The following is a 137,722-nucleotide window of genomic DNA, read 5'->3' as shown; positions in this document are numbered from 1 at the left end:
AAAGATATCATTTTTGGGGTATATCATCACGCCATGCGACTTCCAGATGGATCCTGAAAAGGTGAAGGCCATCACGGAGTGGGCCCAGCCAGGGTCGTTGAAAGCCCTTCAACGCTTCCTCGGCTTCGCCAACTACTATCGCAAATTCATTAAAGACTTCTCCGTGGTGGCTAAACCTCTAACGGACCTCACCAGAAAGGGGGCAGATGTGAGGACCTGGTCTTCTGAGGCTCTGAGGGCCTTCAATACCCTAAAGGCGGCGTTCTCGTCTGCACCTGTCCTAGTACAACCGGATCTGTCCAGTCCTTTTGTGGTGGAGGTAGATGCCTCTGAGTTTGGTGTGGGAGCGGTACTGTCCCAAGGTCCCTCCACTCTCACCAACCTTAGACCGTGTGCCTATTTTTCTAGGAAGTTTTCGTCCACCGAACGGAACTATGATATAGGCAACCGGGAATTGCTGGCGATTAAGTGGGCTTTCGAAGAGTGGAGGCATTTTTTGGAAGGAGCCCATCACCAGATTACTGTACTCACTGACCATAAAAACCTCACTTATCTAGATTCCGCTAAGAGGTTAAATGCTCGGCAAGCCCGCTGGGCCTTGTTTTTCTCTCGGTTCAATTTTGTTGTTACCTATAGACCCGGTTCTAAGAATGTCAAGGCTGATGCCCTGTCTAGGAGTTTTGGTTCTCCGGAACCTTCCGAGCCGGAGCCTGAGAGCATTCTCTCCCCTGGGGTGGTCCTCGCTGCTGTCTCCTCCGACCTTTCACCTCTCATTCACGCCGCTCAACAATCTGCTCCTGAAGCCCTTCCGGAAGGCAAATTATTTGTCCCGTTGTCACTGAGATTGAAAGTGTTAGAGGAGACACATGCTTCAGTCCTAGCTGGACACCCCGGTATCAGGGGTACTCTGGAGTTAGCGGCCAGACTCTATTGGTGGCCGCACATGGCCAAGGATGTACGGGTATTTGTGTCCGCGTGCCCGGTTTGCGCAAGGGGGAAGAACCTCAGGAGACGTCCTGAGGGGCCTCTTCTGCCCTTGCCCATTCCGTCCAGGCCATGGTCCCATTTGTCCATGGATTTTATTACTGATCTGCCATCCTCGCTGGGGAATACGGTCATTTGGGTAATAGTTGACCGTTTCTCCAAAATGTCTCATTTTGTTCCACTTGGCAAGTTGCCTAACGCCAAACTTTTGTCTGAGATGTTCATCAAGGAGATTGTTCGGTTACATGGGATCCCCGAGGATATTGTGTCTGATAGAGGGGTTCAGTTCGTCGCTCGCTTCTGGCGAGCCTTCTGTAAAAATCTAAACGTTAATTTGTCCTTTTCCTCCGCTTTCCATCCCGAGAGTAACGGACAAACGGAACGGATGAACCAAGAACTTATCCAGTATCTGCGACTGTTTGTCTCTGATAACCAGCATCAGTGGGCCAACTACTTACCTCTCGCCGAATTTGCTATTAACAACCATGGTAACTCGTCGACCCAACTGTCACCTTTTTTTTGTAACTATGGGTTCCATCCCCGGTTCTCGCTTTCTACTCCTTTGGTCTCGAACAATCCGGCCGCCGACATATCCGCCGAAGAACTGTGCACAGTTTGGGCCCAGGTTCGTAAGAACCTTCAGGGTTCCCAAGAGAAACTGCGTAAATACGCAAATAAAAGACGTACTATCTCTGCACCTTTTGTGGTCGGGGAGCAGGTTTTATTATCATCTAAGAACCTGAGACTTAAGGTTCCCTCCCTGAAACTTGCTCCTCGGTTCATTGGCCCATTTACGGTTTCTCAGGTTATCAACCCGGTGTCATATAAGTTGGCACTTCCTGACCCCTGGAAGGTCCACAAGGTTTTTCACAAGAACTTGCTTAAGAAGTATGTGACTCCAGTTCTCCCCACCCAGAACCCGCCTCCTCCCTCTCTGGTACAGGGGGAACTGGAGTATGAAGTAGAAAGGCTTGTGGATGCCCGACGGGTTAGAGGTGGGCTGCAGTACCTGGTCCACTGGAGAGGATTTGGCCCTGAGGATAGGACGTGGGTCCCTGCCAGGGACGTTCATGCGCCACGCCTAGTCCAGGCATTCCACAGGGCTTTCCCGCTTAAGCCCGCACCTGGCCATGGGGGTCCGGTGTACCCCCGTAGAAGGGGGGGTACTGTCAGAACCGGCAACTCTCGGGGCCTCCGTGCCCGCACCACCGGTCCGGCCACCCGGGGTACAGGAGCGCGGCGCAGAGGTACCCCGGTTCTTGTGATCTCCCCGGGCCGCTGTAATACTGGTCGCCGCCGGGTTGCTAGGGAGGCAGCTGGTGCTTCTAGTCGCTTGACTACCAGGCTGGCTTCCCTAGTAACTGTCTGTGCAGTGAGACTGGGGGCGTGCCCCCAGCACCGCCCTGATTAGCCCTGCTGCTGTCAGGCTCCCCGCCCCAATCAGCTTCTGGGGCGGGAGCGCTGACAGCATTTAAATAGGTGTGTTTTCCTCTCAGGCCTTGCCAGTGTTAGTTTGGTTCTCCAGCTGCACCCGCGTTTATCCTGACTGCTCTTGTGACCTCGGCTTTTCTGACACCTGCTTTTGGACTTGACTACGTTTTTGCCTGACCCCTCCGTACTGCGTACCCTCTTGTTGCCTACCCGGATTGTCTGACCATTCTACCGTTGCTTGTCTCAGTGTCTGTTTGTCTCCCGTGTCCCGCTTCCCTAGTGAGGGTAGGGACCGTCGCCCAGTTGTCGCCCTGGGGGTTAGCCCAGGGGGGCAAGTAGGCAGGGACAGGGGTTGCGGGATATCTCAGGGAACCCCATATCCCGGACACTGTCCTGACAATTTCCATGTTTAGAATGTGGGAAAGTTTTTGCAGCGGAATCATTTCTTGTTCAACATCAGAAAGTTCACACAGAAAGGAAGACGTTTCCATGTTCAGAATGTGGGAAATGCTATAGATATAGATCAAAACTTATCCAACATGAGAGAAGTCACAAGAAGTGAAGCCATTTTCATGTTCAGAATGTGGGAAATGCTTTTCTGTGAAATCACGCCTTGTCATACATCAGAGAATTCACACAGGGGAGAAACCATTTCCATGTTCAGAATGTGGGAAATGCTTTCCTTGGAAATCATATCTTGTATTACACCAGAGAATTCATACAGGAGAGAAGCCATTTTCATGTTCAGAATGTGGGAATTGCTTTTATTCAAAATCAAATCTTGTCAAACATTGGAGTACTCACACAGGAGAGAAGCCATTTTCATGTTCAGAATGTGGGAAATGCTTTTCTGAGAAATCATATCTTGTATTACATCAGAGAACTCACACAGGAGATCATCCATTTTCATGTTTAGAATGTGGGAAATGCTTGAATTCGAAATCAAGTCTTATATTTCATCAGAGACTTCACACAGGAGAGAAGCCATTTTCATGTTCATAATGTGGGAAATGTTTTAGACATAAACAAAAACTTGCCATACATCAGAGAAGTCACACAGGATAGAAGCCATTATCATGTTCAGAATGTGGGAAATGTTTTAGCATAAAATCGAACATCAAAGAACTCACACACAGAAGTAGCCATTTTGTTTTAAACTCATTTTAATGTAAAAGGCCTATCACCGAGGGAATCACTAAAATATAACTTTTATTGAGTAAAAATAAAATAAAAATTGTATCAAAGGTGTGGACTCTTATTCCAGTTAGAATACCTATTTGTCCAGTAGGAGTCTATCAGTGGTAAGTCCATACATATATATGCCATATATCAATGTCCAAGTTTAAATGCACCGAATTCTACTTCCACAACCACAGTGACCTGGTATATATAGTTGGTACGTGGGCAAAAATATATATTATGGTTGTATACAGCTCCACGTATATCAGTCGCCGCAAAGGCTGTCTGAGCCCAATATACGTTATGTTTTTTATTTTTTATATACGTTGGAGCCGACAAATAAGTATAGGCCAGAATAATAAATGTGATCCCTGTCTGGCAGGGTGTTAAAGCATATACTATACTGTATATCAGTGCCAGAGGAATGTAGCATCGATATGGTATATATTATATGGTATATCCACTAGTATAGTGAACTATATCCTGATATGGTAACCAGCTACAGTAAACACGGTCACTAATTCTAACTATATAGTGACTAGCATGACTGATGTTGATTAACGTGTTTATCTGTTTTGTATTGGAGCTGGCCTATGGACTACAACGCTGAGTGGTCTGGGATTAGGCGTTAAGTGGTGCACAGATATACTACAGCACCAAAAGCTCCATTGATTTTTCCACATGACCATTAAGGGTAGATACAGCGGAGAATCTTAGACCAGGGTCAGTAACACATATGACCCTATCACATGGACTTAACACTGCTATATGCAGCTAATAAGACAGCTGATAACGGCTTCATTGCAGATGAATGCCGCTGTTTGTGAGATTTTATAGTCACCAGCAGCTACAAGCAGCTGAACTGAAGAGAGTTCAATATGATGTAACATGAACCCTCTATGTCAGTAACTGCTGCATTCACTATCACCATTAGCGCATAGATAGCCAGATACACATTGATGAGGACATCTGTGGCATGTCTAACACATCACTGAGGCTATCTTGAGCTGGCTAACACCATCTACGCGTTTCAGCGGTCATTAGTGCAGTGACCGCATCATCAGGATGGTGAGTGTGGATTTTAGAACCAAACAGCCTGAATGGCTGTGTCAAAATGAGAAGCAATGGTATGTTGCCCGGAGAGGAGGCTTATAACGTCCAAGCCACGCCTCCCAATAAGGGGGCTCGTCCCCAGTGCTCCAATGAGCATCACCTAACACTATCCTATGCCTCAGCGAGATCTCGCGATAGAACGGGATTCCCGCGCATGCGCAGTAGCCCCAACGGGTCCGGGACGCCAACCACTGCCAACCAGTGTGTGGTTTAGCAGAGTCGGCGCTCGGCACCTCGGAACCGCTGTGCGCGGCAGAGACAAGTGCTACTGAGGACCAGAAAGCCTCTATTGGTACATTTATATAAAACGGTGCCCAGATGGAATTAAAGGCTCAGCATGTTCATCCTTGAGTGTAGTGGCTAGAAAAGATGCATGGATACAATAAGGACCAAATGCATCTGCATATTTATATAAGGTGGACCGAACACCGATTATTAGGGAGAGTATATATATATAGAGACATGGTATATCGTTAGAATGACAGTGTTAGCGGGTGAGTTGTATTGTTATGCAACGTACTGTGTTGTATTAGAGATACTGAGTAAAAGATGTATATTTCATCAATATTATAGCATATAATGTCTGTATATCCTAACATCATATGCAAACGTGCCATATGTATGACTGATGGAGTATTATATATAAAGAACACTGGACACTTAATATTGTAAATACGTAGTGTGTCCGCACCATCAGCAGTGTGCATTCTATCATAATGCTCTGGCATATCAATCATAAGTACCCTGTGTACAACTGGTAGCATATTTTGCCAAGTTTATACAGTATATACACAATGTGTCCGCGCCGGCAGTAATATGATATAATAACCACATATAATACATGTGGTATATACTGTACATGGCATAGGTATTACATCAATCATCACCTCTGATATTAATCCTGTCCTATATAAACGATGCAAAAGAGAGACAATCATTTAGTCCCTTGGGGCTACAACATTGCAGGCGATGGATCCACCGTGTCTCCTTCTGGGTTAAAAACCTGTCTCGATTTCCTCTCCTCCCATTCTCCCTGATTATCTCAATCCCCTGAAATTTAATGCATGTAGGATCATTATCGTGCATGTCACGTATATGTGTCGCTAGGTTGGTATGTTCTCCACGATTCACATTGCCAACATGTTCCAGGATACGTCTCCTAAGTTGGCGAATGGTTTTCCCAACATAGTCTAAAGGGCACGGGCATGTGGCTTTGTAGACAACACCGCTGGAGCGGCAGTTTATAAAATCCCTTATATGGAATACCTCTCCTGTAGTGGAACATGTAAAGGTATTGCCTCGAGCAATAAAGCCACATGCCTTACAGCCCGCACATCTGAAAGTACCCTTCGGTAAATCCGATCCCAGCCATGTCTTGGTTGACAGCTTAGGTGGAAGTAGGCTGTGGACCAATCGGTCTCTCAAATTGCATCCACGTTTATACGTGATTTGGGGTTTGTCCGGGAGATGTGAAACCAGGTCCATGTCCTTCAAAAGAATATGCCAGTATTTACTGATGATACGTCTCACTTCTTTTGATTGATCATCAAACGTACCGATTATACGCATCTTATTGTTCTTGTCGTCTCTCTTACGGGTTTGTAGAAATTGATCTCTGTTACAATTTTTCGCGTAGGTATTTGCTCTCTCCACCACTGCTGTTGGGTAGCCTCTGTTGATAAATCTGCGACTCATTTCCTGTGATTTTAGTGAAAAATCCCCCTCAACCGAGCAATTTCGGCGGGCCGGAATGAACTGTCCCTTAGGGATACCACATTTGAGAGATAGAGGATGGTGGCTATCCCAGTGGAGGAGAGTATTTGTAGCCGTTTCCTTGCGATATATTGATGTTTCCATGGATCCACTGTCTGTTTTTGTTATCAGAAGATCCAAGAATGTAGTCTTGTGGGCATCAATGTCTGATGTCAAGAATAATCCCAGATCATTTCTATTTAGATGGTCCACGAACTTACGAAGGTCCTCTGCTTCCCCTGTCCACAAAATGAGGATGTCATCAATGAAATGCACCCTTTTGCGCTAGAATTGAATAATCGAGTTGGGACCCAATTACTTTTCCTATTTTGGAGATAATCTATGCTTGTGCCAAATTTCATGTTTCTATGACATCTGGAAGTTGGAGAACTTTTGGCGAGTCAGTCAGTCAGTGAGTGAGTCAGTCAGTCAGTGAGTCAGTGAGGGCTTTCGTCTTTATATATATACTAGCTGATATACCCGGCTTCGCCCGAGTTAATTTGGTACTGGTGTTTATCTGGTGGTCACACGGAAATCTTATGAAGTCATGGTTACTTTAGAGATACCGGAAAAACATATGTTCACCATTTTGCATAGTTCTCTGTGTTACCGTCGAGGTGGGACCTATTAGCTTTTCCTATTTATGACATAATCAATGCTCGTGCCAAATTTCACGTTTCTATGACACCGGAAAGTGAAAAAATTACATTCCGCACGTAAAATTTGGACGCTAATTCTTTTGCGCATAGAATTGAATAATGGAGTTGGGACCCATTAACTTTTCCTATTTATGACATATTCAATGCCCGTGCCAAATTTTAAGTTTCTATGTGAGAAAATTACATTCCATACGTAAAATTTGGACGCTAATTCTTTTGCGCATAGAATTGAATAATCGAGTTGGGACCCATTAGCTTTTCCTATTTATGACATAATCAATGCTCGTGCCAAATTTCACATTTCTATGACACCGGAAAGAGAAAAATACATTCCGTACGTAAAATTTTGACGCTAATTTTTTTTGCGCACATAATTGAATAATCGAGTTGGGACCCATTAGCTTTTCCTATTTATGACATAATCAATGCTCCTGCCAAATTTCGAGTTTCTATGACACTGGGACGTGAAAGAATTAGATTCCGTACGTAAAATTTGGACGCTAATTCTTTTGCGCATAGAATTGAATAATCGAGTTGGGACCCATTAACTTTTCCTATTTATGAGATATTCAATGCCCGTGCCAAATTTTAGGTTTCTATGTGAGAAAATTACATTCCGTACGTAAAATTTGGACACTAATTCTTTTGCGCATAGAATTGAATAAAGGAGTTGGGACCATTACGTTTTCCTATTTATGACATAATCAATGCTCGTGCCAAATTTCACGTTTCTATGACACTAGAAAGTGAGAAAAATACATTCCGTACGTAAAATTTGGACGCTAATTCTTTTGCGCATAGAATTGAATAATCAAGTTGGGACCCAATAACTTTTCCTATTTATGACATATTCAATGGTCGTGCCAAGTTTTAAGTTTCTATGACATTGGGAAGTGAGAGATTTAGATTATGTACGTTAAATTTCGACGACAATTCTTTTGCGCTAGAATTGAATAATTGAGTTGGGACCCAATTACTTTTCCTATTTTAGAGATAATCTATGCTTGTGCCAAATTTCATGTTTCTACGACATCGGGAAGTTGGAGAACTTTTGGCGAGTGAGTGAGTGAGTGAGTGAGCCAGTCAATGAGTCAGTGACGGCTTTCGTCTTTATATATATAGATATAGATAAAATATATATAATATATACACTACCGTTCAAAAGTTTGGGGTCACATTGAAATGTCCTTATTTTTGAAGGAAAAGCACTGTACTTTTCAATGAAGATAACTTTAAACTAGTCCTAACTTTAAACAAATGCACTCTATACATTGCTAATGTGGTAAATGACTATTCTAGCTGCAAATGCCCGTTTTTTTGTGCAAAATCTACAAAGGTGAATAGAGGCCCATTTCCAGCAACTATCACTCCAGTGTTCTAATGGTACAATGTGTTTGCTCATTGGCTCAGAAGGCTAATTGATGATTAGAAAACCCTTGTGCAATCATGTTCACACATCTGAAAACAGTCTAGCTCGTTACAGAAGCTACAAAACTGACCTTCCTGTGAGCAGATTGAGTTTCTGGAGCATCACATTTGTGGGGTCAATTAAACGCTCAAAATGGCCAGAAAAAGAGAACTTTCATCTGAAACTCGACAGTCTATTCTTGTTCTTAGAAATGAAGGCTATTCCATGCGAGAAATTGCTAAGAAATTGAAGATTTCCTACAACGGTGTGTACTACTCCCTTCAGAGGACAGCACAAACAGGCTCTAACCAGAGTAGAAAAAGAAGTGGGAGGCCGCGTTGCACAACTAAGCAAGAAGATAAGCACATTAGAGTCTCTAGTTTGAGAAACAGACGCCTCACAGGTACCCAACTGGCATCTTCATTAAATAGTACCCGCAAAACACCAGTGTCAACATCTACAGTGAAGAGGCGGCTGCGGGATTTTGGGCTTCAGGGCAGAGTGGCAAAGAAAAAGCCATATCTGAGACTGGCCAATAAAAGAAAAAGATTAAGATGGGCAAAAGAACACAGACATTGGACAGAGGAAGACTGGAAAAAAGTGTTGTGGACGGATGAATCCAAGTTTGAGGTGTTTGGATCACAAAGAAGAACGTTTGTGAGACGCAGAACAAATGAAAAGATGCTGGAAGAATGCCTGACGCCATCTGTTAAGCATGGTGGAGGTAATGTGATGGTCTGGGGTTGCTTTGGTGCTGGTAAGGTGGGAGATTTGTACAGGGTAAAAGGGATTCTGAATAAGGAAGGCTATCACTCCATTTTGCAACGCCATGCCATACCCAGTGGACAGCGCTTGATTGGAACCAATTTCATCCTACAACAGGACAATGACCCTAAACACACCTCCAAATTGTGCAAGAACTATTTACAGCAGAAGCAGGCAGCTGGTATTCTATCGGTAATGGAGTGGCCAGCGCAGTCACCAGATCTGAACCCCATTGAGCTGTTGTGGGAGCAGCTTGACCGTATGGTACGCCAGAAGTGCCCATCCAACCAATCCAACTTGTGGGAGATGCTTCTAGAAGTGTGGGGTGCAATTTCTCAAGCTTACCTCAACAAATTAACAGCTAGAATGTCAAAGGTGTGCAATGCTGTAATTGCTGCAAAAGGAGGATTCTTTGACGAAAGCAAAGTTTGATGTAAAAACAATGTTATTTCAAATACAAATCATTATTTCTAACCTTGTCAATGTCTTGACTCTATTTTCTATTCATTTCACAACGCATGGTGGTGAATAAGTGTGACTTTTCATGGAAAACACAAAATTGTTTGGGTGACCCCAAACTTTTGAACGGTAGTGTAGATTATTGCTTATTGAATACACCAAGAAGAAACTCCTGTATTCCCGTCACCGGATCTTTGATCAGGGAGACAAGAATGGCCTCTTACTGGCCTACCTGGCTAGAGAGGATCAGACACTGCCACCGATTACGGCGGTGTGTGATGGCACGGGTACCCTAGTAAACGATCCCAAACTAATTAACCAAACGTTTGCCCAATTCTATGGTGATTTATATACCTCCAGACTGAGCTGCACTGAAACGCAGCTCCTGGCGTACCTAGAGGACATTCCCTTCCCCACACTGAGTGGAGACAGCGCGGCCCACCTGGATAGTGACCTAAGTATAGAAGAAATAACGGAGGCCATTAAGGCACTTCCCAATAGGAAATCACCAGGTGTGGATGGGCTCCCCGGGGAATGGTACAAAAAAATGTGGAAACCCTGTCCCCACGACTCCTCACATTATATAACTCTATTCTGCGAGAGGGGACACTACTGGACACAATGCGTAAAGCCCTTATAATAATGTTCCCCAAAACCGGGAAGGACCTCACGGACTGCGGCTCTTACCGCCCCATTTCTCTTCTTAACAACGACGTAAAAATGTCAGGACAGTGTCCGGGATATGGGGGTCCCTGAGATATCCCACAACCCCTGTCCCTGCCTACTTGCCCCCCTGGGCTAACCCCCAGGGCGACAACTGGGCGGCGGTCCCTACCCTCACTAGGGAAGCGGGACACGGGAAGACAAACAGACACTGAAGACAAACAAACGGTAGAATAGTCAGACAATCCGGGTCGGCAACAGGAGGGTACGCAGTACTGAGGGGAAGGCAAAAACGTAGTCAAGGTCCAAAAGCAGAGGTCAGGAAGGCCGGGGTCACAAAAGAGCAGTCAGAAATAACGCAGGTGTAGCAGGAGAACCAAACTAACACTGGCAAGGGCTGAAAGGAAAACACACATATTTAAATGCTGTCAGCGCTCCCGCCCCAGAAGCTGATTGGGGCGGGGAGCCTGACAGCAGCAGGGCTAATCAGGGAGGTGCTGGGGACACGCCCCCAGTCTTGCTGCACAGACAGTTACTAGGGAAGCCAGCCTGGTAGTCAAGTGACTAGAAGCACCAGCTGCCTCCCTAGCAACCCGGCGGCGACCAGTCTTACAGCGGCCCGGGGAGATCACAAGAACCGGGGCTCCCCTATGCCGCACTCCTGTAACCCGGGTGGCAGGACCGGTGGTGTGGGCACGGCGGCCCCGAGAGTTGCAGATTCTGACAAAAAATAATTGCAAAAATTCTGGCGACGCGTATAAACTCAGTACTGAAAGAGATCATACACGCGGACCAGTCCGGCTTTATGCCTGGCAAGAGCACGGACATGAACCTAAGAAGACTTTTTGATCACTTATCATACAAGCACACTAACTGCGGGAAGCGTACTCTGGTATTTATAGATCAGGCAAAGGCCTTCGACTCAGTAGAGTGGAAGTACCTATGGGCGGTGATGCGGCGGTTCGGATTCGGGCCAACCTTTATTAAATGGATCGAGATCCTATACGACTCCCCGGTGGCCAACATTAAAACCAATATACATGTTTCTGCCCAGTTTTCCTTGAGCAGAGGCACGAGACAGGGCTGCCCTCTGTCCCCCGCCTTGTTTGCCCTCGCCATAGAGCCCCTGACAATCCAAATCCGAACGTCACCAACAGTGAAGGGATTTAAATTGAACAACTACGAGGAGCGCATAGAGCTCTATGCAGATGACACCCTCCTCTTCCTTCAAGACCCGGAGGCGTCTCTAGACGCAGCTCTGGCTATATTTAGCACATTCGGCGCACACTCTGGCATTAAGGTCAACTGGGACAAAACCCATTTACTGGCGGTGAACCCTGGGGCCGCCGTGCTCCCTCTGCCCGCCCCGCTGAGCTGGACAACCCAGACCACCTACCTGGGAGTAAAGGTCTCAGCGGAACTATCCGCCTTTTACAACTCCAACCTGGTCCCCCTCCTGGCCTGGGCCGAAGATGTGGCGACACGCTGGGCTTCTCTCCCGCTTACCCTGGTGGGCAGAATAAACCTGCTAAAAATGAAACTGCTACCAAAATTCCTGTACATATTGCATAATTCCCCTATGCTAGTCCCAAAAAAATTCTTTACCAAGCTCCGTGGGATTGTGCTGCGCATACTGTGGAGGGACACTACACCAAGGATTAAATTGGAGACCCTGTGTCTCCCGTCGAACGGTGGGGGACTGGCCCTACCGCACTTTTATTACTACTACCTGGCTAGCCAACTGGTATACGCGGGATGGTGGATATGCTCGTCAAACTACAACCCAGCAGTGGGCCTGGAACGTAGAATGGTGGACCCTACGCAGAACCTTCGGGGGCTGCTATTGAGTGGCCCCTCATCCTCGGTCGGCCCTCTGCCCACTCCCATGCTGGTGACGCTGGAGGTCTGGCAGCGGGTCACGAGACTGTCCGCTGCAGAGGAGACAGCGCGATCCCCACACACTCCCCTCTGGAATAACCCCAAATTGCCACACTTCCAGCGCTTACCGGAGTCCGCCTTCTGGAGACGCCGGGGCGTCAATGTCCTCTCTGACAGTCAGCGAGGGCAAGCTCTGCACCTTTATGCAGCTACGGGTTGCCCACGGTCTGCCCGAAAATTCTTACTTTAGGTATTACCAATTGCGAGATGCGGCCAGGGCTCAGTTTGGAGGTTCGTCTGTCCCACTATCCATGACGTGACTGGAGAGCCTGGCGCAGATGTGCAGGCTTGTCAGGCCGCTGTCGAGTTTTTATGCCCATACTTCGCGACACCTGGCCCCACTGGGCGAGAGGGCCGTGCAGAGATGGGAGGTGGACATTCCTGATCTGACTTCAGGGGAGGATGAGGATATATTGGATGGATCTGGTCCCCCCCTGGTTAGCGCTAGAGACAAACTCATCCAAGTTAAGTTTCTACACCGCATATATTATACCCCCTCCAGGTTGTGCACAATGGGCCTGCTCCCTACTGCAACGTGCCCGCGATGTATGGTGGCGGATGGGACGGTCATGCATATGTTTTGGGAGTGCGCGGTCCTACAGGAATACTGGAGAGAAGTGCTTGTCTTTATGGAAACTCATCTAGGGGCACCAAGGATCATGCATCCTGGAACGTGCCTTTTTGGGCTCGTGGGAGACCTGCCGGTGTCCGCGGCAACACGTACACTGTACAAGCTGCTTCTCTTTTATGCAAAAAAAGGGATTCTACTTAATTGGAAACACCCCGGGAGGCCGACTAGGAGCGCATGGATCTGGGTTGTTAACGCCGAAATCCCAATGTACAAGCTGACGTATATGGCCAGGGGGTGCCCTGAAAAATTCGACAAGATCTGGGGTGGCTGGGTGAGTTGCCCGGCGTCGGCGTCGGGGGAGCCAAGCCAGGTGGTAGGGGGGGAGTGAGAGAGAGAGAAGGACAAAAAGAGAGACACTTGCTCAATCTATGTTAAAACTCAATGCTCAGAAAACTATTTTTTTCTTCTCCGCTATTCCCACAATTTTTTTTTCAAGAGAGTCGCGCCAGGGGTTTGGGGGGTCTAAGGTTAAGTTTTTGCTTTTTCTTCTGATTGATTACAATTGATTTACCCAAAGGTTAAACTGTTGTTCAGTAATAATCAATAAAGTTAGAGTTTAAAGGGGGGGGGGGAGGGATGAAAGAAATAAAAAAGTACTAGCCAGATATAGCATGCTAAGAAGAAATACACCTATGTGCGCAGGCGAAGATTGCCTCTACCCTGTTTTCATGCAATGGACTGTCTGCTGAATCTGACACCTGTGGTGCCAATTATCTGTATGTATATGCTTGTTAACTCCTGGCTAAATAAAATTCCTTTAAAAAAAAAAAAAAAAGAATCCCCTTTTATATTGGCAATGAAACCTGTTTTCTTCTAGATGTAGCGGATGCTCACTTGTTACCGTCGCAGTCCTGGGTATAAACAGATCGTGGGAGAGATCCTTGTATCGTCCCCTCATGTATTTATACATAGTTATTTGATTGCCCCTTAGCCGTCCTTTTTCGGGAGTAAATAATCCCAATTTTGATAGCCTCTCTGGGTATTTCAGTCCCTTCATTCCATGTATTAATTTAGTTGCCCGTCTTTGAACCCCCTCCAGCACTGTAACATTTTTCCTGAGCACCAGTGACCAGGACTGTGTGCAGTATTCCATGTGGGGCCTGACAAGTGCCTTATATAGTGGAAGGATAATGTCCTCGTTCTTCGCCCCTATACCTCTTTTAATGCACCCCAAGACTTTATTAGCTTTTGCATCAGATGACTAGCATTGGTTACTCCAGTTTAGTCTATAATCCTTCTTTGGTATCATTCACATTGCAGGGTAGGTTGTAGTGGATATAAGCAAAATCTATATTTCTGTGACAGTGGACTGGACATACATTTCATATGTAGTGGACAGTGGACCTGTAATAGACAGTTTTATGCATACTATACATTTCTTACCTTCTATATAGTGTAGGGGTGCGCTACAGAAGATGGCTTGTAGGGGGCAACAATCAGTCTGATGCCTGAAGTAAGAAGGAAAACACCCACAGGTGTGGTCAGTGCTATAAAAAAGAGTTGTTCCCACTGCAGAGGAAGAGTGCAGGGCTGCCAGGCCCAGTGTGTCAGCTCAGTGGAGCTGGGGCTGCTAAGCCCAGTGTGTGACTAAGAAGGCCAGAGGTGGAGAGGGAGACGCCCCTCACCTCCACACCTAGGAGAGGTGTGGTTGGGAGATCCAGGCTGCGGTGATTTCCTTTGTGAGCGGAGAGGAGCTGTAGACAATGCTCTGCGAGAGGTAGCAGGACCTCTGAAGCCCGCCTGCCCTGGGACTAAGGGTGTGAAGGCACGACAGACTGAGGACCAGCTGCGCTCTGGACATTCACAGGTCTGTGAGACTCTATGGACTTATATAGTCTCCTCAGCTGAGGATTTATCTGCTTGCCCTACGGACTGTAAAGGGTTAAAACTTGAACAGAGACTTTTGTTGTTGCAATTATTGATTATTGCTCTGGAGACCCAGTCATTTATGTTGGTGATAAAGATTGTGTGAATAAAGTGCAAGTAAAAAAGAAAAGTGGCCGTTTGGCTTGATATGTCACCCCCATGTTGTCACAATAGCTGTAACAATATTTTTTCCATTTTGTATTTGCTTACACACATATATTTTTATATATCTCATATATCCACTTCCTCATATGTACAATGAAACTCTCCGCTTCCCTATACTCTAATATACTTTAACATTAAGTGGAACACTCTACTTCCCGATTCCTAGCAGACTTTAGCTAAGACAAGTCAGACACACAAAATCGCAGTCTTTAACATTACCGCTTCTTAGCAGATGTGCTAGTCAACATAAGCAGTTTACGCTAAATTTATGCAAATAATAGTTCAAGTCATAACCTCCAATCATCATACCGGACCATCCACACGTGGTACCCAAGACAACTCACTCATCTCATCTTGCCCCCCCATCCCCAGACTGATACCACGTGACGGGCAACGCCAAGAATAACAGATGACCGGATGAAGGAAGAATCTTAAGACGATTATCCAATTATTAATCAATACGTTGTATCTATGTAATCTTTGGCATGCCCAAAAGGGCAGATATGTTAAACTCTTTAAAAGAGGCTACGCGCCCACAAATAAAGCAGAAATGAGGACGTTTTCTTATAGTGAACTTGTGCCAGTGTGATTGCTTCAGGCTGTGCGCACAGCCTCATAACATTAATTTGGAAGGATGCAAACATTCCTATTGATTACGCCATGGACCCCCAAAGGTCATCCACAACAAGATTTGTTTGCCATCGCTCCTCCCCAATCTGGGCTGGGTTGAGTTGGTGATTGCACATTAGTCAGCAGTGAACAATTTGTTCCTCAATATCGTAGTCTAGTTGACTACATTCTATTAGAGTTTACAGCGATTGTGCCTGCCCCATGGCGAGTGTGCCTGTGGTGAGTGTGCCTACCCTGTGGCGACTGTGCCTGCCCTGTGGTGATTGTGCCTGCCCTGCGGCGACTGTGCCTGCTCTGCAGCACATCAGGTATTGCATTTTTTTGGCTTTTTCAGAAAACGTTAGTATTAAGCTACAACCTGGACAGAATCGCAGGAGTGCAGGCTGAGGAACACTTGGGAAATAGTGGTCACAATATAAAAAAGTTCCAGCTGTCATTCAATAGAAAGCCCTATTAGGGAACAAGAGAAAGAAAACTAAACTTTAGTAAAGAAAAATTTGATCAGCTCAAAATTACTCTTAGGGTGGATTCAAACGACCGTATATCGGCTGGGTTTTCACGCCCAGCCGATATACGGCATCTCTCTCTGCAGGGGGAGGAGGCTGGAAAAGCCGGGAGCAGTGCTCTGAGCTCTGGCCCCTTCTCTGCCTCCTCTCCACCCCCTGCACTATTTTCAATGAGAAGAGGCAGGGCGGGGGTGGAGCTAATTCCCAGGACTTAGCCCCGCCCCATCATGCCTCCTCTCATTGCAAATAGTGCAGAGGGGCAGAGATTGGTTGCTATTTCCTATATTGTTGGAGCAGAATAAAAGCTGTGCTGTGATTGGTTGCTATTTCTTATACTGTTGAGGTAACATGAAAGCTGCGTTCTAATTGGTTGTTATTAGAGATGAGCGAACACGTTCGGCTCCGCCCCTTTTTCGCCCGAACACCGAACTTTGCGAACACTTCAGTGTTCGGGCGAAAAAGTTCGGGGGCCGCCGTGGCAGCGCGGGGGGGGTGCGGCGGGGAGTGGGGGGGAGAGGGAGAGAGAGAGGGCTCCCCCCTGTTCCCCGCTACTGCCGCCCGCGCCGCCGCGCATCTCCCCGCCCCCCGGCAGCACCCGGACACTTACGCGCGAACACTGCAGTGTTCGGCAAAGCCGGTGTCCGGGTGCGGATGTGTCCGTAACGGACACGTTCGCTCATCCCTAGTTGTTATATATTATACTGCTGAGGTAAAATTAAAGCTGCGCTGTGATTGGTTGTTATTTATTATACTGCTAAGGTAACATGAACGCTGCGCTGTTATTGGTTGCTATATATTATACCGCTGAGGTAAAATAAATGAGGCGCTGTGATTGGTTGCTATTTCTTATATTGCTGGAGCAGAATAAAAGCTGTGCTGTGATTGGTTGCTTTTTCTTATACTACTGAAGTAACATGAAAGCTGCACTGTAATTGGTTGTTATATATTATACTGCTGAGGTAACATGAAAGCTGCACTGCGATTGGTTGTTATATATTATACTGCTGAGGTAACATGAACGCTGCGCTGTTATTGGTTGCTATATATTATACCGCTGAGGTAAAATAAATGAGGCACTGTGATTGGTTGCTATGTCTTATATTGCTGGGGCAGAATAAAAGCTGCGCTGTGATTGGTTGCTTTTTCTTATACTACTGAGGTAACATGAAAGCTGCGCTGTGATTGGCTGTTATATATTATACTACTGAGTTAACATTAAAGCGGAACTGTAATTGGTTGTTATATATTATACTGCTGAGGTAACATGAAAGCTGCACTGTGATTGGTTGATATATATATATATATATAAACGAATATATGTCTGTCTGTCTTCGCAGCAACGTCTGACAGGTAAGCTAGTTGTTTTATATATAAAAATAATAAGACACACCCTGCTAAGTTAAGCTATTCCCAGTTAAATAATTTTTTTTCAATAAAAAAAATCCCCAGCCATGAGAGGGCGGTTGAAAACAAAACTTCAATGCACTTTAAAATCTGAAATATTTTTTGTATTTTTAACCCTTTCCAATCCACTGTCTGACGTCTAAAGACATTCTGATTGAAGGCTGTACAGCTCCGATGTCGGATGACGTCCGGCAGGGTATTTTTATTGTGGATTACTGGCTGCTCTGTTGTCGGGGGTCTCTCAAGCATGTCACATACTGCAGTACCAGCCCTAGCCAGCAGATGGCAGAAAGAGAAAGCCCCCTAGGAAACCCTGAATCCAAGATTGGATTGCAAAGGGTTAAGACTGAGTATTGAGATTCTTGTGTATTTTTTAGTTATGTTTATCTATAGGGTTAAACACAATACTGGATTCTAATGGAATAAAGAAATAGTTTTGGACAAACATAAGTAAAACACACAAGAATCTCAGAAATTATTATTACTCAGAAAAAATTCCATGACAAAAACAAAAATCCATGACAAGTTAGAAAATTCCATGACAATTCCAGGTATTCCATGACGCGTATGAAGCCCGAGTACAGGCGAGAAATGGGAGAAGTTTAAAAACATCCAAATTACTTCATTTGATACTTTTTCATACCCTTTCAAAATAAAAGAACTATGAGTAGAAAGAAGCCAATGTGGCTCTACAAGAAAGCATTTAAATTACTTAAACAAGAAGTTAGTGAAGAAGCGCTAAAAACATACAAGGAAAAAACTAAATATGTGAGGAAAAGATAAAAACTGTCAAGGAGGAGGTAGAAAGACTGATTGCCAAAGAGAGCAAAAATAACCCTAAACTATTCTTCAATTATGTAAGCAGTAAAAGGATTTGCGCTGAAGGCACTGGCCCCTTTACAATTAATACAGGAAAAACCATAGAAGACGATGGGGAGAAGGTAAATCTATTAAATAGCTTTTTTCAAATGTATTCACGAATAAAAAAAAATGTCACACAAGATGACCCCCCCCCCCCCCACACACACACACTAAATATTGCATGCCTAACACAGGAGGAAATAGTTAAGAAGGATTTAAATCGATAAATCACCGGGCTCAGATGGAATACACCGAAGGGTTCTAAGGGAACTCAGTAATGTGATAGATAGACCACTATTTCTTATATTTAGGGTGCATTCCCACAAACGTATATCGGCTCGGTTTTCACGCCGAGCTGATATACGTCCTCCTCATGTGCAGGGGGGGGGATGGAAGAGCCAGGAGCAGGAACTGAGCTCCCGCCCCCTCTCCCCCCCCTCTGCACTATTTGTATGGAAAAGAGGCGGGGCGGGGCTAAGTTCCAAAAACAATTAGCCCCGCCCCCGTCCCGCCTCTCCCCATTGCAAATAGTGCAGAGGGGCGGAGAGGAGGCAGAGAGGGGGCGGGAGCTCAGTTCCTGCTCCTGGCTCTTCCATCCTCCCCTCCTGCACATGAGGAGGACGTATATCGGCTCGGCGTGAAAACCGAGCCAATAAACGTTCGTGGGAATGCAGCCTTAGGGAGACTGTTGAGACCGGGGCTGTACCACTGGATTGGCGCATTGCAAGTGTGGTTCCAATATACAAAAAGGCGTCTAAAAAAGAAACTGGTAACTACAGGCCAGTAAGCCTCACTTCAGTAATTGGAAAAATATTCAATGGGTTTTGGAGAGATGCCATCCTAGAGTACCTCAAGGAAAACAACAGTTAAACTCCTCACTAGCATGGGTTCATGACGGGTCGATCATGTCAGACCAATTTGATCATCTTCTAAAATGAAGTAAGTTCTAGGCTGGACCTGGGAGAGTCTATTGATCTTGTATATCTGGATTTTTGTAAAGCATTTGACACTGTGCCGCATAATAGATTGATATGTAAAATGAGACAGCTCAGTCTGGGCGAGAACGTGTGTATCTGGGTAAAGAACTGTCTCAGAGATAGAAAGCGGGCGGTGGTAATAAATGGTTTGTACTCTGATTGGGCCACCGTTGCTAGTGGAGTGCCACAGGGCTCAGTACTAGGCCCCATTCAATATATTTATCAATGACTTGTTAGAGGAACTGCACAGTAAAATATCAATGTTTGCAGATAATACGAAACTATAGAAGATAATTAATACAAAGGCGGATAATATGTGGCTACAAACGGACTTCGATAAGCGGGGGGCTTGGGTAGAAAAATGGCAAATAAAGTTCAATATTGATACATGTAAGGTTATGCAGGAGAAACGGGTGTCACCAATGTACTATTTCCTAGGTACTGCTAGGGAAAAGTGAGATGGAGAAAGACCTGGAGGTTCTATATGACTGTAGACTTAACTGGAGGAATGAATGAGAGTCAGCTGCTGCAAAAGCAAATAAAGTCTTAAGGTGCATTGAAAGAGTTATAGGGGCGAGGAACAAGAACATTATTCTTCCACTATATAAGGCACTTGTCAGGCTCCACATGGAAAACTGGGTACTGTGATCTGGCATGACTTGATATGCAATCTGAAATGGCAGCCCTTGGGGCTTTAAAGAGGCCCCAAACTGCTATGGCAACTGAACGCACCCTGCAATGTCTTCATGGACATTCAATATGCTGCTCTCAGAATTGGCAAGGGCATTTAAAGGGTTAACAGCTGCTATCAGCGCTGCTGCTGATTGGAGCTGCTGCTGGTGGGTTTTAGCTGTAAGAAACAGCCGGCATCCGCACTGTATGGAATGGGATCGACTCCCGATCCACCTCCATACAAACTCTGAACCTCCATGATGTAAATGTACATCCTGGAGCATCAAGGGTGTTAAAAGATCAATGTTATGGAAAGAGGCTATAAAACGTGCAGTGACTGGAGCTGTCAAGGATACGGTGGCATTCTCCCATGAAAAAGTGATGATTGATGCTACTTACACTGTACTCTCAGTGTATGTGCCTAATTATAGACAGCATATATCTATAAAAAGCCTTTCAATTACAAATACACATAAGGTTGGCTTTTTTAATACTAGTAGGTGATTTTATTACAACTCTGTTGCCTTCTATAGACTCATCGAATACTAAATCCATCAACCAACCTCCATCTATCGTTTCTCTTTTTGATGATAACCTATTGGCAATTCCAACGGCCAACTGACCGCCATTTATACTTTCTTCTCACATCCTCAGGTGTATAGTAGATGGTGGTCGGATCATGCCCCTATAATGATGTCGGCTCAGGAATAGTTCAACCAATTTCCCATTAAAGTTTGTCATCTTAAGGCCTTATTCACACGGGCCAAAACCAGGAGCAGGTCCAAAATACGGAAGCCATGCAAATCTTTCCATTATACTTTCTCTCCACTCCTCGATTTGGGTAATTAAATACTGATGAAAAGTACGCCCGTGTGAAAGAGCCCTAACAATTATATTTTACAATATCCAACATATGTCCCTCAGGTACTCAATCACTATTATAGTACTTGAAGTTAATGAGAATGGTGAGGATTCTATTTCCACCTTATGGTGCGCCTGCAAGGCATTCATAAGAGGCCACTATCTAAAATTAGCGTCTTAGGCTTCATTCACACGAGCGTGTTTATGTGCGTATATAGGTGCGCAAAAAACTGTGTGCCGACGTACGTGCAAAAAGACTGGTGAATGCAGGTCCATGCACCATCGCTTTCAATGGGGCCACCACTGCTGCCGGCAACCCCTGCAGTGCTTTTAGGGGAAGGGTTTAAAATATAAGCCCTTCCCCAAAAATCATCCCTGGTTTGTGAAAAAGATTTAAAAAAAACACATACTCACTAGAGATGAGCGAGCACCAAAATGCTCGGGTGCTCATTGCTCGAGTTGAACCTTCCGCGATGCTCGAGGGTTCGTTTCGAGTAACGAACCCTATTGAAGTCAAAGGGTGACTCGAGCATTTTTGTATATCACCCATGCTCCGCTAAGGTTTTCATTGGTGAAAATCTGGAAAACCCAAGAAAGTGATGGAAACGACACAGAAACGGATAGGGCAGGCGAGGGGCAACATGCTGGGCTGCATTTCAGGGTCCCAGGTCCCACTATTAAGCCACAATAGCGGCAAGAGTGGGCCCTTCCCTAACAATTTTTACTTCGGACAAACCCTCATTAGCAAGGCACACCTTAGCTAAGCACCACACTACCTTCAACTAAGCACAAGCACTGCCTGTGGGACACACTGCTGCCTCTTCTCCTGGGTTACATGCTGCCCAACCCCCCCCCCCCCCCCGCGCACGACCCTGCGTCCGCAGCGCACACAAAAGTGTCCCTGCGCAGCCTTCAGCTGCCCTCATGCCACACGCTGGCTGCATAGCCACACCACCCTCATGTCTATTTCTCAGTACATCTGCGATGAGGAGGAACCGGAGGCGCACACTGCAGAGGGTTGGCAGGGCCAGGCAGCAACGCTGTTTAAAAGGGTTGGAGCGATAGCCCACAATGCTGTACAGAAGCAATGAGAAATCCAATCCTGTGCCACTTCCGTCAGGAGCTGCAAACGTGGGCATAGCAATGGGGAATCCATGTGCCCACACAGTATTCATTCTGTCAAGGTGTCGCATAGCTCAATCGACACCGCAAGGAGAAAGCCATCTGCACTCTGCCCCCTACCCAAGTCAGTCCGTGTCTTTGTGCCAGACAGGTCAAACACCACGATGGGAACTAAGTGGGCACCAACAGCATAGGAGGGTCCTAGGCAAACGAAGACATGAACAAAAAATAAATCTGAGCGGCCAAACATGGCAGACTTGCACCACGCCCGCGAGATAGGCCTCAGCCCACAGCTTCAGCATCCGTAGGCAGGAAGCGGACTTTCACTGCATCCAGGACATAGGCCTCTGCACAAAGCCTCAGCAATCGCGTGCCTACAGCGGACTCCAATGCTAGCGTAGCTGTGCACGTCTCATTAGCGCTGTATTGCTCCTGTAGTTTGTCCCAATGCAGTGCACCGGATAGTAGAGCTAACGTCAGATGGGGGTTTTTATAAGTAGACACAGGCAGGTACAACTCCTCTATGTGAAGTCCCTGTGGACCCACAGCAGGGGTGGCTCCCTGTAACCCACCGGCGGTACAAAAATATATCCCATTGCAGTGCCCTGGACAGCAGAGCTAACGTCTGATTAAATACAGATGGGCTTCGGCCGACACTGCATGCCCCAAACTGACCGGGGTTTTTAATACATAGACACAGGCAGGTACAAATCCCCTATGTGAAGTCCCTGTGGACCCACAGCATGGGTGGCTCCCTGGAACCCACCGGCGGTACATAAATATATCCCATTGCAGTGCCCTGGACAGCAGAGCTAACGTCTGATCAAATACAGGTGGGCTTCGGCCAAGAATGTTTTCATTGTTGGAGGAGGAGGAGGGGGATGTTTTTGAGGCAGTACGTGTCCTGTCCCCGTGTCCGTGGTTATATTCACCTTACCAGTAACCGCGTTGGTGGGATAGTGGTCGCGACTGTGGACCTATTAGCGTGGTTTTATTTCGTTGGCTTTCGGAATGTGGCCAGGATTGAGTGGGCCGTGGTGGGGGGCTTTGTTATTGTGTCGTTTAAGGTGAAATTCTTGAGCTGCTGCTAGACGGACCACTGCGAATGCATTTGCCAAGAATGTTTTCATTGTTGGAGGAGGAGGGGGATGTTTTTGAGGCAGTACATGTCCTGTTCCCGTGTCCGTGGTTATATGCACCTTACCAGTAACCGCGTTGGTGGGATAGTGGTCGCGACTGTGGACCTATTAGCACGGTTTTATTTAGTTGGTTTTCGGAATGTGGCCAGGATTAAGTGGGCTATGGTGGGGGGATTTCTTATTGTGTCGCTTAAGGTGAAATTCTTGGACTGCCGCCAGACGGACCACTGCGAAAGCATTTGACAAGAATGTTTTCATTGTTGGAGGAGGAGGGGGATGCTTTTGAGGCAGTACGTCTCCTGTCCCCGTGTCCGTGGTTATATGCACCTTCCCAGTGACCGCGTCGCTGAAAAGTTGTCGCGCCTGGGGACCTAGTAGCGCGGCCTCGCCACCATCATGTCTTTGGGAAGCCTCCATTTCCACAACCCTGTAACATAGCAGTAGCAGCAGTATAGGCAGAGCCGAGAATTAGTAACATTTCAGTGGTAAGAGTATGGACAGACCCCTGTAACATTTCATTGGCAGCAGTGAGGACAGACCCCACTAAAATTTCATTTGCAGCAGTATACACAGACCTCAGTAACATTTCAGTAGTATAAGTGTAGACAGAGCCCAGTAACAGTTCAGTAGTATAAGTCTAGACAGACCCCAGTAACATTTCAGTTCCAGCAGTGTAGACAGACCACAGTAACATTTCAGTTCCAGCAGTGTAGACAGACCACAGTAACATTTCAGTTCCAGCAGTGTAGACAGACCACAGTAACATTTCAGTTCCAGCAGTGTAGACAGACCCCAGTAACATTTTAGTAGTATCAGTTGCGACATGCCCCAGTCACATTTCAGTTCCAGCAGTGCAGACAGATGTCAGAAACATTTCAGTAGTATCAGTTGCGACATGCCCCAGTCACATTTCAGTTCCAGCAGTGCAGACAGATGTCAGTAACATTTCAGTAGTATCATTAGGTACAGGCCCCAGTAACATTTCAGTAGCAACAGTATAGACAGACCCCAGTAATATTTCATTTACAGCAGTATTGACAGACCCCAGTAACATTTCAGTAGTATCAGTTGTGACATGCCCCATTCACATTTCAGTTCCAGCAGTGCAGACAGACCCCAGTAACATTAACGTAGAAGCAGTATGGGCAAAGCAGCAGATTCACATTTCCCTGGCAGCAGTGTAGGGAGAGCACAGCATTTGTAACATTTCAGTAGTAGCAGTATAGACAGGCCCCAGTAACATTTACGTCAAAGCAGTATGGGCAAAGCAGCAGATAAACATTTCCCTGGCAGCAGTGTAGGGAGAGCATAGTATTTGTTACATTTCAGTAGTAGCAGTATAGACATGCCCCAGTAACATTCCCGTTGAAGCATTATGGGCAGAGCCCAGTATTAGTAGAATTACAGTAGTAACAGTATAGACCAACCAAGGTAACATTTCAGGAGCAGAAGTATCGGCAGACCGAAGTAACATTTCTGTTGCAGAAGTCTAGTCAGACCCCTCTAGCGTTACAGTGGCAGAAGTATAGGTAGGCAGAACAGAGTTACATTTCTGTAGCACAAGTGTAGGCCAACCCCAGACACAGTGGTGTACCATGAGTGCAGGCGAAGCCCATAAAAATTACTTGGATTACATTGTAGGCGAGGGCCCGAAAAATTGGTGTACCGACAGTACAAATGTACCCCAGAAAAATTGCCCATGCCCAACCCGGAGGGCAGGTGAAACCCATTAATCGCTTAGCTTACTGTGGCTTAATTTGTAACTAGGCCTGGAGGCATTAAACTGGATGCATAAAAATTGGTTTAGGTGGAAGTTTCAATGCTTTAATGAGAATTGAAACAGATAAATATTATTTTGAAAAGTTATGAGCCTTTTGGCCCACAGAAAAAGTGCCCGTTTGGGGTGATTACGTGAGGTTTCAGGAGGAGGAGCCAGAGGAGGAGGACAAATATCATACACAGATTGACAAAGCTCTTTAGGTAGCGCTGCTGTCCGCTGGTGGAGAAGAGAAGTCTGGGGAAATCCAGGCTTTGTTCATCTTTATGAGTGTAAGCCTGTCTGCGCTGTCAGTTGACAGGCGGGTACGCTTGTCCGTGATCATTCCCCCAGCTGCACTAAGCACCCTCTCTGACAAGACGCTAGCCGCAGGGCAAGCCAGCACCTCCAGGGCATACAGCGCGAGTTCGGGCCACGTGTCCAGCTTAGACACCCAGTAGTTGCACGGAGCAGAGGCATAACGGAGGATGGTGGTACAATCGGCTACGTACTCCCTCACCATCTTCTTACAGTGCTCCCGCTGACTCAGCCTGGACTGGGGAGGTGTGACACAGTCTTGCTGGGGAGCCATAAAGCTGGCAAAGGCCTTGGAGAGTGTTCCCCTGCCTGCACTAAACATGCTGCCTGATCTCCACGCCTCCCCTTCTACTTGGCCCTCGGAACTGCGCCTTCTGCCACTAGGGCTGTAGGATGGGAAGTTTACCATCAGTTTGTCCACCAGGGCCCTGTGGTATTGCATCACTCTCAAACCCCTTTCCTCTTCGGGTATGAGAGTGGAAAGGTTCTCCTTATACCGTGGGTCGAGCAGTGTGAACACCCAGTAATCCGTAGTGGCCAGAATGCATCTAACGTGAGGGTCACGAGAAAGGTATGCTAACATAAAGTCAGCCACGTGTGCCAGGGTACCTGTACGCAACATATGGCTGTCCTCACTAGGAAGATCACTTTGAGGATCCTCCTCCTCCTCAGGCCATACACGCTGAATGGAGGAGAGGCAAGCAGCATGGGTACCCTCTGCAGTGGGCCCAGCTGTCTCTTCCTCCTCAGGCTCCTCCCCCTCCTCCTCTTCCTCCACGCACTGAGATATAGACATGAGGGTGCTCTGACTATCCAGCGACATACTGTCTTCCCCCGCCTCCGTTTCCACCCGCAAAGCATCAGCCTTTATGCTTTGCAGGGAACTTCTCAAGAGGCACAGCAGGGAATGGTGACGCTAATGATTGCAGCATCGCCGCTCACCATCAGGGTGGACTCCTCATAGCTCTACGCTGCTCATACAGCCGGGACAACATGTGAAGCGTAGAGTTCCACCGTGTGGGCACGTCGCAAAGCGGTCGGTGCACTGGCAGATTAAACCGATGCTGCAGGGTGCGCAGGGTGGCAGCATCCGTGTTGGACTTGCGGAAATGTGCGCTGACCTGGCGCACCTTGCTGAGGAGGTCTGACAAGTGTGGGTAGCCTTTCAGAAACCGCTGAACCACCAAATTAAAGACGTGGGCCAGGCATGGCACATGCGTGAGGCTGCCGAGTTGCAGAGCCACCACCAGGTTACAGCCGTTGTCACACACGACCATGCCCGGTTGGAGGCTCAGTGGCGAAAGCCAGCGGTCAGTCTGCTCTGTCAGACCGTGCAACAGTTCTTGGGCCGTGTGCCTCTTCTCTCCTAAGCTGAGTAGTTTCAGCATGGCCTACTGACGCTTGCCCACCGCTGTGCTGCCGCGCGACACCTTCTGCTGGCGACGTGCTGCTGCTGACAAGTCTTGATTGCCAGGTAGAGGTTGCATTGGAGGAGGAGGAGGAGGAGGAGGAGGAGGAGGAGGAGGAAGGTTTAGTGGAGGTGGCATACACCGCGGCAGATACCAGCACCGATCTGGGGCCCGCAATTCTGGGGGTGGGTAGTACATGAGCGGTCCCAGGCTCTGACTCGGTCCCAGCCTCCACTAAATTCACCCAATGTGCTGTCAGGGAGATATAGTGGCCCTGCCCGCCTGTGCTTGTCCACGTGTTCGTTAAGTGGACCTTGCCAGTAACCGAGTTGGTGAGGGCGCATACAATGTTGCGTGAAACGTGGTCGTGCAGGGCTGGGACGGCACACTGTGAAAAATAGTGGCGACTGGGGACAGAGTAGCGTGGGGCTGCCGCCGCCATCATGTTTTTGAAAGCCTCAGTTTCCACAAGCCTGTAGGGGAGCATCTCCAGGCTGATCAATTTGGCTATGTGGACATTTAAAGCTTGAGCGTGCGAGTGCATGGTGGCGTATTTGCGCTTTCGCTCCAACTATTCTCTTAGCGACAGCTGGACACTGCGCTGAGAGACATTGCTGGATGGGGCCGAGCACAGCGGAGGTGAGGGTGTGGGTCCAGGCCAGGAGACGGTCGTGCCTGTGTCGTGAGAGGTGGGTTGGATCTCAGTGGCAGGTTGGGGCCCAGGGGGAGAGGCAGTGGTGCAAGCCGGAGGCGGTGAACGGCCTTCGTCCCACCTTGTGGGGTGCTTGGCCATCATATGCCTGCGCATGCTGGTGGTGGTGAGGCTGGTGGTGGTGGCTCCCCGGCTGATCTTGGTGCGACAAACATTGCACACCACTGTTCGCCGGTCGTCCGCCATCTCAGTGAAAAACTGCCACAGCTTAGAGCACCTTGGCCTCTGCACGGTGGCTTGGCGTGAGGGGGTGATTTGGGAAACAGCTGGTGGATTATTCGCTCTTGCCCTACCTCTACCCCTGGCCACCCCACTGCCTCTTCCAACCTGTCCTGCGGCTGCAATTGCCTCCCCCTCTGAAGACCTGTCCTCAGTTGGCTTATCACACCAGGTGGGGTCAGTCACCTCATCGTCCAGCGGCTCTTCCTCTGAATCCTCTGTGCGCTCCTCCCTCGGACTTACTGCCCTTACTACTACCTCACTGATAGACAATTGTGTCTCATCATCATCGTCCTCCTCACCCACTGAAAGCTCTTGAGACAGTTGCCGGAAGTCCCGGACCCCGGGAACTTTCCAAAGGTTGGGCATCGGTCATGACAAACTCCTCCGGTGGTAGAGGAACCATTGTTGCCCAATCTGGGCAGGGGCCCAAGAACAGTTCCTGGGAGTCTGCCTGCTCCTCAGAATGTGTCATTTTCATGGAGTGAAGAGGCTGGGAGGAAGGAGGAGCAGCAGCCAGAGGATTCAGAGTTGCAGCAGTGGACGGCGTAGAAGACTGGGTGGTCGATAGATTGCTGGATGCACTTTCTGCCATCTACGACAGGACCTGCCCACACTGCTCGGTTTTTAATGAAGGTCTACGACGTGGACCCAGAAATTGTGATATGAAGCTGGGGACCCCAGAAACTGTCCTCTCTCCTACTCCCGCAGCAGCCGGCTGCAATTCACTTGGACCAGGAACTCGGCCTATGCCCACACCCTCACGTGAAACTCCGTGTCCTCGCCCGCGTCCATGTCCTCTACCCCTACTCCTACCCCTCAGCATGGTGGATTAAGAATCGAGCAGAGACAGAGCGGTGTAAAAATGTTTGTGAATTATTGCCGCGCAGTTGGTGGCTGCCAGCGGTAATATAATGCAAAATGAAGCCAGAGATAAATTATAAGGAAGGCTGCACGCAGGCGTTGCTGTGCACTATGCAGTTTGGATGGACGTGAAGTCCCACAGGCCACGCAGGGAAATGCACTGGGTCACCGGTAGCCGTAAAAAGGATTTATTTTTTAAATTTCCTTTTTTTTCTATGCAATGCAGGCTGAGGCTATGCAGTGTGTATTGCACTTTCAATCTATGGGTGTCTGACACACCGTACACTTCTGAGGCAGCTGGCGTGCAAGACAGAGCGGTGTAAAAAATTTGTGGTTTCTTGGCGTACACTTGGAGGCAGACAGCGCTGACGTTACACTAACTGCGGACAAAAAATATTTAAATGAAGGCTGCACGCAGGCTCTGCTGTGCAATACTGAGTTACTACAACTCCCAGCAACCACGGAGTTAAATGCACACGGTCACAGGTTGCCCTAAGAAGGACCGTTGGGGTTCTTGTAGACAGGATTCTACACTACCACTGTCCCTGCCTGACCAATACTGCCCCTATATTCAAGTACAGACTGCAGCCTGAGAACGCTATAGCCTGCACGCCCAATATACATTAAAAAAAAGTGCAAAACTGCTCACAGCAGCCACAACAGTAATGCACTAGGTGAGCTGTGGTTTTTGAAGATGCTAAAACTCTCCCTATAGCAGCAGCAGCAGCTTTTTCCCTGATCTCTCTTAGCGTGTGTCTGTGGGGAGCCGCGGGCGGGGCTGATTTAAATACTCGGGGGTCACTTGATCTCGCCAGCCACTCACTGCAGGGGGGTGGGATAGGACTGGAACGTCACAGAAGAAAGTTGTAATGCCTTCCCTGTGTTTCTATTGGCCAGAAAATTTCTCAGGGAAGGAAATGGAATTGATTTGAACACCGCGTGGTGCTCGGCTCGAGTAACGAGCATCTCGAACACCCTAATACTTGAATGAGCATCAAGCTCGGACGAGTACGCACGCTCATCTCTAATACTCACCTCTCTGCCACTGTCGGGGTCAGGTGCGTGTCGCCGCTTGGGTCCCCGGCAGTGTAGTGAAGTTCTTTTAGCAGGTGGGATTTAAAATCTCCGCCTGCTGAAAGGGCTGTATCTGATTGGCTGCACTCACAAAAACGCTGTAAAATGCTGTGTTGAGAAATGCAATGTTTTTACAAACACTTGTGGAAGAGAGGCCAGAGGCTTCAAAATGCTGAAGGAAAATAAATGTTCAGTGTACATGCAGAAGATTGGAAGCATGTGACCCAAAAAAAGTAGGAGGATCAGGAGTCAGCCAGCACCCCTACTGCTCAGGAACCGATACCAGGCTCTCCCGCAGGAGAACAACCAAGAGGTATATCAAGGAATGACACACGCAGCTCTGCCACATGTACATGCACACACACACACAGCTCTGCCACATACACACACATCTGCAGTTGGATGTAAACGGTACATTTTATTGACCCCCTATTAAGGAATTACTTTTATTATGTTTTTTTTTTAATGCAGTATGATGTCTCTAATGTTTCTATATTACTTTAACCCTTCAGATGTCATAGTTGAAATAGACCGCAGATACACATATACTCAATATCCAACATTGACCCGCTTTAAGGGCTCATTCACATGGGTGTAAACATGCCACGTATTACACAGTGAATAGGACCCATTGTTCGTAGTGGGTTCATTTGCAGCTGCATATTTTTCAAGTGACTTTTGGTCGGCTGAGAAAATACACAGCATGTCCTATTTCGGTATGTATTACCACGCAGGCCCATTGTAGTTAATGGGCGTGTGTAAATACGCAGAGATTATAAAGGAACCTTACTATGATGGAATGGAACGGCCTTCTTGTGGTTTATTTATCACTTAAAAATATATATGTGCAGGAAAACACCATTTTTGGGTTCATGAATACACTCACGCCTATGTGAATGAGTCCTTATACAATCACCACTAGATGGTGCTATAGCACTAGAAATAGAACAGTAGAACTCCCAGTGAATGAAGTTGTACTTGTGAAACATAAGCAGACATAGCAGTGAAGCCGCAGGACCTTCCGGCTACAGAGCAGCAGTCAGTGTGCGGATCCACAGAGCCCAGGTGAGCGGGTAATCAGATGACTTTTGGCGCTAATTCGCTATAAGTGTGGATACCATATATACTAAGGTGAGTCTGGGGTAACATTACTAGGCCTGATGAAGTGGGAGCGCGGGTTCTCCCCCGACATGTGTAGCAGCAGCTGGGACTTCTCTTCCTGTATTTGAGGCCAGAACTCGGTGAAGTAAGTTACTTTCTACGGGTTTTACTGATTACGTCCCCCATACAATGTACATTATGTCCTGACAGGAGAGCTCTAGCTTGTGGTGACCCCCCTACTCCAATGCAGGGTAAAAGGTAGCAGAGCCGCGTGCGTAATGTACGCAGCACGGCAGAGCCACGTGCGCAAAGTATGGGGGCAGCAGAGCAGCGTGCATGTTTATGTGTAATACAGAGAGAATACAACCCATTGATTTTGTTGTCATTGTGCACAAAAAAACGTCGGACCTGTTCTATCTTTCTCTGTCTTTGGGCACCAAGGATCCCCATATAACGCTTTTTTGCCACACGCGTATATACAGCGTGTTTTGATGCCGGGGCGCATATACGGTACCCATATGAGGCATTAGTTTCCAATGTAGTCGTTTACACGGGTGAATATACTGCGCATAAATACGCCGGCAGCGCGAAAAATAGAACATATACGCTCAGAAGTATATACGCTCAGCCACAACATAGTTCTGGAACTATGCTTTGGCCAATATACGCCGGCGGCTCCTATAGACTCCTATGGGAGCAGGGAAAGAGAAGGAAGGGGGAGGCATTTATGCAGCATCCCATGCTTACAGGTGCCTGTATATAGGCACCCCGAGGATTTTGGCAGAGCGCGGGTTTTCCGGGGTGCGGCGTAATTTTATGCTAAAAATGACACTTGCAGTCATGGTAATGGACGAGAAAACACTGGCCAAGATTGGCGCAGGCGTGAAAATTTAAAAACACCGTCACTGTATATGCGCTCGTGGGAAGGAGCCCTAAGAATGAGATGTGCGGACAATGCACAATGGGATGCGCAATTCTGTGATCAAAAGAAGACATTTGTACCTTAATAGGTTAAATATCCAATTAAATCGGGGCGTGTTCATCTGCGCACAAGTGAACAGGCCCTGTGTGCACAAAGTACTGTAAAATACGCTGATGCACACGCAAAAAAGCCTTGTACACCGTACAAATATATTGTGCTGAGGCATGTGCAAAAACGCGTATGCCCGTGTGAAGCCGGCCTTACAATTATGGAAAGAAGCCGTATTTGTGCTCGTTTTTTGCACATGTAAAATATACACACAGAATAGAAGCCATTGATTTTTGCGTGCAGAAAAACGTAGGTCCTGCTTTTTCTTTCTGCATTTGGCAGAAGTCTATGGGGGGGGGGGGCGCAAATATGCAAGAGGATGCGCGAAACACTGCGCCAAACTGTGAAAAAACCACATCTGGACCTCATTGGGCTAAATAGCCTTCATATCCATGGACGGGGTGTGCTGCACGCCTGTGTGTGAATCTGCCCTACATGTGCGAAACCTACAGTAATATACACATGTGCACAGATGTACCTCAACCTACCTTGTTCATGTGCGAATGCACTGCGCCGGGGCGGGCATTCTTGAGCATACGGTCGTGTTGGCACGCAGAGTATGAAGCACTAAGCGAGTAGCCAGCATTCTCCTTTCTAGCGGGCGGGCTCCATTGATCTCTATGGAAGCGTATGATCCACAATGCAAATACATTAGTGGATACTTCTTAGGTAGCTTGGAGACCGGGCAGGGAGCTGCGGGAAGTCACCATTGGGCTTACAGGTTGTTTTTTTTGTTTGTTTGTGTTCCTCCCCTTCTTTTTCTGTGCAGATGATCCGCTGTGCATCCGCGCAAAAAACCATTGATCTCCTGCAAGCATTTAAAAATCATTTCCGCATTGACTGGTAGGTCCTCCGCTGCGGGAATCTGCATGCGGAATCCCCGCGCCGTGGCCATGAGGCCTTAGTAATATAAAGTACTGTAAGTATGGCGTTGCTATGTTTTATAAGAATTGCACGCGCTGCTGTGATTAGGTGGGAGAAAATAACATTGATCTTATGAACAAAAAATCAGGACCAAGAAGAATCGACTTCTTATACGGGAACTTCTTTAAACGGGAATCGCTGTACGTATTTTTTCAATCCAGTTTTGTAACTCTTTCTTTAGGGCTTATGTAGACGGACATATACAGATAGTCCCCTACTTGCGAACATTCGACTTACGAATTTCGCCAGATACGAACAATCTGTTCTGCTTAGTATGATGTCATGCTATGGCATTACATCATAATGTGCAGGGACCGGGCAGGCTCTATCATGCCTGATAGAAGCCTGTCCGGTCAGATCGCGGGACACTGTGCGGTTGCTAGGCAGTCGGGGGCCTTCAGAAAGGCCTTATGGCTATCTATGCAGAGTGCCTATCAAGCCGTGCACTTGATGGGCACCCTGCATAGGCTGCCCTGGGGCCTTTCAGGAGGTCCCCGGCTGCGTAGCAACCACATAACGTCCCGCGATCTCATAGTGGAACGCTGTATGGGCTCCCTGAACGTCGGGTGCAGGCTGTTTCTTACAGCGGGCACGCAGCGGCAGCAGTTCCGACGAGCCGCGCCGCTCGTCAGAACTGTTAACACTTTAAATACCGCTGTCAGAGCGGTATTTAAAGGGTTAACAGTTCCGACAAGAGGCGCGGCTCGTCGGAACTGCTGCCGCCGGGTGCCCGCTGTAAGAACAGCTGGCACCCAATGTTGTAGGGAGCGGCATCAACCCGCAATCCCGCTCCATACAACCATTTGTTCCGACTTGCGAACAGGCTCCTGGAACGGAACCTGTTCGCAAGTAGGGGACTAACTGTATTGGTCAGATTTTCATGCCCAGCTGATATACGTTGCCCCTCTCTGCACAGGGAGGAGGCGGGACGGGCTGGGAGCTAGTGTATTGAGCTCCCACCCCTTCTCCACTATTTACAATTGGAGGGGCGAAGCGGAACTCCACCCGTCCCACCCTTGCACTGCAAACAGTAGTAGGGGGCGGAAGCTTAATGCACTAGCTCCCAGCCCGTCCCATCTGCCCCCCTTGCAGAGAGGGGCAGCGTACATCGGCCAGGCGTTAAAACCCGACTGATATACACCCGTCTGAATAAGCCCTTAGACCTACTATTTTGCTGACATAATTTGGCTTGCTACATGCTAGATGTAGTTCCTGTTTTTTGCCTTCTTGATGGATACAGATGTGCATCCTGTCTGTTATAATTTATTTTGTGGCTACAAAATGTAACCTTAATCTGCAAAAACGCAGCAGAGATCTCTGGCCTATTTACAGCCAGTTATAGACAAAAGATCGAATCCATTCACACAACCTCCCCTATGCAGAGCATCGGTCACCTTGAAAAATGCTCGAGTCTCCCATTGAATTCAATGGGGTTCGATACTCGAAACGAGCTCTCGAGCACTACGAAAAGTTTGACAGGAGCACCTGAGCAGTTTGGTGCTCGCTAGTAATGAGCAAGCACACTCGTCCGAGTTTGATGCTCGATCGAGTATTAGGCTACAGGAGATGCTCGCTACTCGAGTCGAGCACCACGTGGTGCTCGAGTAAATTTCATTTCCCCTCCCCGCAAGTTTAGCACCATTTTTTAGCCACTAAACATGCAGTAAAGGCATTACCATTTCCTGCTGTGACTAGCCAACCCTGTGCACGTCTACAGCAGTGAGTGGCTGGCGAGATCAGGTGACTGCCGAGTACTTAAACTAATGCCACCCGCGGCTCGCCTCAGACGCATGCTGGCAGAGGTTAGGGAAAGAGCTGCTGCTGAGATAGAGAAAGTGTTAGGGTGGGGATTAGGTTGCGGTTAGCTAGGCATCCTGACTTCAAGAACCCAACAGTTCTTCTTAAGGCTACTCCTCATTGTATGCATTAGCATTTTGGCTGGTTGGGACCAGTAGTGCACTAATTTTTTTTCAAGCATCCTGGCTGTATTCTGCCCACTGGTAGAGGTTTTATGCAATGTACTGCCAGGGGTGTACATAGGAATTCAATTTACCATTCTTAATTTACATTTTTTCTGGCCGTGCTCAGAGTCTATAAAAGCTACCATTCTCTGTGTTCGGTGAATTAGCCGTAGTTCTCATCGCTAAACAGTGGGTTAAATTTTTTTCTGGGCCTGTGCAGAGCATCTCACATCTACCATTCTCTGTGTGCGGTGAATTAGCCGAAGTTCTCAGCACTATACAGTGGGTTATTTTTTTCTTGCATTGCATACAGCCTCTCTTATCTACACGTTTCTGTGAGCGGTAAATTATCCATAGGTATCAGCGCAATACAGTGGTTTAATTTTTTCTTTCACAGCATAGAGCCTCTGGTGTCTACAAGTCTCTGTGTGCGGTGAATTAGCCCCAGTTCTCAGTGCTATACAGTGGGGTAATTTATTTGGGCCCTGCTCCATCCTTTATCCTACATGATGAAGAGTAGGGGTGAGGGTCAAAGTCAAAGATGTAGACGCGGGTGTCCAAATGAGGGTGTGGGCAGAGGCCGAGGTCCTGAGCGGGCTGAATCTAAGCCCGCTGCTGAGGGATTAGTAGAGCGTCACGTATCTCCCCTCCCCAGCTTCATCTCACATTTTGCAGGTCTGGGAGGTAGACCTTTATTACAAGCACAACAGTGCAATTAGGTGCTGACATGAATTGCGGATAACGCGTCCAGCAATTTATCCAACACCTAGTCTTTCACACAGTCCACTCATGCCGGCCAAGGGACTACACCTCTGAATCCTCAGGCTGCTCCTCCTTCCTCCCAGCCTGGTCACTCCAGGAAAAGGAGAGATTCTGAACAGACATACTCCCATGAACAGTTCTTGGGTCACTGCCCTGAGTCTGAAAAAAATGTTTATCAGCCACCTGAGGAGTTTGTTGTGACCGATGCCCAACATTTGGAACTTTCCTAGAGTCATTGTGATGAGGCTGTGGACTTCTGGGAACTGTCCCAACAGCTTTTTGAGGATGAGGATGATGAGGCACAGTTGTCTGTCATTGAGGTTGTTGTACGGGCACGAAGTCCGAGAGAGGACCAGACAGAGAATTCAGAGGAAGAGCTGCTGGACGATGAGGTGACTGACCCCACCTGGCTTGCTAAGCCTACTGAAGACAGGGCTTCAGAGGGGGAGACAACATCAGCAGCAGAACAGGTTGGAAGAGGCAGTGGAGTGGCCAGGAGGAGAGGCAGGGCCAGAGCAAATAATTCCCCAACTGTTCCCCATAGCACCCCTTCGCGGCAAGCCTCCTTGCAAAGGGCTAGGTGTTCGAAGGTCTAGAGGTTTTTTAGTGAAAGCGCAGACAACTGACCTACAGTGGTGTCCAACCTGTGCCACACCAAGATCAGCAGGGGAGCCACCACTACCAGCCTGACCACCTACAACATGCACAGGCATATGATGGCCAAGCACCCCACGAGGTGGAACGAGGGCCATTCATCGTCTATGGGTCACACCACTGCCTCTTCCCCTGTGCCACAACCTGGTACACAGATCCAATCCCCCTCCCAGGATGCAGGCACAAGTGCCTCCCGGCCTGCACCCACACACTCGCCTCCACTGCCTCCAGCAATGTCTCCCAGCCCAGCATTCAGCTGTTGCTAACACAAGCGTTTGAGCAAAAGCGGAAATACGCCGCCACCCACCCACACGCACCCAAACGTGCATATTGCAAAATTACTCAGCCTGGAGATGCTGCCATACAGGCTGGTTGAAACGGAGGCTCGCAGCGGGACCTGACCTGAGCGCCTGCAGAGAGCAGCGCATACTCACCCGCTCCCGCGGCTACAGCTGTTTGATGTGCCGGCTGCCAGGCAGCCGGTGCGTGCGCAGACCGGAGCCAGCGGACAAACCGCGGCCGTCTGCCTAGGATTGCTTTTGCTAACGTAATCCTATGGCAGCTTCCACGGGTGGAGATTCCGCGGGAAATCCGGCAGCGGAATTTCCACGCGTCTGCAGGCGGCCTTACTCAAAGACTGAGAGAAGAGCAGAAGTGCCTAATATGGATAATGGACATGTGATTGTTTGTAACTGCTTTTTTGAGTAACGTCGCCTTGAGCAAAATTATGGACCTATATGGTTATGCTATGGACTTGGACCAATGAAATGGTTATATGCCTTGTGATGTAACAGAAGGGTATAGAGCCCCGTGTAAGCCAGTAAAGTCAGAGCCATTACTCCCGTATAGGGAACTATACCAGACCTGTGTGTGGTGTCTTTCCTTTACCGCCGGCTACGGGACATTGGGGTGGGTTTGATTGGTGCTGTATTTTGCTAATTACCCTGACATGCTGGCGGGCAGGGACACTACATCTCCCTGATGGCACATTGAGTGAACTTGGTGGAGGCTGGGACCGAGTCAGACCCTGGGACCGCTCACTTGCTACCCACAGCGAGGATAGCGGGTCCTACCTTGGTGAAGGTTTCTCCAGAGTATTTTGCCACCCCCTCCTCCGCCACCTCCCCCTCTCAATTAAGAAGTATGAGCACATCGACAACAGTCGGTAGCGTGAGGCGCAGCAGCACTGCGGTGAGAGAAGCGTCAGCAAGCCGTGCTGAAACTACTCAGCTTACGTGACAAGAGGCACACCACCCAAGAGCTGTTACAGGGTTTGACAGAGCAGACCGATCTCTGGCTTTCACCACTGAGCCTCCAACCAGGCATGGTCGTGTGTGACAATGGGCATAACCTGGTAGCGGCTCTGCAGCTTAGCAGCCTTACACACGTGCCATGCCTGGCCCACGTGTTCAATCTGGTAGTTCAGCGCTTTCTGAAAAACTACCTCCACTTGTTTGACCTGCTCAGCAAGAGGAGTGGGCATGGATGGCAGACATTTGTCAGGTCCTAGGAAACTTTGAGGCGTCTACACAAATGGTTAGCGGTAATGCGGCCATTATCAGCATAACCATCCCGCTGCTTTACCTGCTGAGAAGTTCGCTGCTAAGCATAAAGGACGGCGCTTTGTGGTTAGAACAGGAGATGGGGGATGACAGTATGTCACTTGATAGCCAGAACACCCTCACGCCTATACTCTTGCTACAGCAATATTTAATTGGGTTCGCCAATACTCTTGCTAAAGAAAGGTTTCAGGGGTTCGCCTAGTCTTGCTACAGAAAGGTTTCAGGGGTTCGCCTATACTCTTGCTACAGAAAGGTTTCAGGGGTTCGCCTATACTCTTGCTACAGAAAGGTTTCAGGGGTTCGCCTATACTCTTGCTACAGAAATGTTGGAGGGGCTCACCTATACTCTTGGTACAGAAAGGTTTCAGGGTTTTGCCTATACTCTTGGTACAGAAAGGTTTCAGGGTTTCGCCTATTCTTGCTACAGAAAGGTTTGAGGGGTTCGCCTATACTCTTGCTACAGAAATGTTTCAGGGCTTCGTCTATTCAATTGCTACAGAAAGGTTTCAGGGTTTCGCTTATACTCTTACTACAGAAATGTTTGAGGTGTTCGCCTATACGCTTGCTACAGAAAGGTTTCAGGGGTTCACCTATACTGTGGGTGCACAAAGGTTTCCCAGCACGGTGTTAACCTATCTGACACATATACAGAATGAATTGTTTGGGTACACAAGCGTTTCCCATAGCAATGTAACTGACGGCACATTGGATCACACAAGGTGGAGACTGGGCCCGAGTTTGACTCTCGGCCAGACCACGTGCTTCCCACACAGAGGATTGCGGGTCCTACCTCAGTCATGGTTTCTCGGGCTTCTTATGCCACCTCCTCCTCCTCCTTGTGGTCTGGGGATCAGCGCTGGTCGACATGTATTCGTGTTACCACAGTTATCCCAGGCACTGGTTTGGACCAATTAAAAGAAGCGTAACTGATTTAATGAGATGTTCACAGCAGTACTAGCTTCTGAGTCCACTTTATGCCCACGTTTGTTGTGCCTAGAAGTGCGCACTCGTCTTTCGCAAGCATCCCTGCTGCATAACAGGTCAACTCATTGTACACTGCCTGTTTTTGGATGTCCGCTGACGTATAATGCCCTGATTGGTAAATAGCCGGATTGGTTTTGGTCTGATAAACGCACGCATCCCTGGGGGTCAGTGCTGGTCACCGTATTATACTGGATTGGAGCGTTCACAGGAAGTGTGATTGATTTCATGAGACTTTCACAGGGTCACTGTATACCTGTGGTGGCTGCTTTGGCGACACCTCCTGCTTCAAACCAATTTTTGGTTTAAGAATGCGTTGCTGTATTGGGGAGATGTGTAGAAATCCCCTTTATGCCCACGTTTGTGGCTCCTAACATTTTTGTGGCAGAGGTGGCACGGGATTGGAATTATGATCGTACGTTAATTTATCAGCAATTCGCATCAGCATTGTGGGCTATTGCCCACACTTTCAAAGAGGGTCGCTGCCTTGCCCTACTAACCCTCTGCAGTGTGTGCCTTCGGTTCCTCCTCGTCCAATACGCACTTATAAATATACATGTGGGTGGTGTGGCTATCAAGTGACCCTGTGGCATGAAGGTGTTTTCAAGGTAATCAATCAGTACAGCACCAATTAAGACCCACCCTGATGTCCCGTGGTCGATGGTAAAGGAAAAACACCACACACACACAGGTCTGGTATGGTCCCTGTACGGGGGTAATGACGGTAACTTTACTGGCTTACACAGGGCTTTATACCCTCCTGTTGCATCACAAAGCATATAGCATCTCATTGGTCCAGATTAGAGATGAGCGAACGTGATCGGCTCCGCCCCTTTTCGCCCGAACACCGAACTTTGCAAGCAATTCCGTGCTCGGGCGAAAAAAGTTCGGGGGTCCCCGTGGCAGCGCGGGGGGGTGCGGCGGGGAGTGGGGGGGAGAGGGAGAGAGAGAGGGCTCCCCCCTGTTCCCCGCTGCTGCCGCCCGCGCCGCCGCGCCTCTCCCCGCCCCCCGGCGCCCCCCGAAGCTTTACGCGCGGACACTGAAGTCCTCGGCAAAGCCGGTGTCCGGGAGCGTAAGTGTTCGTTAAGAACACGTTCGCTCATCTCTAGTCCAGATATATAGCATAACCATATATGTCCATAATACTGTTCAGAGCAATATTGATCAAATAAGCAGCTGCAAACGATCACATGTCCGTTATCCACATCAAGCACTTCTGCTTTTCTTCTCAGTCCTCTGAGCAAGATGTTACAAGTTCCTTTCTGGAAAAACTGCCCAGCAAGTCGCCGTTGCACTTTGTTCCTCTTTGTGGTTTCCAAGACACATTCTTCTTCGCTTTGCAAAAGCCTTGGCATATCTGATATGATTTTTTAAGGCTGCATATTAAATTTTTTTTGTATTAGCATTGCATAGAATTTGCACTCAGGTATAAAGGTATAAAAACATATAGCAATATATACACATGGCCTCACAACCCCCCCAAAAAAGCATAATATGAAGATCCCGCATCATGACCCACGCCTGCTCATCCTTCTTGTGTCAGGGCTTCCCCACCGCCCACAAGACCCTACTCATAGTGGGGTAAAATCCCTACCTCACCTCAGAAGGAGGACATGGACCCCCTGGGTTCATATTTTTCAGGCATCCATATCCTCCATCTGTACAAGTTAAAACCCCGCAGAGTGCGCCCTCACTGGAACCTACGGCCTTCTGCACTATCCCTAGGCGAATGGGAAATCCACTAACATTTTAAACGGGAGACCGGAGCAGATACAGTTCTAAATGCCAGGCATCTCCAGCACATCTCCATCTTGTTGGTAGTGTACTGTAGTTGGCATCAATGGGACCGGTTCTTCTTCTTCCTTTCTCTCAAACAGGGGGAATGTTGGTGTTATGTTGTCTAGTCCCTTACTCATGCTTTTCTTGATCAGGAGGATAATACACATACAGGAAATCAGTAGGACTATCAGAACAATACCAAGGACCATACCTACTTGTACAAACACTTTCTGCCATCCTTTCAACCACGAAAAGTAGTGGTCCCAGGGATCTGTGACCCCGGAATTGCCCTTGAGTTCCTCTGACAAATCGGTTAGTTTCTTAATGGCAACAGTCACTTTACCTGTAGGCCCAGTGTTATCAGGGATATAGGTGCAGCAAGTCTCACCAATCATTTTACATACTCCACCTTTTTCTGCCAGAATCATATCCAGGGCCATTCTGTTCTGGAACGGCATGGATGTGGTAGGCCCCAGCTGGTCAGCCAATCCCTCCAGAGCATCTCTAGTGTAATTGACAAACGTTTGCTGATTATAATAAATGTAATTTATCCAGGCTACATTTTTGTTAGTGGTGACGATAGTGAACAAAGATTCAAATCCTGCCTTCACTTGATCTCTAACTTTAAATTCATCTGGCACCCCCCTTGGCACTCCTATTGTATCTATGTACACATGGGGATCAAAACTACCACCTGGGACCCTAACCTTTCTCTTGGTGCGGTGTGGTGTAGAACTCATCTTTGGTGCGGTCTACTGACAGTATGTGTAAAGGCATTAAGGCTTTGGCTAAGGCACATTCCCCTGCCCAGTCTCCTTCTAACCTACTATGTATCTTGCAATCTCCACATATGCAGTAAACATTTCCTAGAAACTGGACTTGTCTCCGGGCACAGGTACCGTCCTTCCTTTTTGCACAATATTTGTTAGTAAAGTTTCCTAAAAATCTGGCAGTGCCATAATTAACAAAGCAAGTGTAATTACCGTGGTATATTGTAATTCTCTGTCCAGATCGGGACACCTGTGTAAGGATGGGGTATTCTTTCTTCCACTTCTTACAATCTACCTTATTGATAGTGGTATTGGTAAACAGGCTAATAAAACAGTTCTCATAATTCTCAGGCAGTTCAAGGGGGACCGTATCCAAATGGGGTCTAGCACTACCACAGACATAGCAACCAGTTTGATTATGGCTCTCTGCACTATATTTCATCCATTCCAACAACAGGTTATGGTCAGAGAAACCTGTTACCATGGACATAGTGTCCTCAAAATTAGGGTTAGCTATGGCCTTATCCCATCTTGCCGTTTTAATTCATGAATCACTGTACTGAGCCCAACAGAAACTATTGCATCAAACTCAAAAGGTTTAGGAACAGGTGAATCAGTTAAAGGGGTTGTCCCGAGAAAGCAAGTGGGGGTAAGCACTTCTGTATGGCCATATTAATGCACTTTGTAATATACATCGTGCATTAAATATGAGCCATACAGACGTTATTCACTTACCTGCTCCGTTGCTGGCGTCCCCGTCTCCATGGTGCCGCCTAATCTCCCGATTAGACGCGCTTGCGCAGAAGGGTCTTCTCCCTTCTCTTGGGTCTCGGCACGAGCGGCGTTCTGGCTCCGCCTCCTTCTACGCATCATCGCGTAGCTCCGCCCCGTCACGTGTGCCGATTCCAGCCAATCAGGAGGCTGGAATCGGTAATGGACCGCACAGAGCCCACGGTGCACCATGGGAGAAGACCCGCGGTGCATCGTGGGTGAAGATCCCGGCGGCCATCTTGGTAAGGTAAGTAAGAAGTCGCCGCAGAGCGGGGATTCGGGTAAGTACTAAACTACTTTTTTTTTTTTTTTTTTAACCCATCCCTTGTGTTTGTCTCGCGCCGAACGGGGGGCCTATTGAAAAAAAACCAAAAACCCTTTTTGGCGCGGGACAACCCCTTTAACTCTGTCGGGTTTGTTCGTTGTGTCCATCTGATGTCATCTTTCATGTCTGCAAGTTTGAATGTACCCAGGGGATAATTGCTTTCCTCGGATGATCCCCATGTCCCAATTATGTAGTCACCTGTGTCCCCTGGGCGCGGATTTTCAATAGTCAATATCAATGGTATGTTAAATTCAAACATTTGAGCATTGTAGTAACTTTTTCCCTTCCTGGATAATGTCACACGTTGAATCAGTGATCTCCCACTTTTATCTTTCCTGTCCGGAGCACTTCGGGGCTTGTATCCCCAATCCTGGCCTGTGTTCCAACCTACTGCTCCCCAATTTTTACAATCTGTTCCCCAATAATCATCCGTAACACATATATATATCTCCTTTGAGCCATACATGGTCATTCTTTTGAATGACTGTCTAAGCTTGGTTATATCTTTAAAACAAGGGGCTAACGTGGAGTAATCAAAAGTATATGTGGCTACGAGTGTGTTTGAAGAATTGTACCACAGAGTCACCTCTCCCTCATATTCCCTCGACTCTTACCCATGGGAAATCTATCCTAAATAATTCTGCTATTTGGGACTATTAAAAATCTATATAGTCCCTCATAGAATCCTCCATTGGATATATAGTGACACGTATTAGTATGTTTGTCTACTTGTCCTTTTTTGTTTATTTGTTCATTTATTGTTTGACCATGGCCCAGAATTTTAATATATATCAACAAAGATTTGATTTTAGGGATCTTCGTCTGTGATTACAGATATTCTTTAACAAGTGTCTCAAATATGTCAATATGAGGACAATTGCTTAGAGGAGGTGTGCTAGCGCTCTTCAATCTTAAATGTTACCATGCGGCAGTTGCTGGTCCTCCCAGGATGGCGGTGTGCAGGGATTCGCGTCCCCCTGGCTTGTTGACCGGCTGCCGGGGGCATGGGTGCCTGGCCGAAGTGGATGGAGTGGCGCGGGGGGCGCGCGCGCACCTGTGAGTGCAGCTGTAGTGCACGAGCTCCCTTTTAGTATTTTCTGTTGGAAGTTGGCAGTCTCCCTCTTTCCGCCCCTGGGCGTATGCTTTTGTTTAAAGGTTGGGCAGAGACTTGCAATCACTGCCAGTTATTGGTTTCCCTCCATGTGCTAGCTAGTCTGCCTTTGTTGGTCTCCTGCCTCTGTCATCTTGTCTGCACACCTGTTTTGTTTTTTGCTTACATTTCCCTCAACGTTTCTTCACGATAGCATCTATACACACCACGACATGTAATGTAATTGCATATGGGCACACGTATATCCACACCCATAGAGAACACGGGCTCTATCTTGTGTATTTATGCAGCAAAATAAAACGTGTTGTGTTCTCTTTTGCGCTTCTGTATTACACAATTCTGACACGCTAATGTGATCAGAACTGTGTAATGCATTGTGATTGATTGCCCGTGAGTTTCCACGTATAACATAGGTGTACAGCACCTCTGTAATACGCAGTAAACATACGCCCATGTGAGCCTGGCCTTAGATATAGCTTTACTGTATTGTTCCTTCACTTTTCTCTACAGCGCCACCTATTGAACACTGCTTTGTTTTCCTGTCTATTTGTGCACCAAGGGCCCCATAGCAGTCTATGGGAGGTGTGCAAATATGCATTCAGTATATGCACAATACTGAACAATTCCTCGCATCCAGCGGTTTCGTACTCAACCTTGCCATGAGCCATCACACAATGAGGCCTCTTTCACACAAGCGTCATTTTGACAGAGTAGGGGCGTCAAAAAATACATCTAAAAGAACCTATGGTTTCCTACAGGTTCTTTCAGAAGAACGATTTTTTGACATTCCTAAAAAATCACTCATCAAAAAATAAGACATAGGCGTGATTTTTTTTTTGTTTTCAATAGGTGAGATTGAGCTCTCACGGCGATGCTGCAAGATAGAACATGGTGCGATCTTTCAAATTTTTTGTGATTCCACAGAAATCTCATCCATTGTTTCCAATGGATGAGGAAAAAAAAATTGCACTCGCACGTATAGTAACATTGATCCCAATTTTCCGTAAAGCGGGGAGATACTTCAAAAAACAAAAATTTTGGTTGTACGAGAACTGAGAGGAAGGGAAGGAGAGAGGGAGAGGAAAAAAAGGGGGGGGGGAAGAAAAGAGATGGATTATGAGAGTGAAAAAAGAAAACGCATAGAGGTGAAAGAAGATAAGTTGATCATTGTACTGTTGTATTATGTCGCCACTGGACGTAAGGGGTAGTGACATAATACAGCTGTAAAGAAAAGTTAAGGCCCCCAGCTCCTGATTGGCTGGGGGCGTGTTTAATCCCCCAAGTGCTGATCTGACACGGCAGGGGACAGTGGCGATGCTGGGAGCCGTGGCACTGTAGGACAGCGGCCAGTGGCGTTCTGAGGCTGGGAGTGGTGGCGCCGGCAGAGGCACAGGTGCCAGAGGATAGTGGTGAGGGTGGGAGCTGTGTCAGTGGAGGACAGTAGGCAGTGGCGTTCTAAAGCTGGCAGCGGCAGTGCCGGCAGAGGCGGTGAAGGACTGCGGTGAGGCTGGGAGCGGTGGTGTCTTCCAAGTGTCGTTCTGACACAACAGGAGGACAACACCAAGAGTTTGAGTGGTGGCGGCAGCGGTGGCTGAGGCAGAGGGACAGCGCTGTGGAAGAGTCTGTGAGTGGGACATTGTCAGTGAACAGACAGCCGGTACAGTGGCTGCAACAAACTGCCCTTACAGACCTGGTCTGGAGGGTTAGGGTTAGTTTTCCTATTAGGCTTACATATGTAATTTCCTATTAGGCTTATATATGTAAGCTTAATAGGAAAACTAGCCCTAACCCTAACCCTCCAGGGCAGCCACAAAAGCAATAGACATGCTGCTAGGACCTTCCATTCTTCAGCCAATTGGGAGCTAGGGGCGTGGCAGGGGAGTTTCTCCACCCTAGCTTCCAGCAGCGTCAAGTTACAATAGGAACATTGATCACTTCCGGTCGGCAGGCACCTTATCAGAAGAGCTAGTGAGGCTTCCATCTGCCATTGGGGAGGGAGAGAGCTCCTGCCAGAGACTCAAACGCCTGCTGTGCAGATCCCTGGGCTTCCTTATCTCTGCCTGCGGGAGGGTCCCGCAGCGGAAAGCCTCATAAATTAACCCCTGCTGGTCCAGGTCTGGAGAGGCTCCCCTGGATCCTGGTAGAATAATCACCAGCCTGCACAGTCAGTATCCTCACAGACTGCAGCTCAAAGCTCCCTTCACTGTGGTCACACACTTAAGACTTTGCAGCAGTACAAGAAAAGGAAGCCAACAGATAAAACAACTTGTCCTAAAGTAAATAAGCCACCAAGGGTTGTGCTATCTCAAACTTCCCCAAAATCTCTGCAGGAGCAGCAGAAGCAACCTTCCCAGCTCTGCTACATTTTAGAGCACTCATGATACTGTGCCTCCACGGTTGTGGGGGGCTGGGGAGGAGAGGAGAAACTAAAAGGTGGTGCAGGGAACAATAGTGAGGGTAAGAGGAGCGAGCATAAGACGCTGAAGGGAGTCCCTGCATGTGTCAGATCCTAGTGCAGAGGAGTGAAGTTGCTTGCTCTCCCCCCTACTGTTCTTCTCACCACCCAACTAATAAAGCTGGAAACTGTGGATGGGGAAGAAAGACACAAACTTACATTTGCAGCCTTTTCTTCTATAATCCACAAAGCCTGCTTCATTTGCACCTATTCATTGACTTTTGACCTGCTCTCTACTGACACCTACTGGTGGTATAGTGTCAGTCCACTGGCATCACTTCACTATGACTATTCCTCAACAGTTATGCACTAACCACTAAACTACATGTTAACTCCCCCTGCGATACGTTATAAGTCCGGGCCTACAGATATCTCTAACTGTACCCCTCCGGCAAGATGGCTCCCATTAAACAAAATAAAATAGCCAACAAGCTGCAACAGTATGCTCGACCCAGCACCTCGGTGGACACCCGATCTAACGAGCCCAGCAGCCCACAAGGCACATCATCTGCGGAGGCCGCCCCAGTTTCACCTCCTGTGTTTGTTCAAACCATTGCTAATGTGTTGAAAGCAATTACGGAGTCCCGCTCTGCCCTGACAGAGAAAATCGATGCCTTGCAATCAGACTTTAGTCTGCTGAGAGCGGATGTTCAAACGCTGCGGGAACGCCCGACCGAGATTGAGACCCGAATCTCGGACCTGGAGGACACCACTACACCGCTCTCAGACCGGGTGCAGACCCTTAGTATCAGCTTTGCAGCGCAGCATAAGAAAATCGATGACATGGAGAACCGTCTGCATCGGTGTAATCTCAGGTTTGTGGGACTGCCGGAGGGAGCAGAGGGCAAAAACCCCTGCCATTTCTTGGAGTCGCTCCTCAAGCAGGCATATGGCCCAGACTCCCTTTCGCCTCTGTTTTGTGTGGAAAGAGCCCACCGTATTCCATCTAAAGCCCCGCCACCTGGAGGACCCCCTCGGGACAAAGTCTTGGCGCTTAATCGCATGAAAGATCCGCTGAAGGTCGGAGGCCAAACAGTCCGTATCTTCCCAGACTTTTCCCTGGAGGTGCAGCAGAGGCGATAAAAGTTCAGAGAGGCAAGGAAAGCTCTGCGCGCTAAACAGCTTGTCTACGCCATGCTGTACCCTGCTAGGCTAAAAGTGATTAAGGACAATCGCTCCCATTTCTTCGAGAGTCCTGGAGATGTCCTAAATTGGCTCGAGCAAAATTGAGTCCTGTTTGTGAGACATTACGAAATTGTTGCCGTGGCTGGCCTACTATCTCTTCTGTATAGCAACAACTGAATAAGACTCCTACCCCTTTTCTTACCGCTTCCCATCCTTTCTTGCTTCCTTTCCCCTTTCTCACTTCCATCCCCCCACCACCTCCTTAGGCTCTTGGGCCAGCCACTTATGATACTGTTTTTGTTATGTGATGTGGGTTGTTGTCAACTATGCTATTCCTCTCCTCTGATTTTTCCAGTGATTTGGCAATATTACTCTCTGTGGCCCTTCCCTGGTGGACCCCTCCTCGTGGCCAATGGCCTCAGGGGGCTCCCCTCCTAGGGCAATCAGCCTACATATCAGTAGCCTGTATTATAGCCGGGTATACAGTTAGGGCCAGAAATATTTGGACAGTAACACAATTTTCGCGAGTTGGGCTCTGCATGCCACCGCATTGGATTTGAAATGAAACCTCTACAACAGAATTCAAGTGCAGATTGCAACGTTTAATTTAAAGGGTTGAGCAAAAATATTTGATAGAAAATGTAGGAATTGTACACATTTCTTTACAAACACTCCACATTTAAGGAGCTCAAAAGTAATTGGACAAATAAACATAACCCAAACAAAATATTTTTTGGTTCAATATTTTGTTGCGAATCCTTTGGAGGCAATCACTGCCTTAAGTCTGGAACCCATGGACATCACCAAACGCTGGGTTTCCTCCTTCTTAATGCTTTGCCAGGCCTTTACAGCCGCAGCCTTCAGGTCTTGCTTGTTTGTGGGTCTTTCCGTCTGAAGTCTGGATTTGAGCAAGTGAAATGCATGCTCAATTGGGTTAAGATCTGGTGATTGACTTGGCCATTGCAGAATGTTCCACTTTTTTGCACTCATGAACTCCTGGGTAGCTTTGGCTGTATGCTTGGGGTCATTGTCCATCTGTACTGTGAAGCGCCGTCCGATCAACTTTGCAGCATTTGGCTGAATCTGGGCTGAAAGTATATCCCGGTACACTTCAGAATTCATCCGGCTACTCTTGTCTGCTGTTATGTCATCAATAAACACAAGTGACCCAGTGCCATTGAAAGCCATGCATGCCCATGCCATCACGTTGCCTCCACCATGTTTTACAGAGGATGTGGTGTGCCTTGGATCATGTGCCGTTCCCTTTCTTCTCCAAACTTTTTTCTTCCCATCATTCTGGTACAGGTTGATCTTTGTCTCATCTGTCCATAGAATACTTTTCCAGAACTGGGCTGGCTTCTTGAGGTGTTGTTCGGCAAATTTAACTCTGGCCTGTCTTTTTTTGGAATTGATGAATGGTTTGCATCTAGATGTGAACCCTTTGTATTTACTTTCATGGAGTCTTCTCTTTACTGTTGACTTAGAGACAGATACACCTACTTCCCTGAGAGTGTTCTGGACTTCAGTTGATGTTGTGAATGGGTTCTTCTTCACCAAAGAAAGTATGCGGCGATCATCCACCACCGTTGTCTTCCGTGGACGCCCAGGCTTTTTTGAGTTCCCAAGCTCACCAGTGAATTCCTTTTTTTCTCAGAATGTACCCGACTGTTGATTTTACTACTCCAAGCATGTCTGCTATCTCTCTGATGGATTTTTTCTTTTTTTTCAGCCTCAGGATGTTCTGCTTCACCTCAATTGAGAGTTCCTTTGACCGCATGTTGTCTGGTCACAGCAGCAGCTTCCAAATGTAAACCCACACACCTGGAATCAACCCCAGACCTTTTAACTACTTAATTGATTACAGGTTAACGAGGGAGACGCCTTCTGAGTTAATTGCAGCCCTTAGATTCCATTGTCCAATTACTTTTGGTCCCTTGAAAAAGAGGAGGCTATGCATTACAGAGGTATGATTCCTAAACCCTTTCTCCGATTTGGATGTGGAAACTCTCATATTGCAGCTGGGAGTGTGCACTTTCAGCCCATATTATATATAAAATTGAATTTCTGAACATGTTTTTGTAAACAGCTAAAATAACAAAACTTGTGTCACTGTCCAAATATTTCTGTATGTGAGCCCACACCTACACAATTGTGTCTCATGCTCTTTCGCAGGGGGACCATATGACTATATTTACTCTCTCTGTCTTAAGTTTCTCTGTTGGTTTTCTGGGGCAGGCCTAACGCCCCTCACAAAGTTTTGTATTATGGGATCCAAACCTGTCCTAAGTTTGGGGGGATGGGTAGGGTGGTAGGGGTTTTTGTTATGGTTCATACATCTAAGATAACTATTCTGCTTTATTGTCCTTCTTTTTGGCGCGACTCTTCTTTCAATGTTATGCGGGTGTCCTGCACAAACAATGTCCAACTCTATAGCAATGGCTAGTGCGCATCTCAAGTTGATCTCCTGGAATGTTAGGGGCTTGAATTCCAAATTTAAAAGAGCCTTGGCTTTCAACTTTCTGAAAGTTCATTCTCCCCACATCATACTTTTCCAGGAGACGCATTTGCAGGGCTCAAAGATACTGGCTCTTAAGAGGGCCAATATAGGCTCTGCGTATCACGCTACTTATTCCAACTATGCCAGAGGAGTCAGCGTCCTGGTGGCTAAATCAGCCCAATTTGTATTCCGACAAATCCACATTGATTCTGGGGGTCGACTTCTGATCCTTCAGGACACCTTTTATGGCCGACTCCTCACGATAATCAATATTTATCTGCCGCCCCCCGCTGATGTTAAAATCCTTACTGACGTAATGACCCAGGTGGTCTTGCTCATACCCTCCCCAATAATATTTATGGGGGATTTCAATCTTATTTTAGATCCGGTGCGAGACCGTGTCACTCCAGCTGCTTCGATATCAACCAGATTGCTTACATGGGCCGACTCCTACTTGCTGCAGGAAATATGGCGCCTGCGACACCCGCATGACACTGCTTATTCATGTCACTCCCTAACATATAATTCCTTTTCCCGTATCGACCTGTGTTTTGGCTCCCTGGACTGTCTCCCTATGGTGCGGGATGTGTCCTACCTGCCCAGAGGTGTATCAGACCATTCCCCACTTCAGCTGGTCCTCGACCTTGGTGTGGAGGGCTCTCGCCCTTTGTGGAGACTCAGCCCCTTGTGGCTGGCACAGGGAGAGATACATGAGTATGTTGAGCAGAAGGCAGGGATGTACTGGGAGGTCAATGAGGGGACTGCCTCAGAACTGACTGTGTGGGATGCCTTTAAGGCCTTTACTAGGGGGTCTTTTACATCTGCCATTTCTGAATATAGAAGATCTCTGCAAGCTGCCCGATTGGACCTGGAACGCTGCCTTGTTGCAGCGGAAGCCAGGCACATAGCAGATTCTTCCCCAGAAGCCTACCTGGACTTAAATAACCTACAGTGGGAATACAAATTACTACTCGCTGAGTATACCAAAAAGAAGCTTCTTTACTCCCGTCACCAGGTCTTTGACCAGGGAGATAAGAACGGTCATTTGTTGGCCTATTTAACAAAGGAGGATCAGACGTTGCCGCCAATCACGGTGGTGCGCGATGCTTCGGGGACCCTGGTGGATAATCCCAAACTGATCAATCTAACGTTTGCCCACTTCTATAGTAATCTTTATACTTCCAAACTTAGCTGCTCGGATGAACAGCTAATAGTTTACCTTGGTAATATCCCCTTCCCTGCGCTGAGCCAAAGTAGTGCCACTTATTTGGATGGGGACTTGAGTATAGAGGAGGTAATGGATGCTATCAAGTCACTCCCCAATAGGAAATCGCCAGGGTTGGATGGACTCCCTGGGGAATGGTATAAAAAGAATGCGGATTTCCTAGCTCCCGACTTCTAACGCTATATAATTCTATTCTGCGAGATGGTGACCTGCCGGATACCATGCGCAAGGCCATAATTGTCATGATTCCGAAAGCTGGAAAAGATCCTGCAGATTGTGGTTCCTATAGGCCCATCTCGCTTCTTAACAACGACGTTAAAATTTTGGCAAAAATACTAGCGATGCGCATAAACTCCGTTCTTAATGAGATTATACACCCTGACCAATCTGGCTTCATGCCTGGCAAAAGTACAGACATGAATCTAAGGCGGCTTTTTGACCATCTGACATATGAACACTCTAACTGTGGGAAACGCACCCTGGTATTTATAGACCAGGCAAAGGCCTTCGACTCAGTAGAGTGGAGGTACTTGTGGGCAGTGATGCAACGGTTTGGATTTGGGCCAGTATTTATTAGGTGGGTAAAGATCCTATATGACTCCCCAGTAGCCAGTATCAAAACCAATGTCCATGTTTCTGCCCAGTTCCCCCTCAGTAGAGGCACACGACAGGGTTGCCACCTGTCCCCTGCCTTGTTTGCCCTTGCTATCGAGCCCCTTGCAATTCGGGTCCGGACCTCACCGGTAATAAAGGGATTTAAACTTCACAATAATGAAGAGCGCATAGCACTATATGCCGATGACACCCTCCTCTTTCTCCAAGATCCAGAGTCCTCTCTTGATTCTGCACTCGCCATTTTTGACACATTTGGCCTACATTCTGGTATTCGGGTCAATTGGAACAAAACCCATTTAATTGCGATAGACTCTGCGGCAGCTGAGCTCCCTTTGCCCGCTCCACTAAGCTGGACAGCTCAGACAACCTATTTGGGTATGAGTGTTGGTGAGGGTTTCTACCTTCTTTGACCTTAATTTAGCTCCCCTCCTCAAATGGGCTGAGGGAATGGTGATGCGTTGGGCCTCTCTCCCGCTCACCCTAGTGGGCAGAGTCAATTTGTTAAAGATGAAGCTACTACCAAAAGTTTTGTACATCCTGCATAACTCCCCTGTCCTGGTCCCAACCAGATTCTTTGACACGCTTCGTGGGATTGTACTGCGTATCCTGTGGAGAGGCTCCACCCCCAGGATTAAATTGGAGACCTTATGCCTCCCGGTGAGCTGGGGAGGATTAGCCTTACCCCACTTCTACTACTACTATCTGGCCAGCCAGCTGGTGTATGCTGGGTGGTGGCTGACTTTATCGGATTACAATCCGGTGGTGGGACTGGAGCGCAGGGTGGCAGGCTCCGCCCTGGGATTGAGGGGTCTGCTGATGCATGGTCCCTCCTCTCCTATTGCCCCCTTACCTGCCCCCATGCTGGTAACACTTAAAATATGGCACAAGGCCTTGCAGCTGACCCCTGTAGTGGAAGTCACATGGTCCCCACATACTCCTTTGTGGGATAATCCACACTTGCCACACCTGCAGCACTTTACAGAGTCTGCATTCTGGAGAGCTCATGGTATTAATGTACTTTCGGACATAGTCAGTGAGGGCATCCTCTGCACTTTCCTCCAGCTGCAGATAATATACAACCTGCCTGAGCACTCCCATTTCAGGTACTACCAGCTACGACATGTGATCAGGGCTCAGTTTCAGGGCCTGTCCATACCGCTGTCCCTGACTCAGTTGGAAGGCTTGGCACAGATGTGCAACCTAGTAAGACCACTGTCCACTTTCTATGCCCACTTGGTGCAGTGTCTTGCCCCGTTAAGGGAGAGGGCGACCCAGAAGTGGGTCGTTGACATTCCTGATCTGTTAGCGGAGGAGAGTGAAGACATATTGGCGAGCTCTGGTCCTCATTTGATTAGTGCTAGAGATAAGCTTATCCAGGTGAAGTTCCTACACCGTATATACTACACCCCCTCCAGGCTACATGTAATGGGTTTGCTCCCCTCAGCGACCTGTCCCCGATGCTTAATTGCCGATGGGAATATCATGCACATGTTCTGGGACTGTGGGGTCATGCGAGACTACTGGGGGGGGGGGGGGCATTCTTGTATTTATGGAATCTCACCTGGGGGCCCCGAGGATCATGCACCCTGGGGTGTGCCTCTTTGGGCTTGTTGGAGACCTACCAGTGGCAGCCGCAACCCGCACCTTATATAAGCTACTTTTTTTCTATGCTAAGAAGGTGATTTTGTTAAATTGGAAGCACCATGGTAGGCTGACCAGGAACGCATGGATCCAGGTGGTGAACTCTGTGCTTCCAATGTATAAACTGACTTATATGGCGAGGGGATGTCCTGAGAAGTTTGACAAGGTTTGGGGGCACTGGATGAACTGTCCGGCAACAGCAGCAGAGATGCCTGTCTAGATACTGGGAATGGATATGGGTGGGGGATACCCGCTTGAACCGATCTACTGTTTAGGCTAATTCTTTTTTTTCTTTAAGAGTCGCGCAGGGTTGTTGTTTAAGGGGGAGGGGGGGGGGGTGTTCTATTTTTTTGCCCCTTTTTTGGTTGTTTTGTCTTGTTTTTTCCTTCTTCCTTTTTCTCCTGGTGTCTTGGGGCTCCGGACTAGGAGCCCTCCCTGGTTGGGGTTTGTTCCATTATGAGTAGTTGATAAATGTGAAAATGAACAGCCAAGTATTATGTTTTATGAGAAATGCACACGAATATGCGAGACACTCAGTGTTTTCACTTTTGCTTTTTTTTTTCAGTTCTCATGTACTGTGATGTATCAGCAAGGTGTGCATTCTTTATGATGTCTGCTGTTATCGTATATTTGTTTTTTGGCTAAATAAACGTTCCTTTAAAGAAAAAAAACATTGATCATGCAGAATACCAAAAAGTAGTCATGTGCATCTACAGATGATTAGTTTAGAACACTTGGTAACTCAATAGTTATATATGGTTCTGTATTCCAGACAGTCTTGGAATTAGGTCCAATAAAACCGTGTTTTCAAAAATGTGTTGTCTGTATCTTTGAGTGAGGCTGTGAGGTTTTCTATCTCTACAGAGTTCTGTATCATGTTGAATAATAGGGGGTGGCGAGGTCTTTTGCTAAAGCGTTGTGATGCCAGCTACATTCACCACATAGATGGTACATCTTGAAGCGTTTATAGGTGGACATTGGTATATGACTAAGATGCACGAGAAACAATGCGGGTGATTTCTGTAGAACAAAGTTTGTGAATCTACGAGATTCTTCTAGAGTCAGTACCTAAACCTTGGACCAAAAGCATTGAATTGTGTAAGTAGGCAAGAGGGCACCCTGTACCAGCAAGAGAGAATTTTGAATACCATTTCTTAAATCTTGCTGGAAATTGAAGATTTGTGTGTGAAAGTATATATCTTCTGTTTCTGCTCTATCGTGAGTGACATTGACAGGTCTCTTTCCCAGCTTACTATATGGGCATGGTCTGGTGTGTCAGGATAGAAATTTAAAGGGTTGTAGATGCATGAGTGGTTGTGCTGAGAGGTCCCTCATCACTGCAAAGTTGTTCAAAAGGTGTCTTTGTGCAGGTGAAACCTAATGGATGGGATAGGGATGTGAGAAAATGTTGAAGCTGAAGGATATGCGAGGATGATAGGGGAAGTTGGGTTTATGATGCCTACGGAGAGTCATAATCTTCTCTGGAGGATTGATGTTCTCCACATCTGCGATAATAATCCTGATGTCAGGTCTTCTTAAAATCAGTCATTTTCTGCTCTTATTGAAAAATTATGCGAATAGGCCATTTTGCAGGGTTAATCCATCAAACAGGGGAAATTCAGATTAGTCATTGCCCAAAGCTTGTTCTGGGCTTTGATTAGATACTCTGCTGTAGCTCTGCTCCACATCAGAGGTTCAATCTGGATTTGGAAATGCTACAAGTGGGAGACCAGGATCGCATCTTGGTTATCTTTGGATGCTTAGGCTGTCACAACCCACGAATGATTAAGAGGTTTAATCATTCGTGCAATTATCATCCAAGGCCTCGTTTACTATTTGGTGCAAATTTAAAGAAATACAGGCTGTAGGGTCATGGTCTAATTTCATATAGTAGTTAGCATCTTTTAGAATACGGGAGGATTCTGAATCGTAATAAGTCCGATTCATAGCTACAATACCTCCACCCTTATCGGCCTTTTTAATTACCAAATCTGTATTTTGCATTGTTTTCTATAGCTTGATGTTGTTGTCTATTCAAGCTATATGTTAGAATGTTATCATTATTACACAGCTTTGAAAAATCGTGTAGAACACTATGATAAAAAGATTCAATAAACCCTCCCCTGCTTTCCAATGGATAGAATTTATTAGCTTCAAATCTGTAGTAATGGGATCGTTTAATGAAAAACCAATATCTTCTGTTTCTTCTCTTTTTATAAGGTCTGGATTTTTACAGTTTTCAATAGCAAAATGCCTATGTACTGTCAAATTTCTAAGAAAACTGTTTAAATCTACAAATAGATCAAAAAGGTTGGCCTTAGATGGAGGACTAAATGAAAGACCTTTTGATAATATTTCCGCTTCTTTCCTTTTTAACATATAGTCGGAAATATTAAAAATCCCCATACTTCGGGCTTCTTTATTTGTAACTAGCTTACCCGTCGCGCATGGCTGCGAAGACAGACATACATACATACATTCGTTTTTATATATCTAGATAACAACTAATCACAGCGCAGCTTTCAAGTTACCTCAGCGGTATAATATATAACAACCAATCACAGCGCAGCTTTCATGTTACCTCAGTGGTATAATATATAACACCCAATCACAGCGCAGCTTTCATGCAACCTCAGTAGTATAAGAAGTAGCAACCAATCACAGCACAGCTTTCATGTTGCCTCAGCAGTATAATGTATAGCAACCAATCACAGCACAGCTTTTATGTTACCTCAGCAGTATAAGAAATAGTAACCAATCACAGCACAGCTTTCATTTTACCTGAGCATTCACAATATTCCGCAAATGTCAAGCGAAACGTTCGGCGGATGCATCATTTTGTAGTTGAACATGCATCCCGTTGCTCGTAATGCCTTTTGCTTTTGTGCTTGAGATGGAAATCAAACGATCTTTGTCTGGGGGGCATAACTGTTGACAATGCTCGCACGCGCGCCACCTATCGTAGGATAGTTGTACTATGCCAGTAATCTTCCCAGGAGTGTACTCAACAACTTCCCAAAGTTTCATGGCGATTGGATGAATGGTGTAGTAATGCATAAAGGACAGACAGATTATATATATATATATATATATATATATATATATATGAGAGAGAGAGCGCATCAGGAAGTGAGAGAATTAGATTCCGCATGTAAAATTTGGACGCTAATTCTTTTGCGCTTAGAATTAAATAATCGAGTTGGGACTCATTAACTTTTCCTATTTATGACATAAGCAATGCTTGTGCCAAATTACATCGGGAAGTAAGAGAATTAGATTCCGTACGTAAAATTTGAACGCTAATTCTTTTGTGCTTAGAATTAAATAATCGAGCTGGGACTCATTAACTTTTCCTATTTATGACATACCGTATATACCGGCGTATAAGGCGACGGGGCGTATAAGACGACCCCCCAACTGTCACCTTATACGCCGGTATACAGTGGAGAAAAAAAAATAAATTCATTACTCACCTCCCACGGCGTTCTGTCGCGCTCCGGCAGGCTGTCGCTCGCTCCTCGTCCCCGGCGCAGCATAGCTTTCTGAATGCGGGGCTTGAAATCCCCGCTTCCAGAAAGCTAATACACACGCCGGCAGCCATGACATCATTGAATGGCTGTGATTGGCTAAAGCACACGTGGCTTCAGCCAATCACACTATTCAATGACATCATTGAATGGGTGTGATTGCTAACACGTGCGCCTTCAGCCAATCACAGCCATTCAATGCTGTCATGGCTGCCGGCGTGTGTATTAGCTTTCTGGAAGCGGGGATTTCAAGCCCCGCATTCAGAAAGCTATGCTGCGCCGGGGACGAGGAGTGAGCGACAGCCTGCCGGAGCGAGCGACATCCTGCCGGAGCGCGACAGAACGCCGTGGGAGGTGAGTAATAAATTTTTTTTTTTTTACACTTTTTTTTTTTTTTGTATTACCGGCGCATAAGACGACCCCCGACTGCAGAGCAGATTTTTCGGGGTTCAAAAGTCATCTTATACGCCGGTATATACGGTAAGCAATGCTCGTGCCAAACTTCAGGTTTCTATTACATTGGGAAGTGAGAGAATTAGATTCCGTACGTAAAATTTAGACGCTAATTTTTTTGCGCTTAGAATTGAATACTCGAGTTGGGACCCACTAACTTTTCCTATTTATGACATAAATAATGCTCATGCCAAATGTCATGTTTCTATGACATCGCAAAGTGCTGGAATTAGATTCCGTATGTAAAATTTGGACGCTGATTCTTTTGCGCTAGAATTGAATAATCGAGTTGGGACCCATTAACTTTTCCTATTTATGACATAATCAATGCCCGTGCCAAATTTCATGTTTCTACTACATCGGGAAGTGAGAGAATTAGTGGCAATGATGGAAATCGAACGATCTACGTGGGGGGGGCGTAACTGTCGACGACGCTCGCACGCGCGCCATTTATCATAAGATAGTTGTGCTATGCCTATAATCTTCCCAGGAGTGTACTCAACAACTTCCCAAAGTTTCATGGCGATCGGATGAATGGTGTAGTAGCGCATAAAGAACAAACAGACAGACACACACGCATACATACAGACAGACACGCATACATTCAATTTTATATATATAGATTATTGAATCTTGTGTGTTACTCCTTAATTTTTTTCAGGGACTTTTTTTGATTTTGTGCGTTAAAACTGATAAGGGAGTGAAAGTTTATGGTCCCTGAAATACTGTTGATGGGGGTCTTATCTGTGCAATAAATGTCTCACACCTCCCATTCACGCATAAGTCCTGGGGAATAATTTAACCCAGTATTCAGCGGGTCAAAAGTTATCAATTTATATTCCAAAATTCTTCTGTGGTTTTGTGACTTGAAACCACCCTTCAATATCAAAACTCTCATATCTCCTATGACATGTCCACGGTTAGAAAAGTGCTCAGCCACAGGTAATTTTCTTTTTCTGTGTTTAATCGTGTGGTGATGAGATCTCATCCTTGCTTTCAGTCATTGCCCTGTTTCTCCGACATAAAGGCCCCCAACAGGACATTTACTGCACATGATCAGGTACACATCATTGGACGTGGAACATGTGAATGTCCCTGGGATCTTATAGTCATGCTGTGTGTTGGGGATCCGACACACAGCAGGGAGCTTGTACAATAGCACTGCAAGCCTAATCGTTTGTATTAGTAATCATAGGCATTGGCAATGCAGGACGTCTGTATCTGGTGTTCTGTTGCCATGGCAACCTGTCAGGCTCTCCCCGATTTTATCGCAGGAGTCCAATGATGTCACAGACGGAGCACGCTCCCGCTGTGAACCCTTTGCATGCCATAATCTACATAGATTGCATCTGGGAAGGGGTTAACAGCGGGGGTCGCTGTCCCCATGCGCCCCACTGTTGCAGCCAGAGACCAGCTATCGGTGACAGCCGGATCCCGCTGCCGGATAGCGCGGGATCTCTTCTGATCTCGCACTATCTCCAGGACAAAACTTTACATCCTGTTGTGTTAAGTGACCCACAAGCAGGACGTACATTTACGTCCTGTGGCGTTAAGGGGTTAAGCTGCAGCAGTGTTAGGGAAGGGATCTTTGACACGTGCAGAATATTTCTGCAAGATGCACCTAAGGCCATCTAGAAACAGACGTCCTAATATCGCACACGCCACCCTGCATTTCTCGGCAATGCGAGGCACTTTCTGCCAAAAAACATCTTCCATCACTTCTGTGAAGTAGCAGTCCTTTGGCGCGGCTTTCAGGCGCGTTAGAGGATCAGCAGATGTTCCCAATTGTTTTCAATCCAGCAGGAACAGGTTGGGTTCTCAGCTGTCAGAAACATCTGAGGACCTGGAGGAGATGGAAGGAATTTTTAACATCTTCTCCAATGTTGCAAGACGTTGACTAGTACAGGAAGCAAGACTCGTAAACCATTTTGTATTCTTAAGGTGACCCGCTGCTACAGATCTAGTTGCGCGGTTTGCGGATTATGGTGTGTAGGAACATGGTGCCATTGTTTGGGACAAGTGACTTTCCTGATCCTTAGCACCCTATTGCTAACATAGACGTAAAAGGGTCTGGTTTCATTGCATATATATCCTAAGACTACCTTGCTGTCCGTGTAAAATTCGATTTCCTTGATTCCCAGATTTATTCCCGTTGTTATAAGTTCAGCCAACTCTACCGCAAGCACTGCAGCACAAAGATCCTATCTAGGTATAATGTGCTCGCGGAGTGGCGTCAGTTTGGTCCAGCTCATAACAAGCTCTATATGGCATTGTTCCTTGACGTCTATGGTCTTGAGGTATGCTATGGCAGCAATCGCCTTGACTGAAGCATTGCAGAAGATATATAGTCTTTGCATCTTGACTTCCATTGAAGGCACAGAAGCATACCAACGTGCCACATGAAGACTGGACAAAGCTTCAAGAGACTTTCTCCAATCTGTCCACATGTCTTTTTTTCTCCATGGGATGTGGATCATCCCAAACAGACGTCTCTGTGGTAAAGTCTCTTAGCATAATTTTTCCTTGGATGGTAACAGGTGCTACGAATCCCAGAGGATCCTATAAGCTGTTTATGGTAGACAGGACTCCTGTGCGTGTGAAAGGCTTTTCTTCTTTGCTGATTTGGAGCGTGGATGTGTCCGCCTTTAAATCCCAGAGCAGACCAAGGCTCCGTTGTACGGGAAGGGGGTCTGTGCTAAGATCCAAGTCTTGATGAAGGCCAGAAGTCTATATGGCTGAAACGCGTCTACCATCAGCTAATAAATTGTGAAACTCACCACTGCTTTGCCAACGGTAATTTTGATACGCTGACTGGGATCAGGGGGCGTCTGGGCACAGACGCCTCCATGAAGTAAGTTTATTTGCCTTTCCATCTCTATCATTTCATTTCCATACAATTTTTACCCGTATTTTTGAAGCGCTGAGGTTTTTCTTCTTTTTTCTACTTCTCTTTACATATTTACTCCACCATATATATGATTGGAGCCACCTCGAGTCGCTCTGCAGTGTCTTCATTGCCTGCATGAATCCTGGTATATTCTCCCATTGCATCAAGAGGAACATTTCCACTATTATATTCCAACTGGGACATCTATGGTCATCAAGTCAGTGAGCGCCACCTCTTTAGTATCTTTGTCCTCTAATACAGTACAGGATGTCTCTGAGGGGATACTCAGCCTCTCACACAATACATTACATTACTGAGGGGTCACTCGGCCTCTCACACTGTACAGGACGTCACTGAGGGGACACTCAGCCTCTCACACAATACAGGACATCACTAAGGGGACACTCGGCCTCTCACATTGTACAGGACATCACTGAGGGGACACTCGGCCTCTCACACAATACAGAACATCACTGAGGGGACACTTGGCATCTAAGGCAGTACAAGATATCACTGAGAGAACACGTGGCCTCTAATGCAGTACAAGACGTCACTGAATGGACACTCAGCCTCTTACACTGTACAGGACATCACTGAGGGGACACGTCCTCTAATACAGTACAGGATGTCTCTGAGGGGACACTCAGCCTCTCGTACAGGATGTCTCTGAGGGACACTTGGCCTCTTACACAGTACAGGACATCAGTGAGGGGTCACTTGTCCTCTAATACGATACAGGACGTCACTGAGGGGACACTCAGCCTCTCACATTGTACAGGACATCACTGAGGGGTTACTTGTCCTCTAATACAGTACAGGACGCCTCTGAGGGCGCACTCGGCCTCTCACACAATATAGGACATCACTGAGAGGACACCTGGCCTATAATACAGTACAGGACGTCACTGAGGGGACACTCGGCCTCTAATACAGTACAGGACGTCACTGAGGGGACACTCGGCCTCTCACACTGTACAAGACATCACTAAGGGATACTCAGCCTCTCATATTGTACAGGACATCACTGAGGGGTCACTTGTCCTCTAATACAGTACAGGACGTCTCTGAAGGGACACTCGGCCTCTCACACAATACAGGACATCACTGAGGGGACACCTGGCCTCTAATACAGTACAGGACGTCTCTGAAGGGACACTCGGCCTCTCACACAATACACGACATCACGGAGGGGTCACTAGGCCTCTAATACAGTACAGGACGTCTCTGAGGTGATACTCGGCCTCTAATACAGTACAGGACGTCACTGAGGGGACATGTGTCCTCTAATACAGTACAGGATGTCTCTGAGGGGACACTCAGCCTCTCACACAATACAGGACATCACTGAGGGGACACTCAGCCTCTCGTACAGGACGTCTCTGAGGGGGACACTCGGCCTCTCACACTGTACAGGACATCACTGAGGGGTCACTTGTCCTCTAATACAGTACAGGACGTCTCTGAGGGGACACTCGGCCTCTCCTACTGTACAGGACGTCTCTGAGGGGACACTCGGCCTCTCGTACTGTACAGGACGTCTCTGAGGGGACACTCGGCCTCTCCTACTGTACAGGACGTCTCTGAGGGGACACTCGGCCTCTCGTACTGTACAGGACGTCTCTGAGGGGACACTCGGCCTCTCGTACTGTACAGGACGTCTCTGAGGGGACACTCGGCCTCTCGTACTGTACAGGACGTCTCTGAGGGGACACTCGGCCTCTCCTTCTGTACAGGACGTTTCTGAGGGGATACTCTGCCTCTCGTACTGTAATGGCCGTCTCTGAGGGGACACTCGGCCTCTCACACTTTTAGTTCTACCATAGTATTACACTTGTTTTGTGGCTTTGCAATCACAGAGCACTTCATAGTGTAATTAGAAAATGGCAGCAGGCATTTTGGCTGCCCACCATAACTTGCAACTGGAATTGGTTGAATGTCACAGGTTAATCTTCTCTGACTTGGGGAGAATCTAATACAAGGTGACTCGCTGCTTTCCATAGACTGCGAGTCCCTGTGTGGAAGACTCACCAACCTACAAATGACATGAAGCTGCCTTCTTTCTGTCACTGCAGAAAGCCCCTGAGCCATCGTCTGTTGGAGAAGCCTCAGTGGAATGTTTAGCTTGAATGATCCCTAAGCTCCTTATTAACTGCTGTGTGAGGAGCAAATGTCATCTCTCCAGCAGTGAAAGGGTTAGAAGCTACTTCTGCTTTCAGACAGGAAGCAACTTCCATCATTCACAAGAAGGAAGCATCTTGTAGAGCTGCTCATTCACTAATGACCCATCAGTAAAGCACAGGGCTGCTGGGGGCTCTGCAGGTGGAGGTCCGTGTACCCCCCATTGACCCCCCCTCATGGCAGGTTATTACTAACCCTTCACTCCCTGTGTGGGATCAGACATCCCGGCTGTGAGGTGACTGATAGCAGCGGCTTCTCTCCTCTTCTCTCCTAGTTCAGTAGCTGTGCTGCATTCCTCAGTAGTCAGGCGCCATCTAGTGGAGAATAGCACTAACTACACCAGAGGTATATGACCTATACAAGATCGCACATTAGGTTCCCTTCAGACAGATGTATTTGTGCACACAATACACAAAGAATAAAACCCATTGATTTGTAAAGGTTCGTTCACCTGTGCATTCCAGTCGTGTCAAAAACAAACGTAGCATGCTCTATTTTCCTGCGCATTTGCACACCAAAACTACCCATAGAGGTCAATAGGGATGCACAAATGTGTGCACAATATGCTAGCAGATGAAACACTGTGTGCAGGAAAAGGAACACAACTGGAACTCTTTAGACTATTGGCTATTTTAATCAGTGCGCATTTTTTGCAATGTGCAAATGAACATGACTTGCAGGCGCAAAAAGTACAGTAATATATGCTGATGTGTGCGCAAAAAAGCATAGTTCATTTTGCAAAAATGCTACGCCCCTGCAAATATGCATGCGCTTGTGTGAAGGGGGCCTAGGGATACGTTTTAGACCACTCACTTTTTTGCCAAGCTCACCCATTGTGTCCCTGCTCAGCAATACTGACCATTGGTCAAGTTGCACAGAGGCTCCCAAACTGAATTTTTGTCAGGATCCATGAGATGCCCAGATCTTATCTCCACAACATAAAGAAAAAGAACTTGGATTAATCTAACATTAATTCATTAATTGGCTAAGGAAGGGTGAAGAGGGACTGGGGGCAAACTATCTTGTCTCTGATGCAGGAAAACCTACTACATCTCTGCTCTGGGCAGATTTACTATTGAAAATGCACCAGATATCTGGTACACATTGCACCAGAAAACTGTCTGATCGGCTTTGCTCCACATTTATGATGTGTTTTAGAGGCTTTTGGACACTTCTTTTTTCTTTCTTCCCACCCCCTTCCCTGCTCCTCTCCAACCCTCACCGGCTGTTTGCAATGGGAGGGGGGCTAAGCTCCGCCCCCTCCCATTGCTGGCTGTGACAAGGGGCGGAGAGGGGGCAGGAGCTTGGCACACTAGCTCCCGCCTCATCCCGCCTACTCTCCCTGCCGAGAGATGGGGGGGGAAGCAGAGCTAAACTATCTGCCTGCATCAAATAGCATTGCGGCTTTGGCGTATATGCGCTGGGCTTGGGCCGTCTGAACTGGTGCACAAACATTTTGATTTGTGCGCCCGTTCGCGCGTCTTTACATCGCCAGCGGGCGAAAGTTAAAATGCTGACGCCTGTGTGAATCCAGCTTAAAGTTGGACTAAACCAGCATAAAAATTAGCTAAATTTATCATCCAGCAGAGTTAGGGCTCACACCCACTGGCGATTCGACTTTCCTGCGATGCGAGAGTAAGTGAAAACGTATGATAATGAAACCAATGATTTTCAATAGTTTCAGGGCTCACACCCACTGGCGTTTTTTCTCCACTGCGCTGCGAGAGTAAAGGAAACGTCTGGCAGCGCAGTGCGAGAAAGAAAATGGCAACCCACCGGGATATCGCCAGTCTTTTCAATGGGGCCAGCGGCAGCATCGGAGAATGCCGCGGACTTCTGACACTGCTGTGGCAGATGTCCGCGGCATGCTATCCCATTGCTTTCAATGGGAACTGGCACTGCTGCCATTCCCATTGAAAGCAGTGCTTTCTGGCAAGCCCCGCAGTATGATTATCGGGGAAGGGCTTGAAAAATAAGCCCTTCCCCGATAATCAGCAATAAGTGGTAAAAAAGTTTTTTTTAAATTACTCACCTTTCCGCTGCTCAGACGCGTCCTCCGGCTGGCTCCCCGGCCAGTGACCTGGGACTAAGTAATTGAAATAGGAGTTGAGCAGTGGGGTGGTTTAGTACAGTTAGAACTGACAGATCAGTTAGTAGGGATACATGTAATATAAAAAAATAACTAAATACCTTCTAGACTGTATGGAGACTAATGCTAGAAGTCTGACCAATAAAGCAAATGACATAGAAGTAATAATGTCTGATGAAAACTATGACATAATAGGAATAATGGAGACCTAGTTGGATGAAAGCTGTGACTGGGCAGTAAACCTACAGGATTGCAGCCTATTCAGAAGGGATCATAAAAAAACAGAAAGGGGTTTGTCTTTATGTAAAATCCTGTTTAAAGCCCATATAACAGGAAGATATATGGGAGGGAGTTGAACATGTAGAGTCGGTATGGGTGGAAATAGATATAGGGAAAAACAACAATAAAATTCTCAGGTTTTCTATAGACCAACGAATATAACAGATGCTACTAAAAATCTGTTATTGAAGCAAATAGATGAAGCAGCAAATCACAAGGAGCTAAATACTATGGGGGACTTTATCTATCTGGATATAAACTGGGTAGTCAAAACCTGTCAAACGCTAAAGATGATTAGCTGACCTGACTAGGGCGGTGGCTATTTTGGCCTTAATATTAACCAACAGACCTGACAAAATAACAGGGGTGCAGAGTAACGAACCCCATTGAAGTCAATGGGCGACTTGAGCATTTTTGTATATCGCCGATGCTCGCTAAGGTTTTCATTTGTGAAAATCTGGGCAATTCAAGAAAGTGATGGGAACGACACAGCAACGGATAGGGCAGGCGAGGGGCCAAATGTTGGGCTGCATCTCAAGTTCCCAGGTCCCACTATTAAGCCACAATAGCGGCAAGAGTGGGCCCCCCCCTCCCAACAACTTTTACTTCTGAAAAGCCCTCATTAGCAATGCATACCTTAGCTAAGCACCACACTACCTCCAACAAAGCACAATCACTGCCTGCATGACACTCCGCTGCCACTTCTCCTGGGTTACATGCTGCCAACCCCCCCCCCCCCCCCCCGCGCACGACGCAGTGTCCACAGCGCACACCAAAGTGTCCCTGACCTGCGCAGCCTTCAGCTGCCCTCATGCCACACCACCCTCATGTCTATTTATAAGTGCGTCTGCCATGAGGAGGAACCGCAGGCACACACTGCAGAGGGTTGGCACGGCTAGGCAGCGACCCTCTTTAAAAGGGGCGGGGCGATAGCCCACAATGCTGTACAGAAGCAATGAGAAATATAATCCTGTGCCACCGCCATCAGGAGCTGCACACGTGGGCATAGCAATGGGGAACCTATGTGCCACACACTATTCATTCTGTCAAGGTGTCTGCATGCCCCAGTCAGACCGCGTTTTTTTATAAATAGTCACAGGCAGGTACAACTCCGCAATGGGAATTCTGTGTGCACCCACAGCATGGGTGGCTCCCTGGAACCCACCGGAGGTACATAAATATATCCCATTGCAGTGCCCATCACAGCTGAGGTCATGTCATGTTAAATGCAGGTGGGCTTCGGCCCACACTGCATGCCCCAGTCAGACTGGGGTTCTTTAGAAGTGGACACAAGCAGTTACAACTCCCTGTGGACCCACCGGCGGTACATAAATATATCCCATTGCAGTGCCCAGCACAGCTGATGTAACGTCAGCTTTAATGCAGGTGGGCAAAAAATTAATTGGATTACACTGTAGTCGAGGGCCCCAAAAAATTGGTGTACCAACAGTACTAATGTACGTCAGAAAAATTGCCCATGCCCAACCAAGAGGGCAGGTGAAACCCATTAATCGCTTAGGTTAATGTGGCTTAATTTGTAACAAGGCCTGGAGGCAGCCCAGTTAAAATAAAAATTGGTTCAGGTGAAAGTTTCAACGCTTTAATGAGCTTTGAAACGTATAAAAATTGTTTACAAAAATTATATGACTGAGCCTTGTGGACCTAAGAAAAATTGCCCGTTCGGCGTTATTACGTGAGGTTTCAGGAGGAGGAGCAGGAGGATGAGGATGAATATTATACACAGATTGATGAAGCTTAAAGGTCCACGTTTTTGATGGTGATAGAGAACAATGCTTCCATCCGCGGGTGCAGCCTACGTATTGTTTAGGTATCGCTGCTGTCCGCTGGAGGAGAAGAGAAATCTGTGGAAATCCAGGCTTTGTTCATCTTGATGAGTGTAAGCCTGTCGGCACTGTCGGTTGACAGGCGGGTACGCTTATCCGTGATGATTCCCCCAGCCGCACTAAACACCCTCTCTGACAAGACGCTAGCCGCAGGACAAGCAAGCACCTCCAGGGCATACAGCGCGAGTTCAGGCCACGTGTCCAGCTTCGACACCCAGTAGTTGTAGGGGGCAGAGGCGTCACGGAGGACGGTCGTGCGATCGGCTACGTACTCCCTCACCATCCTTTTACAGTGCTCCCGCCGACTCAGCCTTGACTGGGGAGCGGTGACACAGTCTTGCTGGGGAGCCAGAAAGCTGTCAAAGGCCTTAGAGAGTGTTGGCCTGCCTGTGCTGTACATGCTGCCTGATCTCTGCGCCTCCCCTGCTACCTGGCCCTCAGAACTGCGCCTTCGGCCACTAGCACTGTCGGATGGGAATTTTACCATCAGTTTGTCCGCCAGGGTCCTGTGGTATAGCATCACTCTCGAACCCCTTTCCTCTTCGGGAATGAGAGTGGAAAGGTTCTCCTTATACCGTGGGTTGAGCAGTGTATACACCCAGTAATCCGTAGTGGCCAGAATGCGTGTAACGCGAGGGTCACGAGAAAGGCATCCTAACATGAAGTCAGCCATGTGTGCCAGGGTAACTGTACGCAACACATGGCTGTCCGCACTAGGAAGATCACTTTCAGGATCCTCCTCCTCCTCCTCAGGCCATACACGCTGAAAGGATGACAGGCAAGCAGCATGGGTACCCTCAGCATTGGGCCAAGCTGTCTCTTCCCCCCCCTCCTCATCCTCCTCGTGCTCCTCCTCCTCCTCAACGCGCTGAGATATAGACATGAGGGTGCTCTGACTATCCAGCGACATACTGTCTTCCCCCGCCTCTGTTTCCGAGCGCAAAGCGTCTGCCTTTATGCTTTGCAGGGAACTTCTCAAGAGGCATAGCAGAGGAATGGTGACGCTAATGATTGCAGCATCGCCGCTCACCATATGGGTAGACTCCTCAAAGTTTCCAAGGACCTGGCAGATGTCTGCCAACCAGGCCCACTCTTCTGTAAAGAATTGAGGAGGCTGACTCCCACTGCGCCGCCCATGTTGGAGTTGGTATTCCACTATAGCTCTACGCTGCTCATAGAGCCTGGCCAACATGTGGAGCGTAGAGTTCCACCGTGTGGGCACATCGCACAGCAGTCGGTGCACTGGCAGATGAAACCGATGTTGCAGGGTGGCAGCGTCTGTGTGGGACTTGCGGAAATGTGCGCAGAGCCGGCGCACCTTTCCGAGCAGGTCTGACAAGCGTGGGTAGCTTTTCAGAAAGCGCTGAACCACCAAATTAAAGACATGGGCCAGGCATGGCACGTGCGTGAGGCTGCCGAGCTGCAGAGCCGCCACCAGGTTACGGCCGTTGTCACACACGACCATGCCCGGTTGGAGGCTCAGCGGCGCAAGCCAGCGGTCGGTCTACTCTGTCAGACCCTGCAGCAGTTCGTGGGCCATGTGCCTCTTCTCTCCTAAGCTGAGTAGTTTCAGCACGGCCTGCTGACGCTTGCCCACCGCTGTGCTGCCACGCCGCGTGACACAGACTGCTGGCGACATGCTGCTGCTGACACATCTTGATTGCGAGACAGAGGTTGCGTAGGAGGAGGAGGAGGAGGGTGGTTTAGTGGAGGAAGCATACACCGCCGCAGATACCACCACCGAGCTGGGGCCCGCAAATCTGGGGGTGGGTAGGACGTGAGCGGTCCCAGGCTCTGACTCTGTCCCAGCCTCCACTAAATTCACCCAATGTGCCATCATGGAGATATAGTGGCCCTGCCCGCCTGTGCTTGTCCACGTGTCCGTTGTGAAGTGGACCTTGGCAGTAACCGCGTTGGTGAGGGCGCGTACAATGTTGCGGGAGACGTGGTCGTGCAGGGCTGGGATGGCACATCGGGAAAAGTAGTGGCGACTGGGAACTGAGTAGCACGGGGCCGCCACCGCCATCATACCTTTGAAAGCCTCCGTTTCCACAACCCTATACGGCAGCATCTCCAGGCTGATAAATTTGTCTATGTGCACGTTTAACGCTTGAGCGTGCGGGTGCGTGGCGGCGTACTTGCGCTTGCGCTCCAACACTTGCGCTAGCGACAGCTGGAGGGTGCGCTGAGAGACATTGGTGGATGGGGCCGAGCACAGCGGAGGTGAGGGTGTGGGTGCAGGCCAGGAGACGGTAGTGCCTGTGTCCTGAGAGGGGGTTTGAATCTCAGTGGCAGGTTGGGGCACAGGGGGAGAGGCAGCGGTGCAAACCGGAGGCGGTGAACGGCCTTCGTCCCACCTTGTGGGGTGCTTGGCCATCATATGTCTGCGCATGCTGGTGGTGGTGGCTCCCCGGCTGATCTTGGTGCGACAAAGGTTGCACACCACTGTTTGTCGGTCGTCTGCACTCCCAGTGAAAAACTGCCACACCTTTGAGCACCTCGGCCTCTGCAGGGTGGCATGGCGCGAGGGGGCGCTTTGAGAAACAGTTGGTGGATTATTCGGTCTGGCCCTGCCTCTACCCCTGGCCACCGCACTGCCTCTTCCAACCTGCCCTGCTGCTGCACTTGCCTCCCCCTCTGAAGACCTGTCCTCAGTAGGCGTAGCAAACCAGGTGGGGTCAGTCACCTCATCGTCCTGCTGCTCTTCCTCCGAATCCTCTGTGCGCTCCTCCCTCGGACTTAGTCCAATTACTACTACCTGAGTGATAGACAACTGTGTCTCATCATCATCGTCCTCCTCACCCACTGAAAGCTCTTGAGACAGTTGCCGGAAGTCCCCAGCCTCATCCCCCGGACCCCGGGAACTTTCCAAAGGTTGGGCATCGGTCACGACAAACTCCTCCGGTGGGAGAGGAACCATTGCTGGCCATTCTGGGCAGGGGCCCGGGAACAGTTCCTGGGAGTCTGCCTGCTCCTCAGAATGTGTCATTGTAATGGAGTGAGGAGGCTGGGAGGAAGGAGGAGCAGCAGACAGAGGATTCAGAGTTGCAGCAGTGGACGGCGCAGAACTCTGGGTGGTCGATAGATTGCTGGATGCACTTTCTGCCATCCTCGACAGGACCTGCTCACACTGCTCATTTTCTAATAAAGGTCTACCGCGTGGACCCATTAATTGTGAGATGAATGTGGGGACGCCAGAAACGTGCCTCTCTCCTAATCCCGCAGCAGTCGGCTGCGATACACCTGGATCAGGAGCTCGGCCTGTGCCCACACCCTGACTTGGGCCTCCGCGTCCTCGCCCGCGTCCACGTCCTCTAGGCCTACCCCTACCCCTCAGCATGCTGTATTACCAGTAGTGCAGAAACAGAACGCTGTAATTAAATGTGCCGCTTATTGGCCTGTGGTTGGAGGCTGACTTCTCTTACGGAACGCACAGCAGAGCCAGGAAACAATTTTGCGCACGCCTTTAGTGAGACGTAGGTGCGTATGACTGAGCTAGTGGAATTCACAGCGCAGAAGCAGTCAAGTGGCCAAAGGCCAGTAGTAGGCCTTAAGTATTTTGCTTCTATTTTTTTTAAATGCTGAGCTGATACAGCAGACAGATACTGTAGGCAGCGTATAATATTATGTATACTCTTTCCCTCTGGCGGGATGACAGCGCTGATGTAACAGAGACAGCAGATCCAGGAAACAATTTTGCGCAAGCCTGCTGTAACGCTTAGCTGCGTATTAATTACGACTATTACCCCCAGCAGATAGATACTGTAGGCAGCGTATAATATTATGTATACTGTTTCCCTCTGGCGGGATGACGGCGATCATGTAACAGACAGCAGATCCAGGAAACAATTTTGCGCAAGCCTGCTGTAACGCTTAGCTGCGTATTAATTACGACTACTACCCCCAGCAGATAGATACTGTAGGCAGCGTATAATATTATGTATACTGTTTCCCTCTGGCGGGATGACGGCGATCATGTAACAGAGACAGCAGATCCAGGAAACAATTTTGCGCAAGCCTGTTGTAACGCTTAGCTGCGTATTAATTACGACTACTACCCCCAGCAGATAGATACTGTAGGCAGCGTATAATATTATGTATACTGTTTCCCTCTGGTGGGATGATGGCGATCAATTTTTTGGAAAAAGCCCACTGCCTATATAGCCTGAATATCTCTTTCCCTGCCTCACCAGTACTGGCCCTATACTCTGTACAATGACTGCAGACTGCGGACGCAATGCTCTGCACGGCCGATATACAAAAGAAAAAAAAAATTGTGCAACACTGCTAAAAGCAGCCTCAACAGTACTGCACACGGTCAGATGTGGCCCTACGAAGGACCGTTGGGGTTCTTGAAGCCTAAAATAACTCCTAACGCTCTCCCTATAGCAGCTCCGGCACCAGCAGCACTTTCCCTGATCTCTGTCAGAATGCATCTGTGGGGAGCCGCGGGAGGGGCCGATCTATATACTCGGGTGACACCTGATCTCGCCAGCCACTCACTGCAGGGGGGTGGTATATGGCTTGAACGTCGCAGGGGGAAGTTGTAATGCCTTCCCTGTCTTTCTATTGGCCAGAAAAGCGCGCTAACGTCTCAGAGATGAAAGTGAAAGTAACTCGAACATCGCGTGGTACTCATTACGAGTAACGAGCATCTCGAACATGCTAATACTCGAATGAGTATCAAGCTCGGACGAGTACGTTCACTCATCTCTATTAAGAAAGCTAAGTTCTATCAGCTTAGTGATGCCTTTAACCTTACTGACTCGGATAATGTCCTCAAAAATAAGAGTATGGACAATAAATAGGAAAAGTTTAACCCCTTAGTGACGACGCCTGTTTGCGTCTTAGTGACGGAGCCAAATTCGGAAATCTGACGTGTCACTCAACATAGCATAACTCCATAAAGGTTTTGCATATCCAAGTGATTCTGACATTGTTTTTTTGTCACATATTGTACTTCATTTAGGTTGTAAAAATAGACCAATAGAATTTGTGTATATTTATTAAAAGTACCAATATTGGAAGAATTTTGAAAAAATTGTCATTTTTTCATATTTTCAACTGTAATATCTCAAATATGTGCAAACATACTGTACAAATTTTTGATAGGATATATATTTCCACCCATTTACTTTATTCTGAATGCACATTTGAAAAAATTTCGTGTTTTTTTTAACCATTTAGATGACGTACAAATTTAACATTACCTTTCAGCATTTTGAGGAGCACTTTGTTTTCTTACAGCAAGCCAAGTTTGCAAAGGCTCATGAGTGTCAGAATGATAAATACCCCTACAAATGACCCCATTTTAAAAACTACACCCCTTTATGTATTCACTGAGGGGTGTCGTTAGTATTTTGAACCCATCGTTTTTTTTCAGGAATTAATTCAATTTAGAGGAGAAAAAATAAAATTTCATATTTTTGCAAATATGTCATTTTAAAGAATTTTTTTTCCTATAGTGCCCATGAAAATGAGGATTGACACCCCAAAATGGATACCCCTGTTTCTCCCGTGTTCAGAGACATACCCATTGTGGCCTTTATCTTATGTCTCGATGCACAACGGGGTCCAAAATGAAAGGATTAGTCAGAGTCTTTCAGAACAGAAATTTTGCTTGAAAGCGTTTTAGGCCCCATAGCACTCTTGTAGAGCTCTTGAATGGCCAGAACCATAGAGAACCCCTACAAATGACCCCATTTTGAAAACTGGACCCCCTTAACAAATTTATCTAGGGTTGTCATTAGTATTTTGACCACGCAGTTTTTGAATGAATTCAAGCAAGGTAAAAGAAAAAAATTGTGATTTTAGTTTTTTTTTGCAATTCTGTCATTTTAAAAGCAGTTTTTTTTGTACAGCACACACATGAATGAAGACTTCCACCCCAAAATGAATACTCCTGTTTGTCCTGTGTTCAGAGACATACCCATTGTGGCCCTAGTCTTATGTCTGGATGCACAACGCGGCCCAAAATGTAAGGAGTAGTCGGCGGCTTTCACTGACTAAACTGTGCAGTCTGTTCAGAAATGCTGTTTATTTATGCCGGCTGAGCCGCAGCATAGCGGTATATGTTTATTGAGATCATGTGGGCGTCACCCATGACGTAGTGGATGACGCTGCAATCGGACACCGCGATACCGGCGATCTTCTCATACATGCGTAGTAGAGGAAAGCAGACGCCGACAGTACACACTCATGTGATCACCATGGAGATGACAGCCTCCAGGAGGAGGGAGACTCTGGCACCTGAGATAATTGTATACAAATGGACATCTGTGACTAGGAGGGGTTGCAAACTAGGTGGAGGGTTTTGATTTGTTAATTGCTTTACTGTGATACTATTTATATGTGATTGTGCACCACTATGAGTGAGCTTGACAAAGGCCAACATGGCCGAAACGTTGCCTGTTCTGTAATGGGGAAATAAAATTTTGGATATCAATTTACACCCTGGATGCTGCCGAAGTCTTTTTTCATTGCTACTATTATGGTGCAGGGTGGAGCGGTATATATTATTATGGTGCAGGGGGGAGTGATACATACTATTATGGTGCAGGGTGGAGCCGTACATACTATTATGGGGCAGGGTGGAGTGGTACATACTATTATGGTGCACAGTGGAGCAGTACATATTATTATTGTGCAGGGCAGAGCGGAACATACTATTATGGGGCAGGGGGGAGCGGTACATACTATTATGGTGCCGGGTGGAGCGGTACATACTATTATGGGGCAGGGTGGAGCGGTACATACTATTATGGGGCAGGGTGGAGCGGTACATACTATTATAGGGCAGGGTGAAGCGGTACATACTATTATGGGGCAGGGTGGACCGGTACATACTATTATGGTGCAGGGTGGAGAGGTATATACTATTATAATGCAGGGTAGAGCAGTACATGCTATTATGGTGCAGGGTGGTGCGGTACATACTATAATGGGGCAGGGTGGAGCGGTACATACTATTATGGGGCAGGGTGGAGCGGTACATACTATTATGGGGCAGGGTGGAGCGGTACATACTATTATGGGGCAGGGTGGAGCAGTACATATTATTATGGGGCAGAGGGGAGCGGTACATACTATTATGGTGCAGGGTGGAGCAGTACATACCATTATAATGCAGGGTGGAGCGGTACATACTATAATGGGGCAGGGTGGAGCGGTACATACTATTATGGGGCAGGGTGGAGCGGTACATACTAACATACTATTATGGGGCAGGGTGGAGCGGTACATACTATTATGGCACAGAGTAGAGTGGTACATACTGTTATGGCGCAGGGTAGAGGGGTACATATTATTATGGTGCAGGCTGGAGGGGTACATTCTATTATGGTGCAGGCTGGAGGGGTACATACTATTATGGTGCAGGCTGGAGGGGTACATACTAATATGGGGCAGGGTGGAGTGGTACATACTATTATGGGGCAGGGTGGAGAGGCACATACTATTATGGGGCAGGGTGGAGCGGTACATACTATTAGGGCGCAGGGTGGAGCAGTACATACTATTATGGTGCAGTGTGGAGCGGTACATACTATTATGGGGCAGGGTGGAGCAGTACATACTATTATGGTGCAGGGTGGTGGGGTACATACTATTATGGGGCAGGGTGGAGCGGTACATACTATTATGGGGCAGGGTGGAGCGGTACATACTATTATGGGGCAGGGTGGAGCGGTGCATACTATTATGGTGCAGGGTGGTGCAGTACATACTATTATGGTGTAGGGTGGTGCGGTACATACTATTATGGCGCAGAGTGGAGCGATACATACTATTATGGCGCAGGGTGGAGTGGTGCATACTATTATGGCGTAGGGTGTAGTGGTAAATACTATTATGGGGCAGGGTGGAGCGGAACATAATATTATGTCGCAGAGTGTAGGAGTACATACTATTATGGGGCAGGGTGGAGCGGTACATACTATTATGGGGCAGGGTGGAGCGGTACATACTATTATGGGGCAGGGTGGAGCAGTACATACTATTATGGCTCAGGGTAGAGCGGGAGATACTATTATGGGGCAGGGTGGAGTGGTACATACTATTATGGCACAGGGTAGAGTGGTACATACTGTTATGGCGCAGGGTAGATGGGTACATATTATTATGGTGCAGGCTGGAGGGGTACATTCTGTTATGGTGCAGGCTGGAGGGGTGCATACTCTTAAGGGGCAGGGTAGAGCGGTACATACTATTATGGTGCAGGCTGGAGGGGTGCATACTATTATGGTGCGCAGTGGAGCAGTACATATTATTATGGTGCAGGGCGGAGCGGTACATATTATTATGGCGCAGGGGGGAGCAGGACATATTATTATAGTGTCGTGTGGCGCAGAGCCTAAGTTCTCGCCTACGACTTGAAGGTTGCAAGTTCAATCCCCGCAGGATTTAGGTAGCCAGCTCAAGGTTGACTTAGCCTTGCATCCTTCTGAGGCCGGTAAAATTAGAACCCAGCTTGGTGGGGGGTAATAATTACCTGAAAGCGCTGTGGAATAAGTTGGCCCTATACAGATGCCAAGATTTATATATTGTTTTATTATGGGGCAGGGTGGAGCCGTACATACTATTATGGCGCAGGGTGCAGCGGTACATACTATTATGGTGCAGGGTGGTGCGGTACATACTATTATGGTGCAGGGTGGTGCGGTACCTACTATGATGGGGCAGGGGGGAGTGGTACATACTATTATGGTGCAGGGTGGTACGATACATACTATTATGGTGCAGGGTGGTGCGGTACATACTATTATGGTGCAGGGTGGTGCGGTACATACTATTATGGTGCAGGGTGGTGCGGTACATACTATTATGGTGCAGGGTGGTGCGGTACATACTATTATGGGGCAGGGTGGTGCGGTACATACTATTATGGAAAAAAGAAATGGTGGAGGCCGCAGTTGATGCAAAAAGTAGAGAGATTTTTTTTATTCCTCCCACACAGAGGAATTTTTGCATCAACTGCTGCCTCCACCATTTCATTTTTGGAATATGCATTGACGGTCTGAATTGGATCCTGACTGAAAGCAGGCGTGCAGGTTCCCTGTTTTATCTAGGTGAGAGGAAAGGCTTGTGCTGCTGACTACCATTTTGTGTACATACTATTATGGTGCAGTGTGGTGCGGTACATACTATTATGGGGCAGGGTGGAGCGGTACATACTATTATGGTGCAGAGTGGAGCGGTACATACTATTATGGTGCACGGTGATGCTGTACATACTATTATGGGGCAGGGTGGAGCGGTACATACTATTATGGGGCAGGGTGGAGCGGTACATACTATTATGGGGCAGGGTGGAGCGGTACATACTATTATGGGGCAGGGTGGAGCGCTACATACTATTATTGTGCAGGGGGGAGTGGTACATACTATTATGGGGCAGGGTGGAGGGGTACATACTATTATGGTGCAGGGTGGAGCGGTACATACTATTATGGGGCAGGGTGGAGCGGTACATACTATTATGGTGCAGAGTGGAGCGGTACATACTATTATGGTGCACGGTGATGCTGTACATACTATTATGGGGCAGGGTGGAGCGGTACATACTATTATGGGGCAGGGTGGAGCGGTACATACTATTATGGGGCAGGGTGGAGCGGTACATACTATTATGGGGCAGGGTGGAGCGCTACATACTATTATTGTGCAGGGGGGAGGGGTACATACTATTATGGTGCAGGGTGGAGCGGTACATACTATTATGGGGCAGGGTGGAGCGGTACATACTATTATGGGGCAGGGTGGAGCGGTACATACTATTATGGGGCAGGGTGGAGCGCTACATACTATTATTGTGCAGGGGGGAGTGGTACATACTATTATGGGGCAGGGTGGAGGGGTACATACTATTATGGAGCAGGGTGCAGCGGTACATACTATTATGGCGCAGGGTGGAGCGATACATACTAATATGGTGCAGGGTGGAGTGGTCCATACTATTATGGCGCAGGGTGGAGTGGTACATACTATTATGGCGCAGGGTAGAGGGGTACATACTATTATGGTGCAGAGTGAAGCGGTACATATTATGATGCGGGGTGGAGTGATACATACTATTATGGGGCAGGGGCAGCAGGACATACTATTATGGGGCAGGGTGGAGGGGGTACATACTATTATGGGGCAGGGTGGAGTGGTACATACTATTATAGTGCAGGGGGGGAGCGGTACATACTATTATGGGGCAGGGTGGAGCGGTACATACTATTTTGGGGCAGGGAGGATCGGTACATACTATTTTGGGGCAGGGTGGAGGGGTGCATACTATTATGGGGCAGGGTGGAGGGGTACATACTATTATGGTGCAGGGTGGTGCGGTGCATATTATTATGGTGCAGGGTGGAGTGGTACATACTATTATGGGGCAGGGAGGAGCGGTACATACTATTATGGGGCAGGGTGGAGCGGTACATACTATTATGGTGCAGGGTGGAGCGGTATATACTATTATGGGGCAGGGAGGAGCGGTACATACTAGTATGGGGCAGGGTGGAGGGGTGCATACTATTATGGGGCAGGGTGGAGGGGTACATACTATTATGGTGCAGGGTGGTGCGGTGCATATTATTATGGTGCAGGGTGGAGTGGTACATACTATTATGGGGCAGGGTGGAGCTGGACATACTATTATGGGGCAGGGTGGAGTGATACATACTATTATGGGGCAGGGAGGAGCGGTACATACTATTATGGGGCAGGGTGGAGCGGTACATATGAGCAGAAAATAAAGATGGAGGGGAGCTACTACCGTTAAAAAACTTCTTCTTTATTAAATAAAACAAAGCATACAGCTCACAGGTACACGCTGAACGTGTTTCGGCAAAAAGCCTTTTTTCAACAGCTATGAGGTATGGAGTACATAAGACATTTATAGACCAAATACAAATTAAAATCAAAGGAGAGATACCTGTGTATGTTAGTTTGTCAGGGGGAGAAATGGTTGAGGGATGGTATACAGGGTGTGTTCAAGAGCTAATTACAACACATGTTACAACCAGCATACAGAGATTTGTGGCAGGAGGATTCAAAACAGACAGATAGAGAAACAAGTATGCATGTGGATATCTGAGAAACTATACTTCAATACATTTACATAACGATAAATAGATAAAGAATCTAAGGGGAAAAAAAGGAGAGAAAAAAAAAATTTTTTTAGATCTTTTCTTTTTCTCTCCCATTCTTATTTCTTTTTTCAAATATATAGTTGCACAAGCTGTTTCCGCATAATCATAAAGCGATTGCGATTCACCAGAGTAGAAATCAAGAAAACAAAACAAAACAAAAAAATAATAAAATTAAAAAAAAAAATTTTTTGTTTTCTTTTCTTTTTCTCTCCCCTTCTTATCTCTTTTTTCAAATATATAGTTGCACAAGCTGTTTCAGCATAATCATAAAGCGATTGCAGTGTATATAAAGTCACCAGAGTAGAAGTCAAGAGAAAAAAAGAGCGGTATATACTATTATGGGGCAGGGTAGAGGGGTACATACTATTATGGTGCAGGCTGGAGGGGTACATACTATTATGGGGCAGGGTGGAGTGGTACATACTATTATGGTGCAGGCTGGAGGGGTACATACTATTATGGGGCAGGGTGGAGCGGTACATACTATTATGGGGCAGGGTGGAGCGGTACATACTATTATGGGGCAGGGTGGAGCGGTACATACTATTATGATGCAGGCTTGAGGGGTACATACTATTATCGTGCAGGCTGGAGGGGTACATACTATTATGGTGTAGGCTGGAGGGGTACATACTATTATGGTGCTGGCTGGAGGTGTACATACTATTATGGTGCAGGCTGGAGGTGTACATACTATTATGGTGCAGAGTGGAGCTGTACATATTATTATGGTGCAGGGTGGAGTGATACATACTATTATGGGGCAGAGGGAGCGGGACATACTATTTTGGGGCAGGGTGGAGCGGTACATACTATTATGGGGCAGGGTGGAGGGGTACATACTATTATGGGGCAGGGTGGAGGGGTACATACTATTATGGTGCAGGGTGGAGCGGTGCATATTAATATGGTGCAGGGTGGAGTGATACATACTATTATGGTGCAGGGTGTAGTGGTACATACTATTATGGGGCAGGGTAGAGGGGTACATACTATTATGGTGCAGGCTGGAGGGGTACATACTATTATGGTGCAGGCTTGAGGGGTACATACTATTATGGTGCAGGCTGGAGGGGTACATACTATTATGGTGCAGGCTGGAGGGGTACATACTATTATGGTGCTGGCTGGAGGTGTACATACTATTATGGTGCAGGCTGGAGGTGTACATACTATTATGGTGCAGAGTGGAGCTGTACATATTATTATGGTGCAGGGTGGAGTGATACATACTATTATGGGGCAGAGGGAGCGGGACATACTATTTTGGGGCAGGGTGGAGCGGTACATACTATTATGGGGCAGGGTGGAGGGGTACATACTATTATGGTGCAGGGTGGAGCGGTGCATATTATTATGGTGCAGGGTGGAGTGATACATACTATTATGGTGCAGGGTGGAGCGGTACATACTATTATGGTGCAGGGTGGAGTGGTACATACTATTATGGGACAGGGTGTAGTGGTACATACTATTATGGGGCAGGGTGGAGCGGTACATAATATTATGTCGCAGGGTGTAGGAGTACATACTATTATGGGGCAGGGTAGAGGGGTACATACTATTATGGTGCAGGCTGGAGGGGTACATACTATTATGGTGCAGGCTGGAGGGGTACATACTATTATGGTGCAGGCTGGAGGGGTACATACTATTATGGTGCAGGCTGGAGGGGTACATACTATTATGGTGCAGAGTGGAGCTGTACATATTATTATGGTGCAGGGTGGAGTGATACATACTATTATGGGGCAGGGGGAGCGGGACATACTATTTCGGGGCAGGGTGGAGCAGTACATACTATTATGGGGCAGGGTTGAGAGGTACATACTATTATGGGGCAGGGGGGAGTGGTACATACTATTATGGGGCAAGGTGTGTCGTGGATTTCCTTTTTGCGTCCAACGACTTACTCAATTAGGAATGTTTACACCCTTCCAGATTAATTATGAATTGATTATGCGCATAAGAAGATTTCACACTGACACAGGTTCAGCATGTATAAGCTTCCTCAATTCTGCTTTATTGTTGGGCGCGCAGCCTCTTTTAAAGAGTTTAACATAGCTGCCCATCTGGGCAGGTCAAAGATTACATAGATACAACGTATTGTTTAATTATTGGATAAGCATCTTGAAATTCTTCCATCCTCCAGTCATCTTTGATTGGCCATCATGTGGTAGCAGGACGAGATGAGTGGGTTGTCTTGGACCCACGTGTGGTTCCTCTGATATGATTGGATATTACAGCTTGAAGTATTAATTGCATAAATTTCCCGTGTTATTTGCATACGTTTCCAGTAAAACTGCTTGGGTTATTATTGCAGTAGCTGCTTCAGACTGCGGTTATTTATGTCTGACTTTACTTCTTCTAAAATTACAAAACAGATGGGCAAAATATAGCGTGTCTATGTTAAATATTCTCTTGTCAGCAGAGTTTAGGGAATAGAAGTTTCATTAAAGGAAGTAGATACATTGAATACATGAAAGAAGGCATATCTATATTTGTATCAGTGATGGAAAAATACTGGCATTTGTTGTACAGAATAAAAACAGGTTCACTGTCCACTACAAAGGTCCACAATCCAAAATATAGGTATATTGGGCTTCCATTACAAACCCTCCTTGAAACTATCTGTTTCACTAAACTCACTACACTACGTGTCCCTACTCTATCCCACCCCAATTCCCCACCATTGACCCCAGATCTGCATTGTGTTGTAGACTGGGGTATCACTGCCATGGGGGTATAGGATGGTTCGACATCATCATATTCTGGATCCATGATGACGACGTTTGCACTGACAGTGGGCTTTTTTTTGTTGGACATCATAGTGAGACAGGTGGACCAGGCAGTCATCAGGGTCTGAATACACTGTATGCAACAACAAACAGAAATTAGGACAACTATAAAGGTGACAAATATAATTAATAACTTCTTTATCAGAATAAACTCTAGTGTAGAATGTTCTGAAAACTCAGTAGAGTTTTCCCAACTGTCGTTTAGGCTGTAAATGCCCCTCCGATACCTAGGTGTGGGCTCAAAGGTTGTGGGCTTATGGCAATCGGGTCTTTGATACATAAGGATACTTAGCTGGGACAGTGCGCACGGCCCTCCTGGAATATTGGTGGGGATATTTGTGTAGGTAAAATTACCACAGGACCAGACCTATTCTGCTTTAACTTGATCTCTGGCTTTATATTCATCTGGTACCCTCATAGGTACCCTTACGGCATCTCTGTACATGTGGAGGTCTAGGCTACCACCTGGGATCTCAGGGCATTAGGTTAGGAGAGGTGCGGCTTTTACTATTTCAGGTAAACACTGCATAACTTGTGTAGAACCAGCCTTCTTGACGCTACCTCAATTCATCCACAAAGAGTGCAAAATTAGGACTATCTAATGACTGATCAACATGACTGAACCTCTGTCTCATTAGTAAGTGCATAATCATATCTATCAGTCTGGAAGGAAAACTATGAGGTGATTATTCCCACTTCCCTTTTCCAGAGGCGGCAAGGTAGCGGGACCAGGGGCGTTGTAACACCGGCATGTTGCGTGGCATGAGCAGAGTGCACTGCAGATAAAATAAAGCAAAATCTTAGCGAAAACCTATCACAGTGTACTAAATACACAATGTTTTAAAACTTATTTTTTCTCTTCTTCTGTTAGGTATGTACCTAACTGAGGAAACAGACTAATAAAAGACACTTAGTCCGTTTTCTCCATTGCCTTTGTATCATCTTACAGACACTCCCCTTTTTAGCTAAAATCGTACCTAAGGCCATTCTATTTTGAAAAGTCATAGTCGAGGTAGGTCCTATTGGTTGACTAGTTCCTATAAGGCATCTCTAGTATAATTTATAAACCTCTGCTAATTATAATAAACATAATTAATTCAGTCAACATTTTATTTACCATAATGATCAGAAAAATGGACTCGAATCTAGCTTTAACGTGGTCTCTAAGTCTTTAAAAACTCGTCAGGTACCCCCCTTGGCTGTCCTATGACGTCAATGTACACTTGTAGGTCAAAACTACCACCAGGAGCCTCTCTTCTCACTCTAGTGTACTGTTACAATACCAGTAGTATGCACAGGTACACACGGCGTGGGACTCCCTGATCTTCACCCACACCAATGTCCCTCCTGGAGATAGCCCTGAAGGTGGACAGGTCCAGGCCGCCAACACTAACCCTACACTACCTAGTGACAAGACTGGAAAGAACCGTCGTACCTATGCAGAAAACAAGGATAGACCAACATGACAGGATAACTACAGAACACAGCAGAGTTGGATCGAGATAAAGTAACTATTGGGGGTAACCTCATTATCCTCAATGCTGTCTGACAGGATGTGGAGGAGCATAAGGGCTTTACTAAGGCACACTCCCCTGTCCAATTACCTTCCAGACATGATGTCACATTATTTCACCTATGAAGTGTGTAACTTCGTTTACCTCATTCCCTTCCGGTACCCTGTATCTGCAGATTACCTCATTCATGAGCTTCTGTGTGGTTACCTGCTCATTTACCTTAGTATCAGGGTGGGCCTCCAACCTGAAAAAGACTCCAACAACAACAAGCACATATTCATACTCCCCAACAGGTGTGAGCTGAATGTGGTCAAATTGGCAATCTCTGAAATGGGTAGAGTGGTCCAGGCAAGTGTTATATGGCTACCTTACTTCTGTCCTGACTCGCATATGGCAAAGATCATGCAAACTGGACAAATGATACAGCAGCTACAGAGAACCCAGGTGTCACTCATTCTCGTTCAGTGTCGACGTCATTGCTGCTTTGATTCTGTGTACCAGTTGGGCCATCATGGGGGACAGGGACCTCTGTAGGCCAGTTCTGTTGACTGTTCGCCATACGCCGTCCTGTTCTGTTGCTCCCGTCTTTTAGCCCATTCTGCTTTCCTTCCTCGTTGGCTTGTAACTGTAAAGTCCTTGGCATACCAATGTCCAAAGGTTTTATCAATGTCCAAAGGTTTTATCAATGTCCAAAGTTTTTACCACTGACTCATGCTGTCAGTAAACTTTTCTTCTTTCTTCCACGGCTTGAGGGCCGCTGCCTTTGCTGTGCTGTCAGCGAGGGTGTTGTCTCTCGCTTCTCCTTTTGTAGGAATCGGTGTGAGCTCTCCATTGCCAGGTAGTAGTAGTAGGGTTTCCATGAGATTCTGCACCGCTGCACCATTCTTAATTGGCTGTCCTACTGAGATAACAAGCTGTCTGGCCCTCTATATTGGGCCGTAATCATGAGCTATGCCAAATGCATTCCAGGAGTCAGTGTAACGGGTTGTGGTCTTACCTTCTACCACTCTACACGCCTCAGTGAGGGCCTTCGGTTCCGCTTCTTGCACTGAGGCATGCAGAGGCAGAGCTTCTGCGTTTAGGACATCTTGTTGTGTGACCTCTGCATATCTGGTTCGGAGTCATCAATCCTCACCCTGGTACCATCTACAAAAGAAAACTCAAAATATGCATCATTAACAGTGGATTCTAAAACCAGTTTTTGTCAGAATCCTGTTGCAAAGAATTTAAAAAATTTAAAAAAATATCTGATCTGCCATACTCAGATCACCTATGCCTCCCCTCCCCCGTTTGAACCGGAATACCCGATTAAAAGAAGAGTAGCCAGGTTCAAGGTAGTACAACATCGGAAAGAAATATTGGGGGAGGCATGGAAAGAGCACATTGTAGCCGGATCTAATAGGCCAGAGATAAGTGCCAATACCAACTTAGAAGATTTGTCAACCATTGCCTGTACTGCTGCCACCGCACAAACACGAAAGGGAGCTCCTCGAGTCACTGGATCCAACCTCATGGAGTAGTATCTCAGTGGCCGTGGTTGTAATCCGTGCTTTTGTGTCAATACTGTCATATGGGTGGCAGTATGAAACAAGGCCCAGAAAGGTGCGGAGTTTGGCAATGGATGTAGGTACAGGTATGGCCTGGATAGCAGCCTTTTGTTCCTCTGTCAGATGTCTATTTCCCTGGCTAAACAATGATCCAGGAGAACAACCTTTCTTGCAGTTTTGGAGTTTGTCTTTGGAGGCCTCCAGGCCTTACAGCCATCTTCTGCAAGGGAAATTAACAGTCAAATTGTGGCCGGTCGGCAGTTTTTCCAAAGCATCAGCACACAGCACCTAACATGTGTGGCTTACTCTTCACCCCCTTTTTTTTCACTAAGGGAATACTGTTTGACCCAGGAGTGGGTATCTGGGTCCCATATATGTTATCATGGTGGGTACAATCAGATGTATTATGATGGATCCATTTGTAAAATATCAGTGCCAATAACAGAGACATGCCTTCCATTCGGCAGCCATATTTAAAATGTGATATTCTGAAAGAGAATTCATTATTAATTTAGTCTGATCCTGCCTGCAATGTCTCATCAGATTTGAGACAGGAGGAAAAAAACAAAACTTTTTCTGGCTATCTATGATTCTGACCCTTATCCCTTATACATGGGATGTCCCATTACGTATTCTTGCATCATCTAGCTCCACCCCTCTGAATTTGGCTGATCACTTGCTTCCTCATTTTCTCATTCAACGTTTGTAGTCCTCGGATACACATCACAACCAAATAAAGTCTTATGCATCACACAATTTACATTTTACAATTTACGGGTCAACCTGCCCTGTCCCTCCTGTGGATACCAGGCCTTATCATTACCTGCTTGTTTCCCATTCTTTGGCTTCTCTGCTTAACGTTACTTCCTTTACACCTTACTCCCTGTAATTTATTTTAACTTCTATTAAATTTAAAGGAGATGTCTCGAGGAAGCAGTTAATTTTTTTTTTTGCCCAGTCCCCCCCATTAAACACACATTACTAAGCCCCCCTGTAAATGACATTTCTAGCTGGTTCGTACTTACCGTTCCAGCGTTTCAGCAAGTTATAAAAGTTTCCTCAAGATGGCCGCCGGCTCTTTCCCAGTCGCTCGCTGCAGCCCGACGTGCGCGCTCCCGAGACGCCGCCAGCTGTGTCTCCATGGCAACCGGACGCATCGCAGCCGCCGACCAGACGCCCCGCAGCCGCCGACCAGACAGCAGGTAACCGGCGCTAGCCCCCGGCTCCCCAGCGCTAGTTCCCCCGGCGCAGCGACAGCCCCCCCGGCCTAGCGACAGCCCCCCCCATCGCAGCGACAGCCCCCCCCCGGCCTAGCGCTAGCTCCCCCGGCGCAGCGACAGCCCCCCCGGCCTAGCGCTAGCTCCCCCGGCGCAGCGACAGCCCCCCCGGCCTAGCGACAGCCCCCCGGCCTAGCGCTAGCTCCCCCGGCGCAGCGACAGCCCCCCCGGCCTAGCGCTAGCTCCCCCGGCGCAGCGACAGCCCCCCCGGCCTAGCGCTAGCTCCCCCGGCGCAGCGACAGCCCCCCCGGCCTAGCGACAGCCCCCCCCATCGCAGCGACAGCCCCCCCGGCCTAGCGCTAGCTCCCCCGGCGCAGCGGCAGCCCCCCCGCCCGGCGCAGCCCGGCGCAGCGGCAGCCCCCCCCCCGACCCATCACTTACCTGGGAGGCTTCTCGGGGCTGCTGGGCTGGGCTGGGCTTCTCCGCTGGGCAGCTCCAGTTTCTGCACCTTCCTCTAACAGAGGATGGTGCAGAATGGCCGCTTCAGCGCGCTCCCGAGCAGTGACAGCTCGTCTGCGCATGCGCAGAAGAGCTGTAGCGGGGAGCACACTGAAGCGGCTCGTGCTGAATGGAGAAGACCGGACTGCGCAAGCGCGTCTAAAAAAGCAAGCTGCCAGCGAATTTAGACGGAACCATGGAGACGAGGACGCTAGCAACGGAGCAGGTAAGTGGAATAACTTCTGTATGGCTCATATTTAATGCACAATGTACATTACAAAGTGCATTAATATGGCCATACGGAAGTGTATAACCCCACTTGGTTTCGCGAGACCACCCCTTTAACTATTTAAACTAGTTTAAACTATTTAAATTTAACTTCCCTGGGACTGCAGTACCGATGACTTCCTCTTTTTAAAATCTCTCCCTCCCGTGACAGCCCCTCCCTTCTCTAACACAGACCAGAAGAGACAGACAGGATTATAAGGTAGAATGTGGTTAATTTACTTTTACAACAGTTTTGTCCCAGGTTGCTGAGTGACTGAGATATTATTCTATTTCCTTATTTACTGAACTGTTATATTGAACGCTGGTGTCTTTGGCATGCGTTGGTACCGACGCCATTTCAGCCCGCCTTCTCTCCCTCTAACTTACATTCAGGGAAATTCTAACGTCTAATGTATAACTACTATGTTGTAACTTTATGGTCACAGCTGTGACCACCTAACATTGTTGGGGATTATAATTGAATTGGGGACTTGGCAAACATAGATGTATTTTCTGGACTATGCAAGTTGTTAAGTTTATAACGCACCATTTTCTGCATTCTTTAACCCTTGTACTCTTAAAAGCCCCCACAGGATGTGAGTGGCATATAACTCCTTACATTTGTATGAAGGACGTACAACAAAGATTAGATTACATAACAAGACAAACGAACAGTAGTTGTTATTTGTCACGGCACATGAATTTACTTTCTCTTCTATCATTTCTTACATTCAGTGTTACAGCACTTCCTCTTTGAAAATGAAGTAAGCAGCCTTATTTTCTCACTAAACAAACTCAGTTAACCCTTTGTATACATTCACTTACGATGTATCACAGCCTATATCTTCAACTTTCAACAATTCAACAGCAACACAGTTTAGCAGTCTGCCTGTACTAGAAGGGATCCAATCATGCACATCTAACCTATAAAGTCCAAACCCACAGCGAGCCGCTGTGTACGGTGCATTAATCTTGGCTATAACCCAGCCAATGCGCTCTCATTGCCGACAATCCCTTCTTACAGTTTGAGTAGGACTGCTACTAATTCTATATGATAGACAATCAGACTATTCCTATATAGACAACTCAGCAGGATTAGCTCTACACAACAGACAAGCACACTAACTTTATACAACGGACAGATAGGACATTTTGAGCGCACAGAAAGATTGCTTGATCAATCAATGATAACTTGACTCTCCACATCTTCCACACTTTTCTGGATGGTGTAAGAATTGACCTTGGTACAGTGTTTGCTGCTTCTCAATCTCAATCATGGCAGCCAGATTCATGATTATAGGATCCTCCTCAGACACCGTACACAGTATGTCCCGCCCTAGAGTCTCTAGCATTTCTGCCTCTACACAGGTTAATAATCTACCCTCAGACAGAGGGATCTACTCATGAACGTTCAAACGATAAACAAATAAGTGTGGATGGTAACCCTCAACCAGTGGACCATAGCCACACCGGTGAGCGGGGTAGGGGTTATAATCGGGGCAAAACATGGGCGTACATACACAAATAGACAGAACACCAGTACGGCTGGCTTAGTCTCACTGCCCCTCGGGATCCTGTCTGGCAGTTCCCTCTCTCCTAGGTCTTTTACCAGACTTTACCGAAGTAGCGGTACCTGTCCAGACGTTTGACAGTTCCCTGACTCTTAGGTTTTGTAACCAAACCTCACCGGAGCAGAGACGCCTGTACAGGGTCACCCCCCCTTAGGGCAACTTACTGACCTCGCCAATCGACCAGTACTCTCAAGACAACAGGCATGCAAACATTCCTTTTATATCTTATGACAGGTTCTATTGAGTGATCGAGACTTAAAATACCTGTCGTGTGGATCCAAATCGATCGGCCTTGACACGGCACATAGGCAAGCTTGGAGTCAGCCACACAGGTATAGATAATTAATTTATCTTACCGTGTTCTGATGATTTGTTGGGCCCGCCAAGTCCATGGTTGCCTATGTCCACGCCTTGCGTCCGATCTTTGTGGAGCCTATCGACCACTCCCCGTACGGGCCACCAACTGTCGTGGATTTCCTTTTTTTGTCCAATGACTTACTCAATTAGGAATGTTTACACCCTTCCAGATTGAAATATTGAATTGATTATGCGCATAGGAAGATTTCACACTGACACAGCATGTATAAGCTTCCTCAATTCTGCTTTATTGTTGGGCGCGCAGCCTCTTTTAAAGAGTTTAACATATCTGCCCATCTGGGCAGGTCAAAGATTACATAGATACAACGTATTGTTTAATTATTGGATAAGCATCTTGAAATTCTTCCATCCTCCGGTCATCTTTGATTGGCCATCATGTGGTAGCAGGACGAGATGAGTGGGTTGTCTTGGACCCACGTGTGGTTCCTCTGATATGATTGGATATTACAGCTTGAACTATTAATTGCATACATTTCCCGTGTTATTTGCATACGTTTCCAGTAAAACTGCTTGGGTTATTATTGCAGTAGCTGCTTCAGACTGCGGTTATTTATGTCTGACTTTACTTCTTCTAAAATTACAAAACAGATGGGCAAAATATAGCGTGTCTATGTTAAATATTCTCTTGTCAGCAGAGTTTAGGGAATAGAAGTTTCATTAAAGGAAGTAGATACATTGAATACATGAAAGAAGGCATATCTATATTTGTATCAGTGATGGAAAAATACTGGCATTTGTTGTACAGAATAAAAACAGGTTTACTGTCCACTACAAAGGTCCACAATCCAAAATATAGGTATATTGGGCTTCCATTACAGGTGGAGCGGTACATACTATTATGGGGAAGGGTGGAGCGGTACATATTATTATGGGGCAGGGGGAGCGGGACATACTATTATAGTCTCGTGTGGTGCAGAGTTTAAGTTCTCGCCTACGACCTGAAGGTTGCAAGTTCAATCCCCGCAGGATTTAGGTAGCCGGCTCAAGGTTGACTCAGCCTTCCATCCTTCTGAGGTCGGTAAAATGAGAACCCAGCTTGGTGGGGGGTAATAATTACCTGAAAGCGCTGTGGAATAAGTTGGCACTATACAGATACCAAGATTTATATATTTTTTTATTACGGGGCAGGGTGGAGCGGTACCTACTATGATGGGGCAGGGAGGATAGGTACATACTATTATGGGGCAGGGGGGAGTGGTACATACTATTATGGGGCAGGGGCAGCGGTACATACTATTATGGGGCAGGGGGGAGCGGGACATATTATTATGGGCCAGGGGGAACGGGACATACAATTACGGGGCAGGGGGGAGCGGGACATACTATTATGGGGCAGGGGGAGCGGGACATACTATTATGGGGCAGGGGGAGCGGGACATACTATTATGGGGCAGGGGGGAGCGGAAAATACTATTATGGGACAGGGGGAATGGGACATACTATTATGGGGCAGGGGGAACGGGACATACTATTATGGGGCAGGGGGGAGCGGGACATACTATTACGGGGCAGGGGGGAGCGGGACATACTATTATGGGGCAGGCGGGAGCGGGACATACTATTATGGGGCAGGGGGAGCGGGACATACTATTATGGGGCAGGGGGAGCGGTACATACTATTATGGAGCAGGGGGAGCGGTACATACTATTATGGGGCATGGGGGAGCGGGACATACTATTACGGGGCAGGGGGAGCGGGACATACTATTATGGGGCAGGGGGAGCGGGACATACTATTATGGGGCAGGGGGGAACGGAAAATACTATTATGGGGCAGGGGGAACGGGACATACTATTATGGGGAAGGGGGAGCGGGACATACTATTACGGGGCAGGGGGGAGCGGGACATACTATTATGGGGCAGGGGGAGCGGGACATACTATTATGGGGCAGGGGAGAGCGGGACATACTATTATGGGGCAGGGGGAGCGGGACATACTATTATGGGGAAGGGGGGAGTGGTACATACTAATATGGGGCAGAGTGTAGCGGTACATACTATTATGAGGCAGGGGGAGCGGGACATACTATTATGGGGCAGGGTGGGCGGTACATACTATTATGGGGCAGGGGGGAGCGGGACATACTATTATAGGGCAGGGGGGAGTGGGACATACTATTATGGGGCAGGGGGGAGCGGGACATACTATTTTGGGGCAGGGTGGAGCGGGACATACTATTATGGGGCAGGGGGGAGCGGGATATACTATTATGGGGCAGGGGGGAGTGGTACATACTAATATGGGGCAGAGTGTAGCGGTACATACTAATATAGGGCAGCGGTTCATACTATTATGGTGCAGGGTGGAGCGGTACATACTATTATGGTGCAGGGTGGAGCGGTACATACTAATATGTCGCAGGGTGGAGCGGTACATACTAATATGGCGCAGGGTCGAGCGGTACATACTAATATGGTGCAGGGTGGAGCCGTACATACTATTATGGCGCAGGGTGGAGCGGTACATACTATATGGGCAGAGTGGAGTGGTACATACTATTACAGTGCAGGGTGGAGTGGTACATACTATTATGGAGCAGGGTGTAGTGCTACATACTATTATGGCGCACGGTGGAGTGGTACATACTATTATGGAGCAGGTTGGAGCGGTACATACTATTGTGGCGCAGGGTGGAGCGGTACATACTATTATGCTTTCACATTTGCTCATATTCTTCTGTTTCAGGTTTCTTCAATATACGAGCATCTTTTGATATCTTCTATACAACAGAATTTTCCTGATTGACCCATCAAGGATGAAGGAAGACACAAACAAGATGTCAGAGAATGCATTAAATCTCACCCTAGAGATAATCTTCCAGCTTACTGGGGAGGTGAGAGATTCTGATGATGTCACATTACATCATTCTTATCTATGGTGTGGTATAACGATTTTGATAGTGTCCCCCCAGCTGCCAGTATCAATCAGCTGCCGTTCAGGACACTAGAAAGGTTGAGCTGACATCCTTCTACCTTGTCCCTCCCCCGTTCCTCTTTGCACATCCCTTATATGCATTCCTACTCAGAAAGTCTTTTGCTCATGATGGCAATAAGGTTAGCTATAGGCAGGGGGATGCTAATTACGCCCCTGACAGTGATTATCTATTAGATGTTCGAGCACCTCGACTGCTAGTGTCTGTATCAAAGGATATTCACAGAAAAGGAAGCCAATTGTAACGACTGTGTGTGTGGAACTACTGTGTCAACCTACCGGATAGGTAATGATCCAGTCTAGCACGATTTGACAGCTGACCCCAGCGTGGTAGGTAACAAATCGGATGTACGAACCTGGTACGCAGATGAAACTAGGAAAGGAATCTTGCCCTGAACTAATAACCAGGAAAGGGAAACCCCTGCCTATAGGCGGAGCACTCGTCCCGATAAGGACGACACCACGGTCTTCTTCTAGGTGCTAACTGACCCTGATGGGACAGAACAACTATAAAACAAACGACAGAACAATATTGGGGCGTACAGGAATAAAGGAGGTACAGACTGACAAGTATAAACAGAGAAACAGGCTCACGAGGATAACAGACAGCTGGATATAGAGGAGCTACTTGTTCAATACAGACTAATAGTGCAGTCCCTCACTCAACCCAGCCCAGATTGGGGAGAAGTGACTGCAAATAAACAGTCTACACATATGAATGCACACCAAGGATGCCAGCCACAGCTAGGTGCACCACGCTATACAGGAGTGCGACCCCTACTGGCAAAGCAGTGGATCGCCCTGTATCTCCACAGTGGGTCACACTGTCTGACATCTTGGGCTCCCTCAAATGCATAGCAAACTGCAAGCAAAAAATACTGATAAATGCGGGTGTTAGCTCTGCATTTTGCCAAGACACATAAGCCGACGGGCCACAGCAAGGCCACCATGTGTCTATTAGTACCTACGCTATCTCACTGGTAAATACAATAAAATCACTGAGATGAGAGAAAACAACAAAGACCTTATTCACTGAAAATAAAGCTTCCCTTTCAGGGAATAATGTATTTGTTTTTTTCCGTATCAAAGGAGAATTTATTATTAGAGATTATGGGTAACATGAAGGTCCCAGCTCAACTTCAGGTATATTTTCAGAACCGAGAGGACACTGCAGACCTGGCTACTTCCATCTCTGTGCGAACCCCAGAATTGCATATAGGCATAGCTGATCATCTGTCCCCTATCATGCTTGTTATCTATGGATAGGTAAATTCCTGATATTAAGCATGATGGCCATATCTTCCCTATTGGAGCGCCTACAAATCTTCCCTGCATATACTCAACCTGCCTTGACGACCTCAGAAAAAGATCAGCGGGAGTGTGTTTCTGCAGAGGTTTTAAAACTAAGTAGGTTCCTTATCCAAATTGTCATACTTGAGAGATATGCTTCAGCATAAAGCTGTCCTATTCGCCTCAGTGACTCTGCACGAATTAGGACCTTGGGTAGCGTTTCCCAAATCTGGTTTCTTTCTTTTATTTTCTTCCTATTTACTTTACAATACTGTTGTTGTATATGCCTGTATAACCTTATCTAGATTGTAACATCCGTTTCTGTATATTTTTGTATACCTATATATATTTGCACTGATAGTCTTTTTTAGAATTAATCTGCAATTTATTAGTTAGCCTTGTCTGTTTTAAAACGAATCATGACTTCGAAAGCTGTGTTCATAATTTATAAGTCTGGGTTCCAGTTTACCTGTAAAAGCTGGTGGTGGCAGCGGTAACGCGTGGGTATTGCAGAGTAAGGGGGCAGTTAGAACGAATCAGGTGGTGATTTGAGCTTTTGTTTCACATCCATGGAGAATCCCGGGAAAGCTGGGTTTAAATAAGTCTGTATTCTAACGACTCCATGCTTGCAATCCTGCTAGAATGATCGATCGAGGCTCTGCTGTGACAAGTTAGTACCGATGAGAGCCCTCGGAATAGTCGATCCATGACAAAATCGACGACAGAGGCGGGATCTGTCGGGGTACCCCCTCTCTCTGTGACAATCCTTATCTATGTTAATAACTGATGATATGACTGGAGAGGGGAGAGATTCTGATGATGTCACATTATATAATTTTTGTCTATGGTAATGAAAGATAATATGATTGGAGGGGTGATGGACTCTGATTATATCTATAGGGATATTTATTACTGTCTCCACATATACAGGATTACACAGTAGTGAAGAAGACCCCTAGTGATGGCTGTCAGGCCCCTGTGTGTGATGGATGGGGAAGGCTCCCGAGCCCAATCACTGGGCCCCCACCTCACCCCCTGATACATGAGGACATCAATGTACAGAAGATTCTAGAACTCTCCAACAAGATGATTGAGCTGCTGACTGGAGAGGTGATGCTGCAGGCAATGCTGGGACATTATACAGTAACAGCACTGAAGGCTTCTGGGTAATGACTGTATATTGTGTTGTCAGGTTCCTATAAGGTGTCAGGATGTCGCTGTCTATTTCTCCATGGAGGAGTGGGAGTATTTAGAAGGACACAAGGATCTGTACAAGGAGGCCATGATGGAGACCCGCCAGCCGCTCCCATCACCAGGTAATAGACAGGACTAAATACACCATGACTCTTATTATCTATATGTAAAGAATGACTTTAGTGTCTGTCTGTGTTTCCTCCAGTTCCATCCAGTAAGAGAAGTCCACCAGAGAGATGTCCCCGTCCTCTTCTTTCACAGGACCATCAGGTAGATGGAGATGTCCCTCTGATCTGTAGAAGGCTGTGAAGCTCTTGTCTTCAGTCTTATTAGATGTCTTCTACTTGTGTGATGAGGCTGGTGAAGATGGCAGGATTACTGCTGACCAGAGACATTACATGTTGTCTGGATTTTCTCCCAGTTTTCTGGCGGTGGAGACTGCTGGTGGGAATAAGGAGCCAACAGGTTGGATTTATATCTATCTGCTCCTTTATTTCCCCCGAGACAAGCAGCGGATGTGTCTGGTAGACGCTGATCTCCTCCACTGAGACAACGTGCAGCGTGTCTAGCCATGCCGGATATACATGTGTATGAGGTTCCTATGGGGTCATTGACCCGCCATCTAATATATATGTCCAGCTTCTAGCCCTGCAGCTATGTGGCTTAGATAACTACTCATGTAAGGTCATATTTGGTCATCATGATGATTACTGATCATTCCTGGTCATGTAAAACCTTCCACACGACTTCTCCAACCGTCTGCTGACTTTTACAATATTTTCTCCCAGCTTTTGTATCAGGATGAAGATCTGAGCGATATTAATACTACAGAGACAAATGTGAGGGGCGATCAGTGGAGTAAAGAGGAGATTCCTACAGGTAACCGCCCAGGTGAGTAGTAACCACTAAATACAGCAGAGAGGAGTCACAGATTCTCCTCAGCGGCTGCAGATATGTTATTCTGTGTTCTGTGGGATTATTGGGGATGACAGATCCTGCAGTCCGGGCCCTGTCCTCCCAGCTGGTTCATCCTGTAAGCCTGTTGGTGGAAGTAGATATATGAGACTGCAGGCCCCCAGTCATCAGGGCACTATGTCACCTTTGTTGACAGGTGCGCCATTAGCATTTGCCTTCTTTCCCTGTCACTACCCCAACTCTGTGCCTCCAGATTACCCCAGGAGAGAACTCTGGTAGAACAATGGGGGATTAATAGCTAAGGGTGCTTTTACACGGGGCAGTCAATCATTCAGATACCCATGATCCCTACTACAATGTAATGACTCATTTAAACGCAACGATTGTAGCTCAAAAGTCATCCATAATTATGTGTAAACGCGAAGCCATCGTACACTATTCGTTCACTTGTTGTTGGTAGCTGAGTATCTGCCTGCATACACATAGTCACTAGTTTGTTCGCTTGTCCTTAGGGTTAAACATCAGTTGTTCAGTCGTTCCAACAATTCATTCAAAAGCCAATCCACATACTGCCGCAATAGACAATGGCATTTTCTTTGCACTAATTAAAATCCGCCCACCTAGAGATTCTCTGCATATACACGGGCCCACTGGAGCAAACAATGGTCTACTTATCTTATCTATGCCCACTTCACATGTAAACACTACTAACAACACAGTAAAGGAGGGAAATGGTGAAGGATTTCACACGATTATCTTTACGTGTAAACACTCATCATTTAATAGCAAAAAAGTTGTTGAGGTGTTTGTTTAAGCCATGTGCCCTAGTACTAGTAGCAGCGGCGGCCATGTGCCCTAGTGCTAGTAGTAGCGACGGCCATGTGCCCTAGTACTAGTAGCAGCGGCGGCCATGTGCCCTAGTACTAGTAGCAGCGGTGGCCATGTGCCTTAGTGCTAGTAGCAGCGGCGGCCATGTGCCCTAGTGCTAGTAGCCGCGGCGTCCATGTGCCCTAGTACTAGTAGCAGCGGCGTCCATGTGCCCTAGTACTAGTAGCAGCGGCGGCCATGTGCCCTAGTGCTAGTAGCAGCGGCGGACATGTGCCCTAGTGCTAGTAGCAGCGGCGGCCATGTGCCCTAGTGCTAGTAGCAGCGGCGGCCATGTGCCCTAGTGCTTTTAGCAGCGGCGGCCATGTGCCCTAGTGCTAGTAGCAGCGGCGGCCATGTGCCCTAGTGATAGTAGCAGCGGCGGCCATGTGCCCTAGTGATAGTAGCAGCGGCGGCCATGTGCCCTAGTGCTAGTAGCAGCGGCGGCCATGTGCCCTAGTGCTAGTAGCCGCAGCGTCCATGTGCCCTAGTACTAGTAGCAGCGGCGGCCATGTGCCCTAGTGCTAGTAGCAGCGGCGGCCATGTGCCCTAGTGCTAGTAGCAGCGGCGGCCATGTGCCCTAGTACTAGTAGCAGCGGCGGCCATGTGCCTTATAGTAGAAGCAGTATCCACAAGCCGGGGTGGTCCATCTACCCCAGTGGGCGTGTTATTGTGGAGCATTTGGCCATTGTGGACTGGTTGGCTCTCGGTCAACTCAGAAGGAAGAATCTAACATTACTTTAAGCCAGGATTCAGTGGATTGTTGCTCCTCTACAGTTATTTGGTGCACTGATGGAGGCATCACCTTTGTCTTCCCTGCCCCTCCTGCTTTGGCACCATCTTTTCACCTAAGAGATAGCACCCGAGTGCTAAAGATAAGGAAGGCACTCAACAACAATATATTAGTGATGGTGAGAAGTTGTATGAGGACAGCCAGCTTTTGGAATGAGTTACGGAGGAAGTGGAGGTGGATGTGGTTGCCGAGATGCATAGCTGTGGTAGTGGAAGTGGTGGTAGGGGTAGTTATGGAGGTCGATATGGTGAGGGGGAGCAAGGAGCCCAAGAGACATCAGAACAGACTGAGAGAAGTGGTGGAGATAATGAGGACTATGATGATGATGATGATGATGATGATATGGTATTGGATAGGATGTGGGAACCAGGTGATGACATTGTCAGAGGAGGAGGGTGGTAGTGGTACCGGCAGTCATAAAGAGCTGAGCTGAGTTGAGGTAGAGCCAGAACTTATGCAAAACCTTCCCGGGGAAGGCCTCTTGGTATCATCCACTCAGTCCCTGGCTTCTTCTGGTGAGAGCAGAAACACCGCTTTCCCCTCTGACACAATCCGTAGCCTTGCCGGGTATGCCTTGGAGTACGGGATTCCCCATTGTTTAAATCACTTTTTAATTTCAATGAATGTGGCCCATTGTTTTTGTAATTCTGCCGAGAAGTCTGGAAATATTGATATTACTGCCTTGTTGTATGTGATGGGGCTTTTCAGTCGCAACTGTCGTAGAGCGATATCTCTGTCTCGGCAGTTGAGGAGTCGTGCCAATAATGGTCTTGGCGGTGCCCCAGGCGCAGGTGGTCTCGTTGGTACTCTGTGGGCCCTCTCCACTGCAAAAATGAGTGTAAATACGTCCTCTCCTAATGTTGATTTCAGCCATTGTTGTAGGAAAGGTTCTGGAGATGAACCTTCCGTTTTTTCCGGTAGACCGATAACGCGGATATTGTTTCGCTGTAAGCGATTTTTCTAAGTCATCTCTTTTGGAGTGACACTACTCAGCTTTTTGGACTGCTGTTTCGATTTTAGCTGGAAGCGGTTGTATTTTATCCTCTGCTGCAAAGACCCTTTCCTCCATTTCATGCAACCGCCCTCTCACATTTTGCAAATCTTGGCGGAGTAGGTTGACGTCTATCTTAATCTCTTCAATTTTCCCGGTCAGGGATGTTCTGCAGGTATTGATAGCCTCTAGCACCTGGCGCAGTGTTGGTTCAGGTTCTTGCTTTTTATTTAAGCACTAATGGTATCGGGTTATAGGTTATAAATCAGAGAGATGCTCTCACATAGAGAAAGTTCCCAAAGTCCAGCAAAACGTTATAAATGTATATGCAGACAGGATTTCAGCCACTGTTGAGTTATCTGTCTTGTATATCTAAAAGTCGCCTGTTTTCTCTAGAGCTAGTGTTCTCTGTGATCTGCCGACTTTTCTCTGACCACTCTGCACTGCCTAATAGCCCATTTCATAAGATGGCAATTCTTTAATGGCTATTTAGCATGGCCTTTGTGGTAATGGTGGCTGCTTGTCATATAGCATTAATTGCTTGTGTGGTGTGCAGGGGAGAGTTCTTGGTGTGATTTGCAGCACTGACTCCCCTCTGTACCTATGCGGGTAGTGGTATAATGGCACAGAGAGTCACAGTCCCTCTAGGTGTCTCTTACCTGCGCTCTGCACCTCACAAAATGTCGGCTCCATGTGGTGTAATCTCACCCTGGGTGATGGCGGCTAGCCGCTGTAGCAGCCGTACCTGCATCCGCGCGGCGTTCCGGTCATATGCGCTGTTTATTATGCGCCCTCCTCCGGTCCCAGGCACGTTGTCGCACAGCAGCACAGGATTCCCAGCTCCGGCAGCCGTTACCTCCTCTTTACCGCCAGCGACCGGATCTCCGACTCCAGGCATCACCCGGCACTCTCAACTCTGCCGCGGCTAGCGAGCTGTCTCATCGTCCCATCGCTTCGACCTCTTCCGAGCGGCGCCGGAAGTCCATTCAGCCGCAGCAGCTAGGCTCTCACCGCAGCTCAGCACAGGCCCCGCAGGTATACTGGGGTTTGGTCCTCCGCTCCTCGCCGTAGCCAGTCTCAGCGTTCAGCAGGCAGCTCCCAGGTATCTCCTATATCTCCCAGCCTTCTAGTGCAGTTTTGCAGGGTTTTTCAAGGATTCTAAGGGTGTCTTTAGCGGGAGCTCAGCTCACACACGACCGTCCATCTTGCCTGTCGGCCTGGCCCCAACCTAAGCAAGATATTTGTCATAGAATCACAGAATGGTAGAGTTGGAAGGGACCTCCAGGGTCATCGGGTCCAACCCCCTGCTCAGTGCAGGATTCACAAAATCATCCCAGACAGATATTTGTCCAGCCTCTGTTTGAACACTTCCATTGAAGGAGAACCCGCCTCCTCCCATGGCATCCTGTTACACTCACTGATCACCCTCACTGTCAGAAAGTGTCTTCTAATATCTAATTTGTGTCTCCTCCCTTTCAGTTTCATCCCATAATTTGGGCCAAAAGGGAATTCATTTCTTTCTCTCTCTTTCTTCACTCTTGTGCCCAAGGCTATATTAAAGCTTTCATTCGAGGCAAATCATGTGTTTCCCAGATGTGAAGTTTCTGGAATATCATTGAATTCTTGAAGACTGCAGGAGCCGCTGTTGTCCTAGTCTTCCAGCATCTGTCTAAATGCTGCTGTTGACCCTTGTTTGCTGGGCACTCCAGTAGAACGAGCTGCTGGTGTCCTGTTGCGCTGCAGCCAATCCACAGCTGGGGGCGGTCCCCTGTCACTAACCCAGGCCAACCCATGTCTCCACCTGTAGTTCTGGTGGAGACATATTGCACAAGTATCCCAGCAAGGTTCTGCTAGTTGATATGGTTCCATCTATCGGGCCCCAGATACGCTACTTGTTCTAGAATCACTTGGTTTATACTCCAGTCTGCATTGCAGATCACATCAACTATGAGTGGTTGTGGATTGATAAACGAAACGACTCTCATTCACCACCCTATGGCTAAACATACATATTCCTTGTATTCCAATTAACAGGGAATGGGAAAACATCTCTCCTGTTTATTAATACATGAGCAGAGGCATATCTGCTATATATGTCTCTATCCTTTAATGGTATAAACTTGACACATAAAGAAGGTGTGAGGTACTATGGGGACTGGAGGAAGGTCATGTCTCGCTCTCAGAGACGTAAACACCCAGGAGCGTAATGTGGTCTCCAGCAAGCAGTTGCTGGAGATCTGTTGTTTAAAAATATCTGGGCCTGGTTTTATTGGAATGGATGGCAGGTTGGTAGTGGGGCTGTCCATTCCACCTCCTCCACTCCAGGGTGTGGGCGAGCTTAGTCAGCTCAGGTGCTGAGGCTGAGCCAGATCAAGTGTGCACATAAATAGTAGGTGCACAGACACAGAGATGGAGAGTGTCTGGCTGAGAAGGCCAGGTAAACAGCTCAGTGGAGCTGCCGGGCTGTTAGCCCAGAGTGTGTGGCTGATAAGGCCAGAGGTGGACAGGGAGATACCCCTCACCTCAACACCTAGCAGAGGTGTGTGTCTGGGAGGACCAGACTGAGCTAAGATGGCTGCTGGACCCTGGCAGCCTGTGTGACTGGCTGGAGAGAAAAGCCCTGCGGTACATGGCCTGATAGCGGAATGGTGGACTATTATTTGTTTTGCCTGAAGCTAAGGCTTGGACTTTATGTTGCGGTTATAAAATAAACGCAGGTCATACCTGCTTTAGACTGCATCCGCTGGTGTTCCGTCTCTACATATCACGAAACCCGCACGCTACCAAGCTATCACCCCAAAGGGTATTTGAATTTACCCATGTACGTATACTACACATCTATGTTGTTGTGTAGCTAGTGAGGCATTCGGACTACACAGCAGATTCTTGGTTTGTATATACCCCTATCGCTACCTTATATAAGGAGAGCGTATATTGGATCGTGCGCTCAGATCTCGGGTGAACATCTATAAATCCGAGGTGTGCTCATAGGTCCCTATTTATGTAGGAGTTTGTCCATCAGTAAAAATGTAATATAAAAATATTTTAATCGATACAAATAAAAGTTAGATTTTAGTTCTTTTTCAGTGATTTTGTCTGTGATATGTAGAATGAACTTGGCAGAAATACGTGTAATCCTTTGTTTCATTTTTTGTCCATTTTCGTTTTTCCTTCCCCCTTTAAAAAAAATAAATAAAAAATCATAACTCCTTTATTTATCCATCGACGTCACTGTATGAGGGCTTGCTTTTAGCGGGACGAGTTGTATTTTTCAATGGTGCTATTTAATGTACCATATAATGTACTGAAAAACTTTTTTAAAAATTCTAAGTGGAGTCAAATTAAAAAAAACACCATTCTGCCATATTTCAGTGTGTCTTGTTTTTACGGCAACCAAAATGACACGATAACTTTTTTCTTTGGGTCAGTACGATTACTACGATACCAAACTTGTATAGTTTTTTTTTTTTGCTGTACTACTTTTTTTTTATTCAAAGACATTTAATTTTGTTTAATTTTTTTCCGCCGCCATCTTCTGCACGCAATAACTTTTTTTATTTCTCTGTCAACTTAGCTGTGCGAGGGCTCATTTTTTGCAAGACATCCTGTAGTTTACGTTGGTGCCATCTCGGAATGCATACGACTTTTTGATCACTTTTAATTGCATTTCTGGGAGGCAGGGTGACCAAAAAAATGCATTTCTGGCGTTCTTTATTTTATTGTTTTTCAGACAACATTCACCATTCGCTACTGAGCACATCCCAGCACCACGCCACCCCTGCCCACCGACCCCTTTTGGGGGGCGGCAGAGAAGAGTTCAGGCGCCCACAAACTAAATCAATATATTAGATAGCATTTGGTGTAAGCCACCAACTCATAAATCCCGAAAAGGCGATGCCGTTGTTGTCTGTCAATTGAAGTCCACAGAAAGATCGTGCGTAAGTGTAAGAACTTCCCCTAATCTTAAAAAGAGAGAAGAGAAAAATAGCAATAGCCGATACACATTCTTAGTAATGAGTGTTCTACTTGTTTCTAGAAGCTTTATGTTTGATTTTGAGCTCCAGTTCTCCGGCGTCGCAAGCTGCGGGCATTGGCTGTTGAAGTTGGGCTAGTAGCCATGAGTGAATGTCTAGTGGGGAATTCCCAACCTTGACCATACCTTCTTGAGATCTTCTGGCGATCTGACGGTGACATACAGACCTTCTTTGTAAGTGGTGAGACCAAAAGGGAAGAGCCAATTTATTGGCCCTCAAGGCATCTGTCAATGGCTTCAAGATCCTTCTCTTAGCAGTGTACTTGGGGATAAGTCCTGAAATATTTGAATTTTGGAATTTTTAAAGAGGATAACCTGAACCTATCGTGCTTTTTGAAGAATGGCTGACGTGTGCACATGGCTAAGGAGGCCATATATGACATCTCTTGGCGGGTCCGTGGAGGAGGGTTTAGGTTGAAGTGCTCTATGTATGCATTCAATTTTTATGACCTCCGCTCTTTCTTTGCCAAGTAGGGTCTGGAAGATATTAACCCCTTCCCTCCCCATGATGTAAGGGTACGTCATGGGAGCAGGGTACTTCCCGCAGAATGACGTACCCTTACGTCATAGGGATAGCACATGATCATGACAGATCTCGCGCTATGCGGCAGCGGGAGCTGGCTGTCACTGATAGCCGGCCTCCCGTTGCAACAGCGGGGGTGCATCGGAGATGCGCTCCCCCCCCCCCCCCTCCCCGCCGCTGTTAACCCCTTCCGTGGCGTGTTCTAAGTAGATTGTGGCAGGGAGAGGGTTCACAGAGGGAGCTCTGTGACTTCAGCCGGCTCTCGCGATGTTATCGCAGAAGAGAGCCCAGCTGGTTGCCATGGCAACAAGACGCCAGATACCGGCGTCCTGTATTGCCATTGGCTCTGATCGCTATAATAAGCGATAAGGCATTGCAGGAGAGAAGTCCTGAAATGCCTTATGGTAGCGATCATCGGTGCTACAGTGCAAGTCTCCAAGAGGGACAAAAATGGTGTAAAAAAAAAATCAAACAATATTTAAAGAATGAAAAAAAAACACACCTTTTTTATGCTTTTTCTCATATTAGCATAAAAAATCCCACATATTTGGTATAGTTGTATCCATAAAAACCCGTAAAATAAATCAAACACGCTTTTTATCCTGCACAGCAAAAAGCTAACTTTTAGCGTTTTGCCTCCCAAAAAATGCAATAAAAGTGATCAAAAAAAGTATGTACCCCAAAATGGCACCAAATAAAAACTACAGCTCGTCTCGCAAAAAATAAGCCCTCACAGAGCTGCGTCCATGGAAAAATAAAAAAGTTATAGCACTTGGAATGCAGCGATTAAAAAAAAAAAAAAGATTTCCAAAAAAAGGGTTTTTATTGCAGATCAGTGGAAAAACCTAAAAAAAATAAAAATGTTGGTATCCTTGTAACCGTACCGGCCCGCAGAAAAAATGTCTTGTGTCATTTATGCTGTATAATTAACGCTTTAAAAAAAAAATCTATGTCTGAATTGATGCGTTTTCTCTCGCTACAATCATAAAAAAAATAATAAAAGCTTTACAATATAGTCTATGTACCCAAAAAATCAATAAAAGCTACAGTTCGCCACGCAAAAAACAAGCCCTTATACGGCCGCATCGACGGAAAAATAAAAAAGTTATGGCTTTTGAAAAATGGGTATGAAAATCTACCAAAAATCATTTGGTCCTCAATGCCATAATAGGCCATGTCCTTAAGGGGTTAAAGGTTGCCAAATATAGGGCTTCCGATCGGGAGCGGCAGCTGAGACAGGACACCGGCCTTAGTGGCCGCAACAGGCATGGCAGGGTCCAGCAGCGCGGACAGGGTTTTTATTCAAACCTCTTTGTAGTCCCCAAGAAGGATGGCAGGGTCAGGCCGGTACTCGATCTGAGACGGCTGAACCACTACGTCAGAGCGAGACATTTCCTGATGGAGTCCCTCAGATCAGTAATTGCGTCCATGGAACCGGGGGAGTTCCTGTCGTCTGTGAATATCAGGGATGCATACTTGCATATCCCGATTCGCGAGTCCCATCAAAGGTTCCTGCGCTTCGAGGTCCAGGGGAGACATTATCAGTTTGCGGCCCTACCGTTCGGTCTCTCAACATCACCGAGAGTCTTCACGAAGGTTCTGGCGGCAGTGATGGCGTTGCTTCACGCAAGAGGCGTGGTAGCCATCCCCTACCTGGACGATATCCTGGTGAAAGCACCGTGTCAAAACAGCAACCTCGAAAGCCTGCGCATTATTCTGCAGACGCTGGAGGACTTTGGGTGGATTATCAACCACACCAAGTCCTGTTTAGTTCCGACGCAGCGGTTGGAATTCCTGGGGATGGTGTTCAACACCAGGAAGCACCAGATTCAGTTGCCCCAACCAAAGAGAGAGGCGCTTATCAGCAACGTGCGGTCCCTGATCCGGGGGAGACCGGTTACCGTCAGGCATTGTATAAAAGTACTGGGTCTGATGGTAGCATCGGTCGAGGCTATACCGTTCGCACAATTTCACTCAAGGGCATTCAAGAACTTCATTCTGTCACTCTGGAACAGGTCGCTACTGACTCTGGATCGGCGGATTGTAGTAGTTCCCCGGGTCCAGGCCACCCTGAAATGGTGGTTGAATCCCTTGGGAATTCAAGGGAGGTCGTTCACTGCTTCCAGGACAGTGGGTGGTACTAAACACGGACGCCAGCCAGTTCGGCTGGGGCGGGACGCTGGGAAGGCGTTAACACAAGGAGTCTGGTCCCCAAGCGAGGCAAAACTTTTAATCAACACCTTGGAGCTGCGAGCCATACGTCTAGCACTTCAACATTTTGGATCAAGTCTCAGGGAAAGGGACGTACGGATCCAGACGGACAACGCGACGGCAGTCGCGTATATCAACCATCAGGGGGGCACGCAGAGTGCAAGAGCGATGGGCGAGGTCTCAGGAATACTCGGCTGGGCAGAGAAGCATCTGCGGTCCATCTCAGTGGTGTACATACCAGGAGTGGAGAACTGGGTGGCGGATTTCCTCAGCCGGGAGACGGTGGACCCCGGCGAGTGGGAGTTGCACCCAGACGTTTTTCAGGCAATTTTTCAGCGTTGGGGCACCCCGGATGTGGATATGATGGCGTTCAGACTGAACTACAAGGTACGCCCGTTTGTGGCCCGGTTACGAGACCCACAGGCAGTGGCAGTAGATGCACTAGTCATCCCGTGGACAAGTTTCAGGCTTCCCTACGTGTTTCCCCCCCTCCCTCTCATTCCGAGGGTACTAGGAAAAATCAGGAAGGAAGGGCGGACGGTAATCCTAGTAGCACCAGATTGTCCGAGGAGAGCATGGTACGCGAACGTCATAGAACATCTGGCCGACGTACCGTGGCGGCTGCCAGAACGGGAAGACCTGCTGTTCCAAGGACCCCTTTTCCACCCGAATTCAGGGTCGCTTCGTTTGACGGCGTGGCTGTTGAAACCGAGATATTGAAGAGACATACGTTCGCGGAAGGAGTTATCCAGACAATGATACAGGCCAGGAAGCCGGCATAGTCTAGGATCTACCATCGTGTCTGGAGACGGTTTTTTGGCTTTTGTGAGGACAGGCACATCCAGCCCATGCGGTTTTCGCTGGCAAATATCCTGGCGTTTTTGCAGACAGGGCTTGAATCGGGGGTGGAAACTGGGTTCACTGAGGGGCCAGGTGTCAGCTCTTTCAGTACTGTTTCAGAGGCCAATTGCAAATAGGCTGGCGGTGCGGACGTTTCTCCAGGGGGTCGCCCAAATGTCGCCCCCGTTTCGGCCACCCACTCAGGCGTGGGATCTCAATCTCGTTTTGGAGGCGCTACTGTCGCATCCGTTCGAACCACTTAGAGAGATTCCGCTGCAACTTTTGTCTTGGAAGGTAGTATTTTTGGTAGCGATCACTTCAATTCGAAGAGTATCCGAGCTCGCGTCCCTGTCGATCGAGCCGTCCTTTATGACGTTCCACCAGGACAAGGTGGTTTTAAGACCAGTTCCGGAGTTCCTACCGAAGGTAGTTTCACCTTTCCATATTAACAAGGACATCATTCTTCCATCTTTCTGCCCGGCTTCGGTGCATTCAAGAGAGAGAGCGCTGCACTGACTGGACCTGGTTAGGGCCTTACGGATATATGTAGCGAGAACCAGGGACTTCCGGCGGACGGAGACGTTGTTCGTGGTTCCAGAGGGCCCACGAAAAAGGATCAGCAGCCTCTAAGGTGACCATTTCGAGATGAATAAGGATGCTAGAGGCAGAGGCGTACCGCGCCAAGGGGCACTCACCTCCTTTCCGGGTCACGGCCCACTCCACTCGGGCGGTGGGGGCCTCAGCGCTGCAGGTATGCAAAGCGGCCACTTGGACTTCCTTACATACATTCTCTAAGTTTTATAGGGTCCATACCTATGCATCAGCGGACGCCTCCCTGGGTCGGAAGATTCCTCTGACTGCTCGGGACCATTCTGCAAGTAACCCGCCCCATGTTTTCGTTCGGGACGCCGCATGATACGGACGAGAAACTGATATTTTTGGTATAACGTACCAAAAACGTAATCTTTCTCGTCGCGTTCATTGGGGGACACAGCACCCTCCCCTTACTTTGAAATAGCGGTTGCTGGAACTTTCTGTTCTTCGGTCACAGATGGCGTTATATTAGTCCAGAATATTTATGTATATTTTTTATGTGAAGATGTATTTTTTTGTCGTACTCCGACTGGCTACTCCTACAGCTTGCATACAAACTGATTAGCTGAGTGCCTGCAGGGGGAATATAGCCGGTGGGAGGGGCTAACACTGTTTGCTTAGTGTTGCCTCCTAGTGGCAGTGGCTATATCCCATGGTCTGGCTGTGTCCCCCAATAAATGCGCCGAGAAAGAGATTTTACGGTAAGTTAGACCAAAAATATCTGTTTTAGCTACAGGTCAAAGTCTTGTATAGCTGCTTCGGCTCGCTTATCTAGATGACACTGCCAAAAGAAACACCCTCGTTAAGAACTCATGCTATGACATCAATGATTCCTTATGTTTAAAACAAGATGACAAAGCAGAACTAATGTTCTGCAACCTTCTACAACCCTCCGCGCTGGTTTATGGGCTAGGAAGATAGGTGCACGCTTTGATTTAAAACTATAAAAGTTGCTGCAGGATAAAGTAAAGCTGAGATCATTCTGATTACACCAGGCTGAGTGTGACGTCTCATTGATTTCCAACAGCTGCTATCATTTTATAACAAATTTGACACAAGCTAGTATTATCTGTTTCTCTGTCTTATTGCGACAACACAACGCACAGTCTCCCGCGATTTTCACACTCGTGTGAAACCGGTCTGAAGAGTAGAGAAAATATACACTTATATCCTCAACTGTTTCTCCTCTGTAACTCCTGCAATTGTATATTCTTTTGGGGATTTTTGTGGTTTTAGTATTGGTTCATATTTCTCTTCAGGTGCTTACACAATAGGATCAAGGATGGAGAAGTACTGGAACAAGATGGCGGAGAAAATATTAAATCTCACCCTAGAGATAATCTTCCAGCTTCCTGCAGAGGTGAGAGATGCCGATGTCACATTACATCATTCTTATCTATGGTAATAACAGATGATGTCACCAGAGAAGGGGGAGATTCTGATGACCTCACATTACATCATTCTTATATATGGTAATAACAGATGATGTCACCAGAGAAGGGGGAGATTCTGATGATATCACATTACATCATTCTTATCTATGGTAATAACAGATGATGTCACTGGAGAGGGTAGAGATTCTGATGATGTCACATTACATCATTCTTATCAGTGGTAATAACAGATGATTTCACTGGAAGGGGGGGAGAGTTTCTGATGATGTCACAATACATTATGCTTATCTATGGCAATAACATGATATGGCTGGAGAGGGGAGAGATTCTGATAATGTCATATTACATCATTCTTATCTATGGTAGTGACAGATAATATGAATGAAGAGGTGATGGACTCTAGAAATGTCTATAGTAATATTTATTACTGTCTTTTCATATACAGGATTACACAGTAGTGAAGAAGACCCCTAGTGATCGCTGTCAGGCCCCTGGGTGTGATGGATGGGAGAGACACCTGAGCACATTCATGGGGTCCCCACCTCACCCCCTCATGCATGAGGACATCAATGTACAGAAGATTCTTGAACTCGCCAACAAGATGATTGAGCTGCTGACTGGAGAGGTGACGCTACAGGGAATGCTGGGACATTATACAGTAACAACACTGGAGGCTTCTGGGTAATGACTGTATATTGTGTTGTCAGGTTCCTGTAAGGTGTCAGGATGTCGCTGTCTATTTCTCCATGGAGGAGTGGGAGTATTTAGAAGGACACAAGGATCTGTACAAGGACACCATGATTGATAGCCACCAGCCGCTCCCATCACCAGGTATTAGACAGGACTAAATACACGGGGACTTTATTATCTGTATGTAAAGAATGACTTCAGTGTCTGTCTGTGTTTCCTCCAGTTCCATCCAGCAAGAGAAGCCCACCAGAGAGATGTCCCTGTCCTCTTCTTCCACAGGACCACCAGGTAGATGGAGATGTCCTTCTGATCTGTAGAAGGCTGTGAAGCTCTTGTCTTCAGTCTTATTAGATGTCTTCTACTAGTGTGATGAGACCGGTGGAGATGGAAGGATTACCGATGACCAGAGACATTACATGTTGTCTGGATCTTCTCCCAGTTTTCTGGCGGTGGAGACTGCTGGTGGGAATAAGGAGCCAACAGGTTGGATTTATATCTATCTGCTCCTTTATTACCCCCGAGACAAACAGCGGATGTGTCTCGTAGACGCTGATTTCCTCCATTGAGACAACGTGCAGTGTGTGTAGCCATGCCGGATATACGTGTGTTTGAGGTCCCTGAGGGGTAATTGAGCCACCATCTAATATATATCCGGCTTCTAGCCCTGCAGCTATGTGGCTCAGATAACTACTCCTGTCAGGCTATATTTGGTCATGATGATGATTAAGGATCTTTTCTTGTCATGTAAAACCTTCCACATGACTTCTCCAACCATCTGCTGACTTTTACAATATTTGTCTCACAGCTTTTATATCAGGATGAAGATCTGACCGATATTAATACTACAGAGACAAATGGGAGGGGCGACCAGCAGTGTGAAGTGGAGATTCCTACAGGTAACCGCCCAGGTGAGTAGTAACCACTAAATACAGCAGAGAGGAGTCACAGATTCTCCTCAGTCAGCGGCTGCAGATATGTTATTCTGTGGTCTGTGGGATTATTGGGGATGACAGATCCTGCAGTCCGGGCCCCGTTCTCCCAGCTGATTCATCCTGTAAGACTGTTAGTGGAAGTAGATATCTGAGACTGCAGTCCCCCAGTCATCAGGGCATTATGACTACTAACCTGCAGTAATTTGACCATTTTGGATGACCATCATTCTAAAAATTATATATATATATAATCTTTCATGCTGTCTGATAGAGACTGTCTGCCAAACATCATCTGTCACGTTCGATTTTTTTTCATCTGTTGTTCGCAAAATATACATGTGTGGCATGGTCAGACACATAGAGCTTATCATTTGTCACTTTACACAAGACCTCTCGCTGATCTGCCAGTTTAATCTGACATGCTGACGGTCAGAACGTTCATATGAATGATTGGACATACAATTAATTGGAATCATTCTGGGCAATCCTTATCTCATGTGTATGACCAATGTAACATTTAAGGCCTAAATACACACAACAATTGTCATTTGAATAAACGACTCAGTGACTTTTTTTCCTTTCAAATGATTAGTGTTTACAATCATTGAAATCCTCACTGTCACAGAGAGTAGAGGAGAGAGACGATAGTTCTAACAGTTACATCCAGTTTGTCTGGGCAGAGTCCGATCACTCTAGCGGAATTGCGGGTGTGGAGTCACCAGACTGCAGGTGGTTTTGTAACCAGCTTTCACAGTGTCCTGCTCATGCAGACCAAAAGCACAATTCTTCCCCCTGATCTGGTCTAACACACTCCTGCACTCTACAATGCCGCTCACATACATACTACCACCACCAGATTATTCTTCAGGCAGACACTGGATTGGATTACCACCATAATTTCTTTGAAGTATAAATTGTTTTAAAACAGACAAGGCTTAACTAACAAATTACAGATTTATTCTAAAAATACTAGCAGCGCAAATATATATATACACATACACACACACACACAGGATATTCAAAAAGGTTGTTACATTGGAGTATAAGGGTATACAGGCATACACACACAAGCAGTACTAAAAATAAGCAGGGATAATTTACCTGAAAAATACCAGGCTGGGGGTTGGTTCAAGTCCTGGTAGTGCGTAGTCACAGGAACAATGGGCAGCCCTTCGCCTAAGCAAATCTCCGAAGTCTAACACATGGAAGAGGGATCCCCTATGCTTTAAGGTCTTCTTGGACCACACCTGCTCTGGCATCCTTTCGACATCACTGAGGGGTGTGTTGAATATATGCGGAGCCAACTTTGATGGAAACTCAACTTAATTTTTAGGCCATATTTCCAGAGGAGGCGCTCCTATGGGAAAATAATGGCTACCATACTGCATATCCTAATCCCAGCTATCTGGCAGTATCAAACACAATATGCAGCTGATGAACTACGCACCTAGACTGCTTGGTTGGTTCTGAGGATCGCATGACAGCGGGATTGGATGCGTTGGGTCCGCTGCGCCATCCTGCTCATAAAAATATAACCGCTATTGCGCTTGGACCTTCTGTTGATCCATAATCCCCATTATGGATTTTCCCCATGATCTACCATTGCTTCTGGCTGGCTTGAGCCTACTCCATATCCTCGTGGACGAGCTGTGTCAACGCCTGCATCTTATTGCGCAGCTGCACGACATAGTTAACGATGGACATGCTATAGGTGGGCACTTCTCCTTTTCATGCTTCTTTTACCAAAGTCAGGGGTCCCCGTACCTGCTTTCCATACAAGAGCTCAAAGAGTGAGAATCCTGTTGAGGCCTGAAGTATCTCTAGGCAAAAAGCAGATGAGGGAGGTAACGCTCCCAGTCAGGTCCGTCTGACTTAACTAACTAACATCTTCAGCATTTGATTCAGAGTGCCATTGAATCGCTCATACAGGCCATTAGTCTGGGGGTAGTACAGGCTGGCTAGCAGATGTTGCACCTGCATCCTTGTATAGAGACACCGCATGAGACTTGACATAAACTGGATCTGATATGTAAGCATCTCTTTCGGAAATCCTACATGCGAAAATATGTCTATTAAGACGTCGGTCACCTTCTCAGCCTGTACGGAGGACAGGGCCTTGGCCTCAGGATATCGTGTGGCGTAGTCAACCACCGTCAGGATGAAGCATTTCCAAGAGCTGCTGGGAAGGGCCAGGGACCCAATCGGATCCACAGCAACCCTCTGGAAAGGCTTGTCGATGACTGGGAAAGAGTTCACCTGAGGGCCTGCGCTGCCTTGATCCCGATTTATAGCCTGCTCTCCTAGGGAGCCATCCATGTCTGGCTCAGAGTCCATGATGGGCTGGTGCTGGGCATCATCCTCTTGCAGCAACTCAGTCATCTGGCCCTTCAGCTTCACGGCCGTCTGGCGCCTAGTTGACATCTCCGCTGTTGCTTGACAAATAAAAGGGAGATAGAAAAAAAAAGAATGGGGGGTGAGCATGGGGGACAGTCTGAGGGTACACACAGTATGTCCTTACTAAAAAAAAATATATACATATATTTGCACGTTTGGTAGTGTTTATGTGTAAAGTGGACATGGCTAAGATCTAAGAACAGAGAAGTTGATGATTGTTTGCTCCAGTGGGCCTGTGTATACGCAGAGAATCTCTATGTGGGTGGTTTTTAATTAGTGCAAATAAAAAGCCATTGTCTATTGTGGCAGTGTGTGGATTGGCTTTTAAATGAGTCCTTGTGTTTAGCTGGGTAACAACCCCTTCTGTCAAATTGTTGGAACACCTGCTGTTTAAACCTAATGATAAGCGAGCGAACTAGCAACTACTTTTTATGCAGGCTGAAACTGAGTGACCAATTACAAGTGAACAAATAGTGCACAAAGACTTTGTGTTCACACATGACGCTTAGCACTCACTTTCACTTATAGTTATAACACTATTAATGCATCTCGCACTAGCGGATTACTGCCCTGATGGGTTGCAGGGCAGTAATCACTATTCCGAATAGTTAACAGGGCTTGTAAAGAGAGATTATACCACAAGGGAAAGTACAGCAAGAAGTCACTGAGGCAAACCCTTCTTGAATCTAGAATCTAACTTTTATGAGAAAAATTATAGTCTGCAAACTCCTTAGAAAAACCATCTTTTAGAATTATCAAGAACACGATAAGGGAAGGACCTCTCCTACCCTCTTATTTTCCTAATCCTCCCTGTCTTATGCTGAGTTACTGTACTTTTCATCCACTTCCGATGGAAACAGCTGATCCCGGTTGTTGGACGCCCACCAATCTGATGTTGATGATCTATCCTGAGGATAGGTCATCAGTAAAATAGACCCCTGGAAATCCCCTCTAAACTGGTCATACACATTCACTAACTGTGAGCAAAACTGTCAACCTCCTATACACATGGACAGTCAGCCTCACATCATTGGGGCAATTTACTAAGTTAGGTTTTTGCGACATTGGGCTTAGCATTATTTCCTACTGTTCACAGTGCGCTAAATACATGAGGTATGCCAGCTGATGTTTTTGGGGAAAGTTCTGTTTGACTCTAAGGATTTTTTTTAACGGATTTTCAGTTTTTGCCTATCTTAAGATTGAAATTGTCACGTACCAAGTACAGGAAAGGGGAACGATACCTATCGATCCCACCTCTGTCCCCTTCCTTACTGATCAACTATTCCAAGCGCACTTGCCGCTACCAACCATCACAGCAGAGCCTCAATCGTTCATTCTAGGGAGATTGCAAGCTTGGGGTCATTAGAATACAGGCAGATTTGTATCCAGCTTTCCTGTGTCCTGCCACATGCAAACCGAAAGCACAAATCACAGCCTGATCCGTTCCAACTCACTCCAGAGATCTACAGTGTCCATACAGCTGCCATTACCAGTTTCTTATCGGTAAACTGGAACACGATTTATGAATTATGAACACAATTTTCAGAGGAATGATTCATTTTTTTTTAAACGGACAAGGCTGACTTTTAAATTGCCGATTTTATCTAGAAAAGATCTAGCAGTGCAAATATATACATGTACAAATATATATACAAAAAGGGTTGTTGCATGGGAGAATAAGGAAACACAGTATGAATACACAACAAGACAGATTTTTAAAATAAACAGGGGAAAAAATAAAAGAAATATACTGGATTTGGATATTGGTCCCATGTTCCAATAAATTTCTCACTGTGGCAGAAGAATCAATCATTATTAGGATACTTTTCACTGGAAAGAGTCCTATCTCTTAATTAAAAAGTAATCGTTAATGAAAAATCCTAAAACACTTGGAGCCAGGCTTCCAAAACTAGACGCACAAATGCTTTACCAAAGGCAACGTTCATTAAAAAGGAAGTGCAGTATATGACTGATTCCTAAAGCACCCTAAAGCGATGCTTAATCAATTTGGTTCCTCCATATGTGGAAGCCTTTTGCCAATTTTTAGTCTGATTTTACGGTTTCCTGATTCTGGTTTCTGACAGTCCTGACTTGTCCATTCCTGACCTTGGATATGCTTATTGGACCACGCCATTTAACATTTGCCTACCCTGATAAAGACTGTTTATCGTATTGAACCTGTTCTGCTAGCACTGACTTCTTGTCTGATTTTCATAGTGAAGTTCAGTATATGCTGCCAGCCCTGATCTCAGCTTGTCTTCTGGTTATATCTGCATTCACACTCTCAGATACCATGCCTTAAACTTCTGTAGCATCAGTTGTCACAGAACTAAGACTAATTCTGCATGTAATGGCTTGGAAACTCCACAGAAAAGACCAAATTCCAATTGGAGGGTTAAAGTGTGAAAATCAGAGTTCTCCAGGTGCTGCATCCAAAAGCCAAATCAGTGTGTGGAAAAACAGGTCCACATTTGCTTTCTGAAAAGGCCATTCGAACAAGGTTTACTCAAGGCAAGCAAAAAAATTTTTTATCTTGGATGTACTACCCTACTTGTAAAGCCTACTTTCGGGGGTGTGAGGAGAGACAGGTGTCCCTCCATAGGGTTTTCTCTCCTTCTGAACTTGTCCTTCCTTCTGTCTTGTCTGGATGTTGAAATAGCCCTCATTTCCCTCATTTTTTTCTAATGGTCTTTACCCTCTGAGTTCTTTCTCAAAATTTTTCTCCAAGACGATGCACATACAGTTCCTCTGTACACACTTCCTACATACCTTTGGGACCTCAATTTGGTATTGGATGCTTTCAAGTCTTCCACCTCTAATCCTTTTAGGAATATCTCCCTGCAACTCATTTCTTGGTAGGTGGCCTTGTAGGTTATGATAACCTCAATCTAAAGGGTCTCTAAGTTAGTGGCTCCTTCTTGCTTTTCTACCCTCCTGATTCTTCATCGAGCAAGGGATTTTACCCCCAATGCCATCTCATCTTACTGAAGTTGTTTCCGGCTTCCTTTCTTTTAACAAAGAAATTCTATTGCCATCCTTTAGTTTCTCTCCGTCCCATCCCACGGAGGTGTCATTACATAAACTGTACGTCATGAATGCCATTTGTCTGCATTTGGCAGTCACATCTTCCTTCATGCGATCGGACTCTTTCTGTCTGGACGATTGACGTGGGGGGTTTCCAGATTCAAATGTGACCATATGTCACATTACCTCAGCCTTTCTAGAGCTTACCGACTGAAGGGTCAAGATTCACCCTTCAGGATTATATCTGCATTTACCCATTCACTGGGTAACGTGAGCAGTGCAGCACCAGGCCTTGGCCCCTCAGCTTTGCAGAGCTGCCACCAGTTCTTCTGTCTACATCTTTGCATAAGCAGATGTGGGTCTTGGTGATAAGACTTTGCAGGCAGCTGGGGCTCAGCATTCCACCTGAAAATTCTCATTCTATTTCCCACTCCAGGGACTGCTTTAGGACATTCCATAATCTTAAATCCCCTAACAAAGCAACTGAGAAAAGAGGATTTTTGTCTTATTGTAATATACTTTCTTGTAGTCTTTTTTTCTTTCTTGTTATTATGCGCTTCTCTGTTGTAGCATGTTCTGTTTTGTTTTTTTAAGCTTGTGCTTCTACTACTGACATACAGACTATTTAGCCAAGTGCCTGTGTCCCCAGTGAATATCATTAGAGAGGGATTATACTGTTAGAGCTAATGCCCACGTATGGATTTCTGCCGCGTTTTACGCAGCTGAAATCCATGGCGTATTCCCGCAGTTATTAGGTTCTATTGAACCTTATAGCTTTCCGCATTTCAATGGTCACGCTGTGGAATTCCGCAGCATGAAAGAAATTACGGCATGCTCTGATTGCTGTGGGAAAACCCATGGACGGCTTTCATTGTAGTCAATGGAATCTGTCTATTATGTGATACTTCCGCTGTGAGAAGTATCACGTGATTACACATCACCACCCACTGTTGATGCGATATGCACTGTACTGAGCAAGTGCACCGGCACGCCGAACAGGACTCGTGCGGCGGTTCCAGAGAGGTGAGTATGGGGTCTATAGGCTGTGATAATCCGCTGGCAGAGTCCGACACGGTCGTGGGCATGAGGCCTTAGGCAAAAATCCTTTTATTTAACTTGAGCTTGCTGATGTACCATAAGGTTTTAGAACTTGTTTATGCTGATTTTGTTTTGACCAACTCCAGAAACACAGATTGCAATAAGATTATTTGAAGTTTTTACTTTTATCATTATATTTTGTATTAACGTCAAATAAATAGAATTGCTTTTCCCCACTTCTACCCTAAAAGATAAAGTGCATGTAACTGTCAGTGAGTGTGTGAGATGCACATCACCTTATAGCAGTGATTCTCCATTGAGCATTAACTAGAATAATGATGACACATACTGATACATGGACCTATGAAGATGGAGGCTTCACCACAGAACAGGGAAACTGCAAAATAATAACTTGTGGCCAAACATCATCACCGTACGGTCTTCTGTTAGATTGTGATCTGTTACTTATTTAATAAATGCTATGTGATGTATAATTTGCTATGAAATGTTTATATAAAAATGTTAAAAAATATCCATATAAATTAGTTATTTCAATAAGAGATGGTAAAATCAACTTTTTTCTTGGCAGATGACAGTATTAGGAGCTCAAAGGAGCATCTGATGTTTATTCATTGTAAAGCAGAGGGTTGTGAAGATACATGTGAAGACCCTGCCATTATCCCAGTTATCCCCTCAGCCCATCACAGCAAAGATCCATCATCTGATCCTCTTACACAGGTCCCATCTTCTGATTCATCTCAGACTGATAAGCAGAAGAAAAGTCACAAAAGGGAAAAACATCAAAGAGCTCACACAGGGAGGAAGACCTTTGCATGTTCAGAATGTGGTAAATGTTTTAGAGATGCATCAAAAGTAGCCATACATCAGAGAACACACACAGGGGAGAAGCCATTTTCATGTTCAGAATGTGGGAAATGTTTTGGAGATAAATCAAATCTTCTCCAACATCAGAGAAGTCACACAGGGAGGAACACATTTCCATGTTCAGAATGTGGAAAATGTTTTGCAAGAAAATCATATCTTGTTCAACATTTGAGATCTCACACAGGAGAGAAGCCATTTTCATGTTCAGAATGTGGGAAATGTTTTTCAATGAAATCATATCTTGTTCAACATTTGAGATCTCACACAGGAGAGAAGCCCTTTTCATGTTCAGAATGTGGGAAATGTTTTGTAGTGAAAACAAAGCTTGTTCAACATTTGAGATCTCACACAGGAGAGAAGCCCTTTTCATGTTCAGAATGTGGGAAATGTTTTGTAGTGAAAACAAAGCTTGTTCAACATTTGAGATCTCACACAGGAGAGAAGCCCTTTTCATGTTCAGAATGTGGGAAATGTTTTTCAACGAAATCATATCTTGTTCAACATTTGAGAACTCACACAGGAGAGAAGCCATTTTCATGTTCGGAATATAGGAAATGCTTTGGCGATAAATCAGCACTTCTACGACATCAGAGAAGTCACAGAGAGAGGAATACACTTCCATGTTCAGAATGTGGGAAATGTTTTGTAGCAAAATCATTACTTGTTCGACATTTGAGATCTCACACAGGAGAGAAGCCATTTACATGTTCAGAATGTGGGAAATGTTTTTCAATGAAATCATATCTTGTTCAACATTTGAGATCTCACACAGGAGAGAAGCCATTTTCATGTTCAGAATGTGGGAAATGTTTTGTAGTGAAATCATATCTTGTTCAACATTTGAGATCTCACACAGGAGAGAAGCCCTTTTCATGTTCAGAATGTGGGAAATGTTTTGCACTGAAAACAACGCTTCTTCAACATTTGAGAATTCACACAGGAGAGAAGCCATTTTCATGTTCAAAATGTCGGAAATGCTTTGGAGATAAAACAGCACTTCTACGACATCAGAGAAGTCACACAGAGAAAAATAAACTTACATGTTTAGAATGTGGGAAATGTTTTTCAACAAAATCATATCTTGTTCAACATTTGAGATCTCACACAGGAGAGAAGCCATTTTCATGTTCAGAATGTGGGAAATGTTTTGTAGTGAAAACAAAGCTTGTTCAACATTTGATAACTCACACAGGAGAGAAGCCATTTTCATGTATAGAATGTGGTAAATTTTTTGAAAATAAAAAATCACTTGTCTCACATCAGAGAAGTCACACAGGGGAGAAGCCATTTTCATGTTCAGAATGTGGAAAATGTTTTGGAGAAAAATCAACACTTGTCAGACATCAGAGAATTCACACAGGGGAGAAGCCATTTTCTTGTTTAGAATGTGGGAAATGTTTTGGAAATAAATCAACACTTGTTGGACATCAGAGTAGTCACACAGGGAGGAAGCCATTTTCATGTTCAGAATGTGGGAAATGTTTTGCAGTGAAATCATATCTTGTTCAACATTTGAGAACTCACACAGGAGAGAAGCCATTTTCATGTATAGAATGTGGTAAATTTTTTGAATATGAAAAATCACTTGTCGCACATCAGAGAAGTCACACAGGGGAGAAGCCATTTTCATGTTCAGAATGTGGAAAATGTTTTGGACATAAACAAAACCTTGTCAGACATCAGAGAATTCACACAGGGGAGAAGCCATTTTCTTGTTTAGAATGTGGGAAATGTTTTGGAGAAAAATCAACACTTGTCAGACATCAGAAACATCACACAGACAAGAAGACCTTTTCATGTTTAGAATGTGGGAAATGTTTTGGAGATAAATCAACACTTGTTGGACATCAGAGTAGTCACACAGGGAAGAAGACCTTTTCATGTTCAGAATGTGGAAAATATTTTAGAGATCAATCAAAAGTTGTCATACATCAGAGAACTCACACAGGTGAGAAGCCATTTTCATGTTCAGAATGCGGGAAATGTTTCGGAGATAAATCAAATCTTCTCCGACATCAGAGAGGACACACAGGGAGAAATACATTTCCATGTTCAGAATGTGGGAAAGTTTTTGCAGTGGAATCATTTCTTGTTCAACATCAGAAAGTTCACACAGGAAGGAAGACGTTTCCATGTTCAGAATGTGGGAAATGCTATAGATATAGATCACAACTTATCCAACATGAGAGAAGTCACAAGAAGTGAAGCCATTTTCATGTTCAGAATGTGGGAAATGCTTTTCTGTGAAATCACGCCTTGTCATACATCAGAGAATTCACACACACAGGGGAGAAGCCATTTCCATGTTCAGAATGTGGGAAACGCTTTTGTACAAAATCAAGTCTTATCAAACATTATAGAAGTCACACAAGAGAGAAGCCATTTTCACGTTCAGAATGTGGGAAATGCTTTTATTCAAAATCAAATCTTGTATTACACCAGAGAATTCATACAGGAGAGAAGCCATTTTCATGTTCAGAATGTGGGAAATGCTTTTATTCAAAATCAAATCTTGTCAAACATTGGAGTACTCACACAGGAGAGAAGCCATTTTCATGTTCAGAATGTGGGAAATGCTTTTCTGAGAAATCATATCTTGTATTACATCAGAGAACTCACACAGGAGATCATCCATTTTCATGTTTAGAATGTGGGAAATGCTTGAATTCGAAATCAAGTCTTGTATTTCATCAGAGACTTCACACAGGAGAGAAGTCATTTTCGTGTTCAGAATGTGGGAAATGTTTTAGATATAAACAAAAACTAGCCATACATCAGAGACTTCACACAGGAGAGAAGTCATTTTCGTGTTCAGAATGTGGGAAATGTTTTAGACATAAACAAAAACTTGCCATACATCAGAGAAGTCACACAGGATAGAAGCCATTTTCATGTTCAGAATGTGGGAAATGTTTTAGATATAAACAAAAACTAGCCATACATCAGAGACTTCACACAGGATAGAAGCCATTTTCATGTTCAGAATTTGGGAAATATTTTAGCATAAAATCGAACATCAAAGAACTCACACACAGAAGTAGCCAATTTAATGTAAAAGGCACAAGAAAAAAAACTGTTACAGTCAAAGTAATGTTATGTGTGATACTAGAGAAGGAAAAAGTACTATAGATGCTTGTAGTAAAAAGCTTTTCAGTCAATTTCTTTAAATAAAAGCTGCACATGTTGCAGCTTTGTGATTGTCATTAATCTTACACAATGCGTTCCAGTTTTCTAAAAATCTGGTGGGTTTAACAGGATGGGACATGTCTCCTGCAGCCCGACAGTTTTACTATAATTTACACCAAAAACTGGCATACATTACAACATAAATATACATTATTAAGTGCAAATTTGATTTTGATCGAGCACGGACTGCTAAAAGATGTGCCTTTATTTTATTTCCATTTTCAGATTTAAAAAACAAACTTTTTCTTCTAGTTTTTTTCATTTGTCAGTTCCAAGAGCCATAATATTAATTATTCTTTATTGACATGCTTATAGACAGGCTTGTGTTTTGCAGGGTATAGGTATTTATAATGGCACCACTTTAGGTTAAGCATAATGTGTTGTTTAACATATATATATATATATATATATATTTTTTTTTTTTTAACTTTATGACATTCACCGCATAGAATAGGTGGCATGTTAAATTCTTTGGATCCATATGATTATAATGATACTAAATCTATACGTCTTTTTAGGTGTTGCCCCCTTTGCACAACACTTTAAGAAAAGAAAATTGTATTTGCATTGCTGCATCCAAGACAAATAAGATGTTTTATTCTTCTACCAACAGAGCTGTTTGAGGTTTTTTTTTTTTTTTGTGGGACAAGTTGTCTTTTCCATTGGTGCCATGTTGTAAATTTTTGGACTTTTTAAAAATCATTTTCTATTATGTTTTTTCAGAGGAAGATGACCGAAAAACAGCAATTCTGTTTTTCTTCCTCTTTTTACAGCGTTCACCGTATGCTATAAGTAACGCGCATTTAGACGTTTGTGTCAGTAAGATTATAGCAGTCGCATATTAACATTTTAATTACATTTTTACAATAAAAATACTTTACAAAGAATTGTATTTGCATAACCTTATTCCACAATCTGCAAGATGTATATTTGTCACAGCATGACAGGATCGTGGCATAATTGCCGTGATGCAGAACAATGTCAGCGCAAGCCGCATTATGACACTGTTGGGGTCATATAACTATTATCCATTAGAGTTCTCTCGCAGTTGAAAAAGGTAGTCATATGTGGAGATTACCTTAAGTTTTTGAGTTTTCCCTAGCTGGGTAATCTGCTATAGTAGGGTTTATATATTGCAGCCCCGGCCACTACAGGGTGCCAATTACTCATGTTAGGACGGTGAAGTTGGTCTGGTCCACATCCATCAGGTTGCAGTCATCATGCCTGAGATAAGTAGTTGGTGTATGGGTATGTATATATTGCTCTTGCCATTGCCTCTGCCGTGTCTACTGTTATTTCCACCCAGGGACAACTGAGTGGCCCATGTACGAGATGCATCACACCAATCACCCCGCTTTAGGCAGGAGTTTCCTCTCTTCTGGCTGATAGGGCTAGATTTACCCTGGTATTTGTGTTCTACGTGGGACTTACTGGTGTTTTTTCATTCAGTGTGGACATTGCGTTGTGTCCATGATGGGTGTGGTGTGTTAGCGCTCTGCACGGACTAATAATATTATTATTCTAGCGAAGCTCTATAAGGTATTTTTTCCATGACAAGTTGCAGATTCTACTGGTATCATTTTTTTGGTTTTTTTATTGCTTTTATCTTGTGTTTTCTTGGAAGGCAGATTATTGAAAAACTGCAATTCTGACACTGGCTCTTTTTTACAAAATAATCATTCACCGTGAGGAATAAATGAATAGTATATTTTTGTAGCTTGGCCGATTATAAATGTGGTGATGTCAATTATCTGATTTTTTTTCACATTTATATACAATGGGGTTTAGTGTGGATATTTTTAAAGTTAGACTTTAACTCTTTCTTTGCATTTTTTGTTGTCCTTCAAGGGGACTTACCTCCTCAGTGACCAGATTTAATGGTTCAGTTTGCATTGATGAGGTTCAATCGCATGTGCTGATCTGGTATGACGTAATTGGATGTCAAGGGAGAAGCATCTTCCTTCTGTTACAGCAATGATAGGCAGGCTAAGCTGTCTATTGTCTTAATCAGCCTATCAGTATCTCTCTTTGGTATTTATTTAGCAACTCTCAGTCCAGAATTCTGGTAATACATTTGTTTGCTGGCTGTACTCAGTGGTTAGGGTTTTTTGCCATGGAGCTTCTGAGTGTTTCTTTTGTGCCTTCCATTTATGGACTTCAGACTGCTGCTGTCTATTGTTGCTCGCATACTCTGACTTTGTCTTGTTTGTTTGTCTTTTCTGCCCTGCTCCATCTTCCTCTTTTCACTTTCTTCATTTTTCACCGAGGGTCATAGAGGAAATTTATGTTTAATAAATTTTTTATTAAATCTTTTGTATACATTGTGCACACAAATAAAGAAGAACACAACAAATAGCTGGTCTCGCAGGACCGCGACAATAAACCAACATTAGAGAATTGAAAAGATATGGCAGCATTCCAGGTGTATATTAAATAAAAAAAACCTCTTTAATCTTCCATGGTAACAAACGCGACGTTTCGATCCTATCTCGGATCTTTGTCAAGGTGCCAAGTACTACCCTGATAAATTATAGTTGCCTATCACTCATTGGCAGACTGAAACCACCGAAGCAGCTGGCCCCTATACTAATGTCTTGTCAGCTTTTACAACTCCTGAATTACTGGACAAAAAAATAAAAAAACACACTAAAACAAAAAACTAATAGGTCCTTAAACCAAAATAAGGAAAAACGAGTAAAGAGGACATTAATTAGTAAATGAAAGAGACCCTCTAGCGACTATCGAGGTAGGTCCTCTCGGAACCCAGACGCGGGTTGTCCAGGTGGAGGCCTCACTCCCCTGCCTCCCAGAGAACCTGAATAAACTCTCCCCCCCCCCCCTTACCAACCAGTTATGTTCAGGAACTCAGCAGAGTCACGAAACGTGTTCCATGTTGACCAGGGGCGTCCACTCGTACATGTCTCCCCTGAACCCTCCTCCACGAGCTCCTCCATGTACATTAATTGGTTTAACTCCTGGATAAACTCTTAAGATTGAGGGAGGAGCAGTACGCCGCCAGTGGCATGGAACAACAGCCCTGGCCGCATTAAGGAAATGACGTAGAAGACCCTTTTTAACTGTGATAAAAGGGCTTGGATAACAGAGAGTAGCGCTAGCTGCGGGGAGGCCTCCACCATGCTATGGAACACGCCCTCATACAGCTCAAAGACCTTTCTCCAGAAAGGCTGAATAAGTGGGCATTCCCACCAAATGTGCAGCATGGTGCCATGCCCGGACCCACACCTCCAACAGGTATCTGGCACCGAGGGGAATATACGGTGGATCAAGTCCGGACATCTGTACCATCTGGAGAGGAGCTTAAAGGGGTTGTCCCGCGATAGCAAGTGGGGTTAAGCACTTCTGTATGACCATATTAATGCACTTTGTAATCTACATCGTGCATTAAATATGGGCCATACAGAAGTTATACACTTATCCCCTCCGGTGCTGGCGTCCCCGTCTCCATGGTGCCGACCAAAGCCGCCTTCTGCCTGGATTAGACGCGCTTGCGCTGACGGGGACGCTCCGGCGTGCTCGCGCCGCAGAGGTCTTCTGCGCATGTGTGCGAATGTGAATGCTCTCTCCCAATCAGAGTCCTGCAGCCCCCGAGACAAGTCCCTCTCCTATCCTTTGGTGTACTGCAGGAGGCCCTGTGTAAGCCGTTCCAATATTATACCATAAATCTTGGAGAGAACGTGTGAGGGGTGGCTAACTTGTAGGAATAGTTCTTCAATGGGTTCAGGTAGGTCTCCGAGATGACATGTCCCCAGCCTAGCCCTCCAGAAGGAGGCCAACTGGAGGTATTCCAGCCACCTCAGTTTCAGATCTGGCCGGGATGCCTGTAAAGCATTAAATGTTTGAAGGCCTCCAGGGCCCGCTATCTGGCAGCAACGCGTAACTTCCACCTCACTCCAACAGAGGAAGCTCTGCCTCTCCTGTTCCACAGGGCATGCAGGGTTGTGGAACCAAGGGAATAGGGCCCCTTCACGGATCTAAATGTCCCCTCTGGCCCTCAGCCTATCCCATACCTCCAAACAGTTCAACGTCAGTGGAGTGTGAGGAAGAGCAGCGGGTCTGTCCTTCACAGAGAGCCATGGCAGCAGGCGCATATGAGGCCACACCAGCGCTGTTTCCAGGCCCACCCATTGTTTAGAGCCTGCGTGGTAATGCCAGTCTAGGAGCCTGGAAAGGATTGCGGCTGAGTAGTAGATCTTAAGGTCCGGTAGACCCACTCCCCCCCCCCCCCCCGCGCGCGGTTTTGTATGGAACATGATACCTCCCTTCCCACACAAATCTATAAAACACCCGCTGTTTAAAGAATTGTGCTGGGAGTTTAATTGGCAAGGTCTGGAAAAGGTATAGGGATTTTGGGTCACATCAATTTTCAAGACATTTACTCGACCGAACCAGCTCAGTTGTTTAGTAGTGTAGCTGTTCAAATCACGTGACACACTCTCCATCAAAGGAACATAATTAAGACGGTATAGAGAGGTGATATCTGCTGCATATATGTACCCCTAGGTATTGAATAGAAGTTGTTCGCCATTTAAAATCAAATTGGTCGGCTGAGTGAGCTACCAGCTGGAAGGGAAACATTCTGTCAGGAAACCAGGGAAAGCAGGAGTCGGGGGTCCCTGCAACGTAGCCCACAACCCCTGTCCCTGCCTACTTGCCTCCACTCCTGGCTAACCCCAGGTGGGCAACTGGGCGACGGTCCCTACACTGGCTAGGGGAATGCTGGGGAAATCCACAATCCCTGGAAACAGAAAGCAAATGGACAGACAAACAGACAACCAGAGACCGATGCACAAGGGAAAACAGCAAACCAGTCCAGGAGCAAGCCAAAGGTCAAGCACTAAAAGTCAGTCCAGAGAGACACAGTACAGAAGGAGGAGACAAGTCAAGTCAGGGGAAAAGCCGAGGTCAATACACTAGTAAACAGGAATCCAAGGTAACGATGGTGAGTGCAAGGAAGCCTAAACAAACACTGACAGTGTCAGAAAGCAACTGAGGGGTTTAAATGCTGTCAGAGCTCCCGCCCCAGCAGCTGATTGGGGCGGAGCACCTGACAGCAGCAGGATAATCAGAAATGCTGGGAGAACCTCCCTCAGCACTAGCAGACCAGGCTAGGTCAGTGGAGATGCAGCAGGCTGCCATGGAAACAGGAACACGGCGCCGGGCAGCAGCTGCTATGCTCCTAGCACCTCTGCGCCATGTAGGAGCCAGGTGGGCAGGAGTGATGACCAGCGTAGGAGTCCCCCTGTGTCTCGCAATCGCAGCAGAGGCGACAGCGTCTGCCGTGCGGCCACGGCGACCCCGATAGCAGCCAATCCTGACAGTACCCCCCCCCCTCTTACGGGGGGACACCGGACCCCCATGACCCGGCGCTGGCTTGAGGGGGTAGGTCCTATGAAAGTTACGGACTAGACGCAGAGCATGGACATCCTTGGCCGGAACCCATGACCGCTCCTCGGGTCCACACCCCTTCTAGTGCACTAAATATTGGTAAGCACCCCGTACCTGCCTGGAGTCCAGAATTCGTTCTATCTCGAATTCCATCTCTCCTTGGACAAGGGTGGGAGATGGAGGTTTGCGGTTGGGTAATACCGAGGGAACGAACCTCTTCAAGAGCGACTTGTGGAAGACGTTATGCACCTTCCAGGAATCAGGTAAGGTTAGTTCATAGGCCACCGGGTTAATAACCTTGGAAATAGGGAATGGCCCGACAAAACGAGGAGCTAACTTGAGAGATGGTACCTTCAACTTTAAATTTCTTGTGGACAGATAGACTAGGTCACCAATTACAAAGGGGTCAGACAGAGTGCGTTTACCAGCACCTTATTTCCGCAACTTCTCCTGCGATTCCAGTAAGTTCTTGCGAACCTGGACCCAGACTGCATCCAGCTCCCCAGTAAAGAAGTCAGCCGACGGGTTATTCGACGGCAAGGAGACAGATACGGCAAAGCGGGGATGGAACCCGTAGTTGCAGAAAAAAGGGGGAAACTGAGATGATGAGCTGGTATGGTTATTTATAGCGAATTCCGCCAACGGCAAAAACCTCACCCATTGTTCCTGGTTGTCAGAGACAAACAGTTTGTCCTCCGGAAGGGCCTCCGGGGCAGCTTGCTGGGCGGCATCTAGCAGAGATGAGATATCGGAGGTTAAGGCCGCTAGAACCACTCCAGGAGAGGGGATCCTCTCTGGCTGAGGATCCACGGGTTTAGGCACATCAAAGCTACGCGACAACGCGTCGGGCTTAGAAAATACATCAGCAAATTTGGTCAAATAATGTGGCCGGGTTAGTTCCTTGCATTCAGTGGTATGGACCTGAACGGCAGGCATGTGGTCACTGCACCCTGCACCCCATCGGACTAACTCCAGAGTCTCCCAGTTGATGGCTGGGTTATGGACCTTTAACCACGGCAGGCCGAGCACCACGTCCACCGACAAGTTTTCCATGACCAAAAAGGTACAAAGTTCTGTGTGCAAGGTCCCTACAGAAAACTTCAGCTTTGGAGTGACCCGACTGACATGTCCAGCTACTAAGGGTGTAGAATCAAGTCCAGACACCTGGACGGGAGGATCAAGGTTTCTTAACACCTTGGCTATGGGAGCAATGAAATCAGAATTAATGAAATTTGCGGCAGCCCCAGAATCTATGAAGCCTTGGCCCGAAACATGGAAGGAATCAAACACAATAGAGCATGGTAACAACAACTTGGAACATTCTGGGGGTACCTGGGCTCCTAAGTGATCCTCCCGGACAGCACTTAGGAGCGGAAGTCTTCCCAATTGCGGCCTCTTCTCGCAGGATGCGATCCGGTGTCCAGGTTCTCCACAGTACAAGCACAGTCGGTTCTTGAGACGAAACTCCTTGCGTTGTCTGGGAGACATGGATCCCAGTTCCATGGGTTCTGAGGGAACAGCTGGTGAAACCTGACCGTCGGTCTCACGGGCTGATAACCCAGAACTGGTCCTGGGGAAGCATCGTGCCCTAAGGCGGCGGTCAGCTCTAATGGCTAGCATCATGGCCTGCTCCAAACTGTCAGGCTCAGGATACGAAACAAGGAGGTCTCTCAGAGCATCCGAGAGACCCGTCAGAAATAAGTCCTTAAGGGCTCAGTCATTCCAACCAGACTCAGCGCAATACTGTCGAAACTGAGAGCAATATTCCTCCGCTGCCAGTCTACCCTGTCGCAGTTCTAATAACCTGGAAACTGCATACCCGGCCCAATCTGGTTCATCATAGATCTGGCCTAACGCGGTAAAGAAAGAGTCCAGGGACTGCCTGATGGGCGAGTCGGTGGGCAAGGAAAAAGCCCAATTCTGCGGGTCACCTCTCAAGCGGGATATGACAACTCCCACTCTTTGGAACTCGGTTCCAGAGGAGTACGGACGCAAACTGAAATACAGCTTACACCCCTCCCGAAAGGAGAAAAACTGTCTCCGGTTCCCAGAAAAGAAATCAGGGAGGGTAGCCTTGGGCTCAAGCTTATCAGAATAAGCAGGAGGCAGCACCGCTGGGGCGCTAGCCGCAGCCTGTTCCTGCAGGAGGAGCCGTGTGGTTAAATCTTGCACCCTATCAGTCAGGCTCTGCACCTGATTAGCTAGGGCTGAAACAGCCTCCATAGATGGACTTAGTTTGGCTGGGCGGATGTAGGGACAAAAGAACGTATTTTGGGCAAGTGTTTCTGTCAGGAAAACAGGGAAAGCAGGAGTTGGGGGTCCCTGCAACGTAGCCCACAACCCCTGTCCCTGCCTACTTGCCTCCACTCTTGGCTAACCCCAGGCGGGCAACTGGGCGACGGTCCCTACACTGGCTAGGGGAATGCTGGGGAAATCCACAATCCCTGAAAACAGAAAGTAAATGGACAGACAAACAGACAACCAGAGCGATGCACAAGGGAAAACAGCAAACCAGTCCAGGAGCAAGCCAAAGGTCAAGCACTAAAAGTCAGTCCAGAGAGACGCAGTACAGAAGGAGGAGACAAGTCAGGTCAGGGGAAAAGCCGAGGTCAATACACTAGTAAACAGGAATCCAAGGTAACGATGGTGAGTGCAAGGAAGCCTAAACAAACACTGGCAGTGTCAGAAAGCAACTGAGGGGTTTAAATGCTGTCAGAGCTCCCGCCCCAGCAGCTGATTGGGGCGGAGCACCTGACAGCAGCAGGATAATCAGAAATGCTGGGAGAACCTCCCTCAGCACTAGCAGACCAGGCTAGGTCAGTGGAGATGCAGCAGGCTGCCATGGAAACAGGAACACGGCGCCGGGCAGCAGCTGCTATGCTCCTAGCACCTCTGCGCCATGTAGGAGCCAGGCGGGCAGGAGTGATGACCAGCGTAGGAGTCCCCCTGTGTCTCGCAATCGCAGCAGAGGCGACAGCGTCTGCCATGCGGCCACGGTGACCCCGATAGCAGCCAATCCTGACACATTCATCGCCTCAGATTTATGGAGGTTTACTTTAAAATTACTCAGGCGTCCAAATTTAGAAAATTTCTAGAGGATCGCAGGAAATGAGATGCGGGGCCGAGATACATATAGCAGCAGGTCATCCGCATATAAGGCAGCCTTACAGGACTGAGTCCCGATCTGCAGCCCACAAACATCAGGATCATTCCGCAGTGCCACAGCCAAATGCTCCATAACAATGGCATAGAGAAGAGGGGACAGTGGGCACCCCTGTCTAGTCTCGTTCCTAATAGGTACCGGGTCTGACAGGAGACAGTTCACCCGAATCTGTGCCGACGGATTCCTGTACAATGTCAGAATCCAACTCAGAAACTTAGGCCTAAGGCCTAGGTGCATCAGGGAGGACCGCAGGAAGTCCCAGCTAATGCGATCAAAGGCCTTCTCCGCATCCACCGAGAGAAGACAAAATGGTTGCGACAACTGCTTGGCTTTGCTAATCAACAGAAGAGTCTTATTGGTATTATCTCTAGCCTTGCAGCTTTTTACGAATCCCATCTGGTCATTATGTATATGGGCCGGCAAAATGGGAGTCAGCCTGCCCGCCAGGACCTTGGAGAATAGCTTAATTTCAAGGTTAATAAGTGAAATTGGGTGGTAACTGGGACACATCCCTGGATCTTTGCCCGGCTTGGGGAGCACTGTAATATGGGCCATAAGCGACTGTGCAGGGAATGGGGCAGAGGGTGAGATCTGATTGAATGTCTCCTTCAGTATAGGAGCAAGGGCTTCACGGAACTGCTTATAAAACCGTGAGGTGAATCCGTCAGGACCTGGTGCCTTCCCCCCGCCAAAGCTTTAATAGCCTCACTGATCTCTACTGTAAAATCCATTTTCAATGCCTCTCTAGTCTCTCCCGAAATAGTCGGGAGAGCCGTCTCTGCGGAATAATCATCAATCTTGTTTTCCCTACTGTCGGGGGTCATATCTGCCAGCTGACCTCTTAAATTGTAGAGTCCATGGTAATAGGCATGAAATGCCACTGCGATCTCCCTTGGGTCATGTCTCTTATGGCCTGCACTACCCAGTATGTGGGAAAACTATATGAAGTTCGTCCTACAGCGAAGGTACCGTGCCAGGGAGCGTCTGCATTTATTGGCATGTTTGTAAGAGTAACGCTTCAAAGTGTCCTGGGAACGCATGTATCTCTGGTCTAAGATATGTCTCAGCTCTTCCCTAGTGTTCAAAAGCTCATTCTGTGTGGACACGGAGCATGATCGGCGGAACCCTGTCTCCAGGGTCATTATCCTTGCCAGCAAGGAGACAATCTTGGCCGCCTTCTCACGCTTAAGGCGTGTCCCATGTGTAATGAGGACTCCCCTTTGAACACATTTAAGCGCCTTCCATTGGATCGGCCCAGAAGTGGAGTCCGCAGAGTGGTCACCGATGAAATTTTCGATGGTGCTGCGCAGGTCTGCACAGCATACCGAGTCCTTCAGAAGATTGTCATTCAATCTCCATGACCAGGGACGTTCTGGGGCCCCTGGGACTGTTAGGGTGAGGTGAAATGGGGCATGATCTGACCACAATGCCGACCCAATAGAGGCCACCGGACACCATGTCAACGCATGATGGCTTGTAAGAATAAGGTCGATGCGAATAGTCCCGATCTGACCAATGAGTTACCCTAAAGACGTCTACTAACTGCAACTGCCTAAGGGCTTTGTGAAACAATCGGAGCTGTGAAGCTGAAACAGTCGCCCGCCTAGAAGTACAGTCTTTTTCCGGGTCTAGGAGGAAGTTAAAGTCGCCCCCCAGTTCTACGACACCTGTCGCAAAGTCCATCTGTTTATCCAATATCGTTCTACCCACTTGTACACGACTCTGATTGGGAAGATACCACGCTGCAAGAGTAAAAAGTTTACCCCACAATCTGAGCTTTATGAAAATGAAGCGCCACTCCGGATCAGTCACCTTGTCCAGCACCTCATGGGATACCGTTCTGTGGATAGCTATCGACACTCCCCTTGACTTAGTAGTTGGATTCGTGGAACCATGCTGTAAACTGCCTGTCTCTCAGAGCCGGAACATGCCCCACACGGAAGTGCGTCTCCTGGAGAAATAAGACATGGGATTTTAGCTTATGTAAATGACATAGGACCTGGCTTCTCTTTTACGCCACATTAAGACCTCGCACGTTGAGGGTGTCAGGGAATTGTCAGGGAATTTGAAGACCGGTATCATAGAGACCAAATTATTCAGGAAGGTAATGGCTGGTAATACAATTTTACATGTGGAGAGTGCACATCCCCCACATGTGATAAGAGCTATCCCATTAGGAGAAATGATAAGGGCAAAAAGCGCATGCACAACTGATGACAACTTTGTTACAACAGTAAAAGAGATTAGGGAAATATTAACAGAGAGAGGCTACAACAAAAGCATTTTGGACAGTTCAGAGAGAAGAGTGAAAATAATGAATAGAGAGAAGTTAATAAAGGGAACACAACACCAAAAAAACTTAGGGATAAAAATAAAAAACTAATATTCTCTACTAGATACAGTAATGAATTCAATCAAATCAGGAGTCTATTCTATAAATATTTACCAATTTTACGACAAGATCGAACAACGGATAAATTGTTGGAGGGCAAAACTTTATTTGTAGCGAAAAGAGGTAGAAATCTAGCCAATGTATTATCCCCAAGTGTATGGGTAACGAAAGACCCTGCCAAACAATGGTTAAAATATAAAGGTTTTACTAGATGTGGTAAGTCCCGTTGCAGTGTTTGCCCAATGGCCAAGATGTGCAATAAATTCAAGGATAAGGAGGGGAGAAGGGAATATGAGATAAAAAATTATATCAACTGAGATTCGGAAAACGTAGTATACATGATTTCCTGTAATTTATGCAATCTTCAATATATAGGATGTACTATGAGGAAATTAAGGACTAGAATAACAGAACATGTAAGACACATAAAAAATGCCAATATTAATCATTCAGGTATAACAAAGCACTTTATTGAGGAACACTCACAGAAATTGGAGGGCTTCAGTTATTGCGGCATTGAAAAAGTCGTTAACAACAGAAAGCAAAATATAAACCAAACTGAATTATTAAAAAGAGAGGGCTATTGGATACTGACCCTGGAAACACGCTGCCCAAAAGGGCTGAATAAAAAAACTCATCTATTAGGTGTTTTTTTTTCTTTTTTTTTTTTTAATTTTTCTATTTTTTTTTTTGCTATTGAGTGCCTATAGGGTAATAGAAACAGAGTATAATTATAGAATCTTGATATTTTGTTCTGAAAATACGTTATGCGACTAATGAAAAATGATGCATATCCTGTTATATGAATGATTACACAGGTCTGCAAAAAAACTTTTTTAAAAATTGTTTTGATTTTGTTAAATCATCTTTATGTAGTTTTTTGCACAGATTTCAAAAATGACATGGGTTTTTTTCTATCACGTAAGGCTTGCCTACAAAATAAAGTTGAAGTATTTGGAAAAAATTCAAAAAACCGAAATTTTTTTATTTCTTTTTATTATTTTAACATGAAGTAAAAGCAAAAAAAAACAACAATACCTAGCTAAAATAAGCATAATAGTGATACACATGTGTTGCAAAGTTATTATAAGTCTTTGTAAAAACGTTTTCTTTTTCCATCAAAGCTTCTTTTGGTACTTTTTCGCCTGTGTTCTTGTGAATTTTCCCTTTTTAACATCCAACAGTAGTCTGCCATCATGTTGACATTCCATCGACCTTGGTATCTGCGCTCCATTTCTTTTAGATCTTGATGGAAACTTTCTCCTTGTTCCTCACTTACAGCCCCAAGATTTTCTGGAAAGTAGTCCAGATGTGAGTGAAGGAAATGGACTTTGACATTTATGTTGCAGCCCAAGAGTTTGTAGTTTTGTAACAATTCAGCAACCAAAGTTTTGTAGTTTGGGTCTTTTTTATTTCCAAGAAAGCCTGTTACAACAAGTTTAAATGAATTCCAGGCATTTTTTTCTTCCATTTCCATTTTAGTGACAAAGATTTCATCTTTTAAAAGTTTTCTTATGTCAGGCCCAACAAAGACTCCCTCCTTCAGCTTAGCATCTGATAGACCAGGAAACTGTTCACAAAGATACTTGAAACACTCTCCTTCTTTGTGTAATGCTTTCACAAACTGTTTCATTAGTCCCAATTTGATATGAAGTGGTGGAAGTAAGATCTTTTTAGGATCCACTTGTCGGGGGTCTGTCAACGGAGACCAGTGCGGATGTTGCCTGAGTCCAAATTAAAAGGAAAATTATAATGAGTACTCATAGGTGAGAACCATAATAAGCCACTACACACGCAGTCTAGTGAATCAGAATGAATTATACTTTATTGTTGAACATTGCTTGGTGTTTATGCAAGATGAAAAGAAGGTGTTTCCAAATGTTACCTGATACTAAGTTTCAAACTACTTTGCTGACCAAGTCCTCATTCCAACAGATTACAATATGGCTGTAAATCAAAAAGCCTTCTAAACAAAAGGTATCAGCAAAACTGTGTGAAGTGGACATCAAATAGTTACATAGGATCATAAAGATTGACTCCATACTGTCTGAGTACAAACTTAATTACACCTCTTCCCAGACCAGAATGTAATCTTAAAAGTCCATCATGTTAAGTTCAACAATTTGCACATCAAAAGAGGGGGCATTGTTTCTACTTTGCACATAAAACTGGTTTAGCCACCTACTTAGTATTCAGTACATTCTGGTCAAAAGTTCAGAATTGTATTCAAGATAGCTGAATAAAATAATACATTTAGTATTTTAAAATCATCATCCAAATAAACGCTTGAATATACCTTTTCACATATGATTCTATATCCAAATTCTATTAGCAACTTCCGGAATGTCTTACATATTTTTCATTTCCATAATACATAACATTATACAACCAAATAACTAATGTCACATTTATTACACTGTTTCCTTTCTTATGTTAGGTTATTTAAAAATAGGATTAACCCCTAACATAATCCCCCATTTGGACATCAGAGCCACCATTTTCTCCTGGTACTGTCACCCGTTGGTGCCAGCTCCAGTCGGGTCCCCAGGTAGGAATGGTGCACTCTATGTCCATCTAGGGTATCAAGACATTTAAACAAATGACATAATATCAAATATTGCAAGGCAATCAAGTTTACAATACAGTAATCTTAGATTTATCAACATCAATATCATCATCGTCATATTAGACATTTAAATGGGTGTAGAAAATCGGCATTCATTACATTTAGCTATGCATAATATTATTACCTTTATTGCAATATATACATATAAGATTATACTAGTCGGACGATTGCAGAGTATTTGAGAGTAGCTGTTACTTCTGCTGACTTAATTTGTTGACATTTCCCGATTTCATTAGGGTCATAAGTGAAATTGTAACACACTTCAGCCAATGCAACATTTCTCACCAGAAACTGAGTCATATTCGTCCAATGTGTATGTTCAATGGCATCGCAATGGGGACAATATTTATGTATATTAAGGAAGGTGTTTTCCTGAACAACATTGTCATCTACTACATCACTATCATTGTGTACTTTTGAGTATATGTCTCGAAGAGTCTCTACAGGAGTGGGGACAGATAATAGACAAGTCCGCAAAATGTCCTCTCCACTCCTGAGGTTGGGCATACACATGTGGGAAATATTTGCCCATCCAGTCCATCTCTTCTCAATGTGGATAGTTTGTAGTGGTGTTCCCCAATCAAAGGACAGTCCAATAAGACAAGATGTAGATGTCAAAGTCAAAATTCCCAGTACCCCCCCCCCCCTCCCAAACAACGCCGGGATCCCACCCATCACTTTTCCTCTGGCTCGCGAACTTTCTTGCAGTGGAAGGCGTGTATCCAGGTAGCTCTCCCTTCTACTTTTACCGAGGTAGGTGTTGTCAACAGAACTTGGTATGGTCCGTCAAACCTTGGTTCCAAGGCCTTTCTTACGTGTCTTTTTACGACCACCCAGTCTCCAAGCTGCAAGGAGTGAGTCCCCTCTAGGTCATCAGGGTCTGGAATTGGGGAAAATACTAGATAGTGTGTTACTTTCAGTTTACGACATAGTTCTTGTACATATTCAATAACCTTATCACACCCCTGCTGCAGGACCTGGGGATGATACAGGCCTAATCTTGGCATACAGCCAAACAACACTTCTTTTAACTTTAAGCGTACCATTTTAGTTCTTTTAACTTTGTCTAAACTCTGCGGGTGGTAGGGAGTATGAAACGCTTGTTCCACTCCAAGGGCTGACATCACCTCTCGCATCACTTCACCTGAAAAATGTGTACCTCTGTCACTCTCAATTGTTTCTGGTACCCCAAATCTACATACAAGTTCTGACACAAGTTTAGTCGCTGTACATTGTGTGGTGGCTTTGAACAGGTCCACGCACACAAGGACGTACTCATACCTGCCTGATTTGGGAAGCTGGATGTAGTCGATTTGTAATCTCTGAAAGGGGTACAATGGTCTGGGTGTGCACTTCCGGGGGCAAGGTGCACACTTCACATGCCTTCACATATGCCTTCGCCAACCTGTCGAACCCTGGAGCATACCATACCTTGTCCACAACAGAAACCATGGCATTCCGAGAGGCATGCACTTTCCTGTGAGCTAGGACGGCGAGGTGGGGGTAGGCAGCCGCTGGTACATCATCTACGTCCTGTAGGACGCCAAATCCCAAATCAACAAGAGTGGTGGGACCAAAATCCAACTTACAGCACAAGGGTTCTTGCGTCCTCTCCAGGAGAGCTGCAGTCTTAGCTGCCCTATCCGCTCTATCATTTTCCTTGCTCTCTGGTGACCGCCCCTGCGTGTGTGCTTTAACCTTTATTATGGCCACCTGTTCTGGCAACATGATGGCCTGCATTTAATCTTAATGGGCTTGCCTTGTGCCGTGAGAAAGCTCCTGGACCGCCAGATGGGTCCATTATCGTGTGCAGTACCAAAGGTGTACCTGGAATCAGTGTAGATGTTAGCAGTGGAACCTTTTTCTCAGCCTCCTGCGCTGACATGTGTGGCGGCAGTGGTTTTTGTACAAGCATCTCATTCAGTGTGACTACTTCAAAACCTGTTACAAACCTTCCTTGGTCATTCAGGTATCTAGATCCATCCACAAACATTTCAAGGTGGGGGTTTAGGAGGGGTTTGTCAGTGACATGTGCGAACCCAGCTGTCTCCTGCTCCATGAGCGCTGCACAATCATGCTGGTGTTCTGCGTCAAAGGCCTCCTCCTCATCATCAGTCAGAGAATTTGCAAAAAGCTGGTCCCCTGTACTTACTCCCCCATTTGAATCAGTGTCACCTAATGGTAATAAGGTGGCTGGATTCAAAGTAGTGCAACGTTGAAATGAGACATTGGATGAAGAGTGTACTGCAAGTTCCATTTTGATCTGTCTAGCAAGGGACAGATGTCTACGGCTTACCTGTGTCAGGATACCATGTATGTCATGTGGGGTGTAGATCACCATGGTGTGATCTAAGACAACGTCAGAACTTTTGCTGGCTTTGCAGCCATTCTACTCTGATGGAGGAAACACAAAAGGCTTAGTGATGCATTGAGGTAACTGTTTGTGTCAGGAGTACATAAAAGAAAAGAAAAATAAATCATTAACATATTACAAGAGGGCGGTGCCCTCGGGAATTGGCCAGGTGTCTAATACCAGCTTCATGCATCTGGTGAACTGGTTTTGGGCTATTCTGAGCCCCTTTGTGGCAGCACTGTCCAACAGTACTGCTTTCCTCTGAAAGTAAATGCAAACAAATACTGACAGTATGTTGAGGTCCATCTGACTGGTAGCCCAAAGGCTCGAAGGAACGACACTAAGAACTTGTTTCTCTGCGTGCGTGAGAGTGAAGACAGGGAGAGGTGTCGCTAGGTCTGCTGCCATCCGACAGAAGGTCGGGTGACTTTCAGACCTGGAGTGTATACGAGCCTCACCAGACGGGTGAAGTTTGATACAACATCCCAATGGTCCCATCACGTCGGTTCCCAATATGCTTTCAGGACTTTTCAGCACAAGGAAGCGCGTGAGGCATCGCGACCCTTTAAACATTTCCTCTAGCGGTTCAGTTTCTGCCAGCTGAATCGGCACTCCTGAAACCCCTTGCACCGATTACTGCTAGACAATCAGGCTGGTATTCTATTTAAAATAGATCAGAACCTTGTTGGAAAAAAAAAAAATTAAAAAAATTGCTGACCTGCAATACCTAGATCACCTATGTCAGATATCCAGTTCCTTGGGCTAAGCAATGACCCAGGAGAACAACCTTTGTTTTGCAGAATTGGAGTTTGTCTTGGAGGTGGCTTAGTATTTGTCAGGACCTGCAGAAAGCTGAGTTTCTGCAGTAGCTGTCAAGACAAAATACATGAGCCGGATACACCAAGAGAACAGTTAGTTTACAAACCTCTTCTGAACTGTCACTTGAGGTCTCAACCCGTACCGATCCATCCGGTGAGAAATTGATGGATGCAGATAAGGCTTGTAAGATATCAGTACACATAACAGAGACATGAATTACAACAAAGCAGAATAATCCACAAATATCTAACCACATTGGAATATTATATTCTTTAAGCAAATTCATTATTAATGTGATCCTGCCTGCAATGTCTCATCAAATTTAAGAAAAAAAACTTTTTCTAACTGCCCAAGCTTCTCACCCCCTCCTTTGTAGACAAAAGAAGGATGAAACATTACGTACTTTTACATCATCTAGCTCCACCCCTTCGATACTGGTCGTTTGCGTGTTTCTCCTACAGAACATTCTCTCAGCGACAGTACAGTACTAACAGCATTTAGCAGTGATACAGAAGTCCAACCAATCACAGAACTGACATTTACCCAAAAAGCAAAAATATACTTTAAAATCCCTATATGTTTTCTATTTTTAAGACCGTATAATTCACGTAATTCATTACAAGTTTCTTATTTCATCAGCATTTGTCCCTGTCACTAGGACCCTGAATTTTATCTCTCTATGAAACAGAACAATAGCTAAGATATTAATAAACAGCTAGAACATTCAGACTTTAAACAACATTAATCATTAGTAATTACAAGAGGTATATTTCTCTGAGGATACGAATAGTTAAACACATAGAAAAGAAAACCTGCTAAGCGCTTCTAACAGCGCAACATTTTCTGTATTTTTAACCCTTATATCCTTAAAAGCCCCCACAGATGTGAGTGGGGTACAACTTTCTTACATTTATATGAAAAAGACTAAGACGTACAACAAAGATTAGATTACATAACATCAAGACATACAAGACAAACAATAATAGTTATTTGTCACATAATTGTCCACAGATTTTGCATGAACTTACTTTATGTCCCAAAGAAACACAGACTATAAAAAGATTCCCTTTCTCTGATATCTTCTTACTGCCGTATCTACACTTGCCTTAATCCATCTGTCTAACATACTTTTATCCAACCTTTTGACTATCTCTGAATCTTTCCCAAACTTGCTGGTCTAAGACTCCCAAAATTCTAAACACCTTACTACAGTCTTCTTCCCACAGCTAACGTGCCTTTTTTGTCTTTTACTATTTCTCTACCTGATTTCCATATAGGCATACTCCTTGCCCTGTACGTTTCCCATATTGTCTGTTCCTTTTTCTAAACCGGCGTCTCTGATATCTTTCATATGCTTTTTCCCGTACTGTTGCCAGAACTCATAGTTAAAGGTTCCCGCTTTTCTAAGTCCTATCTTTCTATATTTTATACGCTTGTCTGCATACGTCTCCCCCTTCCCTTTCTCTTATGGACTTACTTCTTGATTTACCACGATCACACAGCTACCTTCGGGTAAATCAGGCCAGTCCCTTCTGCCAAGTCCGTAACTGGCAGGGCACTTATTTCACACAGACCTCTATTTCCCACTATTCATCACTAAGTATACAGGACCTTATTTCACACAGTACACTAAGGACCCCTGGCCCCTGGTCCTGGAATAGTTTTACGGACTCCTTAGGGGGGGTTTAGGGGAGACCAGACCTCTCTTCTAAGGGAATGTCTGGTGATATTATAACAAATCCAGTAAAAGCAAATTATGGCTAAAATGACACAGACTATCAACGTACAGATTTCAACAATTACTACAGGCAACATGGCATGAAAATATCCCAGTAGTGAGTTCTTCTGTCTAATACAGTTTCATAAACAAACTACACAAAGAGGCGAGGAACCTGAAAATAACACATGCAGCGACTAACCTTCTGTCAACAGTGGACACAAATCAGGGGAGCCCAGAGCTGAAAATGGCAAGTCAAGGGCTTACCCTACACCGGTGTTTTGTAGATCTGGGGTCCCGTGATCCTGGTCCTGGGTTGTTGGCCGTTGGTGTCGTCAGGTATCGGCTGCAGGTGAAGAGGAGTCCCCGCCCCACGTTGGGCGCCAAATAAACTGTCGGGGGTCTGTCAACGGAGACCAGTGCGGATGTTGCCTGAGTCCAAATTCAAAGGAAAATTATAATGAGTACTCATAGGTGAGAACCATAATAAGCCACTAAACACAGTCTAGTGAATCAGAATGAATTCTACTTTATTGTTGAAAATTGCTTGGTTTTTATGCAAGATGAAAAGAAGGCGTTTCCAAATGTTACCTGATACTAAGTTTCAAACTACTTTGCTGACCAAGTCCTCATTCCAACAGATTACAACATGGCTGTAAATCAAAAAGCCTTCTAAACAAAAGGTATCAGCAAAACTGTGTGAAGTGGACATCAAAGAGTTACATAGGATCATAAAGATTGACTCCATACTGTCTTGAGTACAAACTTAATTAGACCTCTTTCCAGACCAGAATGTAATCTTAAAAGTCCATCATGTTAAGTTCAACAATTTGCACATCAAAAGAGGGGGCATTGTTTCTACTTTGCACATAAAACTGGTTTAGCCACCTACTTAGTATTCAGTACATTCTGGTCAAAAGTTCAGACTTGTATTCAAGATAGCTGAATAAAATAATACATTTAGTATTTTAAAATCATCATCCAAATAAACGCTTGAATATACCTTTTTACATATGATTCTATATCCAAATTTTATTAGCAACTTCCGGAATGTTTTACATATTTTTCATTTCCATAATACATAACATTATACAACCAAATAACTAATGTCACATTTATTACACTGTTTCCATTCTTATGTTAGGTTATTTAAAAATAGGATTAACCCCTAACACACTAAACTTTGTCTTTCAACATTTTTAACTCCAGGAATAAGAGCCTTTCTGATTGGCCAGGTCTGCTCGACATAGTGTTGTTTCCTGTCACGGCTATCCCATTCACAGAGGAAACATGGAAACTTTGTGTAACCACTTTGTTGACCTAGTAACATGGAAATAACTTTCAAATCCCCACAAATGGTCCATTTATGGTCAGAGTAGCTGAGCTTATTAAGAACAAACCCAAGATTTTCGTAGCATTCTTTCAAATGGACTGAGTGTCCAACAGGCACAGAAGCATATTGGTTACCATTGTGAAGAAGTACGGCTTTCAAACTCCTTTTTGACGAATC

The 137,722-nt window shown here is 46.3% G+C and overlaps 3 protein-coding genes across 3 annotated transcripts; all 3 read left to right on the top strand.

Annotated features, from left to right (window-relative positions):
- Positions 1–2,829: 2,829 nt before the first annotated feature.
- Positions 2,830–3,629, top strand: LOC136628751 (oocyte zinc finger protein XlCOF22-like). Its single transcript, XM_066604851.1, has 2 exons — positions 2,830–2,878; positions 2,960–3,629. Exons 1-2 carry the CDS (start codon positions 2,830–2,832, stop codon positions 3,415–3,417), a joined length of 507 nt encoding a protein of 168 aa, XP_066460948.1. The 3' UTR covers positions 3,418–3,629.
- Positions 3,630–30,549: 26,920 nt separating this feature from the next.
- LOC136629091 (zinc finger protein 585A-like) lies at positions 30,550–116,824 on the top strand. Its single transcript, XM_066605211.1, has 12 exons — positions 30,550–30,602; positions 89,700–89,847; positions 92,166–92,345; positions 92,428–92,551; positions 92,635–92,699; positions 93,218–93,320; positions 105,453–105,553; positions 106,033–106,212; positions 106,295–106,418; positions 106,501–106,565; positions 107,083–107,185; positions 114,255–116,824. Exons 2-12 carry the CDS (start codon positions 89,770–89,772, stop codon positions 116,753–116,755), a joined length of 3,624 nt encoding a protein of 1,207 aa, XP_066461308.1. The 5' UTR covers positions 30,550–30,602; positions 89,700–89,769; the 3' UTR covers positions 116,756–116,824.
- LOC136628750 (gastrula zinc finger protein XlCGF17.1-like) lies at positions 116,766–117,430 on the top strand. Its single transcript, XM_066604850.1, has 2 exons — positions 116,766–116,776; positions 116,821–117,430. The coding sequence occupies exons 1-2, from the start codon at positions 116,766–116,768 to the stop codon at positions 117,428–117,430; spliced, it is 621 nt and encodes a 206-aa protein (XP_066460947.1).
- Positions 117,431–137,722: the final 20,292 nt, after the last annotated feature.

The sequence above is a fragment of the Eleutherodactylus coqui genome, chromosome 5 (genome assembly GCF_035609145.1).
Source record: "Eleutherodactylus coqui strain aEleCoq1 chromosome 5, aEleCoq1.hap1, whole genome shotgun sequence".
Lineage (NCBI taxonomy): Eukaryota > Metazoa > Chordata > Amphibia > Anura > Eleutherodactylidae > Eleutherodactylus > Eleutherodactylus coqui.
The sequence above is the reverse complement of the archived record's forward strand: the minus strand, read 5'-3'. Positions and strand labels throughout refer to the sequence as shown.

What these genes read in the sequence shown, in the direction of transcription:
- LOC136628751 (XM_066604851.1), top strand. Translation starts at nt 2,830, where the DNA reads ATGTGGGAAAGTTTTTGCAGCGGAATCATTTCTTGTTCAACATCAGAA. An exon ending in TTCTTGTTCAACATCAGAAA is followed by an intron (nt 2,879 to 2,959) that starts GTTCACACAGAA and finishes ATCCAACATGAG; the next exon opens with AGAAGTCACAAGAAGTGAAG.
- LOC136629091 (XM_066605211.1), top strand. Translation starts at nt 89,770, where the DNA reads ATGAAGGAAGACACAAACAAGATGTCAGAGAATGCATTAAATCTCACC. An exon ending in TCTTCCAGCTTACTGGGGAG is followed by an intron (nt 89,848 to 92,165) that starts GTGAGAGATTCT and finishes CCACATATACAG; the next exon opens with GATTACACAGTAGTGAAGAA. An exon ending in TTGAGCTGCTGACTGGAGAG is followed by an intron (nt 92,346 to 92,427) that starts GTGATGCTGCAG and finishes TTGTGTTGTCAG; the next exon opens with GTTCCTATAAGGTGTCAGGA.